General features: G+C 41.7%; 1 pseudogene; it reads left to right on the top strand.

Moving 5' to 3' along the window:
- Positions 1-76,062: 76,062 nt before the first annotated feature.
- LOC147895222 (aldehyde oxidase GLOX pseudogene) lies at positions 76,063-77,694 on the top strand (annotated as a pseudogene).
- The last annotated feature ends 66,485 nt before the right edge of the window (positions 77,695-144,179 follow it).

Genomic DNA, 144,179 nt, shown 5'->3' with positions numbered 1-144,179 from the left:
TATCCAAATGATGATTCTCAAAACAAACAATATACAAATAATGAGTCAAATTAATGCAAGGGCTAACCTCATTAAGGCCGAGACACTTGTATCCGACCACCCATACTATACTTGTAGATTCAAGATTGAGAGACAAGCACATAGTTTAGACATCCTAGCACCCTCGTACAATTGTGTTGATTGCAACTCTCACATTTTGACCTCAGACTCTGACATCACGTGTACGTGGGATGTAGTGCCCCTAAAAATGGAATCCATCATGTCCACCATACCCTCGTCGTCATCTGAGAGACTATGGTCTTGCTGAAAGTGAGAAGGTATATGTGTACCCTCGTCACCCTCCTCATCCTATTTTAAGATTTCGTGTAAATATAAGATCTTCCATTTCCTGGTATACAATAAGATTGCGAACTTAAATAGCTTTGACTTACCGATGAGCCATCAACATGTGCAACACCAACGGGGGGTTACTGGTTCCGATTCCTCCCCATACATCTGCAAGTGGCGCATGATAATACGACGTTGATGTCGTACTTCTCGCTTGCAATGAGTGCAATGACAGTATAACCTTTCCGTAAGCCACTTCGTGCTCTCGGGCGTTGGCGCATCATCGGACGAGCTTCCACTCGTCCCTTCCATCTACACTTATAAAATCACAACATAAGCATGAGGAGGACATATTGACAATTATAAAAAAGCATGTTTGAGCTTCTCTTGATGCCATATAAATCCCTTCCATCTACACTTATAAAATCACAACATAAGCATGAGGAGGACATATTGACAATTACAAAAAAGCATGTTTGAGCTTCTCTTGATGCCATATAAAAAAAATGACAGTAATAGCGACGCTTTCCTCTGTTCCGTTGCTATATAGCAACGTTTTTAATTAAAAACGTCACTATATAGCGACGGATTAGCGTCGCTATATAGCGACGCTGTGGGTTAAAACCCAAAATGCCGAAACGCGCGGCGTTTTGCTCAATCCATTCCCTAATCTCTCAAATAAGCAACCCAAAATCTCCTCCCACCTATTTTCGACGACCTCCCATCTATTCCAAGCAACCTCCCACTCTATTTTCCACTCCTCACCCTTCTCCTACCTCTTGTACTCCCTCTCTATCCTTTTTCCCTGTTTGGTTTCTTGAAAGAAAGTTCTTCAAGAGGTGAGTTTGTTTCAACAATGTAGATTGTTTGTTTGTTAGCTTTAGTTTTGTGAGTGTTTCTTCTTGTATTGCTAAACTTGTAAACTAGTTTTCATGCTTGTTTTGAAAGGACTGAAACAAAAAACGAGATTTCAAGAAAGAAAGAAAACTCACCTCTTTTTTCTGTATTTCTCTTCCTTCTCTTTCTCCTTGTCTCCTCAATCTCCTCCTTTCCTTGTCTCCTTAATCTCCTCCTTTCAAGAAGTTGCTTTTGTAATCTCCTCCTTCCACTAACATCTTGTTTGAAAAAATGGGTTGTTTTCTCTCTTTTGTAGGTCTAGTCCACTACACCGAGCGGGACATACTATTTCAGGTAAGTGCTTCCTCTTTTTTCCATTTATTATTTTTGTTATTTGCATTGGCCTGCAGCTAGCGCCTTAAGCGCTAGCTGCAGTGATGGGCGTAGGAACCCTCTCTTCCCCTCCCACTCTTTCCTTCTTCCCCCTTCTCTTATTCTCTTTTTTCCCCCTTCTCTTTTTTCCCTCTTCTCTTATTCTCTCTTTCCCCCTTCTCTATTTCCCCCTCATCTCTTTTCCCTTCTCTCTTTCCTTTCCCTCTTATTCTCTATTTCCTTTCCCTCTTATTCTCTTATGCTTATGCTTCTCTCATTCCCCCTTCTCTCTTTCCCCCTTCTCTATTTTCCCCTTCTCTCATTCGCATAAGCTCATGCTCACGCATAAGCTCCTTCTCTACTTCCGCATGAGCATAAGCATGAGCTTATGCTTATGCTTATGCTTTCCCCCTTCTCTACTTTCCCCTTCTCTCATTCGCATAAGCTCATGCTCACCCATACGCTCCTTCTCTACTTCCGCATGAGCATAAGCTCATGCTTATGCTCATGCGGAAGTAGAGAAGGAGCGTATGGGTGAGCATGAGCTTATGCGAATGAGATAAGCATAAGCATAAGCTCATGCTTATGCTCATGCATGCACATGAGCATAAGCATAAGCATGAGCTTATGCTTATGCTCATGCATGCATGCTTATGCATAAGCACAAGCATAAGCTCCTTCTCTACTTCCACATGACCATAAGCATGAGCTTATGCTTATGCTTATGCTTATGCATAAGCATAAGCATAAGCTCATGCTTATGCTCATGCATGCGCATGAGCTTATGCTTAAGTTTCCGCATAAGCTCCTTCTCTATTTCCGCATGAGCATAAGAATGAGCTTATGCGGAAACTCATTCTCTATTTCTGCACAAGCTCCTTCTCTATTTCCGCATGCGCATGAGCTTATGCTTAAGTTTCCGCATAAGCTCCTTCTCTACTTCCGGAAATAGCGCACAAGCTCCTTCTCTATTTCCGCATGCGCATGAGCTTATGCTTAAGTTTCCGCATAAGCTCCTTCTCTACTTCCGGAAATAGAGAATGAGAGAAGCTTATGCGGAAACTCATTCTCTATTTCCGCACAAGCTCCTTCTCTATTTCCGCATGAGCATGAGCTTATGCTTAAGTTTCCGCATGAGCATGAGCTTATGCGAAAACAGAGAATGAGAGAAGCTTATGCGGAAACTCATTCTCTATTTCCGCATAAGCTCCTTCTCTATTTCCGCATGAGCATAACCATGAGCTTATGCGGAAACTCATTCTCTATTTCCGCACAAGCTCCTTCTCTATTTCCGCATGAGCATGAGCTTATGCTTAAGTTTCCGCATAAGCTCATGCTTATGCATGAGCTTATGCGGAAATAGAGAATGAGAGAAGCTTATGCGGAAACTCATTCTCTATTTCCGCACAAGCTCCTTCTCTATTTCCGCATGAGCATGAGCATGAGCTTATGCTTAAGTTTCCGCATAAGCTCATGCTTATGCATGAGCTTATGCGGAAACTCATTCTCTATTTCCGCATAAGCTCCTTCTCTACTTCCGCATGAGCATAAGCATGAGCTTATGCGGAAACTCATTCTCTATTTCCGCACAAGCCCCTTCTCTATTTCCGCATGAGCATGAGCTTATGCTTAAGTTTCCGCATGAGCTCATGCTTATGCATGAGCTTATGCGGAGATAGAGAATGAGAGAAGCTTATGCGGAAACTCATTCTCTATTTCCGCACAAGCTCCTTCTCTATTTCCGCATGAGCATGAGCTTATGCTTAAGTTTCCGCATAAGCTCATGCTTATGCATGAGCTTATGCGAAAATAGAGAATGAGAGAAGCTTATGCGGAAACTCATTCTCTATTTCTGCATAAGCTCCTTCTCTACTTCCGCATGAGCATAAACATGAGCTTATGCGGAAACTCATTCTCTATTTCCGCACAAGCTCCTTCTCTATTTCTGCATGAGCATGAGCTTATGCTTAAGTTTTCGCATAAGCTCATGCTTATGCATGAGCTTATGCGGAAATAGAGAATGAGAGAAGCTTATGCGGAAACTCATTCTCTATTTCCGCACAAGCTCCTTCTCTATTTCCGCATGAGCATGAGCTTATGCTTAAGTTTCCGCATAAGCTCATGCTTATGCATGAGCTTATGCGGAAATAGAGAATGAGAGAAGCTTATGCGGAAACTCATTCTCTATTTTTGCACAAGCTCCTTCTCTATTTCCGCATGAGCATGAGCTTATGCTTAAGTTTCCGCATAAGCTCATGCTTATGCATGATTGCGACATAAGTCAGAGGCCTTATTAGTATTCAAGCAATATAAAACTGCTGCGGAACTTCATACTAGTTTTCGGATCGAGAACTTTCATAGTGACAACAGTGGAGAATATATTTCTAATCTTTTTAATGATTATGGAATTGAGTGTGCCATTCATCGTGAATATACTATTGCATACTCTCCTCAACAAAATGCTCATGGAGAGCATAAGAATCACACTTCTCTTGATGCTATGCGATGGATGCTCCTTCGTTCTAGATTATCTCGAAGCTTTTGGGCAGAAGCACTTCTAACAGCCATCTTTGTGCAAAATCATCTACCTACAACTGCACCTTTTGATCAGATACCAATCATAGCTTGGACAGGGGAGACTCCTTCTGTATCACATTTTTGAACTTTTGGTTGCATTGCTTATATTCATGCTCAACAAAATGCTCATGGAGAGCATAAGAATCGCATTTCTCTTGATGCTATGTGATGTATGCTCCTTCGTTCTAGATTATCTCGAAGCTTTTGGGCAGAAGCACTTCTAACAGCCATCTTTGTGCAAAATCATCTACCTACAACTGCACCTTTTGATCAGATACCAATCATAGCTTGGACAGGAGAGACTCCTTCTGTATCACATTTTTGAACTTTTGGTTGCATTGCTTATATTCATGTACCAAAAGAGACACGGAAAAAGCTAGATCTTCCTGGCAAAAAGATCATATTCATTGGATATACTCCGAATTCTAAAGATTATAAATTCTATGATCCCTCTTCTAAGAAGGTGATAATCAATTGTGATGCCATATTCAATGAGTAGTTAATGGGAGGGGCATGGTCTACGGAGGATGCAGAGGACACCGAGTCCTTACTTTTTGCCTTTCCTTTTCTATTTGATAATGATTCCACTTCTGATGTCATCACTACTCGTTCATCTGATGGCATCACTGCTACTCCATTTGTAGAGCAATGTGTTGAATCCTGCACATACACAGGCCTCTGATGATAGTGTTGATATTTATGTTGATCTGCCTATTGATTTTGAACATGGTTCTACTCATGATTGTGTTGATGACTTTGAAATCATTGATCATGCAATGGTTGCTCATGAAGACCCTACTACTTATACAAAAGCTATCTCTTATGCACAAAAGAGTCAATGGCAAGAGGCAATGGAAGCTTAATATGATTCTTTGATCTCTAAAGGTATATGGGTTCTTATTGAATGACCTCCTGGTCGCACTCCTATCAAATGTAAGTGGGTTTATAAAGCAAAAACTAAAGCTGATGGTTCTTTTAACAAGTTTAAATCTCGTCTGGTTGCAAAAGAATACTCACAAATTGTAGGAGTTGATTATCATGATACTGTTTCACCTGTTGTTCGTAGCATAAGTATTCCAGTACTCTTGGCTTTAGCTACTAAATTTGATTTGGAGATTCATCAAATGGATGTTAGAACTTCTTTTCTTAATGGAGATCTATATGGAGCAACGAGAAGGGCTCATACTTCCTAGTTAGGACCACTCCTTGTCTTGTGAGCTCTGTCAAAAATACTCGATTGACTCATGATGTTGAGGTTTCACATCAGCCCTATGCGAATCTTGTTGGTTGCCTACAGTTTGTCGGTTTGAACACTCAACCCGATATTCTTTTTACTGCCAATTTTCTAGGTCAATATCTAGCTGCTCCCTCAATGCAACATTGGTCTACAACAAAACGTGTTCTAAAGTATTTGAAAGGAACTTCTGATTTTGGATTAGTTTATCGACATCATACATAATCATCTTCTGTGATGTCTCTTGACCTTTTGGGATAAACAGATGCAGATTGGGTAAGCTCTCACTTCTCTATGCGGTCTACAAGTGGTAATTGCTTCTTTATCAATGGTTGCTTGGTCTCTTGGGCAAGTAAGAAGAAACATTGTGTTGTTGTTTCTACCATAGAATCTGAGTATGTAGCGGCTTCTCTAGCAACTCGAGAATTGGTTTGGCTGCGATAGTTGCTTGCAAATATTGGTCATCCTCCATCCTCCAGTATTCCTCTCAGATGTGATAATCAAAGTGCCATAAGTCTGGCTAAAGACTATGTCTAGCACAACAAATCCAAACATATTTCTGTTCATTACCATTATGTGAGGCATGAAGTGAAGAAAGGGATGATAATGATTGAAAATTGTCCCACTTCTTAGATGATTGCAGATATTCTCACTAAAGGAGTTAGTGAGGCATGCTTCATAGTTCTACGATCAGAACTTGGAGTTCTTGCAGCTTCTCTCTTCCAAGATTAACACACCTATGGGTGACCTTTTGTATATAAACGCACATCTGCATTACATACTTGTAAATAATTGTACAAATGATCAACTTGTATATAGGATCTCGGGTTTTTCCCTTCAGCTCCCCAAGGGTTATTCATCCATAGTTAGAGACCTTTGTTTGAGTGGGAGTGTTAGAGCTATATATAGCTTGCCCTAACTTGAACTAGGTCTCACCTATGTATATGTAACTAGTGATCAATATGAATCAGTCTTTGGGAGTCTATTGATGTGTATATCATCTCTTCTTCTTCTCTCTCAATAAGTAAGCTACAAGCAAGTTCAAGGCAAGAGATTTGGGTGGATTTCATGCGTCGATGTACTCACTATCTGTTTCGTTCAGGAGCCATTTGCAAGTTGCAAAGCAAAAATTTAGGGGGATTTTTTTCCCCAGTATGCATTTTCGTGCCTTTCACAACAACATACGTATTCTTGGAGATTGTAGGGAGAAATTTATTGCCTCTATATCTTCATTCTTAAAAATTATCCACTTGCTAAAGGATGCCATATTTATTATTTATTATTAGGGTATTCTATGGATAACCATTGTTTTTATACCTGTATGTTTTCATTCTTAAGAATTCCACTAATTACAAGATTCCATTTTTGCCATAACATTGGTCCCTTTGCCAAAGATTTTCAAAATTTCAAGAGAGCAACCAAAAAATGATAATTAGCACAACAATCATTACTTTTAGACCTAATAATATCTTTCTTTCTTTGAAAGCATGGCAATATGAATAATAGAATCCTTAAATGTAACCATGGCAATAAGATCATTCTTTCTTTGAAAGCATGGAAATATGAATAATAGAATCGTTAAATCTAACCATGGGTGGAACGTTGCACACATCTCCATGTGATACTTTTTGGCACACAGATTCGATCATGATACAATGATCATCTACCAGCAGAGTCATTGGGATAATGAAAACAATGTTATTGATTATAGGCGCTTATATATCATTCCATTAATCATGCATTCGTTCAGTCGATGAGCATATTCTAGAGGTCGAGGGACTCAGATGTACTACAGTAGTGCAAAAGGAGGGTCTTTGAGATACAGCCCAGTGAGCTGAGGGCTGGTCAGAGGCAGGATCTATTGCGATCTCAATGAGATAAGGTAAGGGTAGAATCAAGATGGCCTTAAAGCACAACCCCTTACCCATGGCCTTGGAGCATACTTGCTTTGATTCTATTCAAGCTATTCAACAATGCCTTTTCAAAAGAATTTCCAATATCCCACACCACAAACATGTATACGCATTCACAAGGCAATAGACTATGCTTCAAATTACATCCCTCATATATGATAAGCTAGTCTATAAATAAGGAAGCATTATATCCCTCACAATGATATGATTTCTTTAACTTAGCAATTCAATTATGATGTGAACTATGATGTGAATTACATTCTCCCATGCTCCCTCCTTGGGCCTATAGTAATTTTGGAAGAAACTTAGTTTAGCCCCTTCTCTCAGCCAAAAATCCTTTGTTAAAGACTGTAGATGGCTTAGTATGCTTCGGTCCTGCCCTTGAAACTTTCACATTCATCGTCTCTCCATCTAGTTGGTTCAAGGTTATTAGTTGCTTTTCCCTTGTGAATTAAGTAGCTTGGAGGCCACCATGCATATGTTTTGGTCCTTCCATGTTATTATCATTCTAGCAAACATTAAATGTTAATACTAGATTCTACTTGATTGCACAAGTCTTCTTCTAGTGCTTAACTCTATAGATCTAGCCAAAATTTTAAATTGTATATATAATATGTTGCCAAAAGTTTCCAAATATATTTATCTATTATTTAAAACTTTGGCCAATTTTCATGGACTCTATCTATAATTTTATAATCTTAAAGGCTAAACCTAGCTCTTTTTTTAATTTTAGTTTCAAATTGTGGCAAATATACTAAGCTTTTATTTTTATATAAGCATATAAACTTTCACAAACCATATAAAACTTTTGCTTATTAACGAAACTAACATGAAAAAATCATCCCTGATGCTTGACCATCCAAAGCATATCCAATGGACAAGATACTTTGCATGTCACTCAAAGTAGGTGCTATTGAGGGCTGTGAAAAGTGGCACACCCATCCGATAAATATTGGTTCAAATAGCACACCTAGGAGCATGATTTTTGATGGTTGTGCATGACATTGAGGAAAAGTGTTTAATGCTTGATCGACCATGCAAAGCATAACCGATGGGCACAATACCTTTACATGCCTCAACCTAGGTGGTATTCAGTTGCATACAAAGTGACACTCCCATCCAATAAGTACTTGTTCGGATAACACACCTAAGAGCATCCTTTTTGACAGATGTGCATCACACTCAGCAAAAAAGGGTGTTTAATGTGTGATTGAACATGCAAAAAATATTCAATGGACACCATACCTTGCAAGAATCTCAACCTAGATAGTATTGCAACATGTGCAAAGTGGTGCATGCATCCAATAAGTACTTTTTCGGATAACACACCTGGGAGCATGCCTTTTTACGGTCGTGCAAAATACTGGGGGGAAAAGGTGTCTAATGCATGATCGACCATGCAAATCATATCCGATGAGCAAGATAGTTTTCATGCATCTCAATTTAGGTTTTATTGATGCTCGTGCAAATTCGTGCACCCATCTGATAAGAACTTGTTTGAATTACATACCTAGAAGCATGTTTTTTTACAATTGTGCATGACATTGAGGAAAGAAAGGTGTTTAATGCTTGATTGACCATGCAAAGCATATTTGATGGGCACAATTCTTTAGACATGCCTCAAACTAGGTGGTATTGTTTTGGATGCAAAGTGGCGCACCCATACAACAAGTACTTATTAGGATAACACACCTAGGAGCGTGTTTTTTGACGGATGTGCATCACACTCGAGTGAAAATCGTGTTTAATGCATGATTGACCATGCAGAGCATATCAGATGGGCACCATAATTTGCACCTATCTTAAATTAGGTGGTATTTCATCTTGTGTAGAGTGGTATACCCATCCAATAAGTACTTATTTGGAGAACGCACTTGGGAGCGTGTTTTTTTAAGGTTGTGCATAACACTAGGGGGAAAACGATGTACAATGCATGATCGAACATGCAAAGAATATATGATGGACAAGAAACTTGCATGTTCCTAAAAGTAGGTGGTATTGAGGCCTTGGCAAAGGGTATCACCCATCCAATAAGTACTCGTTCGAATAGGAGTGTGTTTTTTTACGGTTGTGTATGACATTGAGATAAAAACGGTGTTTACTACTTGATTGACCATGCAAAGCATATCTGATGGGCACGATAGTTTGTACATGCCTCAACCTAATTAAGAGCTATCTTGTTGCATGCAAAGTGGCATGCCCATCCAATAAGTACTTTTTCGATAACAAACCTTGATAAAATGCCCCTCCCCCCAACAAATAAAGTACTAATTAAACATTATAATTAATAAGTAGATTATTAAAAAGAGAATAATATTAATTATAATTAATAAGTAGATTATTAAAAAGAGACTAATATTCATGTAATTGTTTCTACTAGAGCTTGCTTGCAAATGAGATGGCTATATATTTTGTTCCAGGGATGGATGTGATTTTACATCGCAAAAGAGAAGTAGTTGCATTTTCTGCAATCCATGATAGTGATCCCAATTCAGTTTGCCACTTTTGAAGACTTGGCAAAGATAAGGTGGCAGTTACTGTATCAAAGATTATTAGCACACATGTTGAGCTAAAGTATAAACGTGGAGATATGGAAACACTTGGAGATGTTATGCCCTACAATACATCCATGGCCAACAAATCCTGTTCTTTACATTAAATATTTAGGTCTCCTTTCATGGATTTATATTATCACCTTAAGGAAAAATGTTAAAAATAATTAAATTAATAAATAACTTAGGAAAAAATAGAATTTCTAAAATATCTTTCAAACATAATTCTTGCATGTTAGTGCAAAAGTATAGATTAAACAAATAAGATTTTTATGTGAATATGATAGTGCCACAAAGTGAACTTTTGATTTGGGAAGGATATTTTCACAAAGTAAACTTTTCATTTGGGAAGGATTTCCAAAAACAATAGAAAAAGTCCAAAATTAACAAAATAGGTGTTAATATTTGAAGCCCTACATATAAGCCCCCCAAATTTGGGGAGATTCGAGATTTTCATTGGGCAAATATTCACTCTTAAAGTTTACCTTGGTCATATAAATGTTTTCTTTTTTGAGAACATATTTTAAATCCTTATCCATATGATCTTTTGTTTCTCTTTTGGGTCTTCCATAGGGGTATCTCCCATAATTACCTCAGTCATGCGTTCCTTCATTTGCATCACCATATCTTACCTACCTAAACTTTGAACTTGTGATGGAGAATGCAAGAGTGCTAACAATTTGTTGAGACCTAAAACTCAAATTGTATGGTATTGAGGTAGTGTTACCACTAGAGATAGAGATTACGGCCTTGAGATTGGCACAAGAATAGAGGATGACAGAAGATGAACATGTAGAAGCCCGATTGGTACAACTTGAGAAGTTAGATGAAACCTGACACCTTGCACTACACCAAACAGGCTCGCTTGGATGCTAAGATTCAAAAGGGATGGGAAAGACACTTTGCTGATGGGGATGTTGTGCTATGCTTTGATAACATATTGGACCACCAAATGGATAAGAAGTTTCTACCACTGTGGACCGGTCCATACAAAGTCATCAAGGAACATAGCAATGGGTCTGTACAAGTTCAAGAGCTGCATGAGCCATATGGCAAGAAGGTGATCAACAAGCGTTATCTCAAGCCCTTCTTTGTGCGTGATGGTCCCAGGCATGGAAATGCTGCGCATTCCCTGCCGGGGGGGGGGAACTGTTATGGATAAATTTCACCAAAGTAAAACGGCATAAATATGAGTGTGTGCTTGTATGTGTGGCAATAGTATAATAAACTATGGAGTACATAGGGCCCAGGGTTGAGGTGGTAGGGCATGACCATGTGCCACCCTTCCACGTAATAGGACCAATAAGGTGTATTGTACATAATCCATGGTAGTAATATTATAAAATGTTAAGGTGGCATGGCTCCTCCATGGGAGAAGTAATATAAAATAGGTGGAGATGGATATTATACTGGGTTATTCCCTCCATATAGGATAGGCCCATGTGGGTGAGGTATAGAAGGTCCAAGAGTGCAAGTTAAATAATGGGGAAAGTAGGATGAGGTGGCAAGATTCCTTGTGCCAACCCTCCACTTGTCCTCCTAGATGTTTGAACGTATTATAAAATTGGGAAGAGACCAAGGGAGTATCATAGACTTGGGATATGTGAGTTGATATATGTGGAAAAATGTGGCCAAGCATTATCGCACACAATGGAGAGTGCATAACCGCCTAACCCACATGGGAGACTCTTCCACACACACCATGCATGTGGGAGGATGCATTTATTGGGAGAGACCCTCTCTCCTAGCTATAAAAGGAGGGGGCTATTCCTTGATGAGAAACGCTCATTCTTGTAAAGCCACCTAGCTAGTACTTTGATATTTCCCCTCATCCTTCCTTTCAAATAAAGCATGACCATCTTCCCTTGATGTCTCCATCTCTACATTTCTCCTCCACCCATGTACATACTCCTCTTCCCCCCTCTCCCTCTCCCCTTGTGCCATAGTCTCCCTCTTCTTTTCCTCCCCTCTTAATCCCTTTTCCCCACCCATGTTAATGCTCCTCCCCTCACGTTCCCTATTCCTCTATGGCCCACGAGCATCGCCATACCTATCCTCTCGCCTCTTGTCTTGATTTCTTTTCCGGCTAATAGTGGATGTTGATGGCCCACGAGAGATGTATTTGAACTTGTGAAATTATTTCATGTTAGCATTCCTTGACCTTCTCCCTAGTGACAACAATGTGTAGGGAGATAGCAACCTGTAGTTTCGTGGATGCATCCTTTTTATAATGACTCCTTTTTTGACAAAGGTGCCTTTTTTTTCTTTTGAAAAAATGTCAATAAACTGCACATAGCATGCCATAAAAGAACTTATGTAAAGATGCCTTGCAACAAAAAAAAAGAAAGTAGCCTTTTGCTATGCTTCTAAAAAATAGTGTGGTTAACTAGAGGAAAAATCGTCAAATTGTGCCTTTAACTCAAGGACGAAATTATTTAGCATAATTTTTTGAATTGTATCTTTAACTCAAGGAAAACCATCTTTTTCTAAATCGTGCATTCGAGAGGAGAATGCCTTTCTTCTACATACTTCTTGAATGTTGACCATGTGATTGGATTTATTGTTACTTGCTGCAACCCTCTTTGAGGAAAACTATGTAGGTTCTTCAAGTCCTTAGTGAATTGCCCAAGGGAGGCAATTTGACAAGAAAAAACTCTGGCAAGCAACAAAGACGTGAGCCAATTTTTTTTCCTTGAATTGCCAACCCCGAGCAAATGTGTGGATGTTAAGGGCCCACAAGAGATGTATTTGAGCTTGTGAAATTATTACATGTAAGCATTCCTTGACCTTCTCCCTAAAGACAAGGATGTGGAGGGAGGTAGCAACTCGTAGTTTCATGGATGCAATCTTTTGAAAAGGAAGATGCCAAAATTGAACAATGGATAATCTTTTACACATGACTATAGGGCTTGACCTTGAATGATAGCCACCTTAGCCTTTCCCACCTTGATATCAAACCCTCTCAAGGGAGAGTTGTGTTTAGGGTCTTCGCTTTGAGATTTTATGTGTCTCCTAGGGAGCTCATAAGGTAAAGTTTAATCATGAATCATAGTTATCGAAGTGTACATCATTGGCCGAATCTTCCCCCTATAAAGAAGCTATGTGTAGGTCGTTGGAAAAATCTTTCCTATAGGGGAGTTTAAAAAAATTCCCATGCTACCATTTTCAAGGATTACATGGGTTTCAATATACTTTCAGTTTGTATACAAGTTAGATGGGTTTAATTATACTTGAAGTTCGTATACAAGTTTCTCATGGGCTACAGTTACAGAATCCTAACTATATACATGGCTCTACATGACGTATGTTAATCAATTTGAGTTCTGGGAGGGCAAAAATTTCGACCTCATAATATCAAATTTTGGGCAAATCTATGAGATTTGAAGCTCTACACATTAGCCCCCACGACTTGGCAAGATTCTAGATTTTCAATTGGGCAAATATTTGCCCTTATAATCTAGATCAACTTGCGTGTCGCAAATGATGCTACCACATACTCTGATTTTGTACTGAACATAGCAACATAGTGTTGTTTCTTGCTAGTCCATGACACCAAAGATTGGTTGATGAAGAAACGATTGCCATTGGTTGATCACATCTGTGAGAATGAGCTAACCCAATCTACATCACAATAACCAAGAAGGGAAATACCATGAGAAGAATCATGTCTCCCTTATACCAGGCCATGTGATACTATTACTAACATTTTCCCACTTTCCAATCCAATTAAATCCACTACCTCATTATTTGTCAATAATGTGCCAGCTACTGATGAATTTTTGATATATAAGATAATTCCTTATTCTACAAAGAATCATAGAAGCCATGAACCAAGGACTATGTAGACATAAAGAAGAAGCTTCTGCTTACCTGTTATATATATTCTCCTTTTTTGGATCCAAGTCAAGAAGATTACTTGCTTGAACATGCAAAGGATAGGGCTACCACATGGGCAACACATAGGCTACCATGTTGGCAACACACCTAGAAATGTCTTATGTCCACATTTGTAGCTATTGTAGCCAGCCATTTGAGAGCTGGAAGCACATGCACAATGAAAATGTTCAATTTCAATTAGCATCATTGTTTGATAAGCTTAACCTTCGTTCCTAGCCTATAAGATGCAACACTCAACTTGTTGAAGGTCTTCTTTTAGTTTAACACAAGTTTTAATGAAAGAGAGGCCTATTGTCCCAATGACATTTTTTAAATTATTTTCATACATGTTTGATCTTTTGAGAGAAGAAAAGTACGAGAGCATGTATATCAAGCCTTTGAAGCTCATATATTCATGTCCAATTTTGAGATGAAAAAAATCAATGAAGAGCATTTACATCAACGGTTTCATCCTGAGCCAAGTCTAAAGCACCAATCAAGTCTATCTCTAACTCTATACCTAGTAGATCTCCTATATCATCATCGTACTCTAGCATTGTACATTCACCTAAGAGTACTTGATCTTCTTCTTCAATAAAGTGTGGTGATTCTTGATGATCGTCGTCTTCTTTCTCAATATCCTGATCTCCATCTTCCTCCCATACGATGTCATTATGTGCATCTTCCTCTTGGCTCATATTGTGATCTTTATCTTCTTTGCTAGATTCAATAGCATCAATTGGGTCCAGCATTAATGGTAATGGCATCTCCATATCCACATCTCTATCTTCAAAAAATTTCTTACTTCGTGGTGCAACTTGGATCACATACCACCATCTTGGATCAGAACGATCAGGATGAAAAACCACCTATATTGAAGATGGGTTCCAAATGCCATCAATTATATATGTGAAATTATGCTTAAGTACATGTATTTATGGATCTTTAAAAACAAAAGCTTCGATTAATTAAATCATTAGTATGCACCTACTCACAGTGCTTGGGAAGAACAAAAGTATCACTTTCGTCAGTCCAAAGTTTGGTGGAGTCTATTGCAAAGAAACTGCTGCTGTCTTTTCTCACTATCACAACAACACAAAGCAACTATAGACGCGCTTGGTAGACGCGCAAAATAGCGGGCGCGTCTATAGGCGTTGTTTTAGTAGAGAAATTACGGGCGCGTCTATTAGCCCGACTAAATCCTCGTCTTTTTTCGCGTCAATACCCGCGTTTATTTGCGTGTTAGACCAAAGAAATTACGGGCCCGTCTATCATCCCGTTTATTAGCGCGTTTATTTGCGCGTGTATTTGCGCGTTTATTTGCGCGTTTATACTGAGAATCAAACGCGCATTTAGACGCGTAAATAGATGCGCTCCAGAGAATACAGAAAGTGAGATTTTGGTGTACATCATTGCTTTCCAAACATTGTCCATGATTACCAAAGCACATAATTTTTTGCAAGCCCACATATACAAGAATTAAGGGAAATGAGGAGAATGAGACAATATGTAAAATAGTTTTGCTAATATCAATTGTGGAGCTACGGTTCAATCTCATCCTCAATGAGATCAACCCTTGCCAAACTATCTACTTCAAAATTTAAACAAGTGTTTAGATCTACAAATACATTCAACCCACTACTACTTGTGCCACTCATGTGCTCATCGAAATCAAGATCTCCAATGGTAGGCTCGTCCTCACGAGTAATGCCGGCCTCAATATCTATATCTCCTATCTCATGATCATCCTCCTCTCTTGTATCACGGTCATCATCACGTCCATGGCCATGATCATCCTCCATATGCTGCATATTAGTAAATGTACTATACATCACTTTGGAACGTGGCATAATAGGTATGACATGCCACCACCTATTATTATCCACCATTGGTTGATAGACAACCTAATTCAAACACAAATACAATCATGTTACTTTTCTTGCATCAAATATTTAAAAGCGAGTATTTTTATGTGTGTGCACAGTACCTGTTCACATTGTTGCGGTAGTATTAGTGTGTCCTTCCTACTTTGCCAAAACTTTGTGGAGTCAATAGTTACAAAGCCACTTGCATGGCGTTTGATTGTTGCATTAGGGCCTCTTTCCACCACGTCCTTAAACCACTTTACATCCAAAACATACACAAAGAAGCGTCGAAAGTCAAGCATAATGATATCTTGGATTATGCCACAATAATCATCCATGACTCCATTGGCTCCCTCAAAGCTAGCAATGACGCCGCAATCTTGTGTATTTCTCTTATCATCAATCCGTTGTGTTCGAAAATGCTTGCCCTCACACCATATAGCATTGAACATAGTGCACTACACCAAGAAAAAATCAATTAAATAAGCAATCTAAATTATAAAAAGCTCCTAACTTATGCATAACATTCTATATACCGACCTTGCTCATGCATCCCCTAGCATACTCCCATTCTTCCATTGTGATATGCATCCCCTCGTCTTTCTCTCCTTTCTCCATTTCATCAAGTAGCCAGTCCACATGAATATCCTTTGGAAGTGCTCTTAGACGCTGAGGGTATGGCACACGAGATCCGTGGTGTGTACGAAAGAGGGCCCTTTCTTCTTGTCTTCTTGCCTTTGCATCCTCGTATCTTGTCACCCATCTTTTCATCACATCACTATTAAGCACGCAAAAGAGGTTGATACTATTACGCAACTTCGTGTCTATTACTTTGTTGCGTCCTTTTCCTTGAGGCACAATAGAGGTCATCCTTAGGTCTTCATCATCTCTCCATAGTCGTGGGAGAGAGCTATCCACATCAACAAGAAACTCAGAAATATATACAAGTGACTCTTGTACCAACCAACCCTCGGCCATGCTACCTTCGGGTCTTGCATTTTGTCTCACGAAGCCCTTCAAGGTCTTCATGAAGCGCTCGAGGAAAAACAACCATCGTGCATGTATAGTACCGCATATAGCAATCTCATCCACCAAATGTACTATGAGATGTAGTTGGCTTGTGAGAATAGAACGTGGAAATGTCTCCTCCACTAAACAAACCGCCTCCACCGACATAACTCGAGCATTCTCAAGCGTGGTGGGATCTATTTCCTTTGAGCTCACATACCTCACAAGCTCGCCCATCTTGTAAATACAATCTTTCACGTCCTTGGATGCACTACGTGAAATGCTAGTAGGTAGTATGAACTGAACCGACAAGGAGGTGGTTGATTAGTTGCTTATAATTATTCACTCACAAATTTGAAAGAAAAAAGATATTATGCACATAAAATACTTACTTGGAGCATCTTGTGCCAATCATGAGATTTCAAGCCATATAATTGCTCTACACCTCTTTTCTTGCTCTTTGTAAAGGCTCCCTTCAAACACCTCATGCATCCAGTGGGAGTACGAATTGTAGTAATAGCGCGCTTCACCGTCGCCATCTCTAGCTTTGATAACATCCACGGTGCACGAGGTAAAAAAACACGTCCATTTGCTCTCTCTTGAGGCCAAGCTTCACGCATCCTTCCTGTGGTACGTAGATCCTCCCTTATGCCTGCCGAATCTCGTGTCCCATTCAAATGCTCCCAAATGGTAGATGCCACATTCTTGAAGATATGCATGGGATCGAGCAGGTGATTGATCTTGAGGTGGGACCAATATGGTAAACGATAAAAGATGGAGTATCTAAACAAAATAAAGTGTTAGCGTGCAATCCTCACTTTCAACCAATATAGCCAATCTTTACTTCCAGCCAATAGTTACAAATCCTTACCGGCTCATGCCAAGTGGTGGAGGAGTCGTGGAACCGTCCCAAATTCTCATCCAATCTCCCGCAGTGAGTGAATGTGGGAGGACTTCATTCCAAGGGGCAACATATCTAGGATGATCAGGTGGGAGAAATCGATGGTGATTCTCATAGATGACCTTATTTAATGCGTCTGCCCGTGAGGCAACTAGCGAAGGACCACAAATAGGACATGCATGGTAACCCGATGTAGTGAGACCTGAAACAATAGATGCAATTAAGAGTGGAAGGTAGGTTTAGGATGCCACGTCCTTGCCTATTCATAATTAAAAAATGCAATGCTTACCTGAACACTCGCCATAGCCTGGGAAGTCATGCATCGTCCACATCAAGACTGCTTTTTTGCAGTTGAAGTCTCGTGACGAGGGAGACCTGCTCACATCATGCACCTCGATACCTCTCCAAAGTATCTCTAGCTCATCAATCAAAGGCTCCAAATAAACATCAGGGTTTTTGACTTTATGCTTCCCTGGAATTAGAAGGGACAGCATGACATGTCCTTTCTTAATAGCCATAGAGGGTGGAAGATTGTAATTCACCAATACCACTGGCCACACACTGTAAGACGTGCTTTTGAGACCAAATGGGTTCACACCGTCCATACCCAATCCAAGTCTCAAGCTCCTAGGTTCTTCCTTGAAGCTTGGCCATGTGTCTTCAATATGCTTCCACGCAGGAGAGTCCGCGGGAGTTCTCCACTTGCCATCGGTTGATCGATGGGAGGAATGCCATGACATGAGCTCTGCAATAGATTTGCACTTGAACATATGTTGGATGCGAGGGATTATGGGAAAATGTCGCAATACCTTACGAGGCACGTCCAAGGTTTTGAGATCTGCTCTATATCTTGCCTCTCCACAAGTAGGACACTCTCTTGCATCCTTATGTAGTCTACGAAACAAAACGCAATCGTTGACACATGCATGGATGCGCTTGTAATCTAATCCTCCAAGAGAGGTCACATGTTGCCTTGCCATATCTCTTGAGGTCAGTAATTTATTCTCCCTTGGAAGCATTTTACACAATAGCCTGCATGTGAAGACCATAAATGAGGAAAAGCATTCGAGTAATTGACCCACGCGCATAATTCACCATGTTTAATTTGCAAAATCGACTTTAAAGCTTACTTGAGTAATGCATTCGGACTTGCATTGCTCCATCCATAGATGGTTTGCAAGTTTAGTAACTCAAGGGAGGCACGTAGAATAGAGAATGTGCACCCCTCAAACAGTGGAGTCGATGCTGCGGTAAAAAGATCATCCTGCTCCATGCTATTATCTCTCCCTTGATGGACATATAAATCCCGCACCATATCATCAAACACCTCCTCCTCCACGGCTTCATGAGGTAATGGTGGAGGGCTACTATCACCATCACTCCATGCATCCGTAACGGTCCCTCCTGAAGATCCCACCTCATATCGCCGATGCTTCGCCGACTCACGACGGGCATAGGGTAACATGTGCGGGTGTGGCATTGCATCCTGTATCAAATTAAAACGGGATCATTATAACTCAAACATATGAACACCCATAGGTATCTCAATCAACCTTAACTTACAAATCCTTACCCTGTTTACGGTCACATCCCATTCTCCATACTTTGAGATATGATTGAGCGTAATCCTGCATGCACGATACATGTTTCCTCGACATCGATCACACAGACATTTGATTTTTTGCTCCAACCACATTTTGCGATGGTGGATACGGAGGGATTCATCCTCACTGGAGCTGCTTGTTGAAGATGGAGACATCCTACAAACAAACAACCCACCAAATTTGCTCTTCCTCAAATGCTTAAAAACTCTGTGTTGCGTCTATCTTCGCGTCTATCATCGCGTCTAATTGCGCGTCTAAATGCCCGTCTACTCTGTGTATTTTAATGCGCCTTTAGACGCGCTAATAGACGCCACTATAGACGCGCTAATAGACGCGACTATACCCGTGACTTTTAAACCTGCTTTTCGGCGCGCCGCTCGCTTTGCTTTTCTTTTGACTACTTAAACTTCGCGAGCGGTTTTCTTTCTTCTTTATTAGCACTTCTATAGATTCGAAGCTCCCATACACAAAGCTCCCATACACGGTTCCAAGCTTTCACTCAAGACAAAAGAGCCGTACCTACACAGCTTGTTTCCAAGCCTAAAGAAGAGGAGGAGTACAAACAAAGAGAAGAAACAAGCTTGGAAAAGAAAGATCCTTTCGTACCTTTTTCCAGGTAAGTCCTTTTGAAGTTGTTCTTGCTTGCCTTTTCTAGTTTTGTACTTTTTCGCATCCACGAAACGCAGCATCTAGGTATGAGCAACACGTTCTTTTGTCGGGCGAAACGTCCTTTTCCACTTTTGAGTATTCTCGACTGTCGGAGCGCGTGTATAGAGGCGTCTGAGGGCGCGTCTAAACCGAAGTCTATGGGCGCGTCTATATGCGCGTCTGAGACACACACAGACGCGGATATAGATGCCCAAACAGACGCTCTGTTAAACGATGTTTTAAACGAAGGTTTAGACGTGATTTTAGACGCGCTGTGTAACGCACTGATAGACGGATTCTAGAACGGACTGTTAGACGCTCCTTTAAACGGAGTTTTAGACGGTCTGTTAGACGCGATTATAGACGCGCAGATCAGACGGATCTATAGACGCGCTCTGACAGAGCCTCTTTTTTTTTTCCCCCCTTTTCTTCTCAGCTCCCAAAGTAATAGATTTGTTTATTTTTTTCCAGTTCAAGATGTGGCCAGGAAGTGCTTCTAGCTCACCTGATCCGCGGGAATCGATATGGAAGGATTTATATAATCTTTTAGGACACCCTCCTAGTCCTGCGGAGTTGTACGGGTATATGACGGGTACCTTTAACACTCCCCAGGAGTCGGCACTACAGACTCCGAGCCACCCCACACCGCCTGAGATCACCCCAGCGGAGTCCGCACAGCCATCCTATGCCCCTTCCCCCGTACCGTCCTATGCCCCTTCCCCCGTACCGTCCTATGCCCCTTCTGCCATCCCGTCTTATGCCCCTTCCCCCATGCCTTCAGGAGGTCCTTCTGCCTCAGCGAGCCGTCGACGTACTCCCCAGCCGTCGAGACTCGGTTCTCCAGCTACGAGTGGTCAGCGTAGTCCCGCGCGGTCCCCAGCTACGAGTGGCCAGCGTACGAGCTCGACACGACAGGGTAGCAGGCGTAGTAGCAGGGAGAGCGGTGGCGGATGCTGCTTTGGGCCATGTGGCGGTGAGGAGGAGGATGATTCAGATGATTTAGACGAGCCTCTGGGTGATGGTACGATTTATTATGACATCACCCAGACAGGAGGCATCTTGATGGATGCGCGGGGGAAGGACATAATGGCCTTCATGCGCTCTGTAATTGCTAACAATTACAGAGATTGCTTTATCCACTATAAAGACCACCCAAAGAGGTTGGCTGATGAGACCCTCGCTACTGTTCGCTCTAGGTATCCTAACCCCCCCAATCGCCAGTTCACAGATAAATGGGGGAAGTCAAAGATTGTTACGATACTTAGCAATAAAAGATCTTCCCTTAAGAGGCAGGCACTAGCGGAGCTTGCCAGACTTGAGGCAGGTCAACCTCCAAGGGGCCCGCCCCACACCGCTCACAAGCGTGAGTGGAAGAAGGCAATGAAGTCAGCGAGGGAGGAGCCCAGTCTACAGCACGTGGAGGCACGGAGGATCCAGATGGAGGAGTATGGGAGCGCGCATTTTGGAGCAGGGGGTGTGGACTCATGGGAGGCCCAATTTGTAAGTATCGATCTCAAATTATATTGCTTATGTAGTTTATTAGGAGGTTGGTTGTTTCTTTGTACTAATCCCTCCACAAAGTGTATCGCGGTCATGCAGCTTGAGATCGTGGGCAGATACCCTACTCCAGTGGAGACAGCCTACCACCGCCACCATCGCAGAGGAGATACATGGAGGCACTTCTATGATGACGGGTTGATTACTGAGGAGCAGTATACCCGAGCTACTGGACAGGCCCCCCAGGTATTTGAAAGTAATTAAATAATGCCAAAATTATAAGTAAAGATTTGATTTTTCATACATTGATATATGTTGTCCCTTGTTTACAGGGCACCCCTGCACAAGACGACGAGGAAGACGCAGAAGGCAGCGCAGAAGGCAGTGCAGAAGGGAGCGTGGAAGGTAGCGAGGATTAGTCGTAGAAGTAGTGCTACTATTCTTTTTTGTACTTAAAGCCATTGGCTTGGCTTCGTGCCTCTTGTATATAGACTCCTCTTATTTTTTGTACTTGAAGCCACATGACATGGCTTAGCTTCCTTATTCTTTGTACTTGGAGCCACATGACGTGGCTTAGCTTCGTGCTATATATATGTATATACAAGCACTTTTTGAGCTTTCAATTTTATTGCGTTTTGGAGTTGTAATATTTTATTTGGAATTGTAATTAAAATGCTGTGGATATGGGATTCTTGTAACTATATAGCATACACAACATACACAATATTCTGTAAATTTTTTTTTTTAAAAAAAAAGCGCGTCTATCAGTGCGTTTAAAAACGCGTTTATATGCGCGTCTGTCTGTTCGAATTGCGTTTATACGTGCGTCTATCAATGCGTTTATAGGCGCGTCTATTTACGCGTGTATGAGCGCGTCTATATGCGCGTAAGTCTGATATATAGACGCGCAATTAGACGCGGGTCTCCTGACGCGCAAATAGACGCGCCCGTAAGTTTTTTGTTTAGTTCATAAAACGCGTCTGTGCGCGCGTCTATGGGTGCTTTGTCTAAACCATTGTGAATAGTTCTAAACCATTTTCCATCAAGAATGAAAATACTAAATTGTCTGAAATCAACTTCATAGATTTCATGTATGGTTCCACAATAATCCAACTGTGAGGAAAGGACATTAGTATCCAAAGCACTTGCTCAACTATCTTGTGTGAAGTTAACCATGACTCCACAATCATATGTGCCTCTCTTTGAATCCATGCATTCCACGCAAAAATGTCGTCCATATGACCATAATGTACTGTACTTTTTGTACTATAAAAGAGCATCATTAAAACAATGAAGATGCATTTATTTTATAGCGTATATTGCCACAAATAATTACTTAATTACATCAACACTACAAGGTATAGGCTCTTTCTCGACAAAGATACCGATATTTTTTACACTAACTTTTTTTTGAAAAAACAAGCGCAAAGGTCGTTATTTATGTCATTATGAGCATCTAAAATGAACGGTTTCTATATAAGCATCGCTATATAGCGACTCTAATAAACGTCACTATATAACAACACTGGTAAATCTTGCTATATAGCGACACTGGTAAACGACGCTATATAGCGACAATTAATAGAACTTAAAAAAAACATTAGTGGGGCTAATTAGGGCCATAGCAAGCCCTGTTTTGCCCCACTAATGTTTTTTTTTTGTAATTACAACAAAAAAATTTAATTTCAAAAATTCCCTTGCGAAAAGGGTGATACAAAATTGCTCAAATGAACTGATCGAGTGGAAGAAGCATATACGTGTCGAAGATATACAACATTGTTTGTTACAAAATTACCCTTTAGAAAAGGGTGATACAAAATCGCTCAAACGAGCCAATATACAAAAGGATATACATGGCGAAGTATATGCATACTACTACTACTGCTGCTCATTCGAATTGTCATCCTCCTCCTCATCCTCATCTTGTTGGCATGATCCTTGGCCCTCGTGAGCTGCGCTTGATCCCTGACCCTCGTGAGCTGTGCCCGATCCCTAGCCCTTGTCATTGCTCGCCTCCGGTGATGGTACGCTTGAGCTTTGACTCTATGAGTGAAACCATATTAATTGGAAATTAGATTGGAACTTAAAGAATAAAATAATTTGAAAAGTGAGATTACAAGTAAGAGTAGACTTATACTGTGCAAGCGGCCACCTCAGCCCAATCGACCATCGCTCCCATTGCCTCCTGCTCAATAAACCATGGCCTTCTTCCTATGCAAAACGCGTGTCTCGTCTCTGCATCTATAGAAAGGCCACCCATCGTAGCTTGTTGTGGACCCAATTTATGAGAGTTAGATAAAGTGCATGTAATATGTAGTAAAACAAATAGAACAATACATTAAATGAGAAGAAGTAGACTTACCACAGTTGCCTCAAATTCCAACCATCTGCCTGCACCAAAGAGCAAAGTACCTATGGCATCTAGCCATCTCCTCGTAGCCCTCCTCTGATGCTCAAACATTTCGGGATGGTCCCTGTTCTACTTTTTGAAAAACTTCCAACCAGCTTTGTCTGCCTAGCTGAGTTTAGCCCTCCGCTTTGCAATGGAAATACGCAAGGTTGGTCTACAATGCTTCAAGACCAAACCCATGCACTCTCTCATGTAATTCTCATTGAACTCCTAATCTGGTGGGTTAGGGTATTTTGCTCTCGGGGGGGTCACTATGTATAAACCCTCTATATCACGTGCGTTCAAGGCCTATATTTAAAGTCCCTTATCTGTAAAAAATTTCATTAATAAAATGTACCCCTTTTCTATACAAATCTGTAAATTTTTTCCAAAACTATTTTAAATAGTCCCTTATGTATATTTATTTCTGTAAATTTTAGAAATAAAAAAAATCCTTCTGTTGAACTCACGTGATAGGGTTACATATGATGAGTGACCCCCCCGAGATTTTGCTTTCAATTCATCAATGACCTCCTGCTTCTTTTGGTCATCTTGATACTGCCAATCACTAGCAATGCCGCTCTTGAAGTGGTGGCTCATCAATCGCCTCATGGTGGCCATCACTTCTTTGCCCTTTTTATCTTCTATTATCTCTTCAGCAGTCGTGATTTGATAGGACAGGTCCTCGACTAGGTAAGGATGACTCATGGTAGTGGCAGAGTCAGGCGAGAAGTAGGAGTGGGAGTAGGAGAGGGCAAGGGACCTGGCACTAGGTCTTGGGACCAAGTGGAGACCTATAGGGATGTGAGTGTGTTGACTCGTCTACATCTCCTGAGTCAGCACAACATAAGCCACCCCTCCTACTCTTCCTTCCCTCACGATGGGCACGCCCAGGTGATGACCCCTCAGTCGAAGGGGCATGAGGGGACGGCTGGCAGTAGGTCCAAGCATCGGTGTAGAAGAGGGAATTGCTGAGGTGCTCTGGAATAGCAAAGAGAAGAATCTCACTGCCTCCTCATTAGCCATCTGTGCCACAAACTTGTCGAGACTCTCGACAAAGCCATGGGCTGCTAGCAAAGGAGTTCCCTATGGGGTAGTTGCAGTGCTACATCTAAGAGAAGTCTTGCAGGGGTAGGCCCCTGAGGTGTCGCCTGAGGGGAATCAAAGTCCTCTAGAGAATAGAGATCATGATGTCTCCTCCTACGAGTGAAAAGAAGTTTTTCAAGAAGGTGATTCTCTTTAAGCAATGTAGAATCGTTTTTTGTAAGATTTCATTTTGTGAGTGTTGAAGCGTGTTTCTCCTTCAATTGCTAAGGCTATGTGCTAGTTTTCATGCTTGATTTTCAAGGGTTAAAGATAAAAAACGAGATTTTGTGAAAGAAAAAAGACTCACCTCTTCTCTTTTTGGTATTTCTCTTCCTCCTCTCTCTCCTTGTTTGTAGACTTATGCTTGTCTCCTCAATCCAATCCCTTTGAGAAGTTGCTTCTCTAAACTCCTCCTTCCTCTAACTAGTTCTTTGAAAATGGTATGTTTCCTCTCTTTTGTAGGACCAGTCCACAAAACACCGAGCGGGACTATTCCAGGTAAGGAAATCCTTCCTCTTTTTTTCTTTTCTTATTTTGTTATTTGCATTGGCCTGCAACTAGTGCCTTAAGCGCTAGCTGCAGTGATGGGCCTAAGATCCCTCTCTTCTCCTCTCTTCCCCTATTCCCTCTTCTTTCCCTCTCTTCCTCTCTTCCTTCTCTTCTTTTTCCCTCTTCTTTATCCCCTCTTTCAATCTCTTTTTCCCCTCTTCCTCCTTTCCTTCTCTTCTTTTTTCCCTCTTTCAATCTCTTTTCCCCTCTTCCTTCTCTTATGTTTATGCTCTTTTTCCCTCTTTCATCCCCTCTTCCTTCTCTTATGTTTATGCTCTTTTTCCCTCTTCTTTTTCTCCTCTTTCAATCTCTTTTTCTCTTTTCCCCTCTCTCAATCTCTTTTCATAAGAATATGTATTTGCCTATGCTTATGCATGAGCATATGCTCATATGCTCATGCATAAGCACAAGCTTATGCTTTCTCTCGTTTTCTTTTATGCTCATATGCTCATGCATAAGCATAAGCATATCCTTTCTTTCCTTTGATCTTATGCTTATGCTCTTTTTGCCTCTTCCTTCTCTTATGCTTATGCTTATGCATGAGCATATGTCTCCTTCTCCTCCTCCTCCTTCTCTTTTCCTCTTTTCCTCTCTCTTTCTCCCCCTCTTTCCCCTCTTTTAATCTCTTTTCATAAGCATATGTATTTTCCTATGCTTAAGTTTTCTCTCTTTTTCTTTTATGCTCATATGCTCATGCATAAGCATAAGCATATGCTTTCTTTCTATATCTCTTATGCTTATGCTCTTTTTCCCTCTTCCTTCTCTTATTCTTATGCTTATGCATGAGCATATGTCTCCTTCTCTTATGCGTATGCCTATGCCTATGCATGTCCTTCTCCTTCTCCTTCTCCTTCTTCTTTCTTTCTCTTCTTTTTTCCTCTCTTTTTCTCTTCTTTTCATAAGCATATGCATGTACTTCTCCTTCTCCTTCTCCTTTCTTTCTCTTCGTTTTTCCTCTCTTTTTCTCTTCTTTTCATAACATATGCCTATGCCTATGCCTATGCTTATGCTTATGCATGAGCATATGCTCATATGCTTATGCATAAGCATATGCATATGCTTTCTCAATGTATTCTGTTATGCTTTGTCAATGTATTCTCATATGCTTTCTCAATGTATTCTCTTGTTTTTTGTTTTTTGTTTTCATGTTTCTGTCTACGTTAGACATGGGATAACGTCGCACGTCCGACAAGTACAGAAACCCTTGTAGGAGGAGACATCATGATCTCTATTCTCAATAGGACTTTGATTCCCCTCAGGCGACACCTCAGGGGCCTACCCCTGCGACTACCCTGGCCTGACTCCTCTCGGACGTAGAACTACGACTACCCCTCGGGGAACTACCTCTCAGTCCTGACGAGTTTGTGGCATAGATGACCAATGAGGAGGCAGCGAGATTCTTCTCTCTGCTATCCCAAAGGACCTCAGAAATTCCCTCTCCTACACTGATGGTTGGACCTACTGCCCAACCATCCCTGCGTGCCCCTTCGACTGAGGGGTCATCACCTGGGCATGCCCATCATAAGGAAGAGTAGGAGGGGTCGCTTATGTTGTGCTGGCTTGGGAGATGTAGATGAGTGAGCACACTCACATCCCTACAAGTCTCCACTTGGTCCGGAGACCCATAGTACTAGGTCCGTTGCCCTCTCCTACTCCCACTGCTACTCCTCGCTTCGGAAGCACTCGCACAAACACCACTCGCTCAGACTCTGCCACTACCATGAGTCCTCCTTACCCAGTCAAGGACCTGTCCTATAAAATCACGGCTGTTGGAGAGATAATAGAAGATAAAAAGGGCAAAGCAGTGATGGCCACCATGAGGCAGTTGATGAGCCACCACTTCACAGCAGCATTGCTACTAATTGGCGGTATCAAGATGACCAAAAGAAGCAAGTAGTCATCGATGAATTGAAAGCAAAATACCCTAACACCCAAATTGGGAGTTCAATGAGAATTACATGCGAGAGCACATGGATTTAGTCTTGAAGCATCGTAGATCAGCCTTGCGTACTTCAATCGCAAGGGGAGGGCTATAGAAAAAGTTGATTGGAAGTTTTTCAAGAAGTAGAATAGGGACCATCCCAAAATGTTCGAGGGTCAGAGGAGGGCTGAGAGGAGACCACTGGATGCCATAGGTACTTCGCACTTTGGTGCAAACAGACGGTTGGCATTCGAGGCAACTGTGGTAAGTCTACTTCTTCTCATTTAATGTATTGTTCTATTTTGTTTTACTACATATTACATGCACTTTAGCTAACTCTCATAAATTGGGTCCACAACAAGCTGCAATGATGTACACCAAAATCTCACTTTCTATATTCTTTGGTTTGCGTCTATCTACACGTCTAAATGCATGTCTGATTCTCAGTGTAAATGCGCAAATAAATGCGCTAATACACGCGCATATAGATGCACTGATAAATGCGATGTTAGACGGGCCCGTATTTTCTCAATTTAGACGCACAAGTAGACACGTTAATTTACATGCAAATAGACGAGCTTTTAGATGCCCCTGTAATTCCTCTACTAAAGCAACGCCTATAGATGCGCCTACTATTTTGCACATCTACCAAGCGCATCTATAGTTGCTTTGTGTTGTTGTGTCAGAGGAGGGTTCCAAGGAGACGGCTAGATGCTCGAGGTACTTCACACTTTGGTGCAGGTGGATGGTTGGCATTCAAGGCAACTGTGGTAAGTCTACTTCTTCTCATTTAATGTATTGTTCTATTTGTTTTACTACATATTACATGCACTTTATCTAACTCTCATAAATTGGGTCCACAACAAGCCGTGATGGGTCGCCTTCCTAAAAATGTAGAGAAGAGACATGCATTTTGTGTATGAACAAGCCGTGGTTTATTAAGCACGAGGCAATGGGAGCAACGGTCAATTGGGCTAAGGTGGATGCTCACACAGTATAAGTCTACTCCTACTTGTAATCTCACTTTTTAAATTGTTTTATTCTTTAAGTTCGAATCTAATTTCCAATTAATATGGTTTCATTGTTAGAGTCAAAGCTCTAGCATCCCATCACTAGAGGCAAGCCATGATGAGGGTCAGGGATTAGGTGTAGCCCACGAGGGTCAGGGATTAGGCGCAGCTCATTAGGGCCAAGGGTCAAGCCTGCAAGATGAGGACGAGAAGGTCAAAAATGATTCAAATGAGCAGCAGTAGTAGTAGTAGTAGTAGTTGGCATATACTTCACCATGTATATCCTTTTGTATATCAGCTCATTTAAGCGATTTTGTATCACTCTTTTCAAAAGGGTAATTTTCTAACAAATAATGTTGTATATCTTCGACATGGATATGCTTCTGCCACTCCATCGGTCCATTTGAGCGATTTTGTATCACCCTTTTCGCAAGGAAATTTTTAATTTTGTTTTTTTTGTAATTACTAAAAAAAACATTAGTGGGGCAAAACAAGTCTTGATGTGACCCTGTTTAGCCCCACTAATGTTTTTTTAAAGTTCTATTAATCGTCGCTATATAGCGATGTTTACCAATGTCGCTATATAGCAACATTTACTAGTGTCACTATATAGCGACGTTTATTAGAGTCACTATATAGCGATGCTTATATAGTGACCCTTCTTTTCCGACACTTATAACCACTCTTACACACGGATCCTATTACGACGTTTACGTATCGATGTTTAGCGTCCGCTTAGTGTTAATCGTCGGTATGAAAAGCGGGTTTCGTAAATCATCGCTATATAGCGACTGTTGCTAAAAGTCGCTATATAGCGACACTGATACAAAATATTATAGCGACGTTTTTACAGAGAGTTTTTTTTTTTTTATAGGCCTTAAAAGTTAGTTTTTTCCAATGACAAATTTTTTTAAATTTTCATACATGTTTGAGCTCATAGAGAATAAAAAAATGAGAGCATGTACATCAAGCCTTTGAAGCTCATATATTCATGTCCAAGTTTGAGATGAGAAAAATCAAATAAGAGCATTTACATCAACTATTTCATCTTGAGCCAAGTCTAAGGTGCCAAGCAAGTCTATCTCCAACTCTATACCGAGTTGATCTCCTATATCATCATCGTACTCTAGCATCCTACGTTCACCTAAAAGTATTTGATCATCTTCTTCAATAAAGCTTAGGTGTGGTGATTGATCTTGATGATTGTTGTCTTCTTCGTCAATATCGTGATCTCCATCCTCCTCCCATGCGATGTCATTATGCGCATCTTCCTCTTGGCTCATATGGTGATCTACATCTTCTTCGCTAGATTCAATTGGATCCAGCATTGGTAGTGGCATCTCCATATCCACATCTCGATCTTCAAAAATTTGCTTACTTCGTGGTGCAACTTGGATCACGTACCACCATCTTGGATCAGAACGATCCGGATGAAAAACCACCTATATTGAAGATGGGTGCCAAATGTCGTCAATTATATATATGAAATTATGCTCAAGTACATGTATCAATGGACTTTAAAAATGAAAGCTTCGACTAATTAAATCATTAGTATGCACCTGCTCACAGTGCTCGGGAAGAACAAAAGTATCACTTTCATCGGTCCAATGTTTGGTGGAGTCTATTGCAAAGAGACCGCTACTATCTTTTCTCACTGTCGCATGGGGACCGTTGTAAGTAGTTCTAAACCATTTTACATCAAGAATGAAAATAGTAAATCATCTGAAATCAATTTCATAGATGTCGCGTATGGTTCCACAATAATCCAACTGTGAGTAGAGAAGATTGGTATCCGAAGCACTTGCTCGGCTATCTTGTGTGAAGTTAGCCATGACTCCACAATCATACGTGACTCTCTTTGAATCGATGCGTTCCACGTGAAAATGTCGTCCATATGACCATAATGCACTGTATTTTTTGTACTGTAAAAGAGCATCATTAAAACAATGAAGATGCACCTATTTTATAGCATATATTGCCACAAATAATTACTTAATTACGTCAAGAGATAAGAAACTTACATGCACCATACATCCAGATGATAACTCTCGCTCGCGCTCGTTTATTGTCTCTCCATCACGTTCGGCTTTACGTAGAGCCAGTTGTAGCCAATCAAGTGACATGTGAGTAGGGAGAAGAGCCAGATCTCGTGGATAAGGTTGTGATCGCCTGTACATTACTCTGAATCTCATCCTTGCATTTATTCGTTCCGCTTTGGCCACTTCATATCTCTCAATCCACTTCTGCATCTCAGGGCTATTGAGGATACAAAACTTATTGAATTTCTCCATTTGCTCTTCGCTCATCTTTCTTTCAATCCCTTTTCCTTGGGGAACCTCGCCAACAATGTGATCATCATCCTTGTTGTGCCAAGCTTGCGGCATATCAGGATCCGTGGATGCAAGAAACTCTGTGATATATACTAATGACTCTTGCACAAGCCATCCCTCTGCCATGCTTGCTTCTGGTCTTGCTCTTTGTCTTACAAACCCCTTTAAAGTTTTCATAAACCTCTCGAAAAAAAACATCCATCGACTATGAACGGTACTTGCTATAGCCACCTCATCAACTATGTGCACAAGCAAGTGGACTTGAGTTGTCATAATGCTCGAGGGAAAGTGCTTCTCAAGCAAGCATATGGCTTCGATGGATTCCACCCTAGCCTTCTCGATGCTCAATATAGAGATCTCTTTTTGAGGTATCCACCTATTTCACATGTCCATGCATATGTAAGATATTTGAGATATCCACCTATTTCACATGTCCATGAAGAAAATACATAATGCGATTTGATAGTAAGCATACCTCACAATACCACAGATCTTGAATATAGCATTTCTAACATCTTCTTGTAAGCACTCTTTTATTGTAATTGGGAGGATGAACTATCAAAGCAACAATGAAGTCATGTCAACAATATAACATAATAATAATTACGCTAACGCATCACTATTATCGGTTCACTGATTCTACTTAGAATACCTATAAGACCTTGTGCCAATCATGGGACTTGAGGCCACTAAGCTTATTGTCCTTTGAAAATGCTCCTTTCAAGCAACGCGTGTACCCTGTCGGTGTTTGAAAAGAGGCAATGTCTGCCTTGACCGTTGCACTTGGGGCCACAAATGAGACATCCTATTCATAGCACGCAAGTCTTCTCGCACTCCTCTCGAGTCCTTGGAACCAACCAAGTGTGCCCAAATAGTAGCCCCCACATTCTTGAAGATATGCATGGGATCCAAGAGATGATTGATTTGTAACTGACCCCAATAAGGAAGCTCGTGAAAGATCGATAGCCTCTTCATACCAGGAGGAGTTTCCTCTCCATTCGCCCTCCAAGCTTGAATCTAATCACTTGCCTTCAAATATGATGGTGGTGGATCAAGCTGACCTCCACATGCGAGATGGTCGAGCGGAAGGTATCAAGCATGACCTTCATAAACATTTTTCCTCATATGTTTGGAGTAGCGTGCAAGCGATTTTAGAGCCAGTCCACAAACAGGACAAGCATGGTACCCACTTGTAACAAGTCCTACACGCGTGCATGAATGTGTTAGTACAAGACATGCGTGCAAAAGAGAGTAAAAAAAGCATAATCCCTCATTGTACATGTAAAGACACAACCACGTACCTGTGCACTCTCCATATCCTGGGTAGTCATGCATGGTCCGCATCAAGATACCCCTGACCAATTAAATATCATTGGTATGTCTAGGATCTCTGGAAATATCAAAGACTTGCACTCCTCTCCATAATATCTGTAACTCCTCTATCAAAGGTGCCATGTACACTTCCATGTTTTTTGCCTTGTACTTTCCTGGCACAAGTAGTGCAAGCATGAGGTGTCCCTTTTTTATTACTAGCCATGGTGGGATATTGTAATTCACCACGACTATGGGCCATGTCGACCAAGATGTCGAGCGTAACCCTAAAGGATTCACGCCGTCCATGGCTAGCCCAAGATGTAAGTTGCGTGGCTCCCTCGCAAAGTCTGGCCACTGATTATCTATGTGCTTCCAAGCTGCACAATCTGCGGGAATCCTCAATGTCTGATCAGTTGACCGATGAGATGCATGCCATGTCATCAACTACGCTATGGATTTGCATCGAAACATGTGTTGTATTCTTGCAATGATGGGAAAGTGTCTTAAAACCTTTACCGGTATTCGCTCACCCTGCAAGTCATCTCTATATCGTTGTTCCCCACACTTTGGACAACTAGCCAAATCTCCATGCTCACGACGAAAGAGAATACAATCATTACGGCAAGCATGGATGGTATCATAATCCATACCCACCGTTGTTAGCATCTTTTTCGCTTCATCTCTTGATGCGGGCATGGTATTTGGTGCAGGCAACATCTTCTAGAGAAACCTATGACAAAGACAGTATCCAAATGATGATTCTCAAAACAAACAATATCCAAATAATGAGTCAAATTAATGCAAGGGCTAACCTCATTAAGGCCGAGACACTTGTATCCGACCACCCATACTGTACTTGTAGATTCAAGATTGAGAGACAAGCACGTAGTTTAGACATCCTAGCACCCTCGTACAATTGTGTTGATTGAAACTCTCGCATTTTGACCTCAGACTCTGACATCACGTGTACGTGGGATGTAGTGCCCCTAAAACTAGAATCCATCATGTCGACCATACCCTCGTCGTCATTCGGGAGACTATAGTCTTGCTGAAAGTGAGAAGGTATATGTGTACCCTCGTCACCCTCCTCATCCTGTTTTAAGATTTCGTGTAAATATAAGATCTTCTATTTCCTGGTATACAATAAGATTGCAAACTTAAATAGCTTTGACTTACCGATGATCCATCAACATGTGCAACACCAACGGGGGGTACTGGTTCCAGCTCCTCCCCATACATCTGCAAGTGGCACATGATAATACGACGTTGATGTCGTACTTCTCGCTTGCAATGAGTGCAATGATAGTATAACCTCTCCGTAAGCCACTTTGTGCTCCCGGGCATTGGCGCATCATCGGACGAGCTTCCACTCGTCCCTTCCATCTACACTTATAAAATCGCAACATAAGCATGAAGAGGACATATTAACAGTTATAAAATAGCATGTTTGAGCTTCTCTTGATGCCACATCAAAAAAGTGACAGTAAGCGTCGCTATATAGCGACGCTTTCCTCTGTTCTGTCGCTATATATAGTGACGCTTTTAATTAAAAACGTCGCTATATAGCGACGAATAAGCATCGCTATATAGCGACGATGTGGGTTAAAACCCGAAATGCAAAACGAACGGCGTTTTGTTCATACTATTCTCTAATCTCTCAAGTAAGCAACCCAAAATCTCCTCCCACCTATTTTCGACGACCTCCCACCTATTCCAAGCAACCTTCCACTCTATTTTCCACTCCTCACCCTTCTCCTACCTCTTGTACTCCCTCTCTATCCTTTTCCCTCTTTGATTTCTTGAAAGGAAGTTCTTCAAGAGGTGAGTTTGTTTCAACAATGTAGGTTTTTGGTTTGTTAGCTTTAGTTTTGTGAGTGTTTCTTCTTGTATTGCTAAACCTGTAAACTAGTTTTCATGCTTGTTTTGAAAGGATTGAAACAAAAAACGAGATTTCAAGAAAGAAAGAAAACTCACCCCTTTTTTCTGTATTTCTCTTCCTTCTCTTTCTCCTTGTCTCCTCAACCTCCTCCTTTCCTTGTCTCCTCAATCTCCTCCCTTCAAGAAGTTGCTTTTGTAATCTCCTCCTTCCACTAACATCTTATTTGAAAAAATGGGTTGTTTTCTCTCTTTTGTAGGGCCAGTCCACTACACCGAGCGGGACATACTATTTTAGGTAAGTGCTTCCTCTTTTTTCCATTTATTATTTTTGTTATTTGCATTGGCCTACAGCTAGTGCCTTAAGCGCTAGCTGCAGTGATGGGCGTAGGAACCCTCTCTTCCCCACCCACTCTTTCCTTCTTCCCCCTTCTCTTATTCTCTTTTTTCCCCCTTCTCCTTTTTCCCCCTTCTCTTACTTCCCTCTTCTCTTATTCTCTCTTTCCCTCTTCTCTATTTCCCCCTCATCTCTTTTCCCTTCTCTCTTTCCTTTCCCTCTTATTCTCTATTTCATTTCCCTCTTATTCTCTTATGCTTATGCTTCTCTCATTCCCTCTTCTCTCTTTCCCCCTTCTCTATTTCCCCCTTCTCTCATTCGCATAAGCTCATGCTCATGCATGAGCATAAGCATGAGCTTATGCTTATGCTTATGCTTATGCTTAAGCATAAGCTCATGCTTATGCTCATGCATGAGCATGAGCTTATGCTTAAGCATAAGCATAAGCATAAGCATAAGCATAAGCTCATGCTTATGCTCATGCATGAGCATGAGCTTATGCTTAAGTTTCCCCCTTCTTTATTTCTCTATTTCAACATAAGCTTATGCATAAGCATGAGCTTATGCGGAAATAGAGAATGAGAGAAGCTTATGCTTCTCTCATTCTCTAAGCTCATTCTCTATTTCCGCATAAGCTCATGCTTATGCTTCTCTCATTCCCCCTCATCTCTTTCCCCCTTCTCTATTTCCCCCTTCTCTCATTCGCATAAGCTCATGCTCATGCATGAGCATAAGCATAAGCTCATGCTTATGCTCATGCATGAGCATGAGCTTATGCTTAAGTTTCCCCCTTCTTTATTTCTCTATTTCAACATAAGCTTATGCATAAGCATGAGCTTATGCGGAAATAGAGAATGAGAGAAATTTCCGCATAAGCTCATTCTCTATTTCTGCATAAGCGCATGCTTATGCTTCTCTCATTCCCCCTCATCTCGTTCCCCCTTCTCTATTTCCCCCTTCTCTCATTCTCGTTCCCCCTCATCTCGTTCCCCCCTCATCTCGTTCCCTCTTCTCTATTTCCCCCTTCTCTCATTCTCGTTCCCCTTCTCTATTTCCCCCTTCTCTATTTCGCATAAGCTCATGCTCATACATGAGCATAAGCATGAGCTTATGCTTATGCTAATGCTTAAGCATATGCATAAGCATAATCTCATGCTTATGCTCATGCGTGAGCGTGAGCTTATGCTTAAGTTTCCCCCTTCTTTATTTCTCTATTTCAACATAAGCTTATGCATAAGCATGAGCTTATGTGGAAATAGAGAATGAGAGAAGCTTATGCTTCTCTCATTCTCTATTTCCACATAAGCTCATTCTCTATTTCCCCCTTCTCTCATTCTCGTTCCCCTTCTCTATTTCCCCCTTCTCTATTTCGCATAAGCTCATGCTCATGCATGAGCATAAGCATGAGCTTATGCTTATGCTAATGCTTAAGCATACGCATGAGCTTATGCTTATGCTAATGCTTATGCATGAGCTTATGCGGAAATAGAGAATGAGAGAAGCTTATGCAGAAACTCATTCTCTATTTCCGCATAAGCTCATTCTCTATTTCCGCATAAGCATAAGCATGAGCATGAGCTTATGCTTAAGTTTCCCCCTTCTTTATTTCTCTATTTCAACATAAGCTTATGCATAAGCATGAGCTTATGTGGAAATAGAGAATGAGAGAAGCTTATGCTTCTCTCATTCTCTATTTTCGCATAAGCTCATTCTCTATTTCCCCCTTCTCTCATTCTCGTTCCCCTTCTCTATTTCCCCCTTCTCTATTTCGCATAAGCTCATGCTCATGCATGAGCATAAGCATGAGCTTATGCTTATGCTAATGCTTAAGCATACACATGAGCTTATGCTTATGCTAATGCTTATGCATGAGCTTATGCGGAAATAGAGAATGAGAGAAGCTTATGCAGAAACTCATTCTCTATTTCCGCATAAGCTCATTCTCTATTTCCGCATAAGCATAAGCATGAGCATGAGCTTATGCTTAAGTTTCCCCCTCTTATTCTCTTATGCTTATGCTTCTCTCATTCCCCCTCATCTCTTTCCCCCTTCTCTAATTCGCATAAGCTCATGCTCATGCATGAGCATGAGCATGAGCATGAGCTTATGCTTATGCTTATGCTCATGCATGAGCATGAGCTTATGCTTAAGTTTCCCCCTTCTTTATTTCTCTATTTTCGCATAAGCTTATGCTTATGCATGAGCTTATGCGGAAATAGATAATGAGAGAAGCATAAGCTCATTCTCTATTTCCGCATAAGCTCATTCTCTATTTCCGCTTATGCTTATGCATGAGCTTATGCTTCTCTCATTCTCTATTCCCGCATAAGCTCATTCTCTATTCCCGCTTATGCTCATGCTTATGCTTCTCTCATTCTCTATTTCTGCATAAGCTCATTCTCTATTTCCGCTTATGCTTATGCATGAGCTTATGTGGAAATAGAGAATGAGAGAAGCATAAGCATGAGCTTATGCTTCTCTCATTCTCTATTTCCGCATAAGATCATTCTCTATTTCCGCATAAGCTTATGCTTATGCTTCGCTCATTCCCCCTCATCTCTTTCCCCTTCTCTATTTCCCCCTTCTCTCATTCTCTATTTCCGCATAAGCATAAGCATGAGCTTATTCTCTCTAACTCTTATTCTCTATTTCCCTTTTCTTCCATTTCTCTTTCCTTTCCCTCTAGTTCTTTCCTTTCCATCTTCTTTCCCTCTTTCCTTTCCCTCTTCTTTCCTTTCCCTCTTCTTTCTTCTTACCTATGCCTATGCCTATGCCTATGCCTATGCTTATGTTTGTTTTTTTGTTTTCTGTTTTCGTGTTTGTGTCTATGTTAGACATGGGATCACATCGCTCATCCGACGAGTACGGACAGCCTCGTAGGAGGAAAGCTCACGATCTATATGCTCCAGAGGACTTTGATTCCTCTCAGGCGACTACCCCGAGGACTACCCCTGGTCCGACTCCTCTCGGACCTAGCACTACGACTACCCCTGGTCCAACTCCTCTTCCACGTAGCACTGCGACTACCCCTCGGGGAACTCCTTTGCTAGCCGCGCATGGCTTTGTCGGGAGCCCAAAAGAAGCAGGCGGTGATCGATGAGTTAAAACAAAGATACCCTAATCCACCAAATGTGGAGTTTAATGACAATTATATGCGAGAGCGCATGGGTTTGGTCCTGAAGCATCGTAGATCAACCTTGCGTACTTCCATCACAAAGGGGCTGGCTTAACCCAGCTGGGCAGACAAAGCTGATTGGAAGTGCTTCAAGAAGCAACATAGGGACCATCCCGAAATGTTCGAGGGTCAGAGGAGAGCTGCAAAGAGACGGCTGGACGTCGTAGGTACTTTGCACTTTGGTGCAGGCGGACATTATGCATTCGAGGCAACCGTGGTAAGTCTACTTCTTCTCATTTAATGTATTGTTCTATTTGTTTTACTTACATATTACATGCACTTTAGCTAATTCTAACTCTCGTAAATTGGATCCACAGCAAGCTGCGATGGGCCGTCTTCCTACAGATGCAGAGACGCGACACGCATTTCGGATAGGAACAAAGCTGTGGTTCATTGAGCAAGAGGCAATGGGAGCGACGGTCGATTGGGCTGAGGTGGCTGCTTGCATGGTATAAGTTTACTCCTACTTGTAATCTCACTTTTTAATTTAAATTCCAATCTAATTTCTGATTTATATGGTTCACTCTTAGGGTCAAAGCTCAAGCGTCCCATCATCGGAGGTGAGCGATCAACAGGGCCAAGGATCAGACGCGGGTGACGAGGATGAGGGAGAAGACGCAGGTGTTGAGGACCAAGGAACATGCCAACAAGATGAAGATGATTCGGATTCGGATGAGTAGTAGTGGTAGTAGCATTTTGTATATCCGCTCGTTTGAGCAATTTTGTATCACCCTTTCGAAAGGGTAATTTTGTGACAAACACTATTGTATATGTCCGACATGTATATGCATTTGTTACTCATCATTTCACAAGAACAATTTTGTATCACCCTGCAAGCAAGGGAAATTTTGTTATAAAAAACTTTCTTTTGTAATGACAAAAAAAAAAAAGGATTAGTGGGGCTAAATAGGGCCAAAAGGAAGCCCTGTTTAGCCCCACTAACCCTTTTTTTAACTTCTGTTAATCGTCGCTATATAGCGATGTTTACCAGTGTCGCTATATAGTGACGATTAATAGTGTCGCTATATAGCAACGTTTGACAACGTCGCTATATAGCGACGTTTGCCAGTGTCGCTATATAGCGACGGTCCTTTTCCAACGCTTTTAGCGACACTTATAGCGACGTTTGCGCCTGTGAAAAAAAAAAAAATTTATGTAAAAAGCGTCGGTATTTCCGTCAAAAAATGGCCTATGCCTTGTAGTGAACCACGTAAATAACGACCTTTGCGCTCGTTTAAAAAAAAAAGTATAAAAAACATCAGTATTTTTGTCAAAAAAGGGCCTATGCCTTGTAGTGTTTGTGAAATCACTTGCTAATCCATCCCTATCACTTGATCCAACTCTTCTTGAAGCTTTAACAACACTATTGGAGTGCACCATGGCCCATTCTATGTTGGCAAATGTCAGTTGGCCCATTCTAATATGAAACAATACAAATTAGCAAGTGTCAAATAGAAAATCCATGCCACGCGCTGCGCCTCCCCCCTCTCTCTCTCTCGCACACTTCCGTGGCAGCGTGCCCCACTCTCTCCCTCCCTCAAGCTATCCCTCAGCAAAGTAGTCATTTACACCCTCATAACATTTCTCACACAACTCTATGACCCATCACATGTGTGAAGACCTCAATAGTACATCCAATTGAAAACCACACTCAGCAAATGACCAAAAACAAGAAATCCTGCTAGCAATGATATGTCACACACTACGACACAATTAAAATTTCCTACTCAAGTCTGCAAACACTAGAATGGTGTTGCACGAAGAGAATAAAGATGCCAACATGAAGAAGAAACCTATAAGAATGAACGGGGTCATGAAATATGGGCAAGGGATGAACTCCTAGCAAGAACCAAGGGTAAGAACGACAACTACTCAAAAAGCCCGAGTGTTAAGCCTAGAAAGATATTTGGTGAACAGTGTGTAATAATGCCATAGAAGAAAGCAGAACTCAGAATGTGAACTCAAATAACATGCAAAACCAGCAATTGATAGTCACAACAAAGGGAGAATTCTAATGCAAGAGAGGAGACTTTCAAATCATCCATTTTAGTGCAAATCATAGATACACACTTTGTTTGAAAGCATAAGGCAAGAAATTGCCTATCACTAATGTCCTCCTCCACTCTCTCGCATTCAATTTGTCTTCCAATGCTCAGTTTGGTAGCCAAGTGAGAAAGAAGCATCTCCAAACCACAACAATACACCACTTGAGCACGTTTGACACTAGGATGTCAAACATCTCCCATTTGGAAATGTTTCAAGACATCACCAGTACAAATCTTGTTACAAGCTATAGTTGCTCACAAGAAATAAGACAGAGAGGAAGCTAGCTACCAACTGTGCATAGGGAATCGGAATGCACGAGCTTGCATGTTGAACCGTCAAAGGAATCTTCCCAACCACACCGGAGTGATCCTGGTGTATTACAACTGCTAGTCAACCAACTAAAGGGATACATGCTCAAGAAACAGATGAGAGTTGTTGGGCGACCAGTCAATGACAAGATAAGCAGGAGCAAGCTCATGAGCAAGGCGCTTCAAAGTTCATGTTCTAGCTATGGGAGTAGGTGTACCAATGCAGGAGATCAGGCAAGGTACAAGGTAATGTTAGAGCTATATATAGCTTGCCCTAATGTGAACTAGGTCTCACCTATATCTATGTAGCTAGTGATCAATATGAATCAGACTTTGGGAGTCTATTTGGTGTGTCTATCATCTCTTCTTCTTCTCTCTCAACATGGTGTCAGAGCTACAAAGGTTTTGCTATTGTATGCTCACTGTAATGAAGAAAGACAGGAAGTATTAGTTGTTGATTTGATTACATAGCGCTTTCAGTATCTCATTGCTTATTTTCTCTTGTCGATTTTGACATGTCTAGCTTAATGTGGTTTTTTAGAGGTCTTCTAGTGTGAATTCAAGAAAGTTGTCGGTGGAAAATGGATCGTAGCTCTCATTGTGCTCTTCATTCTAAGCACTTAAATGCCCTAATCAGACTTCAGAGTAGAAAGTTACGTTAGTTTTCGTGACGCCTACTTTTTTCTTGGTTTCATGATCGACAAACTCGTACTGCTTTTTGCCAAGAATCACGTGGCTTTGTGATAAATGTATGGGTTTCATGATTAGCACGATCATAGTGCTTTTCGCCAAAAATAACTCCATTTTGTGATCGACAAGTTCTACTTTTCTCCAAAAATATCATGGTTTTGTGATCAACAAGCTCAAAGCGCTTTCTTGGCATGCATGCTATTTCTACTATCCTCCCATCTCACATTCTATCCTTTTTTGGGGTATCTTGAGTTCTATATTTTTAGAGTGACCATTGTATTCTTGATCATTGATGTGAGCTCTCACAAACGTATTTTCCCGAAGTATGATGGCAACGTCTATCATCGTCAATGGCTTTCCTTCTGGCCAACGATCTGTTCCTTTGTTTCAAGGACATGATTTTCCTAGTTGGAAAGTGAAGATGTTATTGATACTCGAAGGTGATAATCTTTTAGATATTGTTCTTGGTGATCTCGTTTGTCCATCCTAACCTATTGATGCAACTCTGAATCTTGCTCTTGTGACTCAAGGCCCTCTCTTTGAGCAATGGAGATCTGACTCTACTGATTGGCATTATCATGATAAAGTAACTCATTGGTATATTTGATCTATTGTACATGATTCTCTTATGTTGGATGTAGTTGCCCTTCATTCTTCTTATGCAATATGGGAATATCCTTCTTCTCATGCAATATGGGAATATGTCGTTCCTACTTTTGAGAAGAAATCTATTAGAGAGATTCTTTATCTTTGTAATCTTTTGGGCACTCCGTTTAAAGTTGGAGCTCCTATGACAACTCATATTTACTCATTCAAGAATATTTTCAATCAACTTGCTACTGCTAGTGCACCTATTCCACGAAATCAATTGGTGACCTATCTTCTCGACATAGTCCAGGATCCATCATATGATAATATTGTTACCATCTTTTCCAACAAAAACGAGATTGATTTTGATTAAACATGTATTTTTTTGATTGAGTATGCTCAACAACGTGAGCATCGTAAAGACTCTCATGAATCTATCATTATAACAACGGATGATGCAAATTTAAAGATAGCTTGTGTTGCTCGCAAGCGTCCTTTCTCCAAATATGGATGTGGTGGTCATCCATATAGAGGTGTGAATTCTTCACGTGTCAGATATCTTGAGAAAAATTGCTTACTGTGATAAGCATGGTCATGTTATCTCTGATTGTTGGGCTCGGCAATATGATGAGAAACATGCACAACAAGACAAAGCACCCACAGACGTGCACACAGACGCGCTTATTGAATTATAAAAAAAACTTACGGGCACATCTATTTGCACATCTATTTCTGTGTCTAGAGACCCGTGTCTAATAGCGCATCTATATAGCAGACAGATGCGTGTATAGATGTGCATCTAGATGCATAAATAGATGCTCTGCTAAAAAATTTAAAAGACAAACAGATGCATCGTTAAATGCGTGTATAGACGCATTTATAAATGGTCTTATAGACGCCTTTATAGACACGCAAATAGATGCTTATTGAACAGATAGACATGTATATAGATGCATTTATAGATGCACTGATAGACGCGCAACATAATATTTTTTTTAAAGTTTACATAATGCTGTGTATGTTGTGTATGTTATATAGTTACAAGAATCCCATTTCCACATTGTGTAATTCAATTCTTAAAGCCAACTGCATTTTAATTATAATTCCAAATAAAACATTACAACTCCAAAATGCAATAAAATTGAAAGCTCAAAAAGTGCTTGTATGTACATATAGCACGAAGCTAAGCCACATCATGTGGCTTCAAGTACAAAAAATAAGAGGAGTGTATATACAAGAGGCACGAAGCCAAGCCAGTGGCTTTAAGTAGAAAAAAGAGTAGATAGCACTACTTCTACGACTAATCTATGTTCTCCACGTCCTCTCTCCCTTCCATGCTCCCTTCTACGCTCCCTTTTGTGCTCCCTTCTTCGCCTCCTTCCTCGTCTTCTTTCTCGTCTTCTTGTGCAAGGACATGTAAACAAGGGACAACATATATCAATGTATGAAAAATCAAATATTTACTTATAATATTGACATTATTTAATTACTTTCAAATATCTTGGGGCCCACTTCGCTAGCCCAGATATACTGCTCCTCAGTAATCAACCCATCATGATTTAAGTGCTTCCATGTATCTCCTTTGCGATGGTGGTGATGGTAGGCTGCCCACGATATCAAGCTGCAAGATGACACAATTTGCGGAGGGGTTAGTACAAAGAAACAACCTCCTAATAAACTACATAAGCAATATAATTTGAGATCGATACTTACAAATTGGGCCTCCCATGATTCAACACTCCCTGCTCCAAAATGCGTGCATGCTTCCATATTGCTCCATCTGGATCCTTTGTGCCTCCACGTGCTACAGACTGGGGTCCTCGCTTGCTGACTTCATTGCTTCTTTCCACTCATGCTTGTGAGCAGTGTGGGGCGGGCCCCTTGGTGGTTGACCTCCCTCGAGCCTGGCAAGCTCCACTAGTGCCTGCCTCTTAAGTGAAGATCTTTTATTGCCAAGTATCGTAACAATCTTTGATGGCCCATTTATCTGTGAACTGATGATTGGGGGGGCTAGGATACCTAGAGCAAATAGCAACGAGGGTCTCATCAACCAACCTCTTTGGCTGGTCTTTGTAGTGGATAAAGCAATCTCTGTAATTGTTAGCAATTACAAAGTGCATGAAGGCCATGATGTCCTTCCCTCGTGCATCCATCAAGATGCCTCTTGTCTGAGTGATGTCATACAATATCATACCATCACCCGGAGGCACGTCTAAATCATCTGAATCATCATTGTCCCCACCACCACCCCTCCCAAAGCATTGTGCCATGCATCCCCCCCCACTCTCCCTACTACTACGCCTGCTACCATGTCATGTCGAGCTAGTACGCTGGCCACTCGTAGCTAGAGATTGCACGAGACTACGTGGACAACTCGTAGCTAGAGAACCAAGTCTTGACTGCACAAGAGTACACCGACGGCTTTGCGAGACAGAAGGACCTCCTCACGGCATGGGGGAAGTTGAGAGTGCTCTCAACGGAAGCAAGAACGGAAGAAGGAGAGAGAGAGAGAGAGAGAGAGATAGAGAGCCACACAAGTTTTGGTGGGTGCAGAACCACCCTAATCTTCTTTTTCATTCATTTATATATGTGTTTGAGTATTGTACATAACCGGGGTAAAGGCACAGTGACCTTTAACCCCCACAACCTCCCACTTAAAGGACAATGTGCCTTTAAGGGAGAACAACCAGTGAGCATACTATCCAATGCCCATCAATACACGACAATACTCAAACCGCTGGTTAGGTAGACTCTTCGTTAGCATATCTACAGGGTTATCATCTGTATGAACCTTGATAAGCTCTATGCGCTTGTCCTCAAGTACCTCCCTGATGAAATGGTACCTGACCTCAATGTGTTTGGTCTTTGCATGAAAGACCGGATTCCGTGCTAGCTGAATAGCACTCATGGAATCACTATGCAATGTCGGTACACCTGTATGAATCCCCAAATCTCCCACTAGCCGCGATCAAGCCATATAGCCTCCTTGCAACCCTCTATGGCTGCAACATACTCAGCCTCTGTGGTAGACAAAGCAACACACTTCTGTGCACGAGACATCCACGACACTGCACCACCTGCAAAGGTGAACACATAACCAGAAGTGGATCTCCTACTATCCACATGCCCTGCATAGTCTGAATCTGTGTACCCAAGTACACGCATGTCTCCTCCACCAAAGCAGATGCACATCTCCTTGGTACCCTTCATGTATCTCATGATGCACTTAACTGCCTCCCAATGCCTCTTTCTTGGATTAGCCATATACCGGCTAACAACTCCCACTGCAAATGCAATGTCTGGTCTAGTAGCTATCATAGCATACATAAGACTCCCAACTACTGATGCATAAGGAACCTTGGCCATCATGGCCCTTTCCTCATCTGATTTGGGACTATCTGTATGACTCAGTTTCACATATGGAGGCAATGGAGTACTCACTGCCTTCCCCCCCTCCATATTGAAATGCTGCAATACTTTTGTAACATACTCTTTTTGTGAGAGCCAAAGGAGTTTCCTACTCCGATCACGCATGATGCGCATACCAAGAATCTGACCTGCAAATCCCAAATCCTTCATATCAAAGGCCTCATGCAACTTGACCTTTAATGCATCTAGCTCATAAGTATTCTTGCTAGCCAATAGCATATCATCCACATATAGTGCTAGGATTATCAAGCTATTATCCTTAGCACTTTTAGTATAGAGGCAGTGATCGATTTCACTCCTTCTAAAACCTTGGGACCGAATGAAAGCATCAAACTTTTGATACATTCTCTAGGGGCTTGCTTAAGACCATGGAGACTCTTCTTTAGCTTGCAAACTAGATGCTCTTTGCCCTTTTCTTCAAAGCCTTCCGGCTGCACCATGTAAATTTCCTCATGCAAATCCCCATGCAAGAAAGTTGTCTTGATATCCATCTGCATAAGCTCCATATCCTCTGATGCCACTAGTCCAAGCATGCATCTAAGTGTAGTCATCTTCACAACTAGAGAGAATATCTCATCAAAGTCCACACCCTTCTCTTGCTTGAACCCTTTAGCAACCAAACGGGCCTTGTACCTAGGCACATCATCACCTGTGACCTTCATTTTGTAGACCCATTTACATGGCAATGCTTTCTTTCCATGTGGCAAAGAGACCAAGTCCCAAGTCTTATTCTTCATAAGTGAACTCATCTCTGATTGCATATAGCATACTCCCACTTGCGTTGATCCTCACGCATCATAGCCTCTCTGTAGCAAGAAGGCTCCCCGCAATCAGTAAGCATCACATAGTCTACCCCTGGAACAAACCTATCAGGCGGTCTAGACACTCTAGATGATCTTCTCAAGGGCATTTCAGCTTGCTGTCCCACCTGCATATCAGCCACATTTGGCTCATCATTTCCACCAATAGATGATCCATCATCTACTCTTGATTGTATACCTGTGGGAGTACTTGGTGGTACCATTTCTTGCACATTTGGTGCATGGACAGCTTGTTGTCTATCAACATATGCAGGTGGATTCACATCCTGGAAAGTGATTCTCCTCATTTCCACATCCCTCATGGGTGCCTTATGCATCTTTTTCTCATTGAAGACTACATCATGGCTACGTATTCATGATCTTCTTTGCTTCTGGATCCCAGAGACGATAGCCCATCTCTCCACTTTCAGCATAACCCAGAAAGATGCTTTTCCTAGACTTAGGATCTAGCTTCTTTCGAAGCTCTTTTGGCACATGTGCATATGCCTCACACCCAAATATACGCAAATGAGAGTAAGAGGGCTTCTTGCCACTCCATGCCTCTTCAGGAATACCACCATCCAAACTCTTACTAGGTGATCTATTGATCACATGCACTGCAGTCTTCATTGCCTCAGCCCAAAAACCACTAGAAAGACTTGCATTGGAAAGCATGCATTGCAACCTTTCTTGAATGGTACGGTTCATCTTTTTACAACTGGATTTTGCTCTGGAGTACGAGGGGATGTGAGCTCCCTCTTAATCCCACATGTATCACAGAAATGTGAAAGTCATGGGAGAGATACTCTCCACCATTGTCAGTCCGTAGGCATTTAAGCGTTCTACCTGACTGATTCTCAACCAAGGCCAGCCATTTCTGAAATACCTGGAACACATCACTCTTCCGAGCTATAGCATAAGCCCACACTTTCCTAGTTGCATCATCAATGAATGTCACATAGTATTCAGCCCCGCCTAATGACCGTGTAGGCATGGGACCACATACGTCTGAATGCACCAAATCAAGCTTTTCAGACTCTTTCTTTCCCCTTCTTTTATGGGCTGATTTAGTCTGCTTCCCATAGAGATAATGCTCACAAAATTCAAAATCAGAGAAACTCAAATGCGGTACATAACCCAAACGGCATATAAGAGTTTCATTCCATTCTAGCTCATGTGCCCCAACCTGAAATGCCACAAAGAAGTGCTTGGCTGCTCGGTTATTACAACAACATGATCAAATATCCCTGATACATGTAAGGGATACAAAGTCCCACACTTGGCACCCCTGGCTAAAAGCATAGAGCCCTTTTGAATTTTCCAACTCTGAAAGCCAAAAGTGGTGTGAAAACCAGCATCATCTAGCTGACCCACTGAAATAAGACTCTTGGTCAGCTTAGGCACATGTCTCACATGTTTCAAAACAAATGTAGACCCATTTGCAAAAGAAAACTTTATGTCACCTGCTCCCACTATGTCACATGCATAGTCATTTCCAAGATGCACACAACCTGTCTTTCCACTGTCATAAGTGGAGAACCATTCCCTATGGGGAGTAACATGGAATGAAGCACCAAAATCCAAAATCCAACCCTGGGAATATGCATCTTCTGAAGTGGTAAGCAACTCTGCAGATAAACTAGACATGAAGAGAACGTCATTGTCACCATCATGTGTGACTGCATTGATCTCCTCAATCTTCACTTTTCCTTTGTCCTCCCTTGGACTCTCTTCCTTTTGATTTGCACCCCAATTTGCTTTCTTTTTCTTATCCTTTTGCTCTCTTTTCTGCTTGTAGCAATCCTTTTTCATATGGCCCTTCTTGCCACAGTGGTAACACTCAATGTTTCATGCCCTGGATTTGCTACGAGACTTTCCTCTTTCTTGGGACTTCCCCCTGAACTGTGATCTGCCCCTTTGCACATTTAAGGCTGCATCCTGCTTGTTGCCGTCCATAGACTTCCGTCTAATCTCCTCGGCCAACAAGCTACCCACTCCACTAGGTGCAGAGTTACTGACAGCTGTACGGAAGGTATCCCATGAGGATGGCAATGAACATAAGAGAAATATTGCCTTAGTCTCTGCATCAAAATTCATCTTCTGAGCCTGAAGCTGGCTGAAAATAATATTGAATTCATTCAAGTGAGAAGCAATGGAGACCCCTTCCTTCATCTGCAGCTCAAACAACCTCTTCATGAGGTAAACTTTATTAGAGGCAGTTTCCTTCTCATAAGTGGCACACAGTTTCTTCCACAAATCTTCCGTAGTCTGCTCATTTACTACTGTGAGATAAACTGACTCTGCAAGATGAAGTCTAATAGTAGACTTTGCTAATGCATCCAACTCATTCCAATCATCCTCAGACATATTTGCCGGCTTAGCTTCAATCCCTGCCAAGGGTTTAATCTGCTTCTTTTGAATAAGCACATCCCTTATTTGTTCTTTCCACAAAGAAAAGTTTGTCCCATCAAACTTTTTAATGCTGAAAAACTCCTTTTCAGACATGGAAGAGGATGCCATGATGCAAATGAAACAAAATCCCAAATGCTAGTCCCTGCAAGAGAGAATCACACCAAATACCAGGTGCACCCAAATGTGTATGCCACAATAGAGTGAAATATCACCAAAAACTCAAAGCTCAAAGCATCAAAAGATGCATCTGACTCATGTGCATATACTATGCATCCATATGAGCAAATCTAGCCCAAAAGAAAATGCCAATAAGTGCCAAATGACTCAAGCATAAACACCGTCCACTGGCATATGCATCAATAATATCTCATCCAAGAGAGCATAGCACTATCAGTGCATCACTGCAATGTGTCAAAGCTGTCCCTCAGCATAAAATAGCATCCATGTGCAAAGCGTCCCACAAGGCAATTTGGGCCTATCAGTGCATCCAATAAGGACCGCAATGCATCCAAATGGCCTATAAATCATCCACTGCAACCCAATGCATACCACGAATGAGCGCACACACTGCTCAAACTGCAACCAAAGTGATCTGCATAAGGTATGCTCAAGAAATCATAGTCCCACAGTAATGACCGCTACTGAAAATAGAACCTGAGATGCCTTAAAACATGGGCGTCATTGCATAATCGGACTCAGCAAGAAAATCTGCAAATATCTCTCTTCTGCCAAAACTCCAAAATCCCAACCGATGAGTGAGAAATGGGAGTCAACACTTATCCACTGCCATGTGGCATAAATCTAAGGTTTCAAAACCTTAGAATGAAAAATGCATAACAGAGAGACAAAATCGAATACACAGAGATCTATAACTCTGAAAATCCTCCACCGAATCGCGCAAGAACTGACAGGTAGGGGTTTTTGGGCATCCGGAACGCAATGGGACAGACGATTTTGGAAACCGTGGTCTCAATCACTGGGTCCAACACACGGACTGAAAAACGTTTTTGGAAACAGAGCTGTTTGTAAACTCCATCGGAGTGCAAATGATGAGCAACATAGCAGTTTTAGGACCTCCTGAGTCCACCGGAACTGACAGATCTGCAAATGGTTTCTCTAAACTTGAGTTCCAATACCTGAGCAAAAAACGCAGAAACTGATACAGTGAGTCAGAAATCCAATGAAATGATCCCAGATTCAAGAATGAAGGTGTTTCCAAGCTCCTGAAGTGAAGTGGATACCAAAAGCAAGCAATAGTTGCCTCTACAAGTCAATACAGAGTCGAACGGAACAGGGAAAAGCTCAAAAAACGACTTTTTCTTTGAAACCACTTAACAGGCTGTCAAAACCACTTCGCAAAGCCAAAGTGACTTTTCCAAAGGTTCCTCCAAGGTCTCTGTACACTCGGATGCAAGTAAAGTCACCCACAAAGCTTCCCACAGAGCTTCTCCTTCCTCCCACAGAGCAGCTGAGCTTCAAGCATTCACGCACGCTCAGCTAGATCACCCGGGCTCTGATACCAGTTGAGAGTGCTCTCAACGGAAGCAAGAACGGAAGAAGGAGAGAGAGAGAGACAGAGAGCCACACAAGTTTTGGTGGGTACAGAACCACCCTAATCTTCTTTTTCATTCATTTATATATGTGTTTGAGTATTGCACATAACCGGGGTAAAGGCACAGTGACCTTTAACCCCCACAGAAGTGGTATAAGACGGCATGGGGAAAGGGGCATAAGTTGGCATGGGGGAAGGGGCATAAGACGGCATGGGAGAAGGGCCTCGGCTGTGCTGTGCTGACTCCGTTGGGGTAATCTCAACTGGTGTGGGGTTAGGGTGGTTTGAAGTCTATAGTGCCGACTCCTGGGGGCTGTTTAGAGTACTCGTCATATACCCGTATAACTCTGCAAGACTGGGAGGGTGCCCTAAAAGGTTATATAAGTCCCTAAAAATAGACTCTTGGAGATTAGGTGAGCCCGAGGAGATTCCTGGCCACATGATGAACTAGAAAAAAGAAGAAAAGATGATTACTGATGACCTGAGAAGAAAGGGGAACAGAAAACATTACTATCAGAGCGCGTCTATAGACACGTCTGAGAAGTGCATCTATTTTCTCGTATAACAGTGTGTCTATAGATGCAGCTATCTATGTCTCCAAATAGGCTAGACGTGTGTCTAGATGCGCCTGTAGATGCGGTTTTAGACGTGCTCTGAGATGCATCTATAAACGCACTCCGACAGACGGACTATTCTAAAAAGTAGAAAAGGACATGCGCGCGACACAAAAACGTAACACTGATACTAAAATCATGCGTTTCTTGGATACGACAAAGGACAAACCCAAAGAGAGCAACTTCCAAAAAAGATCAACCATAAAAAGACCTTGGATAGAGGTATGGAAGCTTCTTCTCCTTTTTCAAAGTTGCTTCTCTTCCTTGTTCACCCTCTTCTCCTTTAAGCCTGGAAGTAAGTGTGGGTGCCTTCCTCTTAAGTGTAATCTTGAAAGTAAGTGTGGGTGCCTTCCTCTTAAGCATCAAAACTATGGATGTGCTAATAGCAAAGCAAGCAAGCCGCACGAAGTATAAGTAATGTGAAGAAAAGCAAAGCGAGCGTGCTAAAAGCATATTTAAAAACCGCGTCTATAAGTGTGTCTAATAGCACATCTATACACGCCTCTAAATACATGTGTAATTGCATGTCTAGATACACATATCAGACGAAGTTTTAGATGCACTTGTAGACACGTACATAGAATAGATAGATGCGGTTTTAGACGCGCCTTTAAATGCGCCACATAGATTTAAAATTAAATATTTGAAGAAAGGCGAATTTTTTTGGGTTGTTTGTTTGTAGGATGTCTTCATCTTCAACAAGTAGCTCTAGTGAGGATAAATCCCTCCGTATCCACCATCGCGAAATGTGGTTGAAGCAAAAAATCAAATGTATGTGTGATCGATGTCGAGGAAACATGTATCATGCACGCAGGATTACACTCAATCACATCTCAAAGTATGGAGAATGGGATGTGACCATAAATATGGTAAGTGTTAAAGAGTTAAGGTTGATTGAGATACCTATAGGTGTTCATATGTTTGAGTTATGATCCTGTTTTAATTTGATACAGGATGCAGTGCCACACCTGCATATGTTGCCCTATGCTTGCCGTGAGGAGGCGAAGTGTCGGCGATATGAGGTGGGATCTTCAGGAGGGACCGTTAAAGATGCATGGAGTGATGGTGATAGTAGCCCTCCACCATTACCTCATGAAGCCATGGAGGAGGAGGTGTTTGATGATATGGTGCGGGATTGAAATGTCCATCAAGGGAGGGATGATAGCATGGAGCAAGATGATCTTTTTACCGTAGCATCGACTCCACTGTTTGAGGGGTGCACATTCTCTGTTCTACATGCCTCCCTTGAGTTACTAAACTTGCAAACCATCTATGGATGGAGCAATGCAAGTTTGAATGCATTACTCAAGTAAGCTTTAAAGTATATTTTGCAAACATGGTGAATTATGCTAGTGGGTCAATTACTCGAATGCTTTTCCTCATTTATGGTCTTCACATTTAGGCTATTGTGTAAAATGCTTCCAAGGGAGAATAAATTACCAACCTCAAGAGATATGGCAAGGCAACATGTGACCTCTCTTGGAGGATTAGATTATAAGTTCATCCATGCATGCGTCAATGATTGCGTTTTGTTTCGTGGACTACATAAGGATGCAAGAGAGTGCCCTACTTGAGGAGAGGCAAGATATAGAGCAAATCTCAAAACTTTGGACGTGTCTTGTAAGGTTCTGCAACATTTTCCCATAATCCCTCGCATCCAACATATGTTCAAGTGCAAATCCATTGCAGATCTCATGTCATGGCATTCCTCCCATCGATCAACCGATGGCAAGTGGAGAATTCCCGTAGACTCCTGCATGGAAGCATATTGAAGACACATGGCCAAGCTTTAAGGAAGAACCTAGGAGCTTGAGACTTGAATTGGGTATGGATGGTGTGAACCCTTTTGCTCTCAAAAGCACCTCTTACAATCTATGGCCAGTGATATTGGTGAATTATAATCTTCCACCCTCTATGGCTATTAAGAAAGGACATGTTATGCTGTCCCTTCTAATTCTAGGGAAACATAAAGTCAAAAATCCTGATGTTTATTTGGAGCCTTTGATTGACGAGCTAGAGATACTTTGGAGAGGTATCGAAGTGCATGATGTGAGCAGGCCTCCCTCATCACGAGACTTCAACTGCAAAGCAGTCTTGATGTGGATGATGCATGACTTCCCAGGCTATGGCGAGTGTTCAGGTAAGCATTGCACTTCTAATTATGAATAGGCAAAGGATGTGGCACCCTAGACCCACCTTCAACTCTTAATTGTGTCTATTGTTTAGGTCTCACTACATCAGGTTACCATGCATGTCATGTTTAATGTGGTCCTTCGCTAGTTGCCTCACGGGCGGACGCATTGAATAAGGTCATCTATGAGAATCACCATCGATTTCCTTCACCTGATCATCCTAGATATGTTGTCCCTTGGAATGAATTCCTCCCACAATCACTCACCGCGGGAGATTAGATGAGAATTTAGGATGGTTCCATCACTCCTCCACCACTTGGCATGAGCCGGTAAGGGTTTGTAACTATTGTGTGCTGTATTGGCTGGAAATAAAGATTGCCCACTAACACTTTATTTTGTTTAGATACTCCATCTTTTATCGTTTACCATATTGGTCCCACCTGAAGATAAATCACCTACTTGATCCCATGCATATCTTCAAGAATGTGGCATCTACCATTTGGGAGCATTTGAATGGGACACAAGATTTTGTAAGCATAAGGGAGGATCTACGTACCATAGGGAGGATGCATGAAGCTTGGCCACAAGAGAGACCAAATGGGCATGTTTTTTTACCTCATGCACCATGGATGTTATCAAAGCTATAGATGGCGACGGTGAAGCGCGCTATTACTACAATTCGTACTCCCACTGGATGCATGAGGTGTTTGAAGGGAGCCTTTACAAAGAGCAAGAAAAGAGGTGTAGAGCAATTATATGGCTTGAAATCTCATGATTGGCACAAGATGCTCCAAGTAAGTATTTTATGTGCATAATATCTTTTTCCTTTCAAATTTGTGAGTGAATAATTATAAGTAACTAATCAACCACCTCCTCATGGGTTTAGTTCATACTACCTACTAGCATTTCACGTAGTGCATCGAAGGACGTGAAAGATTGTATTTATGAGATGGGCGAGCTTGTGAGGTACTTTACATGATACAAAATATGATGCGTATCAATGCTCCATGCAAGGTGTTCATATTGCTAATATGCTGTACTTTTTCATTTCTAGGTATGTGAGCTCAAAGGAAATAGATCCCACCAGGCTTGAGAATGCTTTGAGTTATGTCAATGGAGGTGGTTTGTTTAGTGGAGGAGATATTTCCACGTTCTATTCTCACAAGCCAACTACATCTTATAGTGTATTTGGTGTATGAGATTGCTATATGCAGTACTATACATGCACGATGGTTGTTCTTCCTTGAGCACTTCATGAAGACCTTGAGGTGCTTTGTGAGACAAAATGCAAGACCCAAAGGTAGCATGGCCAAGGGTTGGTTGGTACAAGAGTCGCTTGTATATATTCCTGAGTTTCTTGTTGATGTGGATAGCTCTCTCCCACGACTATGGAGAGATGATGAAGACCTAAGGATGACCTCTATTGTGCCTCAAGGAAAAGGACGCAACAAAGTAATGAACATGGAGTTGCATAATAATATCAGCCTCTATTGTGTGCTTAATACTAATGTGATGACAAGATGGGTGACAAGATACGAGGATGCAAAGGTAAGAAAACAAGAAGAAAGGGCCCTCTTTCGTACACACCACGGATCTCGTGCGCCATACCCTCAGTATCTAAGAGCACTTCCAAAGGATATTCATGTGGATTGGCTACTTGATGAAATGGAGAAAGCAAAGAAAGATGAGGGGATGCATTCACAATGGAAGAATGGGAGTATGCTAGGGGATGCATGAGCAAGGTTGGTATATAGAATGTTATGCATAAGTTAGGAGCTTTCAATAATTTAGATTGCTTATTTAATTGATTTTTTCTTGGTGTAGTGCACTATGTTCAATGCTATATGGTGTGAGGGCAAGCATTTTCAAACACAACGGATTGATGATAAGAGAAACACACAAGATTGCGGCATCATTGCTAGCTTTGAGGGAGCCAATGGAGCCATGGATGATTATTGTGGCATAATCCGAGATATTATTAAGCTTGACTTTTGACGCTTCTTTGTGTATGTTTTGGATGTAAAGTGGTTTAAGGACGTGGTGGAAAGAGGCCCTAATGCAACAATCAAACGCCATGCAAGTGGCTTTGTAACTATTAACTCCACAAAGTTTTGGCAAAGTAGGAAGGACACACTAGTACTACCGCAAAAATGTGAACAGGTATTGTGCACACATATAAAAATACTCACTTTTAAATATTTGATGGAAGGAAAATAACATGATTGTATTTGTGTTTGAATTAGGATGTCTATCAACCAGTGGTGGATAATAGTAGATGGTGGCATGTCATACCTATATATTATGCCATGTTCCAAAGTGATGTATAGTACATTTACTAATATGGAGCGTATGGAGGATGACCATGGCCATGGATGTGATGATGACCATGATACGAGAGAGGAGGATGATCATGAGATAGGAGATACAGATATTGAGGCCATTACCCATGAGGACGAGCCTACCATTGGTGATGCTAATTTTGATGAGCACATGAGTAGCACAAGTAGTAGTGGGTATTTGTAGATCTAAATACTTGTTTGGATTTTGAAGTAGATAGTTTGCAAGGGTTGATCTCATTGAGGATGAGATTGAACCGTAGCCCATCATTGATATTGGTTAAACTATTTTACATATTGTCTCATTCTCCTCACCTCACTTAATTCTTGTATATGTGGGCTTGCAAAAAAGCATCGATGTTTTTGTTAAAATTATGTGCTTTGGTAATCATGGGCAATGTTTGGAAAGCAATGATGTACACCAGAATCTCACTTTCTGTATTCTCTATTTTGCATCTAAATACGCATCTAATTCCCAGTGTAAACGCTCTAATAGACACACTAATACATGTGCAAATAGACACGATGATAAACGCAATGTTAGATGGGCCCGTATTTTCTCAGTGTAGATGCACAAATAGACGTGTTAATACATGCTTTAATAGACGAGCTGTTAGACGGACTATTAGATGTGCCCGTAATTTCTCTATTCAAGCAACGCCTATAAATACGCTCGCAATTTCGCACGTCTATCAAGTGCATCTATAGGTGCTTTGTGTTGTTGTGATGGTGTTACCACTAAGCAACCCCGCTTATCCAATAATTCTCCTTGCAAATATTGTGATACATCCTTTTGGTGTTACAAGAGGCGTTATGATTGCGAACATACTCATGCATATGCTGCTCAACAACAACATGCCCATACGCATCAAGAGGCAAATCATATTTGTTTTGATGTCTCTCCAGAAATGATACTTCATGTTTGAGATGGTTCTATTTTTATTGTTGATTATGGTGCTACTAGTAATATGAGATATCAATCTCAATGGTTACATAATTATCATGCTCTTACTGACAAGAAATTGTTTTATCTTGCTGATGACACTACTTGTCAAGTCATGGGTGTTGGTGATCTATATCTTGGCACTTTTTCTTCAACAAGAGTCTTGCGAGGCATTCGCCATGTTCTAGATCTTTAGAGAAATCTTATTTCTGTTGCACGACTTGTTGATCTTGGTCTCTTTATTGGCTTTAACCACACATAGTATCGGATTGAAAAAGTTGTACATACCATACTAGTTTCTCCTTGTCTTTCAACTTTCCTTAAATCATGATATTGCTAATGTGGTTACACCCCCTGGTGATCTAGACCACAAGATATGGCTTCATCGTTTTGTTCATTCAAATTTTGCCAAGCTACTTACTATAAATCATCGTGATCTTTTGGATGGTATGAATCTCCTAGCTCGTCCTCACATGGGCCTCTTTCAATATTGTGCTCTTGGCAAGCATCATCAAAAACCCTTTCATGCATCTCTTTCCATGTTCACATGGATATATGTGGACCTTCTCCTCCATCCAAGTCTTTCTACGGGTATTTCATCACTTTCATTGACGATTGATCAAGATATACAATTGCATTTCTCTTGCGACATAAGTCAAAGGCCTTATCAGTATTCAAGCAATATAAAACTGTTGCGGAACTTCATACTAGTTCTTGGATCAAGACCCTTCATAGTGACAATAGTGGAGAATATATTTCTAATCTATTTAATGATTATTGAATTTAGTGTGCCATTCATCGTGAATATACTATTGCACTCGGGGGGTTCACTCATTATGTGTAACCCTATCACATGAGTTCAACAAAAGGATGTTTTTAATATCTAAATTTAATAAAAGTTAATTTACATAAGGGAGTATTTAAAACAATTTTCAAAAAAATTTACAGATTTGTATAGAAAAAGGGTACATTTTATTAATGAAAAATCTATAGATAAGGGATTTTAGAAATATACCTTGAACGCACGTGATATAGAGGGTTTATACATAGTGACCCCCCTGAGCTATTGCATTTTCTCCTCAACAAAATGCTCATGCAGAGCGTAAGAACTGTACTTCTCTTGATGCTATGCGATGTATGCTCATTCATTCTAGATTATCTCGAATCTTTTGGGCAGAAGCACTTCTAACAGCCATCTTTGTGCAAAATCATCTACCTACAACTACACCTTTTGGTCAAATACCAATCATAGCTTGAACAGGGGAGACTCCTTCTATATTACATTTTTGATCTTTTGGTTGCATTGCTTATATTCATGTACCAAAAGAGACATGGAAAAAGCTAGATCTTCCTGGCAAAAGGTCATATTCATTGCATATTCTCTGAATTCTAAAGGTTATAAATTCTATGATCCCTCTTCTAAGAAGCTGATAATCAATTGTGATGCCATATTCAATGAGTAGTCAATGGGAGGGGCATGTTCTACCGAGGATGCAGAGGACATTGAGTCCTTACTTTCTGTCTTTCCTTTTCTATTTGATAATGATTCCACTTCTGATGTCATTACTACTCATTCATCTGATGGCATCACTACTACTCCATCTGTAGAGCAATGTGTTGACAATCTTGATTTGGATCCTACACATACACAGGCCTCTGATGATAGTGTTGATATTTATGCTAATCTGCCTATTGATTTTGAACATGGTTCTACTCATGATTGTGTTGATGACTTTGAAATCATTGATCATGCAATGGTTGCTCATGAAGACCCTACTACTTATACAGAAGCTATCTCTTCTACACAAAAGAGTCAATAGCAAGAGGCAATGGAAGTTGAATATGATTCTTTGATCTCTAAAGGTACATGGGTTCTTATTGAACTACCTCTTGGTCGCACTCCTATCAAATGTAAGTGGGTTTATAAAACAAAAACTAAAGCTGATGGTTCTTTTGACAAGTTTAAAGCTCGTCTGGTTGCAAAAGGATACTCACAAATTGCAGGAGTTGATTATCATGATACTTTTTCACCCATTGTTCATAGCACAAGTATTTGGGTACCCTTGGCTTTTGCTTCTCAATTTGATTTGGAGATTCATCAAATGGATGTGAAAACTGCTTTTCTTAATGGAGATCTTAAAGAGGAGATTTATATGGAGTTACCAGAAGGGTTCATAGTTCCCAGTCGAGACCACTCCTTGTCTTGTGAGCTCTATAAAAAATACTCGATTGACTCATGATGTTGAGGTTTCACATCAACCCTATGCCAATCTTGTTGGTTGCCTATAGTTTGTCAATTTGAACACTCAACTAGATATTCTTTTTATTGCCAATTTTCTAGGTCAACATCTAGCTGCTCCCTCAATGCAACATTGGTCTACAACAAAACGTGTTCTAAAGTATTTTGAAAGGCACTTCTAATTTGGATTAGTTTATCGATGTCATACATAATCATCTTTTGTGATGGCTCTTGACCTTTTGGGATATATAGATGCAGATTGGGCAAGCTCTCACTTCTCTATGCGGTCTACAAGTGGTAATTGCTTCTTTATCAATGGTTGCTTGGTCTCTTGGGCAAGTAAGAAACAACGTTGTGTTGCTTTTTCTACCATAGAATCTGAGTATGTAGCGGCTTCTCTAGCAACTCGAGAATTGGTTTGGCTGTGACAATTGCTTGCAGATATTGGTCACTCTCCATCCTCCACTATTCCTCTCAGATGTGATAATCAAAGTGCCATAAGTCTGGCTAAAGACTATGTTCAGCATAACAAATCCAAACATATTGTTGTTCATTACCATTATGTCAGGCATGAAGTGAAGAAAGGGATGATAATGATTGAAAATTGTCCCACTTCTTAGATGATTGCAGATATTCTCACTAAAGGACTTAGTGAGGCATGCTTCATAGTTCTACGATCAAAACTTGGAGTTCTTGCAGCTTCTCTCTTCCAAGATTAACACACCTATGGGTGACCTTTCGTATATAAATGCACATCTGCATTACATACTTGTAAATAATTGTATGTAACTAGTGATTAATATGAATCAGTCTTTGGGAGTCTGTTGATGTGCATATCATCTCTTCTTCTTCTCTCTCAACAAGTAAGCTATAGGCAAGTTCAAGGCAAGAGATTTGGGTGGATTTCATGCGTCAATGTACTCACTATCTGTTTCATTGAGGAACCATTTGTAGGTTGCAAAGCAAACATTTAGGGGGATTTTGTTCCCCAGTATGCATTTTCGTGCCTTTCACAACAACATACGTATTCTTGGAGATTGTAGGGAGAAATTTATTGCCTCTATATCTTCATTCTTAAAAATTATCCACTTGCTATACTCAAAGTAGGTGGCATTGAGGGCTATGAAAAGTGGCACACCCATCTGATAAATACTGGTTCGAATAGCACACCTAGGAGCGTGATTTTTGATGGTTGTGCATGACACTGAGGAAAAGACAGTGTTTAATGCTTGATCGAGCATGCAGAGCATAACCAATGGGCACAATACCTTTACATGCCTCAACCTAGGTGGTATTCAATTGCATGCAAAGTGACACTCCCATCCAATAAGTACTTGTTTGGATAACACACCTAAGAGCATGCTTTTTGATGGATGTGCATCACACTCGGCAAAAAAGGGTGTTTAATGTGGGATTGAACATGCAAAAAATATTCGATGGACACCATACCTTGCAAGAATCTCAACCTAGATAGTATTGCAACATGTGCAAAGTGACACATGCATCCAATAAGTACATATTCGGATAACACACCTGGAAGCATGCTTTTTTATGGTTGTGCAAAACCCTAGGGGGAAAAGGTGTCTATTGCATGATCGACCATGCAAATCATATCATATGGGCAAGATAATTTTCATGCATCTCAATTTAGGTGCTATTGATGCTCTTGCAAAGCCGCGCACCCATCCAATAAGTACTTGTTTGAATTACATACCTAGGAGCATGTTTTTTTACGGTTGTGCATGACATTGAGAAAAAAAAGGTGTTTAATGCTTGATTGACCATGCAAAACATATCTGATGGGCACAATACTTTACACATGCCTCAAAATAGGTGTTATTTTTTTGAATGCAAAGTGGCGCACCCATACAACAAGTACTTATTAGGATAACACACCTAGGAGCGTGTTTTTTGATGGATGTGCATCACACTCGATTCCTTGGATGCAAATCGTTCCTACCAATGAATTGGCATGGTTCATAGGTTTCACAATACAAAGTGACATCTTTGAACAAGGTCGGCCAATAGTATCCAGCATGTAAAATCTTCTTAGCTGTATAGTTACTAGCATAATGGCCTCCACAAAATCCATCATGATAATGCTTCAATACCTTAGGCACTTCATCTGCATCAATGGCTCATCTAAGTACTCCATCCATGCCTTGAGGGTACAAGACCCCATCAAAGAGAGTGCAGCGCCTACTATCTCTTCGGATCTTCTTTCTCTCATAGCTAGTACTTTTCGGAGGAAAGGCAAAAGTAGTCAGAAACCTATACATACCACCAGTACTTCTATGGCCGCTACAAGGGTTACATCAAGGCACTCCTCTAATCAATCAAAGCATTCTTCAAGTTGGAACAACCCCCTTTTACAATTTTGAAAGAAAAATCATATTCTTGTAGAACTGCCAACCATTTGGCCATGGGATTTGGTAATTGAAGAACTTGCTTTGCAAGACCATTGCTAGAGATTATAATGAAGGACTTTCCAGCCACATAATGCTTAAATTTCTCAATGCAGAACACCAAAGACAAGGCATGCTTGTCAGCCTCATACTAGCATTGTTTAGTTTCGAGCAATTGTCGAGAAGCAAATCGAACACGATACATGAATCGATCCTCCCCCTGCTGGAGAAGAATACCCACCGAGTGTGCTCACCAAACCCATGATTGATATAGAAAGTCTTTGACCAATCAAGATTGCATAGAATGGGTTTTGAAGCCATAGCATTCTTGATTTGTGCAAACCCATGATCACAATCCTCATCCCAAGAGAAATCAACCCCATCTTTTAATAGCATAGTCATGGGTCATGTCAAAGCAGCATATTGATCAATGAAGTGGCAATAGTATCCTACTAGATTGACAAATGAGCGTACCTGACGCTTGGTTGTTGGTGGGGAGAGCTTGAGGATGGCTTCTACCTTCTCAGGGTCAGGCTTGATGCCCTCAAATGAGACAATATGTCCCAGTAACCTCCCTTGAGTGGCTCCAATGGAGCAATTCTTAGGGTTGAGGCTACCTTTTGCATGATTGACCCTTTAGAAGGCCAACCTAACCTTCATGACGTGCTCCTTACATGACGAGAATACACAAAAATCATCTAAAAACACCTCCAATAAATCCCCCAATTAAGGAGCAAACACCATCTGCATAAATCTTTGAAAGGTAGCAAGAGCATTGGTGAGGCCAAATGGCATTACTTTGAATGCAAATGTCCCCCATGGTGTGGCAAATGTGGTTTTAAGCACATCTTCTTTGGCAATTCTGATTTGATAAAACCCGGAGTAACCATCATAGAAAGTATACATCTCATGACCACTTACCTTCTCAAGAATGAGGTCTTGAAAGGGAAGAGGATGATGGTCCCTCCTGGTGGCTGCATTGAGTTTCTTATAGTTGATGCAAACCCGCCACTTCTTGTTTTACTTTGGGGTGACTACCACTGGCGAAACCGATTCAGTATTGTGAACCGGAACAATAAACACAGCTTCTACAAGTTTCTGCAACTCTAAGTGCAAAGCATCGGTCTGTAGGGGCCCTAATCTCCAATACTTCTGAGCCACAACTTTGCATCAGGCTTTAGCTCTATCTTATGCTCTATGGCAGTCACATGGTGAAGGTGGTAGTAGCTCGTTGCAAAAAGGTCAAGGAAATCTTTGAACATTTCTAGGAATTCCTCTTTCTCACTTGGAGTGAGGTCTGGGGAAAGCATAGATTCAAGCTATTGAGGACTAACGGTTACCTTTTCTATAGGTGGTAGGGTTGGAGACAACCCCATCATGTAAACTTCCTCCTTTGAGAACTCCTCCCCCCCGTCTGATCCTTCCATTGATTTAGACACTGAGGATGAGAGAGTATCACTATCTTGCTCCTCTTCTTCTTCTAGTTTCATGGCACCTGGTTGCACTGGGATCTTCTCCTTAGAAGCACCAAAAGCCATGTGTCCTTTCTTCCAATAGTTGACTGCATCAGTCTTTCTCAACCATGGTCTCCCAAGTATGGCTGGGTAACTCCTGCTTGTATCTTCGATGTCCACTACATAAACATTGACAGTGGTGGTCAACCCATTGAGAGTGATGGGAAAATCCTCAATGACTCCGGGGGTGGTGAGTCATCGGCCATTGTCTACCGTGATTTCAAATTCTCAATGAAGAATATGGCACTATTGTAACCACACTCACCAATATTCTAGAGATAAAGTCTAGTAGAAATTGAAGCATCACTCTTGGAGGAGGAGAGAAAGATCAAACAAAGAAGTGGGCATATTTGGCCAAAAGCAACTTAAGCAACTTCAACTTCTGTGCATTTCACTCTTCTTCTTCCTTTTCACCTTGGAGCCTCCAATTTTATGCTCTCTTGGCATTTCACTCAGAGAGAGGCAAATGATAGATATATGATTCACCTTGTTTCCGTGTCTAGCGGAGCGGATGCGATCGCTGGTAGAACACTTATGGACGTTTAGAGACCGTGGATGGAGACGAGATCGAGCGGCGGAAAGGGGAGCCCTAGAAGGGGCTGGAACCGTGGGATGGGGCAGAGATCGGACGGCGGGAAGGGGGGGGGGCCTCCTTTAAAGGGCGGCAGAGAGTAGAAGCGGCCAGCCATCTCTCGCCTTCGCCTGCTCCTCTGCTGCTCTTCCTCCCACCTGCCGCCTTCTTCTTCTTCTTCTGCTCTCCTTCTCAATGATTTCAAATTCTCAATGAGGAATGCCTTGTGCATTTCAAATTCAATTTCTTCATGATTCGGGGCACCATGATATTACATGCAGCTCCCCCATCAACACACACACTTTTGACACGACAATTATCTATGATGACGTCGACTGTATGTGGGTGCCGATCAATTTCTTCAGAGATAGAAGAGACCTCTCGTACCTTTCCCTTTTTCTTGCTCCTCCTTGTTGAGAGCCCTTACTGTAGCTCACATCTCACCTGAACGGCTGATGAGCAAGGTCCTGAATGACCGAATAGTTGAGGGAGCATGATGCTCAAAGACCGATGAGCAAGGTCCAGAACGACTGAATAGTCCTCTTGCCCACCCCGGGACAATTGGAAAATCCGAGGGTGACCACTTACTCTTGCGAGATCTTTTAGTCTTCTCTATTGGTGGGTCTACCATCTCAGCATGTGGCCCAGTCCACGGTTTGGAGAAGGGTTCGAGGTGGTATGACTTCTTTTCCCGAGGTCAAGGATCTCTACATTAGAATCCTCAATGCTTGATTCACTTAGAAGATTCAACCTTGGAATATGGGACATTCCGTGCAATAATGACCCTTCTAGTGGCACTCATAGCACACAACAATCCACCTATTTTATATTACTTCTCCCATGGACTTTGGGCCATATCTCACTAAATGCAGGCATGGGACCACGTAGGTGGAGGGGTGGCACATGGAGGAGCCATGCCACCTTAACATTTTATAATATTACTACCATGGATTATGTACAACACACCTTATGGGTCCTCTTATGTGGCAGGGTGGCACATGGTCATGCCCTGCCACCTCAACCCTAGGCCCTATGCAATCCATATTTTATTATACTATTGCCACACATACAAGCACACACTCATATTTATGCCTTTTTACTTTGGTCAGATTTATCCATAACACCACACATATGCCCATGGTTAGCAATTCAACGAAAAGAAATTGGCTCACGTCTTTGTTACTTGCGAGAGTTTTTTCTTGTCAAATTGCCTCCCTCGAGCAATTCACTAAAGACTTGAAGGACCTACATAGGTCGAAGAGGGTAGCAGCAAGTAGAGAATCCACAATAAATCTGATCACATGGTCAACATTCAAGAACTATGTAGAAGAAATGCATTTTTCTCTCGAATGCAAGCTAGTTCACTACAAGGCACAGGCCATTTTCCGATGAAAATACCGACGCTTTTTACATTAAATTTTTTTTTTTCACGGGTGCAAACGTCGCTATAAGTGTCGCTAAAAGCGTCAAAAAAGGACCGTCGCTATAAATCGTCGCTATATAGTGACAGTGGCAAACGTCGCTATATAGCAACGATGCAAATGTCGCTATATAGCGACACTGTTAATCGTCGCTATATAGCGACACTGGTAAACGTCGCTATATAGCGACGATTAACAGAAGTAAAAAAAAGGGTTAGTGGGGCTAAACAGGGCTTCCTTTTGGCCCTGTTTAGCCCCACTAATCCTTTTTTTTTTTTTGTAGTTACAAAAGAAAATTTTTTATAACAAAATTTCCCTTGCTTGCAGGGTGATACAAAATTGTTCTTGTGAAATGATGAGTAACAAATGCATATACATGTCGGACATATACAACAGTGTTTGTAACAAAATTACCCTTTCGAAAGGGCGATACAAAATTGCTCAAACGAGCGGATATATCAGATGCTACTACCACTACTACTCATCCGAATCCGAATCCGAATCATCTTCATCTTGTTGGCCTGTTCCTTGGTCCTCGACACCTGTGTCGTCTCCCTCGTCGTCGCCACCTGCGTCTGATCCTTGGCCCTATTGATCGCTCGCCTCCGATGATGGGATGCTTGAGCTTTGACCCTAAGAGTGAACCATATAAATCGAAAATTAGATTGGAACTTAAATTAAAAAGTGAGATTACAAGTAAGAGTAAACTTATACCGTGCAAGCAACCACTATAGCCCAATCGACCGTCACTCCCATTGCCTCTTGCTCAATGAACCACGGCTTTGTTCCTATCCGAAATGCGCGTCGCGTCTCTGCATCTGTAGGAAGATGGCCCATCGCAGCTTGCTATGGATCCAATTTACGAGAGTTAGAGTTAGCTAAAGTGCATGTAATATGTAGACTTACCACGATTGCCTCGAACGCATACCGTCCGCCTGCACCAAAGTGCGAAGTACCTACGACATCCAGCCATCTCTTTGCAACCCTCCTCTGACCCTCGAACATTTCGGGATGGTCCCTATGTTGGAAGTACGCAAGGTTGATCTACGATGCTTCAGGACCAAACCCATGTGCTCTCGCATATAATTGTCATTAAACTCCACATTTGGCGGATTAGGGTATCTTTGTTTTAACTCATCGATCACCGCCTGCTTCTTTTGGCCATCTTGATACTGCCAATCGGTATTTATGCCGCTCTTGAAGTGATGACTCATCAACCTCCTCATGGTGGCCATCACTTCTTTGCCCTTTTTATCTTCTATTATCTCTCCAGCAGATGTGATTTGATAGAAGAGATCCCCTGATGAGCAAGGGGGACTGACGGTAGCAGAGTCTGAAGGAGTGGAATGTGCGCGAGCGCTTCCGGAGCGAGGAGTAGCAGTGGGACTAGGAGAGGGAAAGGGACCTGACTAATACTGTGTCTCCGGACCAAGTGGAGACCTAAAGGATCATGAGTGTGCTGACTCATCTACATCTCCCGAGTCAGCACAACATGAGCCGCCCGTCCTACTCTTCCTTCCCTTGCGAGAGGCATGCGCGGGTGATGATCCCGCGGTCGAAGGGGTGCGAGGGGATGGCTGGGCAGTACGTCCACCCGTCGGTGTAGGGGAAGGAATTGCTGAGGTCCTCTAAGAGAGCAGAGAGAAGAATCTCGCTGCCTCGTCATCGCTCATCTGCGCTACAAACTCGTCGGGACTCCCGACAAAGCCATGCGCGGCTAGCAAAGGAGTTCCCCGAGGGGTAGTCGTAGTGCTACGTGGAAGAGGAGTCGGACCAGGGGTAGTCGTAGTGCTAGGTCCAAGAGGAGTCGGACCAGGGGTAGTCCTCGGGGTAGTCGCATGAGAGGAATCAAAGTCCTCTGGAGCATATAGATCGTGAGCTCTCCTCCTGCGAGGCTGTCCGTACTCGTCGGATGAGCGACGTGATCCCATGTCTAACATAGACACAAACACGAAAACAGAAAACAAAAAGACAAACATAAGCATAGGCATAGGCATAGGCATAGGCAAGAAGAAAGAAGAGGGAAAGGAAAGAGGGAAAGAAGATGGAAAGGAAAGAAGAGGGAAAGGAAAGAGAAGAGGAAGAAAAGGGAAATAGAGAATAAGAGTTACAGAGAATAAGCTCATGCTTATGCTTATGCGGAAATAGAGAATGAGAGAAGGGGGAAATAGAGAAGGGGAAAGAGATGAGGGGGAATGAGAGAAGCATAAGCATAAGCTTATGCGGAAATAGAGAATGAGCTTATACGGAAATAGAGAATGGGAGAAGCTTCTCTCATTCTCTATTTCCGCATAAGCTCATGCATAAGAGAAAGCTTGTGCGGAAATAGAGAAATAAAGAAGGGGGAAAGCTTATGCGAATGAGAGAAGGGGGAAAGAGATGAGGGGGAATGAGAGAAGCATAAGCATAAGCTTATGCGGAAATAGAGAATGAGCTTATGTGGAAATAGAGAAGGAGAGAAGGGGAAAATAGAGTGGGAAATAGAGAATGAGCTTATGCAAAAATAGAGAATGAGAGAAGCATAAGCTTCTCTCATTCTCTATTTCCGCATAAGCTCATGCATAAGCATAAGCTTATGCGGAAACTTAAGCATAAGCTCATGCTCATGCATGAGCATAAGAGAAGGAGCTTATGCGGAAATAGAGAATGAGCTTATGCGGAAACTTAAGCATAAGCTCATGCTCATGCGGAAATAGAGAAGGAGCTTATGCGGAAATAGAGAATGAGTTTCCGCATAAGATCATGCTTATGCTCATGCGGAAATAGAGAAGGAGCTTATGCGGAAATAGAATGAGTTTCCGCATAAGCTTCTCTCATTCTCTATTTCCACATAAGCTCATGCATAAGCATGAGCTTATGCGGAAACTTAAGCATAAGCTCATGCTCATGCGGAAATAGAGAAGGAGCTTATGCGGAAATAGAGAATGAGTTTAGACTGCATAAGCTTCTCTCATTCTCTATTTCCGCATAAGCTCATGCATAAGCATGAGCTCATGCTTATGCTTCTCTCATTCTCTATTTCCGCATAAGCCCATGCATAAGCATAAGCTTATGCGGAAATAGAGAATGAGAGAAGCTTCTCTCATTCTCTATTTCCACATAAGATCATGCATAAGAGAAAGCTTGTGCGGGAATAGAGAAATAAAGAAGGGGGAAAGCTTATGCGAATGAGAGAAGGGGGAAAGAGATGAGGGGGAAATGAGAGAAGAGGGAAATAGAGTGGGAAATAGAGAAAGAAAGAAGAGGGAAAGTTTATGCGAATGAGAGAAGGGGGAAAGAGATGAGGGGGAAAGAGATGAGGGGGAAATGAGAGAAGAGGGAAATAGAGGGGGAAATGAGAGAATAGGGAAATAGTGGGAAATCCGCATAAGCTTCTCTCATTCTCTATTTCCGCATAAGCTCATGCATAAGCATAAGCTTATGCAGAAACTTAAGCATAAGCTCATGCTCATGCATGAGCATAAGCATGAGCTTATGCTCATGCGGAAGTAGAGAAGGAGCTTATGCGGAAATAGAGAATGAGTTTCCGCATAAGCTTCTCTCATTCTCTATTTCCGCATAAGCTCATGCATAAGCATGAGCTTATGCGGAAACTTAAGCATAAGCTCATGCGCATGCATGAGCATAAGCATAAGTGTAAGCTCATGCTTATGCTCATGTGGACGTAGAGAAGGAGCTTATGCGGAAATAGAGAATGAGTTTTCGCATAAGATTCTCTCATTCTCTATTTCTGCATAAGCTCATGCATAAGCATGAGCTTATGCGGAAACTTAAGCATAAGCTCATGGGCATGCATGAGCATAAGCATAAGTGTAAGCTCATGCTTATGCTCATGTGGAAGTAGAGAAGGAGCTTATGCGGAAATAGAGAATGAGTTTTCGCATAAGCTTCTCTCATTCTCTATTTCCGCATAAGCTCATGCATAAGCATGAGCTTATGCAGAAACTTAAGCATAAGCTCATGCTCATGCATGAGCATAAGCATGAGCTTATGCTTATGCTCATGCGCATGAGCTTATGCGGAAACTTAAGCATAAGCTCATGCTCATGCATGAGCATAAGCATGAGCTTATGCTTATGCTCATGCGGAAATAGAGAAGGAGCTTATGCAGAAATAGAGAAGGAGCTTATGCTTCTCTCATTGTCTATTTCCGCATAAGCTCATGCATAAATAAATAGAGAATGAGCTTATGCGGAAATAGAGAATGAGAGAAGCATAAGCTTCTCTCATTCTCTATTTCCGCATAAGCTCATGCTTATGCATAAGCTTATGTTGAAATAGAGAAATAAAGAAGGGGGAAACTTAAGCATAAGCTCATGCTCATGCATGAGCATAAGCATGAGCTTATGCTTATGCTTATGCTTAAGCATAAGCATAAGCTCATGCTTATGCTCATGCATGAGCATGAGCTTATGCGAATGAGAGAAGGGGGAAATAGAGAAGGGGGAAAGAGAGAAGGGGGAATGAGAGAAGCATAAGCATAAGAGAATATTATGCTTATGCTTAAGCATTAGCATAAGCATAAGCTCATGCTTATGCTCATGCATGAGCATGAGCTTATGCGAATGAGAGAAGGGGAAAATAGAGAAGGGGGAAAGAGAAAAGGGGGAATGAGAGAAGCATAAGCATAAGAGAATAAGAGGGAAAGGAAATAGAGAATAAGAGGGAAAGGAAAGAGAGAAGGGAAAAGAGATGAGGGGGAAATAGATAAGGGGGAAAGAGAGAATAAGAGAAGAGGGAAAAAAGAGAAGGGGGAAAAAAGAGAATAAGAGAAGGGGGAAGAAGGAAAGAGTAGGAGGGGAAGAGAGGGTTCCTACGCCCATCACTGCAGCTAGCGCTTAAGGCGCTAGCTGCAGGCCAATGCAAATAACAAAAATAATAAATGGAAAAAAGAGGAAGCACTTACCTGAAATAGTATGTCCCGCTTGGTGTAGTGGACTAGCCCTACAAAAGAGAGAAAACAACCCATTTTTTCAAATAAGATGTTAGTGGAAGGAGGAGATTACAAAAGCAACTTCTTAAAGGGAGGAGATTGAGGAGACAAGGAAAGGAGGAGATTGAGGAGACAAGGAGAAAGAGAAGGAAGAGAAATACAGAAAAAAGAGGTGAGTTTTCTTTCTTTCTTGAAATCTCGTTTTTTGTTTCAATCCTTTCAAAACAAGCATGAAAACTAGTTTACAGGTTTAGCAATACAAGAAGAAACACTTACAAAGCTAAAGCTAACAAACAAACAACCTACATTGTTGAAACAAACTCACCTCTTGAAGAACTTTCTTTCAAGAAACCAAAGAGGGAAAAGGATAGAGAGGGAGTACAAGAGGTAGGAGAAGGGTGAGGAGTGGAAAATAGAGTGGGAGGTTGCTTGGAATAGGTGGGAGGTCGTCGAAAATAGGTGGGAGGAGATTTTGGATTGCTTACTTGAGAGATTAGGGAATGGTATGAGCAAAACGCCGCGCGTTTTGGTGTTTCGGGTTTTAATCCACAGCGTCGCTATATAGCGACGGAACAGAGGAAAGCGTCGCTATATAGCGATGCTTACTGTCATTTTTTTGATGTGGCATCAAGAGAAGCTCAAACATGCTTTTTTATAATTGTCAATATGTCCTCCTCATGCTTATGTTGTGATTTTATAAGTGTAGATGGAAGGGACGAGTGGAAGCTCGTCCGATGATGCGCCAACGCCCGGGAGCACGAAGTCGCTTACGGAAAGGTTATACTGTCATTGCACTCATTGCAAGCGAGAAGTACGACATCAACGTCGTATTATCATCATGCGCCACTTATGGATGTATGGGGAGGAACCGGAACCAGTACCCCCCGTTGGTGTTGTACATGTTGATGGCTCATCGGTAAGTCAAAGCTATTTAAGTTCGCAATCTTATTGTATACCAGGAAATAGAAGATCTAATATTTACACGAAATCTTAAAATAGGATGAGGAGGGTGACGAGGGTACACATATACCTTCTCACTTTCAGCAAGACTATAGTCTCTCGGATGACGACGAGGGTATGGTCGACATGATGGATTCCATTTTTAGGGGCACTACATCCCACGTACATGTGATGTCAGAGTCTGAGGTCGAAATGCGAGAGTTGCAATCAACACAATTGTACGAGGGTGCTAGGATGTTTAAACTACGTGCTTGTCTCTCAATCTTGAATCTACAAGTAGAGTATGGGTGGTCGGATACAAGTGTCTCGGCCTTAATGAGGTTAGCCCTTACATTAATTTGACTCATTATTTGTATATTGTTTGTTTTGAGAATCATCATTTGGATACTGTCTTTGTCATAGGTTGCTCCAGAAGATGTTGCCTGCACCAAATACCATGCCCGCATCAAGAGATGAAGCGAAAAAGATGCTAACAACGGTGGGTATGGATTATGATACCATCCATGCTTGCCGTAATGATTGTATTCTCTTTCGTCGTGAGCATGGAGATTTGGCTAGTTGTCCAAAGTGTGGGGAACAATGATATAGAGATGACTTGCAGGGTGAGCGGATACCGGTAAAGGTCTTAAGACACTTTCCCATCATTGCAAGAATACAACACATGTTTCAATGCAAATCCATAGCGGAGTTGATGACATGGCATGCATCTCATCGGTCCACTGATGACACATTGAGGATTCCCGCTGATTGTGCAGCTTGGAAGCACATAGATAATCAGTGGCCAGACTTTGCGAGGGAGCCACGCAACTTACATCTTGGCATGGACGGCGTGAATCCTTTCGGGTTACGCTCGACATCTTGGTCGACATGGCCCATAGTCGTGGTGAATTACAATATCCCACCATGGCTAACAATAAAAAAGGGACACCTCATGCTTGCACTACTTGTGCCAGGAAAGTACAAGGCAAAAAACATGGATGTGTACATGGCACCTTTGATAGAGGAGTTACAGATATTATGGAGAGGAGTGTAGGTCTTTGATATTTCCAGAGCTCCTAGACATACCAATGATATTTTGGTCAGGGGTATCTTGATGTGGACCATGCATGACTACCCAGGATATGGAGAGTGCGCAGGTACGTGGTTGTGTCTTTACATGTACAATGAGGGATTATGCTTTTTTTACTCTCTTTTGCACGCATGTCTTGTACTAACACATTCATGCACGCGTGCAGGACTTGTTACAAGTGGGTACCATGCTTGTCCTGTTTGTGGACCGGCTCTGAAATCACTTGCATGCTACTCCAAACATATGAGGAAAAATGTTTATGAAGGTCATGCTCGATACCTTCTGCTCGACCATCTAGCACGTGGAGGTCAGCTTGATCCACCACCATCATATTTGAAGGCAAGTGATTGGATTCAAGCTTGGAGGGCGAATGGAGAGGAACCTCCTCCTGGTATGAAGAGGCTATCGATCTTTCACAAGCTTCCTTATTGGGGTCAGTTACAAATCAATCATCTCTTGGATCCCATGCATATCTTCAAGAATGTGGGGGCTACTATTTGGGCACACTTGGTTGGTTCCAAGGACTCGAGAGGAGTGCGAGAAGACTTGCGTGCTATGAATAGGATGTCTCATTTGTGGCCCCAAGTGCATGCTTCGGGAAAAGTTGTCCTCCCAAAAACAACGTGGATCCTCTCTACGAGGGAGGAGGCAGCGGTCAAGGCAGACATTGCCTCTTTTCAAACACTGACAGGGTACATGCGTTGCTTGAAAGGAGCATTTTCAAAGTACAATAAGCTTAGTGGCCTCAAGTCCCATGATTGGCACAAGGTCTTACAGGTATTCTAAGTAGAATTAGTGTACCGATAATAGTGATGCGTTAGCGTAATTATTATTATGTTATATTGTTGACATGACTTCATTGTTGCTTTGATAGTTCATCCTCCCAATTACAATAAAAGGGTGCTTACAAGAAGATGTTAGAAATGCTATATTCAAGATCTGTGGTGTTGTGAGGTATGCTTACTATCAAATCGCATTATGTATTTTCTTCATAGACATGTGAAATAGGTGGATATCTCAAATATCTTACATATGCATGGACATGTGAAATAGGTGGATATCTCAAAAAGAGATCTCTATATCGAGCATCGAGAAGGCTAGGGTGGAATCCATCAAAGCCGTATGCTTGCTTGAGAAGCACTTTCCCTCGAGCATTATGACAACTCAAGTCCACTTGGTTGTGCACATAGTTGATGAGGTGGCTATAGCAGGTACCGTTCATAGTCGATGGATGTTTTTTCTCGAGCGGTTCATGAAAACTTTAAAGGGGTTTGTAAGACAAAGAGCAAGACCGGAAGCAAGCATGGCAAAGGGATGGCTTGTGCAAGAGTCATTAGTATATATCACAGAGTTTCTTGCGCATCCACGGATCCTGATATGCCGCAAGCTTGGCACAACAAGGATGATGATCGCATTGTTGGCGAGGTTCCCCAAGGAAAAGGGATTGAAAGAAAGATGAGCGAGAGCAAATGGAGAAATTCAATAAGTTTTGTATCCTCAATAGCCCTGAGATGCAGAAGTGGATTGAGAGATATGAAGTGGCCAAGGCAGAAAGAATAAATGCAAGGACGAGATTCAGAGTAATGTACAGGCGATCACAACCATATCCATGAGATCTGGCTCTTCTCCCTACTCACATGTCACTTGATTGGCTACAACTGGCTCTACGTAAAGCCGAACGTGATGGAGAGACAATAAGCGAGCGCGAGCGAGCGTTATCATCTGGATGTATGGTGCATGTAAGTTTCTTATCTCTTGACGTAATTAAGTAGTTATTTGTGGCAATATATGCTATAAAATAGGTGCATCTTCATTGTTTTAATGATGCTCTTTTACAATACAAAAAGTACAGTGCATTATGGTCATATGGACGACATTTTCACGTGGAACGTATCGATTCAAAGAGAGTCACGTATGATTGTGGAGTCATGGCTAACTTCACACAAGATAGCCGAGCAAGTGCTTCGGATACCAATCTTCTCTCCTCACAGTTGGATTATTGTGGAACCATACGCGACATCTATGAAATTGATTTCAGACGATTTACTATTTTCATTCTTGATGTAAAATGGTTTAGAACTACTTACAACGGTCCCCATGCGACAGTGAGAAAAGATAGTAGCGGTCTCTTTGCAATACACTCCACCAAACATTGGACCGATGAAAGTGATACTTTTGTTCTTCCCGAGCACTGTGAGCAGGTGCATACTAATGATTTAATTAGTCGAAGCTTTCGTTTTTAAAGTCCATTGATATATATATAATTGACGACATTTGGCACCCATCTTCAATATAGGTGGTTTTTCATCCGGATCGTTCTGATCCAAGATGGTGGTACGTGATCCAAGTTGCACCACGAAGTAAGCAAATTTTTGAAGATCGAGATGTGGATATGGAGATGCCACTACCAATGCCGGATCCAATTGATGAATCTAGCGAAGAAGATGTAGATCACCATATGAGCCAAGAGGAAGATGCGCATAATGACATCGCACGGGAGGAGGATGGAGATCACGATATTGACGAAGAAGACAACAATCATCAAGATCAATCAGCACACTTAAGCTTTATTGAAGAAGATGATCAAATATCTTTAGGTGAACGTACGATGCTAGAGTACGATGATGATATAGTGATGTAAATGCTCTTATTTGATTTTTCTCATCTCAAATTTGGACATGAATATATGAGCTTCAAAGGCTTGATGTACATGCTCTCATTTTTTTATTCTCTATGAGTTCAAACATGTATGAAAATTTAAAAAAAATTGTCATTGGAAAAAACTAACTTTTAAGGCCTATATTTAAAAAAAAACCTCTTTGTAAAAACGTCGCTATAGTATTTTGTCTCAGTGTCGCTATATAGTGACTTTTAAAAGTCGCTATATAGCGACTTTTTAAAAGTCGCTATATAGCGACTTTTTCTATAAAAGTCGCTATATAGCGACTTTCAGCAATAGTCGCTATATAGCGACGATTTACGAAACCTGCTTTTTATACCGACGATTAGCGCTAAGCGGGCGCTAAACGTCGGTACGTAAACGTCGCAATAGGATCCGTGTGTAGTAGTGGTTTAAATATAACGATAGTTTTCCTTGAGTTGAAGACATATAATTTGGCAAATTTTCCTCCAGTTAACGACATGATTTTTTAGGAGCATAGCAAAACGCTACTTTTAATTTTTGTTGCAAGGCATATTTACATAAGTTCTTTTATCGTGTGCTTTGTGCAATAGTTTATTGAAGTGTTTTCAAAAAACATTTATCGACACCTTTGTCAAAAAAGGAGTCATTATAACATTGATCTCTGGTTGTGGTATTAGTATATGATGTGCTCATGACGACATGTAGTAGCTTGAGTTCTCTTCCCTTCTCTCTAGTGCTTACATGCATATGTCTAGGACCATGGCATGGTGATCTGCCTCCTCTGCCTTACTAATTCCTTTCTCCTTGTGGAAATCTAGGCTAAATGTTCCTTTTTTATTTATTGTATGATTTGTCTAGCTTGTCATGTTTGTTTACTTGTTTCGATATTCCTCAGCCCACCATTCTCAACATATTGCCAACTCATGGCGTAATATGCATCATGGCCTAGGGTAACATCCATGTTGTGGTTAACAGTTACAAAGATTTTTAAACACTACAATGGGGAAAAAAAATCTTTGTTCTTTTTCTAGATTATATCTATGTTCTACTCCCAACTATTATAACAACTACTTAGGGCTTATGACACTTGCATTCCTACTGTTCTAGATGAAGTTGTATTACCTTGTTGTCCTTTATTAGATAGATGTAAGTAACACCACCTCACCTTGGAGTAACTCTAGTAGAATATGATCATAAAATATTGAGTTTGTCGATATTTCATTTGTATCATTATTGTTAGTATACAAGTGTTACCTAGCCGGGCATACTCTCACACCTAAGTAACCTCATGAACATGACTTGAGAACTAGATGGATTTGGTCCATGTGAACTTACTTAATATTTGAATTGCACATTATTTATATGTAGGGAAGGCACTACATGTGTCCTATGAAGCCCATGGATTAATGGGTTATGCTAGCTAGCCCATGGACCTTGCAAGTATTGTAAAATCTAAGGACATAAGGCAATGGGGGGAGTCTTATGGGTGAAACTATCTCAAAATAAAACCTCCTTTTGGGTGAAACTTTTTCACAATAAAACCTCCTTGGAGTATTCTATCTTCCAAAAAATCAACTTAGTCGTATTTCTCCCCCTATTTCAAAATAAAACCTCCTTTTGGGTGAAACTTTTTCACAATAAAACCTCCTTGGAGTATTCTATCTTCCAAAAAATCAACTTAGTCGTATTTCTCCCCCTATTTCAATTTGTATGTGCCTATTTTTAAGCTAATCTGGAAATGCATAGAAATATAACCATTTCATTTGATTCATGGAGCTCCTAGTTATGAATATGGGTGACCAAAATGTATGAAAACATCGTGATGGCTCTATTAAATTCTGAAAAGCTTTTAACAAGTTAACAAAACAGCAGTGCAAGAGTCTAGCATAGTCTTTGCAAAAATACATTTAGAAGAAAATATATATCGTTGTGTTATGATTTTACGGTGAAAGTTTAAAGACGAGAATCAATTTGTGGTAAATCTATTGATGTAACAAACCGATAAACAAATGAGCCGCAATAGAGAATGCATCAAGGGGTTAGTAGCTATACCGTTAAGCCTCCTGCCTGTCTTCCATGCAGCTTGGCATCCAGCAAACTTTTTTTAGGAGCTCCCCAATTGCGACAGAGCCGGATCAACGTCGCTGAAAGCTCAAGCGAAGGGATCCCTGCGCTAGCTGTCTTCTAGAAACGTGATGCATATCGTAATTAGATATATTTTGGCCGAGAAACTTTTAGGACGCTGGAAAATGAAGTTCTTCGGACGGAGGAGCACGTCGAAAAGAGAGACCGGATGGATGTTCGTTTTCACACGACAAGCAAACATGTGTGCGAAAGTGTAACCATGGGGCAATCCAAATCAGTCGTGCTATCCAATCTGGCGCGCATGTTCGTATGATGTGCGCTCACAAGCCGCCATCGACCCCAGAATCGTGGCAGCGTCGGATGATGGTGTACACGATAAGAAAGAGAAATGGATAGATATAGTAGACGTTTTAGATTCCGGTCGTTAAACAACGGAAACGGTCTGGAGGTGACAATATTGAGGTGAGACGTTGTGTGTCCAGGACGCAGCTGCGGACATCGTGTTGAGGCCGAATTCTCAAACGCTGAGAAAAACAATGCCAAAAGCCGGTTGAGGTGCTTTAAGGAGCCCCAATGTGCCGAGGAATGCACGGTTTGGAACGGGAAGAGGATGGCGCACGACCCAATGAATTGAGACTCCAAAGCAGGCGGGAGTGATCAATTGTTGTTGAAAGCGAGAAGCGGCTGCAAGGCAATGCGTGGAAGACGAGGACGTAAGACCTACCTTCGGCACACGATGATCATCATGCAACAAGGCAGAGACAGTCGATGGCGAAGATGCGACGGAGAGAACCTTGCTTTTGAGCTGGAGAAGACGGCTCCGACGGAACAACACGCACGCGAGTCAGTGGTCGACGTGAGGAAATCCGTTTAGGAGCGCGAGCGCCACCAGCTGACGGCAGGCAGAAACTCCGTATATAAGCTTGCTGCGATGCAGGAGTGGGACATCAGCGCAGAAGAGCCTTGTTGATCTTGAGTGATATGCAGCCTAGTGAGCCTTATCGTCGATCAGGCTGATCTGCGTTACCTTCTCTTCTGTCTGCTTAACAGCTACTCCAATTCCGTGTGATTTCAACTTGCTGCTATCGATCGATCGGCAAATTTGGTAGAGAAGCTGTAATCAGGAGCAGCACTAGGCTGATCTGCGCTAGAATTCCGTCTGCTCATCGACAGGATGGCTGCGGGCACGAATTCTTCTGTGCTTCGTCCCGGCTTGCTGCTGCTGCTGCTGATATTGGCGGCCAATCTATCCTCCACATGCGCACAACATTTCACTTTGCTTAGGAACAATACCGGCATCGCCTCCATGCACTCAGCTATCACCCGCTTCAACACTGCCATCCTGCTCGACCGGACTGACATCGGATCCTCCCAAATCAGCCTCCCCAATGGCACCTGCCGCAACGACCCCCTCGATCAGGCCCTCAAGCACGACTGCACCGCTCACTCCGTCATGCTCACCCCCGGCACCGACCTTGCCTCTACCAGCGTGCGCCCGCTCATGATTCTCACCGATACTTGGTGCTCCTCCGGCCAGTTCCTGGCCAACGGCACGCTGCTCCAGCTGGGCGGAGACAACGACGGCCTCTACAAACTCCGAAGGCTCGATCCTTGCCCCTCCACCGGAACTTGCGACTGGGTCGAAGACCAAACGCAGTCTCTCAAAGACCCTCGCTGGTATTCCTCCAGCACCGTCTTACCCGACGGTAGGGTGATTACTGTGGGAGGACGAAGCGTGTTTACGTACGAGTTCATCCCCAAGACCGCCCCAGGCGAGGGTAGCTTCTTCTTGCAGCTCCTCCAGAACACTTCGGATTCTGGGAACGACAACCTTTACCCCTTCGTGCATCTACTGCCCGACGGAAGCCTCTACATCTTTGCCAACCGAGACTCCATCCGTCTCGATTACACCCGCAACATTGTCTTGAGCACCTACCCGACCATTCCCGGGGAGCCGCGTAACTATCCCTCTGCAGGTAGCTCTGTGCTTCTGCCGCTCCTCTATCCCTTCAATTCGCCCGAGGTCCTGGTGTGCGGGGGAGCCCAGAAGGGCGCCTTCAACACACCCAACCTACAGCTCGGATGCTCGCAGACCTGCGGCAGAATGCCGCTATTCTCTGCCAATGCATCCTGGACCATGGAGACCATGCCACTACGTCGTTGCATGGGCGACATGCTCCTATTGCCTTCGCGTGACGTGCTCATCATCAACGGCGCACAGAATGGATCCCAAGGTTGGGGTGAGGCATCCAACCCCGCTCTCAACCCGCTCATCTATCGCCCCGGATTTGCGCCTGCCAATCGCTTCAGCCTTCAACCCGCCGGCCCCATCCCGCGCATGTATCACTCCACTGCAAACCTCCTTCCCGATGGTCGAGTTTTGCTCGCCGGTAGTAACTCGCACCAGTTCTATACGTTTACAGGGCCGTTTCCCACCGAGCTCCGTGTGGAGGCGTGGACGCCTCCCTATGGGGAGTCCATCTTCGATTCCAGACGCCCCACCATCGTGTCCGCTCCGTCCACCCTCACCTTCGGCCAAGTCTTCCAGGTTACTTTCTCCATCTCCACCAACCCGCAGTCCGTCGAGATGAACCTCATCTCTGCACCGTTCTCTACACACTCTTTTGCGCAAGGCCAACGATTACTACATCTCAAGGCTGTAGCGCGAACAAATGTAGGCCCCCATCTCTACACTGTCACGGTCACTGCACCACCCAATGGCAATGTAGCTCCTCCTTCCTACTACATGCTATTCCCAGTGCAATCGGGGATCCCAGGGCCATCAATTTGGATTCAACTCAGTTGAAACGATTCTTGTGATCTGGGGCTGACTTATGGATGATAAATAAAGGGCTTGTAGCCTCATGTTGTATGGATGGATATAACTCAATAGCTTGTTGACACCAAGCTAGATGCTGGTCTATGCACTACATGAGCATTGTTCTCAAGATGTAATCTTTGTAACAACCTTCCGAACACCTTGACAAAGGATGGAATTTGATAGAGAAGATGCGGTCTATATCCAGATCCATTTGATTTCTAGAAACCATGCATGGGGTCCACGAATTGTGTTGCATATAAGAAAAATGTTTAAAGCTTTAAAGCTTTTTTGAGCTCATCTCTTACCAATGGCTCTTAACAAAGCATCACCCTATGACATCTCACACGAAGTGAAGAGGCATACAATGCTTAATACCCTTTTGTAAAGGATTTTTTGTAAACTAATTGTAGTCAGTATAAAGTATCAAAATAGTGGAAGTCTAAAAGCCAATAGTAACCTCAGGCAAAAGATTGCAAGAGGATTTACGCCCGAGGCTTGCTTCACCTTCATCTCATGAGGACCATCTCAAGCTTTTCCTCAATGGCCATTGCTATTCACTAGTATAGTGCACTATTTCTACACCGTCATGAGGCCAATTCCCAACAATCTTCACTCGAAGGCATGTATATCTCCCAAGATCAGGAAGTGAAAGTATGGTTTCAAATGCCATACAATCATATGCAGGCCATCCACTCTGATGTTCAACCAAGCTTTGACTTTCTTGTCTATGTTATCAAGATGAACTTCATCTATGCTCTATCAAAGTCATCATGCTACACCCAATAAGGATGAGGTTCACGTACTATACTACATGGTATCTCTCATGTAATCAAGCATTGTGGGGCCATCAATGGATTTAACTCATTTAAACATTCTCGCGACCTCAATCATGACCTCTCATATGATAAATCAAAGATACCCTAAAGCAAAGGCCATGTACTCTTTTCTTGCAAATACTAGGGAAATTGTAACATAAGTAATGGCATAGGTGTCCTCACATGGATCCCCAATCGATTTGATTTAGGAATGTTGCACTTTAACATCATGTGTGTAGCACAATAGGATGATACTGTGAGAACATAAACAAAGCTCTAAACTATCACTGTGTAAGCAAAATATTGTGATAAGGGACCTATTAGCATACTAGAGAAAAATATTGTGAGACTTACCTCCTCACGGAATATCTCTTCATCTGATCTTCTTCAACTAGTCCATTCAGACATATGTGGGACTCTCCCTCAATCAAGAAACCATCATATGTACTTCATTACATTTTACATAGGATTTCTCTCACTTCACTCATGTGTTCCTTCTTTGATACAAGTTGGATGCTCTTGAAGTCTTCAAGAAGTATCACAAGCTTACTAAACGATAGAGAGGGAAACTCATAAAGGAGGCTTAGAATTGAAAATGGTGGAGAATTTGCATCTCTTAATTTCCATAATTATTGCACTAGTCAATGTACATAGCGTGAATATATTGTTCCTTACACTTCACACCAAAATCCAATTGCTAGACTTTCCAAAACCTTTTGGGTGGATGATGTGCTATCAGCAGTACATGTTCATAATTTTCTCCCTACCTCTCCACCAACTGGAGGGATTCCAGTTGCAACTTGGACAGGTACTACTCCCTCTATTTCTCATCTATTGGTCTTTGGTTGCATGGCCTTTATTAACATTCCTTGGCTACCCAAATGGTGTAAAAGGGTACAAGTTTTATGGCCCACTATCCAAGAAGGAGATCATTAGTAGGGATGCCATTTTTTATGAGTATTCAATTGTTTTGCTCTTGTTCATATGCCAATTTCTCAAATGAACGCTGCACTATCTTAGAGAACTTTTGTTTCACTATGTATGATCCCAAGTATGAACCTGAGGTGACAAATGAAAAGGAAATTGATATCTTTGTTGATCTTCCTCTTGATTTTGAAAATTCAGCTGCACTTTCCATCGTTGAAGATCCCACGTCTCTCGAGGAAGCTATGCTTTCTCCTTAAAGTGCCTAATATACATACAAAATTTGATTCTCTCATATCTAAAGGCACCTAGATACTCAAGGATCTTCCCCAGGGATGACAGCCTATCCAATGCAAGTGGGTGTATAAAATGAAGCTCAAAACTGATGGTACTTTTGACAAATATAAAGCATGGTTGGTTGCTAAAGGGTTCTCTCAAGTACCAAAAAATTGTTCGCATGAGCAACATTCATGTTCTATTGGCCTTGCCACATAGTTTGATTTGAAAATTCATCAGATGGATGTAAAAGTTGCTTTTCTGAATGGTGACTTGCAAGAGGAAATCCACATGGTGCAGCCTCTAGGCTTCATTGTTGTTAATGGCAAAGAAAATTGTCTATTAGATGCATTATGCACTTTATGGTTTGAAACCTGCATCTTGGACCTAGTATCTCAAGATTTAACTCCTTTCTTCTGTCAAGGAGGTTCCACTCCTGCTCCTCAGATGCAAACATCTATTTGAAATGAGATTGGCAGATCTTTGTTATCAATTCTCTACATGTGGATGACACCATTTTGGTTTCCAATGATCTTTCTTTTCTCAACAGTGCTAAAGCCCTACTATCTTCTACCTTTGAGATGGTGGACCTAGGAGACATCCATTTCTCCCTTGCTTTTCAAGTTGAATATATTTGTGACTCGAGTATTCTTTTCCTTTGCCAAACAAAATTCATTATGCATAATTTAAACGATTTTTCCATGATAGGAGCAAATTCAATATCCACTTCCTTCGTTTTTATGTCTAATAAGAATCATCCCAACAAGACTGATTTGTTTCTCAAAGACTATGTTCCTTTTGCAAACCTTGTTGGTTGCTTCTACTTTCTCGGTTTAACCAGTCGACTTGACATTTTATCCTGCAAACTCACTCAAAGAGCATCTTGGAAATTCTTGTCAAAGTCAATGGATAGCAGTAAAGCGTGTGCTAAAATATTTGTAGGGGACCAAGGAACACTTCCTTGTATAACAGAGACATGATTCTTCTCCTGGTCTTTCCCTTGTTTGTTATTCTTATCTACACTGCGTTAGCTCATTCTAATAGATGCAATCAATCAGTGGCAGTTGTTTCTTCCTCAACCAATCTTTGGTCCATGGACTAGCAAGAAACAAATCTCTTTTGATGGGTCTAGTATAGAAGCAGAGCAGGTGGTAGCATCATTTGTGACACGTGAGTTGATCAGGTTACATAAGCTTCTCTTTGATCTTGGCTACCCTCTTCCTTTTGAAACTCCACTACAATGTGATAATCAGAGTGCAAGGACTACATGCAACACAACAAACCAAAACATATAGCAGTCCACTATCACTTTGTTCGACATGAGGTCAAAGAAGGGCATCATTTAGGTAGAGTATTTCTCGACATCTTAGATGATTGCAGATATTCTTACAAAGCCCCTACCATAGGCTTGGTTCTCAACTCTCTGAGAAATGAGCTTGGTGCTATAATGAAGGTCTAATCTCCTTCCTTTCTACTCCTGTTGATAGATCATCATAACGAGCACTCACAAATTGCACTATTTTGGCCTAAGGCCATCTTTGTATATTTTCTTCCTTTGACACTATATCATGGTGTGCAGTATGATTTGCATTCTACTTAGTCTAGAGGTCACTCTGTGCACCTACTTTGTCACATGCCATTGTTGTAACTTTTATTTTTCTCCTAGATAGATATATAGTGGTTTGGGTTTTCCCTTGAGTTCCCCAAGGATTTATTCATCTGCAGACAGAGGAGAGACAGAGGGCTTGGTTTAAGCAGGGGTGTTACAGCTATTTATATCTCTCCCACACCCAACCCTTGTCCTCAACTATATATATGTATAGGTCCTTTGATATTGTAGTATACCTTATCTTTCTCATGTTTAAAAATTGCATGCGCCACCTTGTATCTTGCCTACCTCATAGTTGGGATCACATAAGGATGTTGTGTTATCAGCCATACCATCATTAGTGACTTTTAGAATCCTCATTTGTGCAAATGACAACTTCTCCACTTGTTCAAATCCCAATACTTCACCTTCTGCTACATTCTTATTTTGCAAATGAACTCATTTGTAAAATATCCCACACAGTAAAGTCCAATCTACTTATTAATTATAATTAATATTAGTCTCTTTTTAATGATCTACTTATTAATTTTAATTTTTAATTAGTACTTTATTTGTTGGGGGGAGGGGGGAGTGGTGTATGATGGCAAAAGAGGGATGGGAGAGGGCTTCAATTAAATAAAATATTTAGGGATAAAGGGGTGAAACAGGGCTTCAATTAAATCAAAGGGGGAGGACAGGGGGGGGCTTGGGAGGGTCACTCATAATATGTAACCCTATCATGTGAGTTCAACAAAAAGTTATTTTATTTTCTAAATTTAATTAAAAATTAATTTACATAAGGGACTATTTAAAGTATTTTTGGAAAAAATTACATATTTGTATAGAAAAAGGGTACATTTTATTAAGAAAATTTTTACAGATAAGGGATTTTATAACAAGTAGGCCTTAAACACATGTGATATAGAGGGTTTATACTACATAGTGACCCCCCGAGGGGGGGGAGTGAAGTATGTTGGAAAAAGAGGGGTGAGGAAGATCTTCAATTAAATAAAATATTTAGGGATAAAGGGGTGAAGGAGGGCTTCAACTAATTAAAAGAGGGGGGGCTAGTATATGATGGCAAGATGTTTATTAGGGATAAAGGAGGGAGAGGAGAGGGGAGAGGGCTTCAATTAAATAAATGAGAGAGTGGTATAAATGTTTAGGGATAAAGGAGGGAGGGGAGAGGTCCTCATTTAAAAAACCATTAAAAAAAATCGCTCCTAGGTGTGTTATTCGAACAAGTACTAATCTGATGGGTGCACCACTTTGCATGAGACTCAATCCCACCCACATCAATGCACATGCAAATTATCATTAAACACCATTATCCCCCCCATGTTATGCACAACCATTTAGAAAAATGCTCCTAGGTTTGTTATCCGAACAAGTACTTATTGCATGGGCATGCCACTTTGCATAAGTCTCAATACCACCTACTTTGAGGCACATGAAAATTATCGTGTCCATCGAATATTCTTTGCATGGTTGATCACACATTAAACACCATTTTTCGTTGAGTGTTATGCACAGCCATCCAAAAAATTGCTCCTGGTTGTGTTATCCAAACAAGTACTTATCAGATGGGCGTGCCACTTTGCATACAACTCAATACCACCTAGGTTGAGGCACGTGCAAAGTATTGTGCCCTTTGGTGGATGGTCCTTCAAGCATTAAACACCGTTTTTGCCTCATTGTCATGCACGACCTTCAAAAAACATGCGCCAGCTAGGTGTGTTATTCGAACAAGTACATATCCTATGGGTGCACTACTTTGCACATGCCTCAATACCACCTATGTTGAGTCACCTGCAAAGTATCTCATCCGTCGGAGATGCTTTTGGGGTTGATCATGCATGCACAACCGTGAAATCCTAGATGTGTTATCCGAACGATCACTTATCAGATCGCCATGCCACTTTGTACACAATGAAGTACTACCTACACTGAGACATTTGCAAAGTATAGCATCCATCGGATATGATTTCCATGGTCAATCATGCATTAACCACCATTTTTTCCAAAGTGTGATGCACATCCATCAAAAAACATGCTCCTAGGTGTGTTATTTGAACAAGTACTTATTGGAAGGGCCCACTACTTTGCATGAACCTCAATGCCACCTAGGATGAGGTACGTGAACCATATAGCTCCCATTGGATATGCTTTGCATGGTCGATCAAGCATTAAACTCTGTTTTGGCCTAATATGTTGTGCACAAACGTAAAAAACTTGCGCTCCTCAGTGTGTTATTCAAACAAGTTCATATCGGACGAGGTGTGCCACTTTGCACAGACCTCAATACCACCTACTTTGAGGTGCAAGAAAATAATCTTATCTATCGGATATGCTTTGCATGGTCGATCATGCATTATATATCTTTTTCCCCCTAGTGTTAGCACAACCGTCAAAAAGCTCCAAGGTATGTTATCTGAACAAGTATGTATCGGATGGGAGAGCCACTTTACACGCAATTCAATACCACCTATATTGAGGTGTGTGAAAAGTATGGTGCCCATCACATATGGCTAAACTTTTAAAATTGTTGCATAAAAGTTTCAAATCTTGGCAAATCTTTCAAAATTTCCCTAGTGTCATACACAACCATAAAAAACACACTCCTAGGTGTGTTATTCGAACAAGTACTTATCGGATGGGTAGCCACTTTTCAAGGGCCTTAATACCACCTACATTGAGGCACATGAAAAGTATCTTGTCCATCGGATATGATTTGCATGGTCGGTCACGTATTATACACCGTTTTCCCCTTAGTGTTATGCAAAACTGTTAAAAACACGCTCCGAGGTGTGTAATCCGAACAAGTACTTATTGGGCATGCCACTTTGCACACGATGAAATCCCACCTCCATTGATATGCTTGCAAAGTATGGTGCCCATCGAATATGCTTTGCATGGCCAATCACTCATTAAACACAGTTTTTTCCGGAGTGTAATTCACATCCATTAAAAAACATGCTCATAGGTGTGTTAGCCAAACAAGTACTTATGGGATAAGCATGCCACTTTGCATGCAACTCAATATCACCGAGGTTGAGATGCATGCAAAGTATTGTGCCCATCGTATTTTCTTTGCATGGTTGATCAAGCATTAAACTCTATTTTTACCTCAGTGTCATGCACAACCGAAAAAAAACAAGCTCCCAGGTGTGTTATTCTAACAAGTAAATCTTAGATGGGTACGCCACATTGTATGCAAGTCAAAACAAACTAATTTGAGGTGCCTGCAAAGTATCTTGTCTATCAAATATGCTTTGCACGGTCGATCACACATTATACAACGTTTTCCACCTAAGGTATGCACAATTATCAAAAAACGCGCTCCTAGATGTGTTATTAGAACAAGTACTTATCGAAGGGGCACTCCACTTTGCACGCAAGTCAATAAAACCTATATTGAGGCATGTTCAAATTATTTTATCCATCAAATATGGTTGGGTTGGTCGATCACATATTAAACACTTTTTTTCCCCTAGTGTCATACATAATCGTAAAAAAACACACTCCTAGGTTTATTATCCAAACAAGTACTTATCAGATGGGAGCCTCACTTTTCATGCAACTCAATACCACCTAGTGGGTGCAAAGTATTGTTCCCATTAGATATGCTTTTCATGGTCGATCAAGCATTAAACACTGTCTTTTCCTCAATGTCATGCGCATCCGTCAAAAAACACGCTCCTAGGTGTGTTATTCAAACACGTACTTATCATATGAGTGCACTACATTGTATGGTCATAAATAACATCTAATTTTAGGTTGATAAAAAGTATTTTTTTCATAATATATGATTTTCATGTTCTATCACATATTAGACAACGTTTTTCCCCTAGTGTTATACACAATCATAAAAAACCATGGTTCCAGGTGTGGTTATCCAAACAAGTACTTATCAAATGAAAGTGCCACTTTGCATGCAACTTAATATCACATAGGTTGAGGCACATGAAAAGTAGTGTGCCCATATGATATGCTTTGCATGTTCGATCAAACAATAAATATCGTTCTTTACTTAGTGTCATGCACGACCGTCAAAAAACATGCTCCTAGGTGTTTTATTCAAACAAGTACTTATTAGATGGGTGTGCCACTTTTCAGTGGCCTCAAGAAGACCTATGCACATGCAAATTATCTTATCCATCGTATATTCTTTACATGGTCGATAACGCATTATGCATCGATTTCCGCATAGTGTTATGCACAACCATCAAAAAAGACCCAATGATGTCCATCCATCTGTTTCAGAAGTGGGGAATAGATTTTGTTGGGCCCTTGCCCATGACTGCCCGCAAAAAGAAGTATCTTTTGGTAGCCCCTTAATATGTCACTAAGTGGGTTGAAGCTATAGCCCTCCCCGCTGCAAATGGTAAGGCAGTTTCAAATTTCATATTTGAATGTATTTGCACAAGGTTTGGGACACTCGTGGAAATAGTATCTGACCATGGGAGTCCATTCTTAAATGAAGCAGTGGAATTGCTCATGGATCACATGGGTATTGATCACCGCACTTCTAGCATCTATCATCTAGCGTCCATGGGACAAATGGAGCAGACCAATGGCCTCCTTTGTAGAACCATGGGGAAAATGGCCACGGGGAACAGGAGCCAATGGGATCAGAAGGTCACTGATGCCATATGGGCTTACAACGTCACCTATAAAATGTCTACAGGTCACTCCTTTTGAGTTAGTGTATGGTATTGAGGCAGTGTTACCACTAGAGATAGAGATTCTGGCCTTGAGATTGTTGGCACAAGAACAGAGGATGACAGAAGATGAACATGTAGAAGCCCGATTGATACAGCTTGAGAAGTTAGATGAAACCCGACGCCTTGCACTACACTAGATAGAGATCCAAAAGAATGGATAAAAGGCCTGCTTGGATGCTAAGATTCACAAGGGATGGGAAAGACACTTTGCTGAGGGGGATGTTGTGCTATTCTTTGATAACAGAACATAGATATAAGTGTCATAAGCCCTAAGTAGTTGTTATAATAGTTGGGAGTAGAAAATAGATATAATCTAGAAAACGAACAAAGATTTTTTTCCCCCATTGTAGTGTTTAAAAATCTTTGTAACTGTTAACCACAACATGGATGTTACCCCAGGCCATGATGCATATTACTCCATGAGTTGGCAATATGTTGAGAATGGTGGGCTGAGGAATATCAAAACAAGTAAACAAACATGACAAGCTAGACAAATCATACAATCAATAAAAAAGGAACATTTAGCATAGATTTCCACAAAAAGAAAGTAATTAGTAAGGTAGAGGAGGTAGATCACCATGCCATGGTCCTAGACATATGCATGTAAACAATAGAGAGAAGGCAAGAGAACTCAAGCTACTACATGCCATTATGACTCCTTTTTTAACAAAGGTGTCGACAAATTTTTTTTGAAAACACTTCAATAAACTATTGCACATAGCACACGATAAAAGAACTTATGTAAATATGCCTTGCAACAAAAATTAAAAGTAGCATTTTGCTATGCTCCTAAAAAATTGTGTCGTCAACTCGAGGAATAATTGCCAAATTATATGTCAACTCAAGGAAAAAATTATTTGGCATAATTTGTTTAATTGTATCTTTAACTCAAGGAAAACTATCGTTAAATTTAAACTAGCTTGCATTCGAGAGAAAAATGCATTTCTTCTACATACTTCTTGAATGTTAACCATGCGATCAGATTTATTGTGGATTCTCTACTTGTTGCTACCCTCTTTGACTATGTAGGTCCTTCAAGTCCTTAGTGAATTGCTTGAGGGAGGCAATTTGACAATAAAAAACTCTGGCAAGTAATAAAGAGGTGAGCAAATTTTTTTTCCTTGAATTGGGCATATGTATGGATGTCGAGGGCCCACGAGAGATGTATTTCAACTTGTGAAATTATTGCATGTTAGCATTCCTTGACCTTCTCCCTAGCGACAACAATGTGTAGGGAGATAGCAACTTGTAGTTTCATGGATGCATCCTTTTTATAATGATTCCTTTTTTGACAAAAGTGCCAATTTTTTTTTTTGAAAAATTTTCAATAAACTATTGCACATAGCATGCCATAAAAGAACTTATGTAAAGATGCCTTGCAACAAAAAAAAAGAAAGTAGCATTTTGCTATGCTTCTAGAAAATCATGTGGTTAACTAGAGGAAAAACTGTCAAATTGTGCCTTTAACTCAATGACAAAATTATTTAGCATAATTTTTTTAATTGTATCTTTAACTCAAGGAAAACCATCTTTTTTTAAATCGTGCATTCGAGAGGAGAATGCCTTTCTTCTACATACTTCTTGAATGTTGACCATGTGATTGGATTTATTGTGGATTCCCTACATTTTGCAACCCTCTTGTTGCAACCCTCTTGTTGCAACCCTCTTCTACATACTTCTTGTTGCAACCCTCTTCGCGCAAAACTATGTAGGTCCTTCAAGTCCTTAGTGAATTGCTCAAGGGAGGCAAGTTGACAAGAAAAAACTCTGGCAAGCAACAAAGACGTGAGCCAAATTGTTTTCCTTGAATTTCCAACCCCGGGAAAATGTGTGGATGTCAAGGGCCTATGAGAGATGTATTTAAGCTTGTGAAATTATTGCATGTAAGCATTCCTTGACCTTATCCCTAGTGACAAGGATGTGGAGGGAGATAGCAACTCGTAGTTTCATGGATGCAATCTTTTGAAAAGGAAGATGCCGAGATTGAACAACGGATAATCTTTTACACATGACTACATGCCTTGACCTTGAATGATAGCTACCATAGCCTTTCCCACCTTGATATCAAACCCTCTCAAGGGATAGTCATGTTTAGGGTCTTTGCTCCAGGCTTCTATGTCTCTCCTAGGGAGGTCATGTTGAGAGTTCACGCTCAACATCATGTGATCATGTGTGCATAGCACCATCACGTGATCATATGTGCATAGCACTAACCTTATAGAGTGCTATAAAGGAAAGGGTTAGATCCCCTAGCCCTAACCCTAAAAGGGTTTGTATATATTCTATTTTTTCAACTAATTCTAGTGTACAGTTAGTCATTTGTGGTGTGCTCTCTAGCTGTGCCCTCTCTCCTCATCTCCACTCTTCTCCTCTCCCCTCTTCATATTTTGTCATGGTATCAGAGCTTCCTTGTCTTCCGCTGAGACATTGAGTTTCTTGAGAGTGTGAGAGAGATTGTGAGATCCTTCCCTTCACTTCCGTTGAGAGAAAATTCCGTCCATTTGGTGAGATATTTCCGTTCATTTCCTTCAAGAGTTTGTGAGAGATTTGATTCTTCTTCTTAAGAGAAATAGAGAGAAAGTTTCCATCCACTATTCTTGAGGTGTGAGAAAGAGATAGATTTCTGTTTGAGAGAGAATGAGAGAGATTTATTTCCTTGAGAGTCTTTGAGAGAGAGATTTGTGAGAGTCTCTCGACTTGCTTCTACTCTAGTGCTTCCTCTCCAACAAGAGTGCTTCCTCTCCATCGAAGGCCAGCGCAGCCCACCGAATGGCTGCCATTAGCCATTGCCCACCGAATGACTGTCATTAGCTCTCATAGTGCTACACCTTGAGCCTCCGAAGGCTCTTCGACGATCAGAGCTCTAAGCCTCTCCATCCAAGTCTCCTTCGACGGCCGGTGGGTGAAGATTTTTGAGAACCCCAAACTTGTCTTGTACATAGGTACATGTGTGATGTTCAACTTATGTGTGTGCTTGCTGGCATTCAATCAGATTTTGTGTGAGCATCTTTCGAGCACTTCATGGTATCCAAGGTCGGGATGCTCCGTAGTGAGCAGGAGAGAAGAAAATGATGAGATCTTGGAAGCATAGACTTGTCCAGTGGCCTGCCTGAGATGGTGTCACTTATTTGGTTGCTTTGTATGTGTGCGGGTCCCAAAAAATAAACATGGGATACTTGTAATTGTATTAAAAAATGTGCAAGTGCATGGAGTCAATTAGTTGTTGGGGGTGTTATTCAATATGTGTATGAGGGGTGAAAATGTGTAAGGTTAAAGGGGAGTATGTGGAAGGGTGAGGTGGCTGTGCATGGTTACGTGTGTGCATGGCGGGCTGTAGGTGGCACAAGAAGGATTCGACAACAGGAGAGGATGCCAAGTCGGGCTTTGGGGTGGCAGATTTTTTCAGAACAAAGAGCGCAGTACAGGAAAAAGGAGGGGGACTTCACGGGAAGAGGGAGTCGATTATGCCTCGGGGAGGTCTCTACGATGGAAGGAGGAGTTTGGATGAGGGAGTCGTTGCCTCACGGGAGCCTGAGGATCAGAAGGGTTCTTGCCGGGGGATGCACGTAATTACAGGAGGATTTGAGGTGACTTGATAGGAGCAGCTGGTAGCTCCTAGTTGGTAGAATGGTCGCCACTACACGAGCGCTGAAGCTGAAGCGTGGAAGGACCTTCGTGATGACGAAGGGTAGCGGCTGTGAGATCTTGAAGAGTCTTAGAAGGAGAAGCAATTAATGGTGGTTGGACGAGGATGGTCGTCGCTACAACTATCTTCGTGAATTTTCGGTGAGTAAGAGAGGTTCCTAGTGGATGGAAGGTCGTGTGAGCAGGACGTTAAAACCGGAATGTGAAGGCATACGTACATGATGAGATGTGGATTTTCGACTGCATACTTGGCACAAATGGATTCCAAGTGCTCCGTGATGACGAGCTCTATGGTGCGGGTGGTATTTACTGAAGACATGCAGAGATATTGGCTGAGGCGTTGCTACTGCACAGGCCGAGAGTTACTAGTCAGAGGCTTAGTATCTCTATGGTGAAGTGGAGTGTTTGGAATGAAGGAAAGTGCATGAGCCAGGTCCCCTAGAGGAGCCGCGACACTGCAAATTCTTGAGAACACAGAGAAGAAGGATTATGCGGGAGTGAAAGAGAAGGGCAGCAAGTTTCTGAAAAGGGGGAGCACTACTTATGCTATGGGGATTTGGGCTGCGAAACCGAGAGCTCTATGATGTAGAGGAGAAGTAACATGGTTACAATACGACTATGAAAGCTTTGACCACAGAGAAGAGGACCTAATAGCGAGAGGCTAGGAGAGTTTCTTGTACGAGTTGAAAAATACCTTGAGCTATAGATTAGTGGTGATCTCCTTGTGGCAGGTTTCGATATAGCATGTTGTCCATGAAGTTTGCTCATAGGTTATGGGGTAGTAGCATTTGATGGCTATGTACATCCCCGTGCAGATCTTGTAGAGATATAGTGTATGCTTGTATGCTTGTAGCATACCCGGTGCTCATTGTTGATTTTAGAAGAAGCTTGAAGCCAAAGAGAGCCGGGATTGTTCTTCACGGATTTAGTCAGAGGAGATATGAGCATGGTTGTTTATAAAATGAGTTGTCAGGATGTGGTCATGGAAATTATGCAATTCTGAAGTTGTCATTTTTTGGAGAAAATGTGGCCAGAGTCTGAGTTGTGTCCGGAAGTGTAGAGATAAGGATGTTGAATGAATGCCTCTTGTCTTGTGATTGTGTTGTTCGGGTGTTTTGAACGTGGATGAGTGTGGCTGTGAAGGCGGGTTAGGCTCTACTACTTTTGTCCATCCACGTTTTGGTGCCTCCACGGAGGAGTTCACTTCAGTTTACAAGATTGGAGGAGCAGGTGTTCTGAGACGTGTTGCAAGCAATGGGGAGAAATCCACACATGAGAGTGATACAGTGTGAGTGGTGTGGAAAATGTGGTCACAGGAAGGACAGATGTATTGAAGTCCAGCTACGTGTGATCCGACTCCGAGCTAGAGTGCAGAGAGCTTTGAAAGTGCTTGCCCGTAGGAAAAAAATGCTCTTCAGATGTAGAGTGAGCTTCTTCAGTAGTGTGTTTGTTTTGTTGCCTTCGAGTTTTGTTGTGGTTGAGAAAGCCAGGGTGTGTGACAGTTGAAAGATTGTGAGGATGGCAGAGGACTTTCCAGAGTTTTGGGGGATGCCATATGAGAATGCAGTGAGATTCTTGGAAAAAATGGAATTTACAGCACTGATGAAGGATAGGGCAACCCCTGAGATTTTGTTTCAGATCTTGAATTATTGTTTGCAGGGAGATGCAAAAGCATGGTTGCAGACTCAAGTGGCTGCCTTCAAGACTGTTCATCCTCAGCAGCAAAATCCGGAGTATACAGTGGTGAGAGCAGCTTTTCTTGCACGGTTTGCACAATCCAGGAGCCCTAATGAAGTATGGAAGGAGTTGTGCAAAATTCAGCAAAAGGATAGTCAGGATGTGGATCAGTATCTGATAGAGTTTGGTAGACTGTGGAGTCTATGGTGTGAGGCTTTAATTCCTGAAGTACCCCCGCAAATGATAAAGAGAGACCGGTTTGTGGCTGGTCTAGAGCCTTCACTCCGTCTGAAGGTGGAGCTGAGGAATATTGATAGTTTTGAGGACGCAGTCAGAGTGGCTAGAGAGAAAGAATGGAAGGTCAAGAGACTGAGGCAGCTTGGCATGCAAGAGGAGTCTAAAATCCTGGTCAGCAGGCCAGAAATGATCAAGGCATATGCAGAGAGAGAGCCGGTGTCTATTTCTATGCAGGATGATTCCCTAAAAAAGGATTTGCATGAAGCTGTGCAGCTGATGAAAACACTCAGCCTAAATTGGATGGAGATTGCAGGAAGAAGCAGAGGTCAAAATAACAGGAGAGAGGCTATGGATGGAGGAGAAGGAAGTTCAGCTGATGCAAGGAGAGTACCAGATTATGTGATGAGTTGTAGGCTGGAATTGGAAGAGGAACTTGAGGAGACAGTCACAGATGAAGAGAGAGATTTTTTGAGTGAGACAGAGGAAGAGAGCATCTCATCAGAGGAAGAGAGTCAGTTGTCTTCACTGTTGAAGGAACCGGATGCATATAGAGTTGATGATGAAAGGGAGCTGGAAATCATTACACTTATGAGTGGAGGCTTGTCAGTTGCTATGGAAGAGGGTGTTGCTCAACCAATTCTGTGTGAGGTGGTAGAAGAGATCCCGAGAGAAGGGGTTGCTACCATAGATGGCGGAGAGGTTGAGAGCCCATTAAAGGCAGCTAAGGATAAGTCTGTGTGTGTAGATGATGATCATGCTCCAGTGTTGTGTGGTGATGATGTGCATATGATGGCTGAATGCAATCAGTTTGTGGTTGACACTGTGATTGTGCATGCCGAAGGGGTTGAGATTTCAGGTTCAACAAGTGAGGAAGAAAGAGGTGAAACTGGCAATGAGGGTGAGAGCTCAATCATGTGTGACGGAGATGAAGCTGATGTGGCTATTACTGATAAAGTAAAAGACCTACAATCAACAAGTGTTGACTGTGTGCATGTAAACTATGATGAGTATGATGAGGTTAAGATTCAGTGTTTACAAGATGATGGTGATTCAGAGGATGAGCTGAATTGTGTTCTTGATGATGCACTGGATGATATGTTAGCATTGATCTCTTTGAAAGAGAATGTAAACACCAGTATGCATGTTGAGAAGGACAGCAGTGATAGTGTGATTGATGATCAGCTGGATGCTTTACTTGATGATACCCTCATGGATTTTGCATGTGTGGTTGGCAATGACAAGAAAGAGTATGCTGGTATGTTTGAGCATTCTTCAGGTGGAAGAGATGTTTGTTTGCTCCTGAGTGATCTTGATAATTCATGTGATGGGTTGAGTTTTGCAGCTTCGAAGGTTGAGACAATAGGGAATGCTGAGAAGTCCCTAATCACGGATTATGAGCTGGTTGTGCCCGTGAGATTTGTGTGTGAGGTTGTGACCTCAAAAGATGTAGCTCATGTGAAGATGAGCAAGACTCATGATATAAGTGTGACGGCTGATAGCCAGTGGAGTTGTGTAATATCCTGGCAAGATAAGATATGGGATCCTGGAGGCTTAGTGAGGAAGTGGATACATGGAAGGAGCTGGTGGCTACATCAAATTGGTGTGCTAATGATTCCATTTGATCCAGGAGGATGGTGGATTATGTATATCTGGCAATGGAGGGTTCAAAGTTATCCTTTTGATCCGGGAGGAGAAAAGCAGAGACATAAAGCACAAGCTTGCTTTGTTTTTGAGCCAAGTGGTTTGCGGATGTTTTTTCTTTGGCTGCTGAACATGAATGTCACAGCAGAAGAAAAGGGGTTGCTAAAGGTGGGTGAAGATTTTTGAGAACCCCAAACTTGTCTTGTACATAGGTACATGTGTGATGTTCAACTTATGTGTGTGCTTGCTGGCATTCAATCAGATTTTGTGTGAGCATCTTTCGAGCACTTCATGGTATCCAAGGTCGGGATGCTCCGTAGTGAGCAGGAGAGAAGAAAATGATGAGATCTTGGAAGCATAGACTTGTCCAGTGGCCTGCCTGAGATGGTGTCACTTATTTGGTTGCTTTGTATGTGTGCGGGTCCCAAAAAATAAACATGGGATACTTGTAATTGTATTAAAAAATGTGCAAGTGCATGGAGTCAATTAGTTGTTGGGGGTGTTATTCAATATGTGTATGAGGGGTGAAAATGTGTAAGGTTAAAGGGGAGTATGTGGAAGGGTGAGGTGGCTGTGCATGGTTACGTGTGTGCATGGCGGGCTGTAGGTGGCACAAGAAGGATTCGACAACAGGAGAGGATGCCAAGTCGGGCTTTGGGGTGGCAGATTTTTTCAGAACAAAGAGCGCAGTACAGGAAAAAGGAGGGGGACTTCACGGGAAGAGGGAGTCGATTATGCCTCGGGGAGGTCTCTACGATGGAAGGAGGAGTTTGGATGAGGGAGTCGTTGCCTCACGGGAGCCTGAGGATCAGAAGGGTTCTTGCCGGGGGATGCACGTAATTACAGGAGGATTTGAGGTGACTTGATAGGAGCAGCTGGTAGCTCCTAGTTGGTAGAATGGTCGCCACTACACGAGCGCTGAAGCTGAAGCGTGGAAGGACCTTCGTGATGACGAAGGGTAGCGGCTGTGAGATCTTGAAGAGTCTTAGAAGGAGAAGCAATTAATGGTGGTTGGACGAGGATGGTCGTCGCTACAACTATCTTCGTGAATTTTCGGTGAGTAAGAGAGGTTCCTAGTGGATGGAAGGTCGTGTGAGCAGGACGTTAAAACCGGAATGTGAAGGCATACGTACATGATGAGATGTGGATTTTCGACTGCATACTTGGCACAAATGGACTCCAAGTGCTCCGTGATGACGAGCTCTATGGTGCGGGTGGTATTTACTGAAGACATGCAGAGATATTGGCTGAGGCGTTGCTACTGCACAGGCCGAGAGTTACTAGTCAGAGGCTTAGTATCTCTATGGTGAAGTGGAGTGTTTGGAATGAAGGAAAGTGCATGAGCCAGGTCCCCTAGAGGAGCCGCGACACTGCAAATTCTTGAGAACACAGAGAAGAAGGATTATGCGGGAGTGAAAGAGAAGGGCAGCAAGTTTCTGAAAAGGGGGAGCACTACTTATGCTATGGGGATTTGGGCTGCGAAACCGAGAGCTCTATGATGTAGAGGAGAAGTAACATGGTTACAATACGACTATGAAAGCTTTGACCACAGAGAAGAGGACCTAATAGCGAGAGGCTAGGAGAGTTTCTTGTACGAGTTGAAAAATACCTTGAGCTATAGATTAGTGGTGATCTCCTTGTGGCAGGTTTCGATATAGCATGTTGTCCATGAAGTTTGCTCATAGGTTATGGGGTAGTAGCATTTGATGGCTATGTACATCCCCGTGCAGATCTTGTAGAGATATAGTGTATGCTTGTATGCTTGTAGCATACCCGGTGCTCATTGTTGATTTTAGAAGAAGCTTGAAGCCAAAGAGAGCCGGGATTGTTCTTCACGGATTTAGTCAGAGGAGATATGAGCATGGTTGTTTATAAAATGAGTTGTCAGGATGTGGTCATGGAAATTATGCAATTCTGAAGTTGTCATTTTTTGGAGAAAATGTGGCCAGAGTCTGAGTTGTGTCCGGAAGTGTAGAGATAAGGATGTTGAATGAATGCCTCTTGTCTTGTGATTGTGTTGTTCGGGTGTTTTGAACGTGGATGAGTGTGGCTGTGAAGGCGGGTTAGGCTCTACTACTTTTGTCCATCCACCGGCAGCCCCTCTAAGCCACATCCAAGGCTTACCACATATCTAAGCTAAGCCTCTCCATCCAAGTATCCTTCGACGGCTAGCAGCCCCTCTCCAACAAGTCTCCTTCGTCCTATGACAACTCATATTGACTCATTCAAGAATATTGTCAATCAACTTGCTGCTGTTGGTACACATGTTCCACGAAATCAATTGATGACCTATCTTCTCGACACAGTATTTCCAACAAAAACAAGATTGAATTTGATCAAACATGTATTTATTTGATTGAGTATGCTCAACAACATGAGCATCATAAAGACCCTCATGAATCTGTCATGATAACAATGGATGATGCAGATTCAGAGATAGCTTGTGTTGCTCGCAAGCGTCCTTTCTCCAAATATGGATGTGGTGGTCATCCGTATAGAGGTGGCAATTCTTCTCATCTCACATATCCTTAGAAACATTGTTCTTACTATGATAAGCATGGTCATGTTATCTATGATTGTTGGGCTCAGCAATATGATGAGGAACATGGTGTTACCACTAAGCAACCCCGCTTATCCAATAATTCTCCTTGCAAAGATTGTGGCAAAAATTATCATCCATCCTTTTGGTGTTACAAGAGGCATTATGATCGCGAACGCACTCAAGCATATGCTGCTCAACAACAAGATGCCCATACGCATCAAGAGGAAAATCATGTCTCTTCTGATGTCTCTCCAAAAAGGATACTTCATGTTCGAGATGGTTCTACTTTTATTGTTGATTCTAATGCTATTGGTAATATGACATATCAATCTCAATGGTTACATAATTATCATGCTCTACCTCACAAGAAATTGTTTATCTTGCTGATGACACTACTTGCCAAGTCATGGGTGTTGGTGATTTATATCTTGGCACTGTTTCTTCAACAAGAGTCTTGTGAGGCGTTCGCCATGTTCCAAATCTTCAGAGATCTTCTTTCTGTTGCATGACTTGTTGATCTTGTTCTCTTTATTGGCTTTGACCACACGCAGTGTCGGATTGAAAAAGATGGACATACCATAGTAGTTGCTCGTCGGAATGGTAACCTCTTTCAACTTTCCTTAAATGATGATATTGCTAATGTGGTTACCGCCCCTGGTGATTTGGACTGCAAGCCATGGCTTCATCGTTTTGTTCATTTGAATTTTTCCAAGCTACTTGCTATAAATTGTCATGATCTTTTGGATGGTATGAATCTCCTAGCTCATCCTCTCATGGGCCTCTATAAATATTGTGCTTTTAGCAAGCATCATCAAAAACCCTTTCATGCATTTCCTTCCTTGTTCACACTGATATATGTGGACCTTTTCCTTCATCCAAGTCTTTCTATAGGTATTTCATCACTTTCATTGATGGTTGGTCAAGATATACAACTGCATTTCTCTTGCGACATAAGTCAGAGGCCTTATTAGTATTCAAGCAATATAAAACTGCTGCGGAACTTCATACTAGTTTTCGGATCAAGAACTTTCATAGTGACAATAGTGGAGAATATATTTCTTATCTTTTTAATGATTATGGAATTGAGTGTGCCATTCATCGTGAATATACTATTGCATACTCTCCTCAACAAAATGCTCATGGAGAGCGTAAGAATCGCACTTCTCTTGATGCTATGCGATGTATGCTCCTTCGTTCTAGATTATCTCGAAGCTTTTGTGCAGAAGCACTTCTAATAGCCATCTTTGTGCAAAATCATCTACCTACAACTGCACCTTTTGATCAGATACCAATCATAGCTTGGACAGGGGAGACTCCTTCTGTATCACATTTTTGAACTTTTGGTTGCATTGCTTATATTCATGCTCAACAAAATGCTCATGGAGAGCATAAGAATCGCATTTCTCTTGATGCTATGTGATGTATGCTCCTTCGTTCTAGATTATCTCGAAGCTTTTGGGCAGAAGCACTTCTAACAGCCATCTTTGCGCAAAATCATCTACCTACAACTGCACCTTTTGATCAGATACCAATCATAGCTTGGACAAGGGAGACTCCTTCTGTATCACATTTTTGAACTTTTGGTTGCATTGCTTATATTCATGTACCAAAAGAGACATGGAAAAAGCTAGATCTTCCTGGCAAAAAGGTCATATTCATTGGATATACTCCGAATTCTAAAGATTATAAATTCTATGATCCCTCTTCTAAGAAGGTGATAATCAATTGTGATGCCATATTCAATGAGTAGTTAATGGGAGGGGCATGGTCTACCAAGGATGCAGAGGACACCGAGTCCTTACTTTCTGCCTTTCCTTTTCTATTTGATAATGATTCCACTTCTGATGTCATCACTACTCATTCATCTGATGGCATCACTGCTACTCCATTTGTAGAGCAATGTGTTGAATCCTGCACATACACAGGCCTCTGATGATAGTGTTGATATTTATGTTGATCTGCCTATTGATTTTGAACATGGTTCTACTCATGATTGTGTTGATGACTTTGAAATCATTGATCATGCAATGGTTGCTCATGAAGACCCTACTACTTATACAGAAGCTATCTCTTCTGCACAAAAGAGTCAATGGCAAGAGGCAATGGAAGCTTAATATGATTCTTTGATCTCTGAAGGTATATGGGTTCTTATTGAATGACCTCCTGGTCGCACTCCTATCAAATGTAAGTGGGTTTATAAAGAAAAAACTAAAGCTGATGGTTCTTTTAACAAGTTTAAATCTCGTCTGGTTGCAAAAGAATACTCACAAATTACAGGAGTTGATTATCATGATATTGTTTCACCTGTTGTTCGTAGCACAAGTATTCCAGTACTCTTGGCTTTAGCTACTAAATTTGATTTGGAGATTCATCAAATGGATGTTAAAACTTCTTTTCTTAATGGAGATCTTAAAGAGGCCCATCTATATGGAGCAACGAGAAGGGCTCATACTTCCTAGTTAGGACCACTCCTTGTCTTGTGAGCTCTATCAAAAATACTCGATTGACTCATGATGTTGAGGTTTCACATCAACCCTATGCGAATCTTGTTGGTTGCCTACAGTTTGTCAGTTTGAACACTCAACCCGATATTCTTTTTACTTTTGTGATGTCTCTTGACCTTTTGGGATATATAGATGTAGATTGGGCAAGCTCTCACTTCTCTATGCGGTCTACAAGTGGTAATTGCTTCTTTATCAATGGTTGCTTGGTCTCTTGGGCAAGTAAGAAGCAACATTGTGTTGTTGTTTCTACCATAGAATCTGAGTATGTAGCGGCTTCTCTAGCAACTCGAGAATTGGTTTGGCTGCGACAGTTGCTTGCAAATATTGGTCATCCTCCATCCTCCAATATTCCTCTCAGATGTGATAATCAAAGTGCCATAAGTCTGGCTAAAGACTATGTTCAGCACAACAAATCCAAACATATTTCTGTTCATTACCATTATGTGAGGCATGAAGTGAAGAAAGGGATGATAATGATTGAAAATTGTCCCACTTCTTAGATGATTGCAGATATTCTCACTAAAGGAGTTAGTGAGGCATGCTTCATAGTTCTACGATCAAAACTTGGAGTTCTTGCAGCTTCTCTCTTCCAAGATTAACACACCTATGGGTGACCTTTTGTATATAAATGCACATCTGCATTACATACTTGTAAATAATTGTACAAATGATCATATTGTATATAGGATCTCGGGTTTTTCCCTTCTGCTCCCCAAGGGTTATTCATCCATAGCTAGAGACCTTTGTTTAAGTGGGAGTGTTAGAGCTATATATCGCTTGCCCTAACTTGAACTAGGTCTCACCTATATATATGTAACTAGTGATCAATATGAATCAGTCTTTGGGAGTCTATTGATGTGTATATCATCTCTTCTTCTTCTCTCTCAATACAAGCAAGTTCAAGGCAAGAGATTTGGGTGGATTTCATGCGTCGATGTACTCACTATCTGTTTCGTTCAGGAGCCATTTGCAGGTTGCAAAGCAAACATTTAGGGGGATGGACCACCAAATGGATAAGAAGTTTCTACCACTGTGGACCGGTCCATACAAAGTCATCAAGGAACATAGCAATGGGTCTGTAGAAGTTCAAGAGCTGCATGAGCCATATGGAAAGAAGGTGATCAACAAGCGTTATCTCAAGCCCTTCTTTGTGCGTGATGGTCCCAGGCATGGAAATGCTGCGCATTCCTTGCCGAGGGGGGGGGACTGTTATGGATAAATTTCACCAAAGTAAAACGACATAAATATGAGTGTGTGCTTGTATGTGTGGCAATAGTATAATAAACTATGGAGTACATAGGGCCCAGGGTTGAGGTGGTAGGGCATGACCATGTGCCACCCTTCCATGTAATAGGACCAATAAGGTGTGTTCTACATAATCCATGGTAGTAATATTATAAAATGTTAAGGTGGCATGGCTCCTCCATGTGCCACCGCTCTACCTAGGTGGTCCCATGCTTGCATTTAGTGAGATATGGCCCAAATTCCATGGGAGAAGTAATATAAAATAGGTGGAGATGGATATTATACTGGGTTATTCCCTCCATATAGGATAGGCCCATGTGGGTGAGGTATAGAAGGTCGAAGAGTGCAAGTTAAATAATGGGGAAAGTAGGATGAGGTGGCAAGATTCCTTGTGCCAACCCTCCACTTGTCCTCCTAGATGTTTGAACGTATTATAAAATTGGGAAGAGACCAAGGGAGTATCATAGACTTGGGATATGTGAGTTGATATATGTGGAAAAATGTGGCCAAGCATTATCGCACACAATGGAGAGTGCATGACCGCCTAACCCACATGGGAGACTCTTCCACACACACCATGCATGTGGGAGGATGCATTTATTGGGAGAGACCCTCTCTCCTGGCTATAAAAGGAGGGGGCTATTCCTTGATGAGAAACGCTAGTACTTTGATATTTCCCCTCATCCTTCCTTTCAAATAAAGCATGACCATCTTCCCTTGATGTCTCCATCTCTCCATTTCTCCTCCACCCATGTACATACTCCTCTTCCCCCCTCTCCCTCTCCCCTTGTGCCATAGTCTCCCTCTTCTTTTCCTCCCCTCTTAATCCCTTTTCCCCACCCATGTTAATGCTCCTCCCCTCACGTTCCCTATTCCTCTATGGCTCGCGAGCATCGCCATACCTATCCTCTCGCCTCTTGTCTTGATTTCTTTTCCGGCTAATAGTGGATGTTGATGGCCCACGAGAGATGTATTTGAACTTGTGAAATTATTTCATGTTTGCATTCCTTGACCTTCTCCCTAGTGACAACAATGTGTAGGGAGATAGCAACTTGTAGTTTCGTGGATGCATCCTTTTTATAATGACTCATTTTTTGACAAAGGTGCCTTTTTTTTCTTTTGAAAAAATGTCAATAAACTATTGCACATAGCATGCCATAAAAGAACTTATGTGAAGATGCCTTGCAACAAAAAAAAAGAAAGTAGCCTTTTGCTATGCTTCTAAAAAATAGTGTGGTTAACTAGAGGAAAAATCATCAAATTGTGCCTTTAACTCAAGGATGAAATTATTTAGCATAATTTTTTGAATTGTATCTTTAACTCAAGGAAAACCATCTTTTTTTAAATCGTGCATTCGAGAGGAGAATGCCTTTCTTCTACATACTTCTTGAATGTTGACCATGTGAATGGATTTATTGTTACTTGCTGCAACCCTCTTTGAGGAAAACTATGTAGGTCCTTCAAGTCCTTAGTGAATTGCTCAAGGGAGGCAATTTGACAAGAAAAAACTCTGGCAAGCAACAAAGATGTGAGCCAAATTTTTTTCCTTGAATTGCCAACCCCGAGCAAATGTGTGGATGTTGAGGGCCCACAAGAGATGTATTTGAGCTTGTGAAATTATTACATGTAAGCATTCCTTGACCTTCTCCCTAGTGACAAGGATGTGAAGGGAGGTAGCAACTCGTAGTTTCATGGATGCAATCTTTTGAAAAGGAAGATGCCAAAATTGAACAATGGATAGTCTTTTACACATGACTATAGGCCTTGACCTTGAATGATAGCCACCTTAGCCTTTCCCACCTTGATATCAAACCCTCTCAAGGGAGAGTTGTGTTTAGGGTCTTCACTCCGAGATTCTATGTCTCTCCTAGGGAGCTCATAAGGTAACGTTTAATCATGAATCATAGTTATCGAAGTGTACATCATTGGCCGAATCTTCCCCCTATAAAGAAGCTATGTGTAGGTCGTTGGGAAAATCTTTCCTATAGGGGAGTTTAAAAAATTTCCCATGCTACCGTTTTCAAGGATTACATGGGTTTCAATATACTTTCAGTTTGTATACAAGTTAGATGGGTTTAATTATACTTGAAGTTCGTATACAAGTTTCTCATGGGCTACAGTTACAGAATCCTAACTATATACATGGCTCTACATGACGTATGTTAATCAATTTGAGTTCTGGGAGGGCAAAAATTTGGACCTCATAATATCAAATTTTGGGCAAATCTATGAGATTTGAAGCTCTACACATTAGCCCCCACGACTTGGCGAGATTCTAGATTTTCAATTGGGCAAATATTTGCCCTTATAATCTAGATCAACTTGCGTGTCGCAAATGATGCTACCACGTACTCTGATTTTGTACTGAACATAGCAACATAGTGTTGTTTCTTGCTAGTCCATGACACCAAAGATTGGTTGATGAAGAAACGATTGCCATTGGTTGATCACATCTGTGAGAATGAGCTAACCCAATCTACATCACAATAACCAAGAAGGGAAATACCATGAGAAGAATCATGTCTCCCTTATACCAGGCCATGTGATACTATTACTAACATTTTCCCACTTTCCAATCCAATTAAATCCACTACCTCATTATTTGTCAATAATGTGCCAGCTAGCTGATGAATTTTTGATATATAAGATAATTCCTTATTCTACAAAGAATCATAGAAGCCATGAACCAAGGACTACGTAGACATAAAGAAGAAGCTTCTGCTTAACTGTTATATATATTCTCCTTTTTTGGATCCAAGTCAAGCAGATTAATTGCTTGAACATGCAAAGGATAGGGCTACCACATGGGCAACACATAGGCTACCATGTTGGCAACACACCTAGAAATGTCTTATGTCCACATTTGTAGCTATTGTAGCCAACCATTTGAGAGCTGGAAGCACATGCACAATGAAAATGTTCAATTTCAATTAGCATCATTGTTTGATAAGCTTAACCTTCGTTCCTAGCCTATAAGATGCAACACTCAACTTGTTGAAGGTCTTCTTTTAGTTTAACACAAGTTTTAATCAAAGAGGGGCCTATTGTCCCAATGACATTTTTTAAATTATTTTCATACATGTTTGATCTTTTGAGAGAATAAAAGTACGAGAGCATGTATATCAAGCCTTTGAAGCTCATATATTCATGTCCAATTTTGAGATGAAAAAAATCAATGAAGAGCATTTACATCAACGGTTTCATGAGCCAAGTCTAAAGCATCGTACATTCACCTAAGAGTACTTGATCTTCTTCTTCAATAAAGTGTGGTGATTCTTGATGATCGTCGTCTTCTTTCTCAATATCCTGATCTCCATCTTCCTCCCATACGATGTCATTATGCGCATCTTCCTCTTGGCTCATATTGTGATCTTTATCTTCTTTGCTAGATTCAATTGCATCAATTGGGTCCAGCATTGGAAATGGCATCTCCATATCCACATCTCTATCTTCAAAAATTTTCTTACTTTGTGGTGCAACTTGGATCACCTACCACCATCTTGGATCAGAACGATCAGGATGAAAAACCACCTATATTGAAGATGGGTTCCAAATGCCATCAATTATATATGTGAAATTATGCTTAAGTACATGTATTTATGGATCTTTAAAAACAAAAGCTTCGATTAATTAAATCATTAGTATGCACCTACTCACAGTGCTTGGGAAGAACAAAAGTATGACTTTCGTCAGTCCAAAGTTTGGTGGAGTCTATTGCAAAGAAACTGCTACTGTCTTTTCTCACTATCACATGGGGACCATTGTGAATAGTTCTAAACCATTTTCCATCAAGAATGAAAATACTAAATTGTCTGAAATCAACTTCATAGATTTCATGTATGGTTCCACAATAATCCAACTGTGAGGAAAGGACATTAGTATCCAAAGCACTTGCTTAACTATCTTGTGTGAAGTTAACCATGACTCCACAATCATATGTGCCTCTCTTTGAATCGATGCGTTCCATGCAAAAATGTCGTCCATATGACCATAATGTACTGTACTTTTTGTACTATAAAAGAGCATCATTAAAACAATGAAGATGCATTTATTTTATAGCGTATATTGCCACAAATAATTACTTAATTACATCAACACTACAAGGCATAGGCTCTTTCTCGACAAAGATACCGATATTTTTTACACTAGCTTTTTTTTTTAAAAACAAGCGCAAAGGTCGTTATTTATGTCATTATCAGCATCTAAAATGAACGGTTGCTATATAAGCATCGCTATATAGCGACTCTAATAAACGTCACTATATAACAACACTAGTAAATCTTGCTATATAGCGACACTGGTAAATGACGCTATATAGCGACAATTAATAGAACTTAAAAAAAACATTAGTGGGGCTAATTAGGGCCACAGCAAGCCCTGTTTTGCCCCACTAATGTTTTTTTTTTGTAATTACAAAAAAAAAATTTAATTACAAAATTTCCCTTGCGAAAAGGGTGATACAAAATCGCTCAAATGAACTGATCGAGTGGAAGAAGCATATACATGTCGAAGATATACAACATTGTTTGTTACAAAATTACCCTTTAGAAAAGGGTGATACAAAATTGCTCAAACGAGCCAATATACAAAAGGATATACATGGCAAAGTATATGCATACTACTACTACTGCTGCTCATTCGAATTGTCATCCTCCTCCTCATCCTCATCTTGTTGGCATGATCCTTGGCCCTCGTGAGCTGCGCTTGATCCCTGACCCTCGTGAGCTGTGCCCGATCCCTAGCCCTTGTCATTGCTCGCCTCCGGTGATGGTATGCTTGAGCTTTGACTCTATGAGTGAAACCATATTAATTGGAAATTAGATTGGAACTTAAAGAATAAAGTAATTTAAAAAGTGAGATTACAAGTAGGAGTAGACTTATACTGTGCAAGCGGCCACCTCAGCCCAATCGACCATCGCTCCCATTGCCTCCTGCTCAATAAACCATGGCCTTCTTCCTATGCAAAACGCGTGTCTCGTCTCTGCATCTATAAAAAGGCCACCCATCGCAGCTTGTTGTGGACCCAATTTATGAGAGTTAGATAAAGTGCATGTAATATGTAGTAAAACAAATAGAACAATACATTAAATGAGAAGAAGTACACAACAAGACAAAGCACCCATAGACGCGCGCACAGACGCGTTTCATGAACTAAATAAAAAACTTACGGGCGCGTCTATTTGCACGTCAGAAGACCCGCGTCTATTAGCGCGTCTATATATCAGACTTACGCGCGTATAGACGCGCTCATACACGCGTATATAGTCGCGCCTATAAACGCTTTGATAGACGCACGTATAAACGCATTTCGAACAGATAGACGCGCATATAAACGCGTTTTTAAACGAACTGATAGCCGCGCCTTTAAAAAAAAAAAAAAAAATTACAGAATACTGTGGATGTTGTGTATGCTATATAGTTACAAGAATCCCATATCCACATTCTGTAATTCAATTCTTACAGCCAACAGCATTTTTATTACAATTCCAAATAAAATATTACAACTCCAAAACGCAATAAAATTGAAAGCTCAAAAAGTGCTTGTATATACATATAGCACGAAGGTAAGCCACGTCATGTGGCTCCAAGTACAAAGAATAAAGAAGCTAAGCCATGTCATGTGGCTTCAAGTACAAAAAATCAGAGGAGTCTATATACAAGAGGCACGAAGCCAAGCCAATGGCTTTAAGTACAAAAAAGAATAGTAGCACTACTTCTACGACTAATCCTCGCTGCCTTCCATGCTCCCTTCTGCGCTGCCTTCTGCACCTCCTTCCTCGTCTTCCTCGTCGTCTTGTGCAGGGGTGCCCTGTAAACAAGGGACAACATATATCAATGTATGAAAAATCAAATCTTTACTTATAATTTTGGCATTATTTAATTACTTTCAAATACCTGGGGGGCCTGTCCAGTAGCTCGGGTATACTGCTCCTCAGTAATCAACCCGTCATCATAGAAGTGCCTCCATGTATCTCCTCTGCGATGGTGGCGGTGGTAGGCTGTCTCCACTGGAGTAGGGTATCTGCCCACGATCTCAAGCTGCATGACCGTGATACACTTTGTGGAGGGATTAGTACAAAGAAACAACCAACCTCCTAATAAACTACATAAGCAATATAATTTGAGATCGATACTTACAAATTGGGCCTCCCATGAGTCAACACCCCCTGCTCCAAAATGCGCGCTCCCATACTCCTCCATCTGGATCCTCCGTGCCTCCACGTGCTGCAGACTGGGCTCCTCCCTCGCTGACTTCATTGCCTTCTTCCACTCACGCTTCTGAGCGGTGTGGGGCGGGCCCCTTGGAGGTTGACCTGCCTCAAGTCTGGCAAGCTCCGCTAGTGCCTGCCTCTTAAGGGAAGATCTTTTATTGCTAAGTATCGTAACAATCTTTGACTTCCCCCATTTATCTGTGAACTGGCGATTGGGGGGGTTAGGATACCTAGAGCGAACAGTAGCGAGGGTCTCATCAGCCAACCTCTTTGGGTGGTCTTTATAGTGGATAAAGCAATCTCTGTAATTGTTAGCAATTATAGAGCGCATGAAGGCCATTATGTCCTTCCCCCGCGCATCCATCAAGATGCCTCCTGTCTGGGTGATGTCATAATAAATCGTACCATCACCCAGAGGCACGTCTAAATCATCTGAATCATCCTCCTCCTCACTGCCACATGGCCCAAAGCAGCATCCGCCACCGCTCTCCCTGCTACTACGCCTGCTACCCTGTCGTGTCGAGCTCGTACGCTGGCCACTCATAGCTGGGGACCGCGCGGGACTACGCTGACCACTCGTAGCTAGAGAACCGAGTCTCGACGGCTGGGGAGTACGTCGACGGCTCACTGAGGCAGAAGGACCTCCTGAAGGCATGGGGGAAGGGGCATAAGACGGGATGGCAGAAGGGACATAAGATGGCATGGGGGAAGGGGCATAAGACGGGATGGCAGAAGGGACATAAGACGGCATGGGGGAAGGGGCATAAGACGGTACGGGGAAAGGGGCATAGGACGGCTGTGCGGACTCCGCTGGGGTGATCTCATGCGGTGTGGGGTGGCTCGGAGTCTGTAGTGCCGACTCCTGGGGAGTGTTAAGGGTACCCGTCATATACCCGTATAACTCCGCAGGACTAGGAGGGTGTCCTAAAAGATTATATAAATCCTTCCATATCGATTCCCGCGGATCAGGTGAGCTAGAAGCACTTCCTGGCCACATCTTGAACTGGAAAAAAATAAACAAATCTATTACTTTGGGAGCTGAGAAGAAAGGGGGAAAAAAAAAAGAGGCTCTGTCAGAGCGCGTCTATAGACCCGTCTGATCTGCGCGTCTATAAACGCGTCTAACAGAGCGTCTAACACTTCGTTTAAAACTCCGTTTAAAAGAGCGTCTAACAGTCCGTTCTAGAATCCGTCTAATAGTGCGTTACACAGGGCGTCTAAAATCGCGTCTAAAACTTCGTTTAAAACTCTGTTTAACAGCGCGTCTGTTTTGGCATCTATATCCGCGTCTGTGAGTGTCTGGCTCTGCTCAAACGCGCATATAGACGCGCCTATAGACTCAAGTTTAGACGCGGCCTCAGACGCCTCTATACACGCGCTCGGACAGTCGAGAATACTCAAAAGTGGAAAAGGACGTTTCGCCCGACAAAAGAACGTGTCGCTCATACCTAGATGCTGCGTTTCGTGGATGCGAAAAAGTACAAAATTGGAAAAGGCAAGCAAGAACAACTTCAAAAGGACTTACCTGGAAAAAGGTATGGAAGGATCTTTCTTTTCCAAGCTTGTTTCTTCTCCTTGTTCGTACTCCTCCTCTTCTTTAAGCTTGGAAGCAAGCTGTGTAGGTACGGCTCTTTTGTCTTGAGTGAAAGCTTGGAACTGTGTATGGGAGCTTCGAATCTATAGAAGTGCTAATAAAGAAGAAAGAAAGCCGCTCGCGAAGTTTAAGTAGTCAAAAGAAAAGCAAAGCGAGTGGCGCGCCGAAAAGCAGGTTTAAAAGTTGCAGGTATAGTCGCGTCTATTAGCGCGTCTATAGTCGCATCTGAATACACAGAGTAGTAGCGTCTATTAGCGCATCTAAAGGCGCGTTAAAATACACAGAGTAGACGGGCATTTAAACGTGGAATTAGACGCGACGATAGACGCGGGGATAGACGCAACACAGAGTTTTTTAAGTTAAGCATTTGAAGAAGAGCAAATTTGGTGGGTTGTTTGTTTGTAGGATGTCTCCATCTTCAACAAGCAGCTCCAGTGAGGATGAATCCCTCCGTATCCACCATCGCGAAATGTGGTTGGAGCAAAAAATCAAATGTCTGTGTGATCGATGTCGAGGAAACATGTATCGTGCACGCAGGATTACGCTCAATCATATCTCAAAGTATGGAGAATGGGATGTGACCGTAAACAGGGTAAGGATTTGTAAGTTAAGGTTGATTGAGATACCTATGGGTGTTCATATGTTTGAGTTATAATGATCCCGTTTTAATTTGATACAGGATGCAGTGCCACACCCGCACATGTTACCCTATGCCCGTCGTGAGGAGGCGAAGCGTCGATGATATGAGGTGGGATCTTCAGGAAGGACCGTTACGGATGCATGGAGTGATGGTGATAGTAGCCCTCCACCATTACCTCATGAAGCCATAGAGGAGGAGGTGTTTGATGATATGGTGCGGGATTTATATGTCCATCAAGGGAGGGATAATAGCATGGAGCAGGATGATCTTTTTACCGCAGCATCGACTCCACTGTTTGAGGGGTGCACATTCTCTGTTCTACGTGCCTCCCTTGAGTTACTAAACTTGCAAACCATCTATGGATGGAGCAATGCAAGTTTGAATGCATTACTCAAGTAAGCTTTAAAGTCGATTTTGCAAACATGGTGAATTATGCGCGTGGGTCAATTACTCGAATGCTTTTCCTCATTTATGGTCTTCACGTGCAGGCTATTGTGTAAAATGCTTCCAAGGGAGAATAAATTACCGACCTCAAGAGATATGGCAAGGCAACATGTGACCTCTCTTGGAGGATTAGATTACAAGCGCATCCATGCATGTGTCAACGATTGCGTTTTGTTTCGTGGACTACATAAGGATGCAAGAGAGTGTCCTACTTGTGGAGAGGCAAGATATAGAGCAGATCTCAAAACCTTGGACGTGCCTCGTAAGGTATTGCGACATTTTCCCATAATCCCTCGCATCCAACATATGTTCAAGTGCAAATCTATTGCAGAGCTCATGTCATGGCATTCCTCCCATCGATCAACCGATGGCAAGTGGAGAACTCCCGCGGACTCTCCTGCGTGGAAGCATATTGAAGACACATGGCCAAGCTTCAAGGAAGAACCTAGGAGCTTGAGACTTGGATTGGGTATGGACGGTGTGAACCCATTTGGTCTCAAAAGCACGTCTTACAGTGTATGGCCAGTGGTATTGGTGAATTACAATCTTCCACCCTCTATGGCTATTAAGAAAGGACATGTCATGCTGTCCCTTCTAATTCTAGGGAAGCATAAAGTCAAAAATCCTGATGTTTATTTGGAGCCTTTGATTGATGAGCTAGAGATACTTTGGAGAGGTATCGAGGTGCATGATGTGAGCAGGTCTCCCTCGTCACGAGACTTCAACTGCAAAGCAGTCTTGATGTGGACATGCATGACTTCCCAGGCTATGGCGAGTGTTCAGGTAAGCATTGCATTTTTTAATTATGAATAGGCAAGGACGTGGCACCCTAAACCCACCTTCCACTCTTAATTGCATCTATTGTTTCAGGTCTCACTACATCGGGTTACCATGCATGTCCTGTTTGTGGTCCTTCCGCTAGTTGCCTCACGGGCAGACGCATTAAATAAGGTCATCTATGAGAATCACCATCGATTTCTCCCACCTGATCATCCTAGATATGTTGCCCCTTGGAATGAAGTCCTCCCACAATCACTCACCGCGGGAGATTGGATGAGAATTTGGGACGGTTCCACGACTCCTCCACCACTTGGCATGAGCCGGTAAGGATTTGTAACTATTGGCTGGAAGTAAAGATTGGCTATATTGGTTGAAAGTGAGGATTGCACGCTAACACCATATTTTGTTTAGATACTCCATCTTTTATCGTTTACCATATTGGTCCCACCTCAAGATCAATCACCTGCTCGATCCCATGCATATCTTCAAGAATGTGGCATCTACCATTTGGGAGCATTTGAATGGGACACGAGATTCGGCAGGCATAAGGGAGGATCTACGTACCACAGGAAGGATGCGTGAAGCTTGGCCTCAAGAGAGACCAAATGGGCGTGTTTTTTTACCTCGTGCACCATGGATGTTATCAAAGCTAGAGATGGCGACGGTGAAGCGCGCTATTACTACAATTCGTACTCCCACTGGATGCATGAGGTGTTTGAAGGGAGCCTTTACAAAGAGCAAGAAAAGAGGTGTAGAGCAATTATATGGCTTGAAATCTCATGATTGGCACAAGATGCTCCAAGTAAGTATTTTATATGCATAATATCTTTTTCCTTTCAAATTTGTGAGTGAATAGCTATAAGCAACTAATCAACCACCTCCTCGCGGGTTCAGTTCATACTACCTACTAGCATTTCACGTAGTGCATCAAAGGACGTGAAAGATTGTATTTACAAGATGGGCGAGCTTGTGAGGTATGTGAGCTCAAAGGAAATAGATCCCACCACGCTTGAGAATGCTCGAGTTATGTCGGTGGAGGCGGTTTGTTTAGTGGAGGAGACATTTCCACGTTCTATTCTCACAAGCCAACTACATCTCATAGTACATTTGGTGGATGAGATTGCTATATGCGGTACTATACATGCACGATGGTTGTTTTTCCTCGAGCGCTTCATGAAGACCTTGAAGGGCTTCGTGAGACAAAATGCAAGACCCGAAGGTAGCATGGCCGAGGGTTGGTTGGTACAAGAGTCACTTGTATATATTTCTGAGTTTCTTGTTGATGTGGATAGCTCTCTCCCACGACTATGGAGAGATGATGAAGACCTAAGGATGACCTCTATTGTGCCTCAAGGAAAAGGACGCAACAAAGTAATAGACACGGAGTTGCGTAATAGTATCAACCTCTTTTGCGTGCTTAATAGTGATGTGATGAAAAGATGGGTGACAAGATACGAGGATGCAAAGGCAAGAAGACAAGAAGAAAGGGCCCTCTTTCGTACACACCACGGATCTCGTGTGCCATACCCTCAGCGTCTAAGAGCACTTCCAAAGGATATTCATGTGGATTGGCTACTTGATGAAATGGAGAAAGCAGAGAAAGACGAGGGGATGCATATCACAATGGAAGAATGGGAGTATGCTAGGGGATGCATGAGCAAGGTCGGTATATAGAATGTTATGTATAAGTTAGGAGCTTTTTATAATTTAGATTGCTTATTTAATTGATTTTTTCTTGGTGTAGTGCACTATGTTCAATGCTATATGGTGTGAGGGCAAGCATTTTCGAACACAACGGATTGATGATAAGAGAAACACACAAGATTGCGGCGTCATTGCTAGCTTTGAGGGAGCCAATGGAGTCATGGATGATTATTGTGGCATAATCCAAGATATCATTATGCTTGACTTTCGACACTTCTTTGTGTATGTTTTCAATGTAAAGTGGTTTAAGGACGTGGTGGAAACAGGCCCTAATGCAACAATCAAACGCCATGCAAGTGGCTTTGTAACTATTGACTCCACAAAGTTTTGGCAAAGTAGGAAGGACACACTAATACTACCGCAACAATGTGAACAGGTACTGTGCACACACATAAAAATACTCGCTTTTAAATATTTGATGCAAGAAAAGTAACATGATTGTATTTGTGTTTGAATTAGGTTGTCTATCAACCAATGGTGGATAATAATAGGTGGTGGCATGTCATACCTATTATGCCACGTTCCAAAGTGATGTATAGTACATTTACTAATATGGAGCATATGGAGGATGATCATGGCCATGGACGTGATGATGACCGTGATACAAGAGAGGAGGATGATCATGAGATAGGAGATATAGATATTGAGGCCGGCATTACTCGTGAGGACGAGCCTACCATTGGAGATCTTGATTTCGATGAGCACATGAGTGGCACAAGTAGTAGTGGGTTGAATGTATTTGTAGATCTAAACACTTGTTTGGATTTTGAAGTAGATAGTTTGGCAAGGGTTGATCTCATTGAGGATGAGATTGAACCGTAGCCCCACAATTGATATTAGCAAAACTATTTTACATATTGTCTCATTCTCCTCATTTCCCTTAATTCTTGTATATGTGGGCTTGCAAAAAATTATGTGCTTTGGTAATCATGGGCAATGTTTGGAAAGTAATGATGTACACCAAAATCTCACTTTCTGTATTCTCTGGAGCGCGTCTATTTACGCGTCTAAATGCGCGTCTGATTCTCAGTGTAAACGCGCAAATAAACGCGCTAATACCCGCGCAAATAAAGGCGCTAATAAATGGGATGGTAGACGGGCCCGTATTTTCTTTGGTCTAACGCGCAAATAAACGCGGGGATTGACGCACAAAGAGACGAGCATTTAGCCGCGCTAATAGACGCGCCCGTAATTTCTCTACTAAAACAACGCCTATAGACGCGCCCGCTATTTTGCACGTCTACCAAGCGCGTCTATAGTTGCTTTGTGTTGTTGTGGTAGACTTACCACAGTTGCCTCAAATTCCAACCATCTGCCTGCACCAAAGAGCAAAGTACCTATGGCATCTAGCCATCTCCTAGTAGCCCTCCTCTGATGCTCAAACATTTCGGGATGGTCCATGTTCTACTTTTTGAAAAACTTCCAACCAGCTTTGTCTGCCTAGCTGGGTTTAGCCCTCCGCTTTGCAATGGAAATACGCAAGGTTGGTCTACAATGCTTCAAGACCAAACCCATGCACTCTCTCATGTAATTCTCATTGAACTCCTAATCTGGTGGGTTAGGGTATTTTTCTTTCAATTCATCAATGACCTCCTGCTTCTTTTGGTCATCTTGATACTGCCAATCACTAGCAATGCCGCTCCTGAAGTGGTGGCTCATCAATCGCCTCATGGTGGCCATCACTTCTTTGCCCTTTTTATCTTCTATTATCTCTCCAGCAGTCGTGATTTGATAGGACAGGTCCTCGACTAGGTAAGGATGACTCATGGTAGTGGCAGAGTCAGGCGAGAAGTAGGAGTGGGAGTAGGAGAGGGCAAGGGACCTGGCACTAGGTCTTGGGACCAAGTGGAGACCTATAGGGATGTGAGTGTGTTGACTCATCTACATCTCCTGAGTCAGCACAACATAAGCCACCCCTCCTACTCTTCCTTCCCTCACGATGGGCATGCCCAGGTGATAACCCCTCAGTCGAAGGGGCATGAGGGGACAGCTGGCAGTAGGTCCAAGCATCGGTGTAGAAGAGGGAATTGCTGAGGTCCTCTGGAATAGCAAAGAGAAGAATCTCACTGCCTCCTCATTGGCCATCTGTGCCACAAACTTGTCGAGACTCTCGACAAAGCCATGGGCTGCTAGCAAAGGAGTTCCCTATGGGGTAGTTGCAGTGCTACATCTAAGAGAAGTCTTGCAGGGGTAGGCCCCTGAGGTGTCGCCTGAGGGGAATCAAAGTCCTCTAGAGAATAGAGATCATGATGTCTCCTCCTTCAATTGCTAAGGCTATGCATACTACTACTACTGCTGCTCATTCGAATTGTCATCCTCCTCCTCCTCCTCATCTTGTTGGCATGATCCTTGGCCCTCGTGAGCTGCGCTTGATCCCTGACCCTCGTGAGCTGTGCCTGATCCCTAGCCCTTGTCATTGCTTGCCTCCGGTGATGGTATGTTTGAGCTTTGACTCTATGAGTGAAACCATATTAATTGGAAATTAGATTGGAACTTAAAGAATAAAATAATTTAAAAAGTGAGATTACAAGTAGGAGTAGAGTTATAGTGTGCAAGCGGCCACCTCAGCCCAATCGACCATCGCTCCCATTGCCTCGTGCTCAATAAACCATGGCCTTCTTCCTATGCAAAACGCATGTCTCATCTCTGCATCTATAGAAAGGCCACCCATCGCAGCTTGTTGTGGACCCAATTTATGAGAGTTAGATAAAGTGCATGTAATATGTAGTAAAACAAATAGAACAATACATTAAATAAGAAGTAGACTTACCACAGTTGCCTCAAATTCCAACCATCTGCCTGCACCAAAGAGCAAAGTACCTACCGCATCTAGCCATCTCCTCGTAGCCCTCCTCTGACGCTCAAACATTTCGGAATGGTCCCTGTTCTACTTCTTGAAAAACTTCCAACCAGCTTTGTCTGCCTAGCTAGGTTTAGCCCTCCGCTTTGCAATGGAAATACGCAAGGTTGGTCTACAATGCTTCAAGACCAAACCCATGCACTCTCTCATGTAATTCTCATTGAGCTCCTAATTTGGTGGGTTAGGGTATTTTGCTTTCAATTCATCAATGACCTCCTTCTTCTTTTGGTCATCTTGATACTGCCAATCACTAGCAATGCCGCTCCTGAAGTGGTGGCTCATCAATCGCCTCATGGTGGCCATCACTTCTTTGCCCTTTTTATCTTCTATTATCTCTCCAGCAGTCGTGATTTGATAGGACAGGTCCTCGACTAGGTAAGGATGACTCATGGTAGTGGCAGAGTCAGGCGAGAAGTAGGAGTGGGAGTAGGAGAGGGCAAGTGACCTGGCACTAGGTCTTGGGACCAAGTGGAGACCTATAGGGATGTGAGTGTGTTGACTCGTCTACATCTCCTGAGTCAGCACAACATAAGCCACCCCTCCTACTCTTCCTTCCCTCACGATGGGCACGCCCAGGTGATGACCCCTCAGTCGAAGGGGCATGAGGGGACGGCTGGCAGTAGGTCCAAGCGTCGGTGTAGAAGAGGGAATTGCTGAGGTCCTCTAGAATAGCAAAGAGAAGAATCTCACTGTCTCCTCATTGGCCATCTGTGCCACAAACTCGTCGCGACTCTCGACAAAGCCATGGGATGCTAGCAAAGGAGTTCCCTATGGGGTAGTTGCAGTGCTACATCTAAGAGAAGTCTTGCAGGGGTAGGCCCCTGAGGTGTCGCCTGAGGGGAATCAAAGTCCTCTAGAGAATAGAGATCATGATGTCTCCTCCTACGAGTGAAAAGAAGTTTTTCAAGAAGGTGAGTCTCTTTAAGCAATGTAGAACCATTTTTTGTAAGATTTCATTTTGTGAGTGTTGAAGCATGTTTCTCCTTCAATTGCTAAGGCTATGTGCTAGTTTTCATGCTTGATTTTCAAGGGTTAAAGACAAAAAACGAGATTTTGTGAAAGAAAAAAGACTCACCTCTTCTCTTTTTGGTATTTCTCTTCCTCCTCTTTCTCCTTGTTTGTAGACCTATGCTTGTCTCCTAAATCCAATCCCTTTGAGAAGTTGCTTCTCTAAACTCCTCCTTCCTCTAACTAGTTCTTTGAAAATGGTATGTTTCCTCTCTTTTGTAGGGCTAGTCCACAAAACACCGAGCGGGACTATTCCAGGTAAGGAAATCCTTCCTCTTTTTTTCTTTTCTTATTTTGTTATTTGCATTGGCCTGCAACTAGTGCCTTAAGCGCTAGCTGCAGTGATGGGCCTAAGATCCCTCTCTTCTCCTCTCTTCCCCTATTCCCTCTTCTTTCCCTCTCTTCCTCTCTTCCTTCTCTTCTTTTTCCCTCTTCTTTATCCCCCCTTTCAATCTCTTTTTCCCCTCTTCCTCCTTTCCTTCTCTTCTTTTTTCCCTCTTTCAATCTCTTTTCCCCTCTTCCTTCTCTTATGTTTATGCACTTTTTCCCTCTTTCATCCCCTCTTCCTTCTCTTATGTTTATGCTCTTTTTCCCTCTTCGTTTTCTTCTCTTTCAATCTCTTTTTCTCTTTTCCCCTCTCTTTCCACTCTCTCAATCTCTTTTCATAAGAATATGTATTTGCCTATGCTTATGCATGAGCATATGCTCATATGCTCATGCATAAGCACAAGCTTATGCTTTCTCTCGTTTTCTTTTATGCTCATATGCTCATGCATAAGCATAAGCATATCCTTTCTTTCCTTTTATCTTATGCTTATGCTCTTTTTCTCTCTTCCTTCTCTTATGCTTATGCTTATGCATGAGCATATGTCTCCTTCTCCTCCTTCTCCTTCTTCTCTTTTCCTCTTTTCCTCTCTCTTTCTCCCCCTCTTTCCCCTCTTTTAATCTCTTTTCATAAGCATATGTATTTTCCTATGCTTAAGTTTTCTCTCTTTTTCTTTTATGCTCATATGCTCATGCATAAGCATAAGCATATGCTTTCTTTCTGTATCTCTTATGCTTATGCTCTTTTTCCCTCTTCCTTCTCTTATTCTTATGCTTATGCATGAGCATATGTCTCCTTCTCTTATGCTTATGCCTATGCCTATGCATGTCCTTCTCCTTCTCCTTCTCCTTCTTCTTTCTTTCTCTTCTTTTTTCCTCTCTCTTTCTCTTCTTTTCATAAGCATATGCATGTCCTTCTCCTTCTCCTTCTCCTTTCTTTCTCTTCTTTTTTCCTCTCTTTTTCTCTTCTTTTCGTATGCCTATGCCTATGCTTATGCTTATGCATGAGCATATGCTCATATGCTTATGCATAAGCATATGCATATGCTTTCTCAATGTATTCTCTTATGCTTTGTCAATGTATTCTCATATGCTTTCTCAATGTATTCTCTTGTTTTTTGTTTTTTGTTTTCATGTTTGTGTCTACATTAGACATGGGATAACATCACACGTCCGACAAGTACAGAAACCCTTGTAGGAGGAGACATCATGATCTCTATTCTCAATAGAACTTTGATTCCCCTCAGGCGACACCTCAGGGGCCTACCCCTACGACTACCCCTGGCCTGACTCCTCTTGGATGTAGCACTACGACTACTCCTTTGCTAGCAGCCCATGGCTTTGTCAGGAGTCCCAACGAGTTTGTGGCATAGATGACCAATGAGGAGGCAGCGAGATTCTTCTCTCTGCTATCCCAAAGGACCTCAGAAATTCCCTCTCCTACACTGATGGTTGGACCTACTGCCCAACCATCCCTTCGTGCCCCTTTGACTGAGGGGTCATCGCCTAGGCATGCCCATCATAAGGAAGAGTAGGAGGGGTCGCTTATGTTGTGCTGGCTTAGGAGATGTAGATGAGTCAGCACACTCACATCCCTACAAGTCTCCACTTGGTCCGGAGACCCATAGTACTACGTCCGTTGCCCTCTCCTACTCCCATTGCTACTCCTCGCTTCGGAAGCACTCGCACAAACACCACTCGCTTAGACTCTGCCACTACCATGAGTCCTCCTTACCCAGTCAAGGACCTATCCTATAAAATCACGGCTGTTGGAGACATAATAGAAGATCAAAAGGGCAAAGCAGTGATGGCCACCATGAGGCAGTTGATGAGCCACCACTTCACAGCAGCATTGCTACTAATTGGCGGTATCAAGATGACCAAAAGAAGCAAGTAGTCATCGATGAATTGAAAGCAAAATACCCTAACACCCAAATTGGGAGTTCAATGAGAATTACATGCGAGAGCACATGGATTTAGTCTTGAAGCATCGTAGATCAGCCTTGCATACTTCAATTGCAAAGGGGAGGGCTATAGACAAAGCTGATTGGAAGTTTTTCAAGAAGTAGAATAGGGACCATCCCAAAATGTTCGAGGGTCAGAGGAGGGCTAAGAGGAGACCACTGGATGCCATAGGTACTTCGCACTTTGGTGCAAGCAGATGGTTGGCATTCGAGGCAACTGTGGTAAGTCTACTTCTTCTCATTTAATGTATTGTTCTATTTGTTTTACTACATATTACATGCACTTTAGCTAACTCTCATAAATTGGGTCCACAACAAGCTGCAATGATGTACACCAAAATCTCACTTTCTGTATTATTTGGTTTGCGTCTATCTACACGTCTAAATGCACGTCTGATTCTCAGTGTAAACGCGCAAATAAATGCGCTAATACACGCGCATATAGATGCACTGATAAATGCGATGTTAGACGGGCCCGTATTTTCTCAATTTATACGTGCAAGTAGACACGTTAATTTACACGCAAATAGACGAGCTTTTAGACGCGCTTTTAGATGCCCCCGTAATTCCTCTACTAAAGCAACGCCTATAGATGCACCCGCTATTTTGCACATCTACCAAGCGCATCTATAGTTGCTTTGAGTTGTTGTGTCAGAGGAGGGCTTCAAGGAGACGGCTAGATGCTTGAGGTACTTCACACTTTGGTGCAGGTGGACGGTTGGCATTCAAGGCAACTGTGGTAAGTCTACTTCTTCTCATTTAATGTATTGTTCTATTTGTTTTACTACATATTACATGCACTTTATCTAACTCTCATAAATTGGGTCCACAACAAGCCGCGATGGGTCGCCTTCCTAAAAATGCAAAGACGAGACGTGCATTTTGTGTATGAACAAGCCGTGGTTTATTAAGCACGAGGCAATGGGAGCGACGGTCAATTGGGCTAAGGTGGATGCTCGCACGGTTTAAGTCTACTCCTACTTGTAATCTCACTTTTTAAATTGTTTTATTCTTTAAGTTCGAATCTAATTTCCAATTAATATGGTTTCACTGTTAGAGTCAAAGCTCGAGCATCCCATCACTAGAGGCAAGCCATGATGAGGGTCAGGGATTAGGTGTAGCCCACGAGGGTCAGGGATTAGGCGCAGCTCATTAGGGCCAAGGGTCAAGCCTACAAGATGAGGACGAGGAGGTCGACAATGATTCAAATGAGCAGCAGTAGTAGTAGTAGTAGTAGTTGGCATATACTTCACCATGTATATCCTTTTGTATATCAGCTCATTTAAGCGATTTTGTATCACTCTTTTCGAAAGGGTAATTTTCTAACAAATAATGTTGTATATCTTCGACATGGATATGCTTCTGCCACTCCATCGGTCCATTTGAGCGATTTTGTATCACCCTTTTTGCAAGAAATTTTTTAATTTTGTTTTTTTTGTAATTGCTAGAAAAAACATTAGTGGGGCAAAACAAGTCTTGATGTGACCCTGTTTAGCCCCACTAATGTTTTTTTAAAGTTCTATTAATCGTCACTATATAGCGATGTTTACCAATAACGCTATATAGCAACATTTACTAGTGTCACTATATAGCGACGTTTATTAGAGTCACTATATAGCGATGCTTATATAGTGACCGTTCTTTTCCGACACTTATAACCACTACTACACATGGATCCTATTGCGACGTTTACATACCGATGTTTAGCGCCCGCTTAGTGTTAATCGTCGGTATGAAAAGCGGGTTTCGTAAATCGTCGCTATATAGCGACTGTTGCTAAAAGTCGCTATATAGCGACTTTTGTAAAAGTCGCTATATAGTGACTTTCAAGAGTCACTATACAGCGACTTTTAAAAGTCGCTATATAGCGACACTGATACAAAATATTATAACGACGTTTTTACAGAGAGTTTCTCTCTTTCCCCCTTCTCTATTTCCCCCTCATCTCTTTTCCCTTCTCTCTTTCCTTTCCCTCTTATTCTCTATTTCATTTCCCTGTTATTCTATTATGCTTATGCTTCTCTCATTCCCTCTTCTCTCTTTCCCCCTTCTCTATTTCCCCCTTCTCTCATTCGCATAAGCTCACGCTCATGCATGAGCATAAGCATGAGCTTATGCTTATGCTTCTCTCATTCCCTCTTCTCTCTTTCCCCCTTCTCTATTTCCCCCTTCTCTCATTCGCATAAGCTCATGCTCATGCATGAGCATAAGCATGAGCTTATGCTTATGCTTATGCTTAAGCAATGCTCATGCATGAGCTAAGCATGAGCATAATAAGCATGCATGAGCATGAGCTTATGCTTATGCATGAGCTCATGCTTATGCTCATGCATGAGCATGAGCTTATGCTTAAGCATAAGCATAAGCTCATGCTTATGCTCATGCATGAGCATGAGCTTATGCTTAAGTTTCCCCCTTCTTTATTTCTCTATTTCAACATAAGCTTCTGCATAAGCATGAGCTAATGCGGAAATAGAGAATGAGAGAAGCTTATGCTTCTCTCATTCTCTAAGCTCATTCTCTATTTCCGCATAAGCTCATGCTTATGCTTCTCTCATTCCCACTCATCTCTTTCCCCCTTCTCTATTTCCCCCTTCTCTCATTCGCATAAGCTCATTCTCATGCATGAGCATAAGCATAAGCTCATGCTTATGCTCATGCATGAGCATGAGCTTATGCTTAAGTTTCCCCCTTCTTTATTTCTCTATTTCAACATAAGCTTATGCATAAGCATGAGCTTATGCGGAACTAGAGAATGAGAGAAATTTCTGCATAAGCTCATTCTCTATTTCCGCATAAAGCTCATTCTCTATTTCCGCATAAGCTCATGCTTATGCTTCTCTCATTCCCCCTCATCTCGTTCCCCCTTCTCTATTTCCCCCTTCTCTCATTCTCGTTCCCCCTCATCTCGTTCCCCCTTCTCTATTTCCCCCTTCTCTCATTCTCGTTCCCCTTCCCTATTTTGCATAAGCTCATGCTCATACATGAGCATAAGCATGAGCTTATGCTTATGTTAATGCTTAAGCATATGCATAAGCATAAGCTCATGCTTATGCTCATGCGTGAGCATGAGCTTATGCTTAAGTTTCCCCCTTCTTTATTTCTCTATTTCAACATAAGCTTATGCATAAGCATGAGCTTATGCGGAAATAGAGAATGAGAGAAGCTTATGCTTCTCTCATTCTCTATTTCCACATAAGCTCATTCTCTATTTCCCCTTCTCTCATTCTCATTCCCCTTCTCTATTTCCCCCTTCTCTATTTCGCATAAGCTCATGCTCATGCATGAGCATAAGCATGAGCTTATGCTTATGCTAATGCTTATGCATGAGCTTATGCGGAAATAAAGAATGAGAGAAGCTTATGCAGAAACTCATTCTCTATTTCCGCATAAGCTCATTCTCTATTTCCGCATAAGCATAAGCATGAGCTTATGCTCATGCGTGAGCATGAGCTTATGCTTAAGTTTCCCCCTCTTATTCTCTATTTCCTTTCCCTCTTATTCTCTTATGCTTATGCTTCTCTCATTCCCCCTCATCTCTTTCCCCCTTCTCTAATTCGCATAAGCTCATGCTCATGCATGAGCATAAGCATGAGCTTATGCTTATGCTCATGCATGAGCATTCGCATAAGCTCATGCTCATGCATGAGCATAAGCATGAGCTTATGCTTATGCTTATGCTCATGCATGAGCATGAGCTTATGCTTAAGTTTCCCCCTTCTTTATTTCTCTATTTCCGCATAAGCTTATGCTTATGCATGAGCTTATGCGGAAATAGAGAATGAGAGAAGCATAAGCTCATTCTCTATTTCCGCTTATGCTTATGCATGAGCTTATGCTTCTCTCATTCTCTATTTCCGCATAAGCTCATTCTCTATTTCTGCTTATGCTCATGCTTATGCTTCTTTCATTCTCTATTTCCGCATAAGCTCATTCTCTATTTCCGCTTATGCTTATGCATGAGCTTATGCGGAAATAGAGAATGAGAGAAGCATAAGCTTATGCTTATGCTTCTCTCATTCTCTATTTCCGCATAAGCTTATGCTTATGCTTCGCTCATTCCCCCTCATCTCTTTCCCCTTCTCTATTTCCCCCTTCTCTCATTCTCTATTTCCACATAAGCATAAGCATGAGCTTATTCTCTCTAACTCTTATTCTCTATTTCCCTTTTCTTCCTCTTCTCTTTCCTTTCCCTCTTCTTTCCTTTCCATCTTCTTTCCCTCTTCTTTCCTTTCCCTCTTCTTTCTTCTTGCCTATGCCTATGCCTATGCCTATGCTTATGTTTGTTTTTTTGTTTTCTATTTTCGTGTTTGTATCTATGTTAGACATGGGATCACATCGCTCATCCGATGAGTACGGATAGCCTCGCAGGAGGAAATCTCACGATCTATATGCTCCAGAGGACTTTGATTCCTCTCAGGCGACTACCCCGAGGACTACCCCTGGTCCGACTCCTCTGGGACCTAGCACTACGACTACCCCTGGTCCAACTCCTCTTCCACGTAGCACTGCGACTACCCCTCGGGGAACTCCTTTGCTAGCCACGCATGGCTTTGTCGGGAGCCCAAAAGAAGCAGGCGATGATCGATGAGTTAAAACAAAGATACCCTAATCCGCCAAATGTGGAGTTTAATGACGATTATATGCGAGAGCGCATGGGTTTGGTCCTGAAGCATCATAGATCAACCTTGCGTACTTCCATCACAAAGGGGTTGGCTAAACCCAGCTGGGCAGACAAAGCTGATTGGAAGTACTTCAAGAAGCAACATAGGGACCATCCCGAAATGTTCGAGGGTCAGAGGAGGGCTGCAAAGAGACGGCTAGACGTCATAGGTACTTCGCACTTTGGTGCAGGCGGACGGTATGCGTTCGAGGCAACCGTGGTAAGTCTACTTCTTCTCATTTAATGTATTGTTCTATTTGTTTTACTTACATATTACATGCACTTTAGCTAATTCTAACTCTCGTAAATTGGATCCACAACAAGCTGCGATGGGCCGTCTTCCTACAGATGTAGAGACGTGACACGCATTTCGGATAGGAACAAAGCTGTGGTTCATTGAGCAAGAGGCAATGGGAGCGACGGTCGATTGGGCTGAGGTGGCTGCTTGCACGGTATAAGTTTACTCCTACTTGTAATCTCACTTTTTAATTTAAGTTCCAATCTAATTTCTGATTTATATGGTTCACTCTTAGGGTCAAAGCTCAAGCATCCCATCATCAGAGGCGAGCGATCAACAGGGCCAAGGATCAGACGTGGGTGACGAGGACGAGGGAGAAGACGCAGGTGTCGAGGACCAAGGAACAAGCCAACAAGATGAAGATGATTCAGATTCGGATGAGTAGTAGTGGTTGTAGCATTTTGTATATCCACTCGTTTGAGCAATTTTGTATCACCCTTTCGAAAGGGTAATTTTGTTACAAACACTATTGTATATGTCCGACATGTATATGCATTTCTTACTCATCATTTCACAAGAACAATTTTGTATCACCCTGCAAGCAAGGGAAATTTTGTTATAAAAAACTTTCTTTTGTAATTACAAAAAAAAAAAAAGGATTAGTGGGGCTAAATAGGGCCAAAAGGAAGCCCTATTTAGCCTCACTAACCCTTTTTTTTTACTTCTATTAATCGTCGCTATATAGCTACGTTTACCAGTGTCGCTATATAGCGACGATTAACAGTGTCGCTATATAGCGACGTTTGACAACGTTGCTATATAGCGACACTTTATAGTGACGGTCCTTTTCCAACGCTTTTAGCGACACTTATAGCGACGTTTGCGCCTGTGAAAAAAAAAAATTTAATGTAAAAAGCGTCGGTATTTCCGTCGGAAAATGGCCTATGCCTTGTAGTGAACCACGTAAATAACGACCTTTGCGCTCCTCAAAAAAAAAAAGTATAAAAAACATCAGTATTTTTGTCAAAAAAGGGCCTATGCCTTGTAGTGTTTGTGAAATCACTTGCTAATCCATCCCTATCACTTGATCCAGCTCTTCTTGAAGCTTTAACAACATTATTGGAGTGCACCATGGCCCATTCTATGTTGGCAAATGTCAGTTGGCCCATTCTAATATGAAACAATACAAATTAGCAAGTGTCAAATAGAAAATCCATCCCAATGTCCACAACACTACACAGCAAAGTAGTCATTTACACCCTCATAACATTTCTCACACAACTCTATGACCCATCACATGTGTGAAGACCTCAATAGTACATCCAATTGAAAACCACACTCAGCAAATGACCAAAAACAAGAAATCCTGCTAGCAATGATATGTCACACACTACGACACAATTAAAATTTCCTACTCAAGTCTGCAAACACTAGAATGGTGTTGCACGAAGAGAATGAAGATGCCAACATGAAGAAGAAACCTATAAGAACGAACGGGGTCATGAAATATGGGCAGGGGATGAACTCCTAACAAGAACCAAGGGTAAGAACGACAACTACTCAAAAAGCCCGAGTGTTAAGCCTAGAAAGATATTTGGTGAACAATGTGTAATAATGCCATAGAAGAAAGCAGAACTCAGAATGTGAACTCAAATAACATCCAAAACCAGCAATCGATAGTCACAACAAAGGGAGAATTCTAATGCAAGAGAGGAGACTTTCAAATCATCCATTTTAGTGCAAATCATAGATACACACTTTGTTTGAAAGCATAAGGCAAGAAATTGCCTATCACTTATGTCCTCCTCCACTCTCTCGCATTCAATTTGTCTTCCAATGCTCAGTTTGGTAGCCAAGTGAGAAAGAAGCATCTCCAAACCACAACAATACACCACTTGAGCAGGTTTGACACTAGGATGTCAAACATCTCCCATTTGGAAATGTTTCAAGACATCACCAGTACAAATCTTGTTACAAGCTATAGTTGCTCACAAGAAATAAGACAGAGAGGAAGCTAGCTACGAACTGTGCATAGGGAATCAGAATGCATGAGCTTGCATGTTGAACCGTCAAAGGAATCTTCCCAACCACACCGGAGTGATCCTGGTGTATTACAACTGCTAGTCAACCAACTAAAGGGATACATGCTCAAGAAACAGATGAGAGTTGTTGGGCGACCAGTCAATGACAAGATATGCAGGAGCAAGCTCATGAGCAAGGCGCTTCAAAGTTCATGTTCTAGCTATGGGAGTAGGCGTACCAATGCAGGAGATCAGGCAAGGTACAAGGTAATGTTAGAGCTATATATAGCTTGCCCTAACGTGAACTAGGTCTCACCTATATCTATGTAGCTAGTGATCAATATGAATCAGACTTTGGGAGTCTATTTGGTGTGTCTATCATCTCTTCTTCTTCTCTCTCAACATGGTGTCAGAGCTACAAAGGTTTTGCTATTGTATGCTCACTGTAATGAAGAAAGACAGGAAGTATTAGTTGTTGATTTGATTACATAGCGCTTTCAGTATCTCATTACTTATTTTCTCTTGTCGATTTTGACATGTCTAACTTAATGTGGTTTTTTGGAGGTCTTCTAGTGTGAATTCAAGAAAGTTATCGGTGGAAAATGGATCGTAGCTCTCATTGTGCTCTTCATTCTAAGCACTTAAATGCCCTAATCAGACTTCAGAGTAGAAAGTTACGTTAGTTTTCGTGACGCCTACTTTTTTCTTGGTTTCATGATCGATACACTTGTAATGCTTTTTGCCAAGAATCACGTGGCTTTGTGATAAATGTATGGGTTTCATGATTAGCACGATCATAGTGCTTTTCGCCAAAAATAACTCCATTTTGTGATCGACAAGTTCTACTTTTCTCCAAAAATATCATGGTTTTGTGATCAACAAGCTCAAAGCGCTTTCTTGGCATGCATGCTATTTCTACTATCCTTCCATCTCACATTCTATCCTTTTTTGGGGTATCTCAAGTTCTATATTTTTAGAGTGACCATTGTATTCTTGATCATTGACGTGAGCTCTCACAAACGTATTTTCCCGAAGTATGATGGCAACGTCTATCATCGTCAATGGCTTTCCTTCTGGCCAACGATCTGTTCCTTTGTTTCAAGGACATGATTTTCCTAGTTGGAAAGTGAAGATGTTATTGATACTCGAAGGTGATAATCTTTTAGATATTGTTCTTGGTGATCTCGTTTGTCCATCCTAACCTATTGATGCAACTCTGAATCCTGCTCTTGTGACTCAAGGCCCTCTCTTTGAGCAATGGAGATCTGACTCTACTGATTGGCATTCTAGTGATAAAGTAACTCATTGGTATATTTGATCTACTGTACATGATTCTCTTATGTTGGATGTAGTTGCCCTTCATTCTTCTTATGCAATATGGGAATATCCTTCTTCTCATGCAATATGGGAATATGTCGTTCCTACTTTTGAGAAGAAATCTGTCAGAGAGATTCTTTATCTTTGTAATCTTTTGGGCACTCCGTTTAAAGTTGGAGCTCCTATGACAACTCATATTTACTCATTCAAGAATATTGTCAATCAACTTGCTACTGCTAGTGCACCTATTCCACGAAATCAATTGGTGACCTATCTTCTCGACATAGTCCAGGATCCATCATATGATAATATTGTTACCATCTTTTCCAACAAAAACGAGATTGATTTTGATCAAACATGTATTTTTTTGATTGAGTATGCTCAATAACGTGAGCATCGTAAAGACTCTCATGAATCTATCATTATCAACGGATGATGCAGATTCAAAGATAGCTTGTGTTGCTCGCAAGCGTCCTTTCTCCAAATATGGATGTGGTGGTCATCCATATAGAGGTGTGAATTCTTCTCATGTCAGATATCTTGAGAAAAATTGCTTACTGTGATAAGCATGGTCATGTTATCTTTGATTGTTGGGCTTAGCAATATGATGAGAAACATGCACAACAAGACAAAGCACCCACAGACGTGCACACAGACGCGCTTATTAAATTATAAAAAAAAATTTTGGGCGCATCTATTTGCACGTCTATTTCTGTGTCTAGAGACCCGTGTCTAATAGCACGTCTATATAGCAGACAGATGCATGTATAGATGTGCATCTAGATGCATAAATAGATGCTCTGCTAAAAAATTTAAAAGACAAACAGACGCATCGTTAAATGCGTGTATAGACGCATTTATAAATGGTCTTATAGACGCCTTTATAGACACGCAAATAGATGCTTCTTGAACAGATAGACATGTATATAGATGCGTTTATAGATGCACTGATAGACGCGCTACATTATATTTTTTTTTAAGTTTACATAATGGTGTGTATGTTGTGTATGTTATATAGTTACAAGAATCCCATTTCCACATTGTGTAATTCAATTCTTAAAGCCAACTGCATTTTAATTATAATTCCAAATAAAACATTACAACTCCAAAATGCAATAAAATTGAAAGCTCAAAAAGTGCTTGTATGTACATATAGCACGAAGCTAAGCCACATCATGTGGCTTCAAGTACAAAAAATAAGAGGAGTGTATATACAAGAGGCACAAAGCCAAGCCAGTGGCTTTAAGTAGAAAAAAGAGTAGATAGCACTACTTCTACGACTAATCTTTGTTCTCCACGTCCTCTCTCCCTTCCATGCTCCCTTCTACGCTCCCTTATGTGCTCCCTTCTTCGCCTCCTTCCTCATCTTCTTTCTCGTCTTCTTGTGCAAGGACGTGTAAACAAGGGACAACATATATCAATGTATGAAAAATCAAATCTTTACTTATAATATTGACATTATTTAATTACTTTCAAATATCTTGGGGCCCACTCCGCTAGCCCAGATATACTACTCCTCAGTAATCAACCCATCATGATATAAGTGCTTCCATGTATCTCCTTTGCGATGGTGGCGATGGTAGGCTGCCCACGATATCAAGCTGCAAGATGACACAATTTGCGGAGGGGTTAGTACAAAGAAACAACCTCCTAATAAACTACATAAGCAATATAATTTGAGATCGATACTTACAAATTGGGCCTCCCATGATTTAACACTCCCTGCTCCAAAATGCATGCATGCTTCCATATTGCTCCATCTGGATCCTTTGTGCCTCCATGTGCTACAGACTGGGGTCCTCGCTCGCTGACTTCATTGCTTTCTTCCACTCATGCTTGTGAGCAGTTTGGGGCAGGCCCCTTGGTGGTTGACCTCCCTCAAGCCTGGCAAGCTCCACTAGTGCCTACCTCTTAAGTGAAGATCTTTTATTGCCAAGTATCGTAACAATCTTTGATGGCCCATTTATATGTGAACTGACGATTGGGGGGGTTAGGATACCTAGAGCAAATAGCAACGAGGGTCTCATCAACCAACCTCTTTGGCTGGTCTTTGTAGTGGATAAAGCAATCTCTGTAATTGTTAGCAATTACAGAGCGCATGAAGGCCATGATGTCCTTCCCTCGTGCATCCATCAAGATGCCTCTTGTCTGAGTGATGTCATAGAATATCATACCATCACCCGGAGGCACGTCTAAATCATCTGAATCATCATTGTCCCCACCAACACTCCTCCCAAAGCATTGTGCCATGCATCCCCCACCACTCTCCTTACTACTACGCCTGCTACCATGTCATGTCGAGCGAGTACGCTGGCCACTCGTAGCTAGAGATTGCACGAGACTACGTGGACAACTCGTAGCTAGAGAACCAAGTCTTGACTGCACAAGAGTACACCGACGGCTTTGTGAGACAGAAGGACCTCCTGACGGCATGGGGGAAGTTGAGAGTGCTCTCAACGGAAGCAAGAACGGAAGGAGAGAGAGAGAGAGAGAGAGACAGAGAGCCACACAAGTTTTGGTGGGTGCAGAACCACCCTAATCTTCTTTTTCATTCATTTATATATGTGTTTGAGTATTGAACATAACCGGGGTAAAGGCACAGTGACCTTTAACCCCCACAACCTCCCACTTAAAGGACAATGTGCCTTTAAGGGAGAACAACCAGTGAGCATACTATCCAATGCCCATCAATACATGACAATACTCAAACCGCTGGCTAGGTAGACTCTTCGTCAACATATCTACAGGGTTATCATCTGTATGAACCTTGACAAGCTCTATGCGCTTGTCCTCAAGTACCTCCCTAGTGATGAAATGGTACCTGACCTCAATGTGTTTGGTCTTTGCATGAAAGACCGGATTCCGTGCTAGCTGAATAGCACTCATGGAATCACTATGCAATGTCGGTACACCTGTATGAATCCCCAAATCTCCCACTAGCCGATCAAGCCATATAGCCTCCTTGCAACCCTCTGTGGCTGCAACATACTCAGCCTCTGTGGTAGACAAAGCAACACACTTCTATGCGCGAGACATCCACAACACTGCACCACCTGCAAAGTGAACACATAACCAGAAGTGGATCTCCTACTATCCACATGCCCTGCATAGTCTAAATCTGTGTACCCAAGTACACGCATGTCTCCTCTACCAAAGCAGATGCACATCTCCTTGGTACCCTTCATGTATCTCATGATGCACTTAACTGCCTCCCAATGCCTCTTTCCTGGATTAGCCATATACCGGCTAACGACTCCCACTACAAATGCAATGTCTGGTCTAGTAGCTATCATAGCATACATAAGACTCCCAACTGCTGATGCATAAGGAACCTTGGCCATCATGGCCCTTTCCTCATCTGATTTGGGACTATCTGTATGACTCAGTTTCACATATGGAGGCAATGGAGTACTCACTGCCTTCCCCCCCTCCATATTGAAACATTGCAATACTTTTGTAACATACTCTTTTTGTGAGAGCCAAAGGAGTTTCCTACTCCGATCACGCATGATGCGCATACCAAGAATATGACCTGCAAATCCCAAATCCTTCATATCAAAGGCCTCATGCAACTTGACCTTTGATGCATCTAGCTCATAAGTATTCTTACTAGCCAATAGCATATTATCCACATATAGTGCCAGGATTATCAAGCTATTATCCTTAGCACTTTTAGTATAGAGGCAGTGATCGATTTCACTCCTAAAACCCTGGGACCGAATGAAAGCATCAAACTTTTGTTACCATTCTCTAGGGGCTTGCTTAAGACCATGGAGACTCTTCTTTAGCTTGCAAACTAGATGCTCTTTGCCCTTTTCTTCAAAGCCTTCCGGCTGCACCATGTAAATTTCCTCATGCAAAGCCCCATGCAAGAAAGCTGTCTTGATATCCATCTGCATAAGCTCCATATCCTCTGATGCCACTAGTCCAAGCATGCATCTAAGTGTAGTCATCTTCACAACCAGAGAGAATATCTCATCAAAGTCCACACCCTTCTCTTGCTTGAACCCTTTAGCAACCAAACGGGCCTTGTACCTAGGCACATCATCACCTGTGACCTTCATTTTGTAGACCCATTTACGTGGCAATGCTTTCTTTCCATGTGGCAAAGAGACCAAGTACCAAGTCTTATTCTTCATAAGTGAACTCATCTTTGATTGCATAGCATACTCCCACTTGCGTTGATCCTCACGCATCATAGCCTCTCTGTAGCAAGAAGGCTCCCCACAATCAATAAGCATCACATAGTCTACCCCTGGAACAAACCTATCAGGCGGTCTAGACACTCTAGATGATCTTCTCAAGGGCATTTCAGCTTGCTGTCCCACCTGCATATCAGCCACATTTGGCTCATCATTTCCACCAATAGATGATCCATCATCTACTCTTGATTGTATACCTGTGGGAGTACTTGGTGGTACCATTTCTTGCACATTTGGTGCATGGACAGCTTGCTGTCTATCAACATATGCAGGTGGATTCACATCCTGGAAAGTGATTCTCCTCATTTCCACATCCCTCATGGATGCCTTATGCATCTTTTTCTCATTGAAGACTACATCATGGCTGCGTATGATCTTCTTTGCTTCTGGATCCCAGAGACGATAGCCCATCTCTCCACTTTCACCATAACCCAGAAAGATGCATTTCCTAGACTTAGGATCTAGCTTCTTTCGAAGATCTTTTGGCACATGTGCATATGCCTCACACCCAAATATACGCAAATGAGAGTAAGAGGGCTTCTTGCCACTCCATGCCTCTTCAGGAATACCACCATCCAAACTCTTACTAGGTGATCTATTGATCACATGCATTGCAGTCTTCATTGCCTCAGCCCAAAAACCACCAGAAAGACTTGCATTGGAAAGCATGCATTGCAACCTTTCTTGAATGGTACGGTTCATCTTTTCTGCAACTGGATTTTGTTCTGGAGTACGAGGGGATGTGAGCTCCCTCTTAATCCCACATGTATCACAGAAATGCTGAAAGTCATGAGAGAGATACTCTCCACCATTGTCAGTCCGTAGGCATTTAAGCGTTCTACCTGACTGATTCTCAACCAAGGCCAGCTATTTCTGAAATACCTAGAACACATCACTCTTCCGAGCTATAGCATAAGCCCACACTTTCCTAGTTGCATCATCAATGAATGTCACATAGTATTCAGCCCCGCCTAATGACCGTCTAGGCATGGGACCACATACGTCTGAATGTACACAGTACTCCACTAGGTGCTGAGTTACTGACAGCTGTACGGAAGGTATCCCATGAGGATGGCAATGAACATAAGAGAAATATTGCCTTAGTCTCTGCATCAAAATTCATCTTCTGAGCGTGAAGCTGGCTGAAAATAATATTGAATTCATTCAAGTGAGAAGCAATGGAGACCCCTTCCTTCATCTGCAGCTCAAACAACCTCTTCATGAGGTAAACTTTATTAGAGGCAGTTTCCTTCTCATAAGTGGCACACAGTTTCTTCCACAAATCTTCCGTAGTCTGCTCATTTACTACTGTGAAATAAACTGACTCTGCAAGATGAAGTCTAATAGTAGACTTTGCTAATGCATCCAACTCATTCCAATCATCCTCAGACATATTTGCAGGCTTAGCTTCAATCCCTGCCAAGGGTTTAATCTGCTTCTTTTGAATAAGCACATCCCTTATTTGTTCTTTCCACAAAGAAAAGTTTGTCCCATCAAACTTTTTAATGCTGAAAAACTCCTTTTCAGACATGGAAGAGGATGCCATGATGCAAATGAAACAAAATCCCAAATGCTAGTCCCTGCAAGAGAGAATCACACCAAATACCAGGTGCACCCAAATGTGTATGCCACAATAGAGTGAAATATCACCAAAAACTCAAAGCTCAAAGCATCAAAAGATGCATCTGACTCATGTGCATATACTATGCATCCATATGAGCAAATCTGGCCCAAAAGAAAATGCCAATTAGTGCCAAATGACTCAAGCATAAACACCGTCCACTGGCATATGCATCAATAATATCTCATCCAAGAGAGCATAGCACTATCAGTGCATCACTGCAATGTGTCAAAGCTGTCCCTCAGCATAAAATAGCATCCATGTCCAAAGCGTCCATAAAAAATAGCATCCCACAAGGCAATTTGGGCCTATCAGTGCATCCAATAAGGACCGCAATGCATCCAAATGGCCTATAAATCATCCACTGCAACCCAATGCATACCACGAATGAGCGCACACTGCTCAAACTACAACCAGAGTGATCTGCATAAGGTATGCTCAAGAAATCATAGTCCCACAGTAATGACCGCTACTGAAAATAGAACCTGAGATGCCTCAAAACATGGGCGTCATTGCATAATCGGACTCAGCAAGAAAATCTGCAAATATCTCTCTTCTGCCAAAACTCCAAAATCCCAACCGATGAGTGAGAAATGGGAGTCAACACTTATCCACTGCCATGTGGCATATATCTAAGGTTTCAAAACCTTAGAATGAAAAATGCATAACAGAGAGACAAAATCGAATACACAGAGATCTATAACTCTGAAAATCCTCCACCGAATCGTGCAAGAACTGACAGGTAGGGGTTTTTGGGCATCCGGAACGCAATGGGACAGACGATTTTGGAAACCGTGGTCTCAATCACTGGGTCCAATACACAGACTGAAAAATGTTTTTGGAAACAGAGTTGTTTGTAAACTCCACCGGAGTGCAAATGATGAGCAACATAGCAGTTTTAGGACCTCCTGAGTCCACCGGAACTGACAGATCTGCAAATGGTTGCTCTAAACTTGAGTTCCAACACCCGAGCAAAAAACGCAGAAACTGACACAGTGAGTTAGAAATCCAATGAAATGATCCCAGATTCAAGAATGAAGGTGTTTCCAAGCTCCTGAAGTGAAGTGGACACCAAAAGCAAGTAATAGTTGCCTCTACAAGTCAATACGGAGTCTCTGTCATCGAACGGAACAGGGAAAAGCTCAAAAAACGACTTTTTCTTTGAAACCACTTAACAGGCTCTCAAAACCACTTCGCAAAGCCAAAGTGACTTTTCCAAAGGTTCCTCCAAGGTCTCTATACACTCGGATGCAAGTAAAGTCGCCCACAAAGCTTCCCACAGAGCTTCTCCTTCCTCCCACAGAGCAGCTGAGCTTCAAGCATTCACGCACGCTCAGCTAGATCACCCGAGCTCTGATACCAGTTGAGAGTGCTCTCAACGGAAGCAAGAACGAAAGAAGAAGAGAGAGAGAGACAGAGAGCCACACAATTTTTGGTGGGTGCAGAACCACCCTAATCTTCTTTTTCATTCATTTATATATGTGTTTGAGTATTGTACATAACCGGGGTAAAGGCACAATGACCTTTAACCCCCACAGAAGTGGTATAAGATGGCATGGGGAAAGGGGCATAAGTCGGCATGGGGGAAGGGCCATAAGACGGCATGGGAGAAGGGACTTGGCTGTGTAGCCGGCTGGGCTGTGCTGACTCCGTTGGGGTAATCTCAACTAGTGTGGGGTTAGGGTGGTTTGAAGTCTATAGTGCCGACTCCTGGGGGGTGTTTAGAGTACTTGTCATATACCCGTATAACTCTGCAAGACTGGGAGGGTGCCCTAAAAGGTTATATAAGTTCCTAAAAATAGACTCTTAGAGATTAGGTGAGCCCGAGGAGATTCTTGGCCACATGATGAACTAGAAAAAAGAAGAAAAGATGATTACTGATGAGCTGAGAAGAAAGGGGAACGGAAAACATTACTGTTAGAGCGCATCTATAGACACGTCTAAAAAGTGCGTCTATTTTCTCGTATAATAGTGCGTCTATAGATGCAGCTATCTATGTCTCCAAATAGGCTAGACGTGTGTCTAGATGCGCCTGTAGATGCGGTTTTAGACGTGCTCTGAGATGCATCTATAAACGCACTCCGACAGACGGACTATTCTAAAAAGTAGAAAAGGACATGCGCGCGACACAAAAACGTAACACTGATACTAAAATCATGCGTTTCTTGGATACGACAAAGGACAAACCCAAAGAGAGCAACTTCCAAAAAAGATCAACCATAAAAAGACTTACCTTGGATAGAGGTATGGAAGCTTCTTCTCCTTTTTCAAAGTTGCTTCTCTTCCTTGTTCACCCTCTTCTCCTTTAAGCCTGGAAGTAAGTGTGGGTGCCTTCCTCTTAAGTGTAAGCTTGAAAGTAAGTGTGGGTGCCTTCCTCTTAAGCATCAAAACTATGGATGTGCTAATAGCAAAGCAAGCAAGCCGCACGAAGTATAAGTAATGTGAAGAAAAGCAAAGCGAGCGTGCTAAAAGCATATTTCAAAGTTGCTTCTCTTCCTTGTTCACCCTCTTCTCCTTTAAGCCTGGAAGTAAGTGTGGGTGCCTTCCTCTTAAGTGTAAGCTTGAAAGTAAGTGTGGGTGCCTTCCTCTTAAGCATCAAAACTATGGATGTGCTAATAGCAAAGCAAGCAAGCCGCACGAAGTATAAGTAATGTGACGAAAAGCAAAGCGAGCGTGCTAAAAGCATATTTAAAAACCGCGTCTATAAGTGTGTCTAATAGCACATCTATACACGCCTCTAAATACGTGTGTAATTGCATGTCTAGATACACATATCAGACGAAGTTTTAGATGCACTTGTAGACACGTACCATAGAACAGATAGATGTGGTTTTAGACGCGCCTTTAGATGCGCCATAGAGTTTTAAAATTAAATATTTGAAGAAAGGTGAATTTTTTTGGGTTGTTTGTTTGTAGGATGTCTTCATCTTCAACAAGTAGCTCTAGTGAGGATAAATCCCTCCGTATCCACCATCGCGAAATGTGGTTGGAGCAAAAAATCAAATGTATGTGTGATCGATGTCGAGGAAACATGTATCATGCACGCAAGATTACACTCAATCACATCTCAAAGTATGGAGAATGGGATGTGACCGTAAATATGGTAAGTGTTAAAGAGTTAAGGTTGATTGAGATACCTATAGGTGTTCATATGTTTGAGTTATGATCCTGTTTTAATTTTGATACAGGATGCAGTGCCACACCTGCATATGTTGCCCTATGCTCACCGTGAGGAGGCGAAGTGTCGGCGATATGAGGTGGGATCTTCAGGAGGGACCGTTAAAGATGCATGGAGTGATGGTGATAGTAGCCCTCCACCATTACCTCATGAAGCCATGGAGGAGGAGGTGTTTGATGATATGGTGCGGGATTGAAATGTCCATCAAGGGAGGGATGATAGCATGGAGCAAGATGATCTTTTTACCGCAGCATCGACTCCACTGTTTGAGGGGTGCACATTCTCTATTCTACATGCCTCCCTTGAGTTACTAAACTTGCAAACCATCTATGGATGGAGCAATGCAAGTTTGAATGCATTACTCAAGTAAGCTTTAAAGTATATTTTGCAAACATGGTGAAATATGCTAGTGGGTCAATTACTCGAATGCTTTTCCTCATTTATGGTCTTCACATTTAGGCTATTGTGTAAAATGCTTCCAAGGGAGAATAAATTTACCAACCTCAAGAGATATGGCAAGGCAACATGTGACCTCTCTTGGACGATTAGATTATAAGTGCATCCATGCATGCGTCAATGATTGCGTTTTGTTTCATGGACTACATAAGGATGCAAGAGAGTTCCCTACTTGAGGAGAGGCAAGATATAGAGCAAATCTCAAAACTTTGGACGTGTCTCGTAAGGTTCTGCAACATTTTCCCATAATCCCTCGCATCCAACATTTGTTCAAGTGCAAATCCATTGCAGATCTCATGTCATGGCATTCCTCCCATCGATCAACCGATGGCAAGTGGAGAATTCCCGTAGACTCCTGCATGGAAGCATATTGAAGACACATGGCCAAGCTTTAAGGAAGAACCTAGGAGCTTGAGACTTGGATTGGGTATGGACGGTGTGAACCCTTTTGCTCTCAAAAGCACCTCTTACAGTCTATGGCCAGTGATATTGGTGAATTATAATCTTCCACCCTCTATGGCTATTAAGAAAGGACATGTTATGCTGTCCCTTCTAATTCTAGGGAAACATAAAGTCAAAAATCTTGATGTTTATTTGGAGCCTTTGATTGACGAGCTAGAGATACTTTGGAGAGGTATCGAAGTGCATGATGTGAGCAGGCCTCCCTCATCACGAGACTTCAACTGCAAAGCAATCTTGATGTGGATGATGCATGACTTCCCAGGCTATGGCGAGTGTTCAAGTAAGCATTGCACTTCTAATTATGAATAGGCAACGGATGTGGCACCCTAGACCCACCTTCAACTCTTAATTGTGTCTATTGTGCATGTCATGTTTAATGTGGTCCTTCGCTAGTTGCCTCACAGGCGGACGCATTTCAAATAAGGTCATCTATGAGAATCACCATCGATTTCCTTCACCTGATCATCCTAGATATGTTGCCCCTTGGAATGAATTCCTCCCACAATCACTCACCGCGGGAGATTGGATGAGAATTTAGGATGGTTCCATCACTCCTCCACCACTTGGCATGAGCCGGTAAGGGTTTGTAACTATTGTGAGCTGTATTGGCTGGAAATAAAGATTACCCAGTAACACTTTATTTTGTTTAGATACTCCATCTTTTATCGTTTACCATATTGGTCCCACCTCAAGATAAATCACCTACTTGATCCCATGCATATCTTCAAGAATGTGGCATCTACCATTTGGGAGCATTTGAATGGGACACAAGATTTTGTAAGCATAAGGGAGGATCTACGTACCATAGGGAGGATGCATGAAGCTTGGCCACAAGAGAGACCAAATGGGCGTGTTTTTCTTACCTCATGCACCATGGATGTTATCAAAGCTATAGATGGCGACGGTGAAGCGCGCTATTACTACAATTCGTACTCCCATTGGATGCATGAGGTGTTTGAAGGGAGCCTTTACAAAGAGCAAGAAAAGAGGTGTAGAGCAATTATATGGCTTGAAATCTCATGATTGGCACAAGATGCTCCAAGTAAGTATTTTATGTGCATAATATCTTTTTGCTTTCAAATTTGTGAGTGAATAATTATAAGTAACTAGTCAACCACCTCCTCATGGGTTTAGTTCATACTACCTACTAGCATTTCACGTAGTGCATCGAAGGACGTGAAAGATTGTATTTATAAGATGGGCGAGCTTGTGAGGTACTCTACATGATACAAAATATGATGCGTATCAATGCTCCATGCAAGGTGTTCATATTGCTAATATGCTGTACTTTTTCATTTCTAGGTATGTGAGCTCAAAGGAAATAGATCCCACAAGGCTTGAGAATGCTTTGAGTTATGTCAATGGAGGTGGTTTGTTTAGTGGAGGAGATATTTCCACGTTCTATTCTCACAAGCCAACTACATCTTATAGTGTATTTGGTGTATGAGATTGCTATATGCAGTACTATACATGCACGATGGTTGTTCTTCCTTGAGCACTTCATGAAGACCTTGAGGTGCTTTGTGAGACAAAATGCAAGACCCGAAGGTAGCATGGCCAAGGGTTGGTTGGTACAAGAGTCACTTGTATATATTTCTGAGTTTCTTCTTGATGTGGATAGCTCTCTCCCACGACTATGGAGAGATGATGAAGACCTAAGGATGACCTCTATTGTGCCTCAAGGGAAAGGACGCAACAAAGTAATGAACACGGAGTTGCATAATAATATCAGCCTCTATTGTGTGCTTAATACTAATGTGATGACAAGATGGGTGACTAGATACGAGGATGCAAAGGTAAGAAAACAAGAAGAAAGGGCCCTCTTTCGTACACACCACGGATTTCGTGCGCCATACCCTCAGTATCTAAGAGCACTTCCAAAGGATATTCATGTGGATTGGCTACTATGAAATGGAGAAAGCAAAGAAAGATGAGGGGATGCATATCACAATGGAAGAATGGAAGTATGCTAGGGGATGCATGAGCAAGGTTGGTATATAGAACGTTATGCATAAGTTAGGAGCTTTCAATAATTTAGATTGCTTATTTAATTGATTTTTTCTTCGTGTAGTGCACTATGTTCAATGCTATATGGTGTGAGGGCAAGCATTTTCAAACACAACGGATTGATGATAAGAGAAACACACAAGATTGTGGCATCATTGCTAGCTTTGAGAGAGCCAATGGAGCCATGGATGATTATTGTGGCATAATCCAAGATATCATTATGCTTGACTTTCGACGCTTCTTTGTGTATGTTTTGGATGTAAAGTGGTTTAAGGACGTGGTGGAAAGAGGCCCTAATGCAACAATCAACACCATGCAAGTGGCTTTGTAACTATTAACTCCACAAAGTTTTGGCAAAGTAGGAAGGACACACTAGTACTACCTCGAAAATGTGAACAGGTATTGTACACACATATAAAAATACTCACTTTTAAATATTTGATGCAAGGGAAATAACATGATTGTATTTGTGTTTGAATTAGGATGTCTATCAACCAGTGGTGGATAATAATAGATGGTGGCATGTCATACCTATATATTATGCCATGTTCCAAAGTGATGTATAGTACATTTACTAATATGGAGCGTATGGAGGATGACCATGGCCATGGACGTGATGATGACCATGATACGAGAGAGGAGGATGATCATGAGATAGGAGATAAAGATATTGAGGCCATTACCCATGAGGACAAGCCTACCATTGGTGATGCTAATTTCGATGAGCACATGAGTAGCACAAGTAGTAGTGGGTTGAATGTATTTGTAGATCTAAACACTTGTTTGGATTTTGAAGTAGATAGTTTGGCAAGGGTTGATCTCATTGAGGATGAGATTGAACCGTAGCCCATCATTGATATTGGTTAAACTATTTTACATATTGTCTCATTCTCCTCACCTCACTTAATTCTTGTATACGTGGGCTTGCAAAAAAGCATCGATGTTTTTGTTAAAATTATGTGCTTTGGTAATCATGGGCAATGTTTGGAAAGCAATGATGTACACCAGAATCTCACTTTCTGTATTCTCTGTTTTGCATCTAAATACACATCTAATTCCCAGTGTAAACGCTCTAATAGACACACTAATACATGTGCAAATAGACACGATGATAAACGCAATGTTAGATGGGCCCGTATTTTCTCAGTGTAGATGCACAAATAGACGTGTCAATACATGCTTTAATAGACGAGCTGTTAGACGGACTATTAGATGTGCCCGTAATTTCTCTATTCAAGCAACGCCTATAAATGCGCTCGCAATTTTGCACGTCTATCAAGTGCATCTATAGGTGCTTTGTGTTGTTGTGATGGTGTTACCACTAAGCAACCCCGCTTATCCAATAATTCTCCTTGCGAATATTGTGATACATCCTTTTGGTGTTACAAGAGGTATTATGATCGCGAACGTACTCAAGCATATGCTGCTCAACAACAACATGCCCATACGAATCAAGAGGCAAATCATATTTGTTCTGATGTCTCTCCAGAAATGATACTTCATGTTCGAGATGGTTCTATTTTTATTGTTGATTATGGTGCTACTAGTAATATGAGATATCAATCTCAATGGTTACATAATTATCATGCTCTTACTCACAAGAAATTGTTTTATCTTGCTGATGACACTACTTGTCAAGTCATGGGTGTTGGTGATCTATATCTTGGCACTTTTTCTTCAACAAGAGTCTTGCGGGGCATTCGCCATGTTCTAGATCTTCAGAGAAATCTTATTTCTGTTGCACGACTTGTTGATCTTGGTCTCTTTATTGGCTTTAACCACATATAGTATCGGATTGAAAAAGATGTACAAACCATAGTAGTTTCTCCTTGGAATGATAACCTCTTTCAACTTTCCTTAAATCATGATATTGCTAATGTGGTTACAGCCCTTGGTGATCTGGACTACAAGATATGGCTTCATCATTTTGTTCATTCGAATTTTGCCAAGCTACTTACTATAAATCATCATGATCTTTTGGATGGTATGAATCTCCTAGCTCGTCCTCACATGGGCCTCTTTCAATATTGTGCTCTTGGCAAGCATCATCAAAAACCCTTTCATGCATCTCTTTCCATGTTCACACGGATATATGTGGACCTTTTCCTCCATCCAAGTCTTTCTATAGGTATTTCATCACTTTCATTGACGATTGGTCAAGATATACAATTGCATTTCTCTTGCGACATAAGTCAAAGGCCTTATCAGTATTCAAGCAATATAAAACTGTTGCGGAACTTCATACTAGTTCTTGGATCAAGACCCTTCATAGTGACAATGGTGGAGAATATATTTCTAATCTATTTAATGATTATTGAATTTAGTGTGCCATTCATCGTGAATATACTATTGCATTTTCTCCTCAACAAAATGCTCATGCAGAGCGTAAGAACTGTACTTCTCTTGATGCTATGCGATGTATGCTCATTCATTCTAGATTATCTCGAAGCTTTTGGGCAGAAGCACTTCTAACAGCCATCTTTGTGCAAAATCATCTACCTACAACTACACCTTTTGGTCAAATACCAATCATAGCTTGAACAGGGCAGACTCCTTCTATATTACATTTTTGATCTTTTGGTTGCATGTTCTACAGAGGATGCAGAGGACAGTGAGTCCTTACTTTTTGTCTTTCCTTTTCCATTTGATAATGATTCCACTTCTGATGTCATTACTACTCATTCATCTGATGGCATCACTACTACTCCATTTGCAGAGCAATGTGTTGACAATCTTGATTTGGATCCTGCACATACACAGGCCTCTGATGATAGTGTTGATATTTATGCTAATCTGCCTATTGATTTTGAACATGGTTCTACTCATGATTGTGTTGATGACTTTGAAATCATTGATCATGCAATGGTTGCTCATGAAGACCCTACTACTTATATAGAAGCTATCTCTTCTGCACAAAAGAGTCAATAGCAAGAGGCAATGGAAGTTGAATATGATTCATTGATCTCTGAAGGTACATGGGTTCTTATTAAACTACCTCTTGGTCGCACTCCTATCAAATGTAAGTGGGTTTATAAAACCAAAACTAAAGCTGATGGTTCTTTTGACAAGTTTAAAGCTCATCTGGTTGCAAAAGGATACTCACAAATTGCAGGAGTTGATTATCATGATACTTTTTCACCCATTGTTCATAGCACAAGTATTTGGGTACCCTTGGCTTTTGCTTCTCAATTTGATTTGGAGATTCATCAAATGGATGTGAAAACTGCTTTTCTTAATGGAGATCTTAAAGAGGAGATTTATATGGAGCTACTAGAAGGGTTCATACTTCCCAGTCGAGACCACTCCTTGTCTTGTGAGCTCAGTTTGAACACTCAACTAGATATTCTTTTTATTGCCAATTTTCTAGGTCAACATCTAGCTGCTCCCTCAATGCAACATTGGTCTACAACAAAACGTGTTCTAAAGTATTTTGAAAGGCACTTCTAATTTTGGATTAGTTTATCGATGTCATACATAATCATCTTTTGTGATGTCTCTTGACCTTTTGGGATATATAGATGTAGATTGGGCAAGCTCTCACTTCTCTATGCGGTCTACAAGTGGTAATTGCTTCTTTATCAATGGTTGCTTGGTCTCTTGGGCAAGTAAGAAGCAACGTTGTGTCGCTGTTTCTACCATAGAATCTGAGTATGTAGCGGCTTCTCTAGCAACTCGAGAATTGGTTTGGCTATGACAATTGCTTGCAGATATTGGTCATCCTCCATCCTCCAGTATTCCTCTCAGATGTGATAATCAAAGTGCCATAAGTCTGGCTAAAGACTATGTTCAGCATAACAAATCCAAACATATTGTTGTTCATTACCATTATGTCAGGCATGAAGTGAAGAAAGGGATGATAATGATTGAAAATTGTCCCACTTCTTAGATGATTGCAGATATTCTCACTAAAGGACTTAGTGAGGCATGCTTCATAGTTCTACGATCAAAACTTGGAGTTCTTGCAGCTTCTCTCTTACAAGATTAACACACCTATGGGTGACCTTTCGTATATAAATGCACATCTGCATTACATACTTGTAAATAATTGTATAACAAATGATCAACTTGTATATAGGATCTCGGGTTTCTCCCTTGTGCTCCCCAAGGGTTATTCATCCATAGCTAGAGACCTTTGTTTGAGTGGGAGTGTTAGAGCTATATATAGCTTGCCCTAACTTGAACTAGGTCTCACCTATATATATGTAACTAGTGATCAATATGAATCAGTCTTTGGGAGTCTATTGATGTGCATATCATCTCTTCTTCTTCTCTCTCAACAAGTAAGCTATAGGCAAGTTCAAGGCAAGAGATTTGGGTGGATTTCATGCGTCGATGTACTCACTATCTGTTTCATTGAGGAACCATTTGCAGGTTGCAAAGCAAACATTTAGGGGGATTTTGTTCCCCAGTATGCATTTTCGTGCCTTTCACAACAACATACGTATTCTTGGAGATTGTAGGGAGAAATTTATTGCCTCTATATCTTCATTCTTAAAAATTATCCACTTGCTATACTCAAAGTAGGTGGTATTGAGGGCTATGAAAAGTGGCACACCCATCTGATAAATACTGGTTCGAATAGCACACCTAGGAGCGTGATTTTTGATGGTTGTGCATGACACTGAGGAAAAGACAGTGTTTAATGCTTGATCGAGCATGCAAAGCATAACCAATGGGCACAATACCTTTACATGCCTCAACCTAGGTGGTATTTAGTTGCATGCAAAGTGACACTCCCATCCAATAAGTACTTGTTTGGATAACACACCTAAGAGCATGCTTTTTTATGGATGTGCATCACACTCGGCAAAAAAGGGTGTTTAATGTGGGATTGAACATGCAAAAAATATTCGATGGACACCATACCTTGCAAGAATCTCAACCTAGATAGTATTGCAACATGTGAAAAGTGGCGCATGCATCCAATAAGTACATATTCGGATAACACACCTGGGAGCATGCTTTTTTATGGTTGTGCAAAACCCTAGGGGGAAAAGGTGTCTAATGCATGATCGACCATGCAAATCATATCATATGGGCAAGATAATTTTCATGCATCTCAATTTAGGTGCTATTGATGCTTTTGCAAAGCCGCGCACCCATCCAATAAGTACTTGTTTGAATTACATACCTAGGAGCATGTTTTTTTACGGTTGTGCATGACATTGAGAAAAAAAAGGTGTTTAATGCTTGATTGACCATGCAAAACATATCTGATGGGCACAATACTTTACACATGCCTCAAAATAGGTGTTATTCTTTTGAACGCAAAGTGGCGCACCCATACAACAAGTACTTATTAGGATAACACACCTAGGAGCGTGTTTTTTGATGGATGTGCATCACACTCGGGTGAAAATCATGTTTAATGCGTGATTGAACATGCAAAGCATATCAGATGGGCACCATAATTTGCACCTATCTTAAATTAGGTTGTATTGCATCTTGTGCAGAGTGGTACACCCATCCAATAAGTACTTATTCGGATAACACACCTGGGAGCGTGTTTTTTTAAGGTTGTGCATAATACTAGGGGGAAAATGGTGTATAATGCATGATCAAACATGCAAAGAATATATCAAAACTAATCATTCTATATTTAGAAAAGGGTCAAAAGGCAAGAGGAAGGGGGGGAGGTTATTTGCCACAACATGCACACAAAAGGGTCAAAAGGGTCAAAAGGGTCAATGGCAAGAGGGAGGGGGGGAGGTTATTTGCCACAACATGCACACTATTTCCACACAAGCAAGTACTTACAACAACCTTCCAATTGAATGTATAATCAAATAAAAAATAACAAAATAAAAAGTATTTCCAAAATAACCAACCATATGGAATAACAAGATAACAGTAATCTTGTTCCTTCTTGTAGAAATACACTCTCGATTTTGAGCCCATTAGGAGCATAGATTGTCTCGCACTTCTAATCAATTGTAACAATAAATTTTACATGCAAATCCATTAGAGTTTGAGGAATGGGTCTCATTCTTCCTTTCAAAACCACATTCTCTTTTGAAGAAGTTACCTTCTCTATAAGAGGTCTACATTGGCTATCAAGTATAATGGGTGCTTGTCCTCGTACTAAACATAACTAAAACTAGAAAAGGCGCTCACTTATGAGCCCTACATCAAGGCTCAAGAAAACTGCAAAATAGCCAACATAAGTCCACCAAGGCAAGGCCAGGACAAGGTATAAAGACAATGCATGGTGACCTTATTGATGGAGATCAACAATAGCTAGTGATAAAAAATCCCCCATCCTCATTACATTCACCAAGATATGCAATTGCTTCGTCGCACTAAGCCTAATTTATCAATATAAGTGAGCATATGAAATAAGTAGCTTACACAACAACACAAAGCAACTATAGACGCGCTTGGTAGACGCGCAAAATAGCGGGCGCGTCTATAATCGTTGCTTTAGTAGAGAAATTACGGGCGCGTCTAAATGCGCGGCTAAGCAGTCGTCTATTTGCGCGTAAATCACCGCGTCTATTTGCACCGTTTGACCTGAGAAAATACGGGCCCGTCTAACATCCCGTTTATTAGCGCGTCTATTTGCGCGTGTATTTGCGCGTTTATTTGCGCGTTTACACTGAGACTCAGACGCGCATTTAGACGCGTAAATAGACGCGCTCCAGAGAATACAGAAAGTGAGATTTTGGTGTACATCATTGCTTTCCAAACATTGCCCATGATTACCAAAGCACATAATTTTTTGCAAGCCCACATATACAAGAATTAAGTGAAATGAGGAGAATGAGACAATATGTAAAATAGTTTTGCCAATATCAATTGTGGGGCTACGGTTCAATCTCATCCTCAATGAGATCAACCCTTGCCAAACTATCTACTTCAAAATCCAAACAAGTGTTTAGATCTACAAATACATTCAACCCACTACTACTTGTGCCACTCATGTGCTCATCAAAATCAGCATCTCCAATGGTAGGCTCG

Source organism: Dipteris shenzhenensis, chromosome 13 (assembly GCF_047967505.1).
Source record: "Dipteris shenzhenensis isolate YYH24624 ecotype China chromosome 13, Dip_SZ_1.0, whole genome shotgun sequence".
In the NCBI taxonomy this organism is placed as follows: domain Eukaryota; kingdom Viridiplantae; phylum Streptophyta; class Polypodiopsida; order Gleicheniales; family Dipteridaceae; genus Dipteris; species Dipteris shenzhenensis.
This window is presented reverse-complemented; position numbering and strand designations above follow the sequence as displayed.